This window comes from Lactuca serriola, chromosome 3 (genome assembly GCF_051521515.1).
Source record: "Lactuca serriola cultivar US96UC23 chromosome 3, Lser_US96UC23_V15, whole genome shotgun sequence".
NCBI lineage: Eukaryota > Viridiplantae > Streptophyta > Magnoliopsida > Asterales > Asteraceae > Lactuca > Lactuca serriola.
This window is the reverse complement of record NC_136410.1, coordinates 72,124,368-72,267,696: the sequence shown is the minus strand read 5'-3', so window position 1 is coordinate 72,267,696 and position 143,329 is coordinate 72,124,368. Positions and strand designations below refer to the sequence as shown.

General features: G+C 36.9%; 13 protein-coding genes, 1 non-coding gene and 1 pseudogene across 18 annotated transcripts; 8 read left to right on the top strand and 7 right to left on the bottom strand.

Annotated features, from left to right (window-relative positions):
• The first annotated feature begins 33,424 nt into the window (after positions 1-33,424).
• On the top strand, positions 33,425-36,600 carry LOC145092598 (serine/threonine-protein kinase VIK-like). The gene is made up of 10 exons (XM_079030549.1): positions 33,425-33,839; positions 34,485-34,559; positions 34,732-34,848; positions 34,931-35,025; positions 35,149-35,269; positions 35,352-35,431; positions 35,509-35,690; positions 35,788-35,873; positions 35,958-36,073; positions 36,162-36,600. The coding sequence occupies exons 1-10, from the start codon at positions 33,555-33,557 to the stop codon at positions 36,286-36,288; spliced, it is 1,284 nt and encodes a 427-aa protein (XP_078886675.1). The 5' UTR covers positions 33,425-33,554; the 3' UTR covers positions 36,289-36,600.
• A 2,627-nt stretch (positions 36,601-39,227) lies between these two features.
• On the bottom strand, positions 39,228-39,299 carry TRNAD-GUC (transfer RNA aspartic acid (anticodon GUC)). Its single transcript has one exon. It is a non-coding gene; the product is annotated as a tRNA-Asp (tRNA).
• A 7,540-nt stretch (positions 39,300-46,839) lies between these two features.
• Positions 46,840-48,045, bottom strand: LOC145094511 (transmembrane emp24 domain-containing protein p24delta9-like). The gene is made up of 4 exons (XM_079032675.1): positions 47,767-48,045; positions 47,370-47,579; positions 47,189-47,265; positions 46,840-47,102 (listed from the first exon to the last, which is right to left on the bottom strand). Exons 1-4 carry the CDS (start codon positions 47,968-47,970, stop codon positions 46,958-46,960), a joined length of 636 nt encoding a protein of 211 aa, XP_078888801.1. The 5' UTR covers positions 47,971-48,045; the 3' UTR covers positions 46,840-46,957.
• A 3,961-nt stretch (positions 48,046-52,006) lies between these two features.
• LOC145092597 (transmembrane emp24 domain-containing protein p24delta9-like) lies at positions 52,007-53,653 on the bottom strand. Its single transcript, XM_079030548.1, has 4 exons — positions 53,286-53,653; positions 52,761-52,970; positions 52,557-52,633; positions 52,007-52,292 (listed from the first exon to the last, which is right to left on the bottom strand). Exons 1-4 carry the CDS (start codon positions 53,487-53,489, stop codon positions 52,148-52,150), a joined length of 636 nt encoding a protein of 211 aa, XP_078886674.1. The 5' UTR covers positions 53,490-53,653; the 3' UTR covers positions 52,007-52,147.
• A 597-nt stretch (positions 53,654-54,250) lies between these two features.
• Positions 54,251-56,401, bottom strand: LSMT-L (Rubisco methyltransferase family protein). Its single transcript, XM_079030547.1, has 6 exons — positions 55,881-56,401; positions 55,723-55,751; positions 55,407-55,618; positions 55,189-55,311; positions 54,688-55,092; positions 54,251-54,547 (listed from the first exon to the last, which is right to left on the bottom strand). Exons 1-6 carry the CDS (start codon positions 56,339-56,341, stop codon positions 54,335-54,337), a joined length of 1,443 nt encoding a protein of 480 aa, XP_078886673.1. The 5' UTR covers positions 56,342-56,401; the 3' UTR covers positions 54,251-54,334.
• Positions 56,402-58,349: 1,948 nt separating this feature from the next.
• On the bottom strand, positions 58,350-61,641 carry LOC145094509 (EXS (ERD1/XPR1/SYG1) family protein). 2 transcript variants are annotated; one of them, XM_079032674.1, is made up of 11 exons: positions 61,082-61,641; positions 60,546-60,783; positions 60,400-60,448; positions 60,257-60,328; positions 60,059-60,188; positions 59,862-59,982; positions 59,407-59,770; positions 59,142-59,333; positions 58,795-59,073; positions 58,571-58,707; positions 58,350-58,468 (listed from the first exon to the last, which is right to left on the bottom strand). In XM_079032674.1, exons 1-11 carry the CDS (start codon positions 61,638-61,640, stop codon positions 58,357-58,359), a joined length of 2,253 nt encoding a protein of 750 aa, XP_078888800.1. In that variant the 5' UTR covers position 61,641; the 3' UTR covers positions 58,350-58,356. The 2 variants fall into 2 exon arrangements, with proteins under 2 accessions (XP_078888800.1, XP_078888799.1); XM_079032673.1 differs by having other exon boundaries at positions 60,546-60,826; positions 61,092-61,641.
• A 19,069-nt stretch (positions 61,642-80,710) lies between these two features.
• LOC145095379 (uncharacterized) lies at positions 80,711-82,201 on the bottom strand. The gene has a single exon (XM_079033269.1). The coding sequence runs from the start codon at positions 82,199-82,201 to the stop codon at positions 80,711-80,713; it is 1,491 nt and encodes a 496-aa protein (XP_078889395.1).
• Positions 82,202-89,966: 7,765 nt separating this feature from the next.
• LOC145092595 (uncharacterized) lies at positions 89,967-92,813 on the top strand. The gene is made up of 5 exons (XM_079030546.1): positions 89,967-90,053; positions 91,732-91,839; positions 91,919-92,041; positions 92,131-92,233; positions 92,369-92,813. Exons 2-5 carry the CDS (start codon positions 91,745-91,747, stop codon positions 92,615-92,617), a joined length of 570 nt encoding a protein of 189 aa, XP_078886672.1. The 5' UTR covers positions 89,967-90,053; positions 91,732-91,744; the 3' UTR covers positions 92,618-92,813.
• Positions 92,814-93,546: 733 nt separating this feature from the next.
• Positions 93,547-95,219, top strand: LOC145092593 (Arabinanase/levansucrase/invertase). Its single transcript, XM_079030544.1, has one exon. The coding sequence runs from the start codon at positions 93,563-93,565 to the stop codon at positions 95,108-95,110; it is 1,548 nt and encodes a 515-aa protein (XP_078886670.1). The 5' UTR covers positions 93,547-93,562; the 3' UTR covers positions 95,111-95,219.
• Positions 95,220-95,488: 269 nt separating this feature from the next.
• On the bottom strand, positions 95,489-96,653 carry LOC145092594 (casparian strip membrane protein 1-like). Its single transcript, XM_079030545.1, has 3 exons — positions 96,361-96,653; positions 95,952-96,075; positions 95,489-95,854 (listed from the first exon to the last, which is right to left on the bottom strand). Exons 1-3 carry the CDS (start codon positions 96,582-96,584, stop codon positions 95,624-95,626), a joined length of 579 nt encoding a protein of 192 aa, XP_078886671.1. The 5' UTR covers positions 96,585-96,653; the 3' UTR covers positions 95,489-95,623.
• Positions 96,654-98,059: 1,406 nt separating this feature from the next.
• LOC145092592 (uncharacterized) lies at positions 98,060-100,288 on the top strand. Of its 3 annotated transcripts, none has more exons than XM_079030541.1 (7): positions 98,060-98,174; positions 99,018-99,187; positions 99,375-99,437; positions 99,519-99,566; positions 99,658-99,708; positions 99,821-99,884; positions 100,005-100,288. In XM_079030541.1, exons 2-7 carry the CDS (start codon positions 99,041-99,043, stop codon positions 100,109-100,111), a joined length of 480 nt encoding a protein of 159 aa, XP_078886667.1. In that variant the 5' UTR covers positions 98,060-98,174; positions 99,018-99,040; the 3' UTR covers positions 100,112-100,288. The 3 variants fall into 3 exon arrangements, with proteins under 3 accessions (XP_078886667.1, XP_078886668.1, XP_078886666.1); XM_079030542.1 differs by having other exon boundaries at positions 99,015-99,187; positions 100,008-100,288; XM_079030540.1 differs by having other exon boundaries at positions 99,015-99,187.
• Positions 100,289-101,764: 1,476 nt separating this feature from the next.
• On the top strand, positions 101,765-103,531 carry LOC145092591 (uncharacterized). 2 transcript variants are annotated; one of them, XM_079030538.1, is made up of 6 exons: positions 101,765-102,100; positions 102,380-102,475; positions 102,575-102,796; positions 102,892-102,988; positions 103,081-103,143; positions 103,285-103,531. In XM_079030538.1, the coding sequence occupies exons 1-6, from the start codon at positions 101,801-101,803 to the stop codon at positions 103,476-103,478; spliced, it is 972 nt and encodes a 323-aa protein (XP_078886664.1). In that variant the 5' UTR covers positions 101,765-101,800; the 3' UTR covers positions 103,479-103,531. The 2 variants fall into 2 exon arrangements, with proteins under 2 accessions (XP_078886664.1, XP_078886665.1); XM_079030539.1 differs by having other exon boundaries at positions 103,081-103,204.
• An 11,156-nt stretch (positions 103,532-114,687) lies between these two features.
• LOC145092590 (uncharacterized) lies at positions 114,688-116,955 on the top strand. The gene is made up of 3 exons (XM_079030537.1): positions 114,688-114,847; positions 115,445-115,941; positions 116,030-116,955. The coding sequence occupies exons 2-3, from the start codon at positions 115,603-115,605 to the stop codon at positions 116,654-116,656; spliced, it is 966 nt and encodes a 321-aa protein (XP_078886663.1). The 5' UTR covers positions 114,688-114,847; positions 115,445-115,602; the 3' UTR covers positions 116,657-116,955.
• Positions 116,956-137,744: 20,789 nt separating this feature from the next.
• On the top strand, positions 137,745-140,494 carry LOC145092589 (uncharacterized). The gene is made up of 4 exons (XM_079030536.1): positions 137,745-137,977; positions 138,711-139,278; positions 139,359-139,393; positions 139,475-140,494. Exons 2-4 carry the CDS (start codon positions 138,954-138,956, stop codon positions 140,249-140,251), a joined length of 1,137 nt encoding a protein of 378 aa, XP_078886662.1. The 5' UTR covers positions 137,745-137,977; positions 138,711-138,953; the 3' UTR covers positions 140,252-140,494.
• Positions 140,495-141,051: 557 nt separating this feature from the next.
• LOC145094508 (protein DMP9 pseudogene) lies at positions 141,052-141,954 on the top strand (annotated as a pseudogene).
• The last annotated feature ends 1,375 nt before the right edge of the window (positions 141,955-143,329 follow it).

The window sequence follows — 143,329 nt, the reverse complement described above, 5'->3', positions numbered from 1 at the left end:
TCTTAACTCATATTGTGGAATCATATTATCTTCATATATACTAGACGTATACCTACGTGTTGCGTAGGAAATCAACTATATGCTTAAAATTTGTTATAATTTACAATTTTATATATGTTGTTTTAGCCATTTTGCATATATAAGCTTAGTGAAACTGGAACCAACGGTTCCTAGAATGTTAAAACCGGTCCCGAAACAGGTTACATGTTTAATAATTCAAAACCGCTTTCGAAATCGTTGGTACTAGTTTCGATTCTAGGTATCGGGCCCATAATAGTCTTCAGAATCTTGGGTGTGTTTGGTTTTAGAACCGGAACCGAAATAACCAAGAACCAAAAATGAAAATTTCTGGTTCAACTTTCGGTACGGAACTGGTTATATTGAGTTTGAAAGCGGTTAAGACCGAAAAATCTGTCATCAATCAGAAATGGAAATAATCGTCAATCGAGTTTGGAACCGAAAATAACCAAAAAAAAAGAGTTTTTGCTACAAAAAATTATGTAAAGGGGCTGTTTGATACTTTTTTTTTAAACTCCAGAGATTATTTATGTAAAATTTGAATGCAGAGGAAGTAAATTGCAATGGGTTATTAGTCAATACTCTATACCCATTTCCTTAAAACAAATGACTTCAAATGTAGAAGAAGCAAATTGTAGTTATTAGTCAATACTCGATACATATTTTCCTTAAAACAAATGACTTCAAATGCAGAGGAAGTAAATTGTACTGTATTATTGGTTATCGATGATCATATCATCATCCTTAGGATAAATAGAAAATGATACATCTACGAAATGAAGAACCTATTTACTCAATGCTCCAACTAATTATATGATTATATAATCTTTTAGATTACAACAATGTAAATATAAATGCAGTCAAATACATGCATGCATATTTGTATTTGGAACATTAAAATGTCACCCAAAAAAGAAACCACTTGAAAAGAAATGGTTATAAGTAACAAATACATATTGCCAACAAAATCTTAGAGAATTTATCTCAAAATATAGGACACAAATAAAATCCAAACTATTGGCCAAGTTATGTTTTGTAAGTTTGTTAACTTATCAATGCCTATGTTAAAAATAAGAAATCGTTCATTGTACAATAATTTTATAAGTCTTTAGTAATAGAGCTTTGTAAGGTTGCTAACTTTTGAACTTCGAGTTCTGATTCTTGAAAATGGTATACATGATACCTGGTAAGACTGAAACCGACAACGAAATAGAGGGGTATTTAAAATTGATAACCGGACCATTTAAGCCTATTTTGTACCAACCCGTTCCGATTCGTTTTTCAGTCAAAATGCTCATCTCTTCACCATATTGTCATGCCATAAGGAGTTAAATATTAACAAAAATAATAATAACAAATTAACAATTGATGTGTAACATCCTGTTTTAAGAAGTTTTTTAATTTTGGATTTTCGGGCTATAAATGGATTGAGTAAAGGCCTTGGGCTTCAATGGAATGGGCTTTACACCTTGATGGATGATGATAATGTTGGTTAAGTGATTGAAGTCTTCGATTTGTGCTTGGAAGAAAAAGGGTAAAAAGGGAAAAGTTAATTGTTTGGCGTCTTGCATGGATTATGGTTTTTGGATCGACATGTTTGAAGCCAAAAGTAACTAGATAGAAGTGTGGGGCTCGTCAATACCTTTTCTTGGATATAAAGATCGTTGAGAACAAGTTGAAACGAAGAAGTTATGGTTGTTTTAAGTAGAGGTGGGTTTGGGTGAAGAGTCGTGGCCACAGCGTGGGGATCAGTCAGACCCAAGCCCGTGATTTTTAGGGTTTTCAACGTATTTAAGCTTAATGTTCCACATTTTGGGCATTTTATCAGCCTCTATCACCTTTAAAACCCCTTGGGAGAAACTCTAGCCTCCACCTTCAAGATTTGAGATTATCTCCTCTCATCCCTCCTCTTTTGGATGCTTTTTATGCTATTTTTGATGGAGCTTAAAGATCAAGAAGGTTATTTTGATTGTAAGGATTGATGCTTCAAGTTTAGATCCATCAAAGGAATTACATTTCTAGGTTATTGTAGGTATAAAGTTCCAAGCTATCTATTTAATTTAGATCTTGTCATTTGGGGTTTTTGGCACTTTTGGTCCATTTTGTGAGTGATCTTGGAGTTGAGTGGAATCCAACATCTTTTGAGCATATTAGAATGCTTCTTGGACCTCATGGACTAGGAAAGTTATGGTCTTTTGCCTTCCCTTATAGCCATGCTAGTTATCTTGGCCCTTTAGGCCATTTTGGCGTATTAAAGTTTAGATCTTAAATATTTGCGGCATCACTATGGATAAAGTTGGAAACTTTATCCCTCTAGACATCTTATTGATTCAAATATGAAAGTGGGAGACTTGGACTTAATGGATTAAGGTGAGAAAGATGCCTTTTTGGATCTCTTTGAGACTTAAAGTCTAGATCTTGGTGGTTTAGCCCTTCTTAATGGATAAAGTTAGAAACTTTATCCATTAAGACCTTGGAAAGAATTAGATTTGAGCTTTGGAGCTCTTGAAATCGAGAGAAAATGGATTAAGCTCGTTTGAGTTGTTAAGACTAGTCCCCACAGCGTGGCCTTAGGCTGCCACAATGTGGCGATTGGGGAGTCAGTGACTATTTTGGCGTTTAGTGCCCAAGATATGGCCAAGGAAGGCCACAACTTGGAGGGTTGCTGATTGACTATTTTTGACTTTGACTATGACCGTTGACTTTTTGACCAGTTTGACTTTTTGTCAAACTTGGGTAGAATTAAATATTTGGCTAAGGATTGGTCTCGACATGATTTTAGGAAGCTTGGGTTGGCTGTATTGTTGCTGAGGTAGTTGTTGGGCTTCTGTTGAGTTGTTCAGGTGAGTTTTCCTCACTATATTTGTGGGTCGAAGGCACTAATGCCGACACACTGAATTATGTATCGTGGTATATTGGATTGATGTTATGCTGAGTACGTGTTAGACTGGTAGATTTGTATCATTACCTGAGTTCACTGAGTATTTGTTAGACTGGTAGATCTTTATGATTACCTATACTTTTTGGTTATTGATTGTTATTGTATATGTCGACATGTTATGGTTTATTGGGTTGAGGTGGTTCTGCTCTATGCTGAAGGCCAAGATACGCAAGGCGGTCCGGATAGGCTATAGTGTAGCAACCCAAAAACTCGTATTGGTCAACACGGTTAGTTTCTGTTACTTGAATATTAATTTTCGTTAGTGATTTCGATGTTTGAGTTTATAAATTTAATAAATTAAAATAAAATGGGTGTTATTTTATACCTAAGAGTTTATTGTGGGGGGTATCTACGATGACTTTTAGGCATTAAAAGGTTTAATATGAATTGAAGGGCCAAGGTGTCATAAAAGGAAACTTTAATTGTCTTTTTATTAGGGTTAGAGTTGTTTGGAACTTTCTCATGATTCTTGAGCGACCGATTAGTAAAATAGTGTCACACCCCCGAACCAGACGGCGGAAACGTCCGGGGGCTGTCGTGACTTCATTGAATACCATAACATTGAATATATATGAAACATAACATCATTCGTCACCATGCATTAATATAGTACAACTGATAAAGTTTACACTGAGTACATTGTCTTAGCATTACATTCCCAAAAATTAAATTGTTCGGTTCATAGATAAACTGCAAGCCATCACTGAGTACATTTTTCCTTCGGTTTACTTGTTACCTGAGAATACAAGTATTTTGAAAAACGTCAACTTATGAAATGTTGGTGAGTTCATAAGCGGTATTTGAAAAACAACGTTTTGTATTGCTTTGAAAAACTACCAGAAAATCCGATATTTTCTGAAAAGAGTTTATGAAAAAGTTTGTGAAGATCCATAAGTATGCTTGTTTGTTTCTATAGTTGTAAAAAAAATTGTTCATTAAACTTGTGTGACATCCCCAAAATCTCGGCCAGAAAAGACCGATTTTCATTTATGCTTTTAAAATATTTTCAGAGTAAATCCTTTTGATTTGAAAGAGTTGCGGAATTTGTTCCCAAAAACAAAACATGATAAAACAATGTTTACCAAAGCATTTCATAAAAGAAATGTATTTTTCATTATATAATCAAAACTCGGGGTGTCATGTTCCGATACAGACCAATAAGCATAAACGATAACATTACAAGTCATTCAACAAATATATACATATACAGACTTGTAAACAAAACAACTGATGGTTCATCCATCTCATGCCCTCGCGCCACTTCCTGTAATACAAATAAAACTGAGTGGGTCAGGCTTGGGAGCATGGTGAGCATATAGGGTTTTCAACCCACAATAAATAATCATATTTAATTTTTCACCAACCAACAATAATCCAATTACCCATTCCCGTTATTCTCACTTTATGTCCCTAAAACAACTAACACAAGGGACCTAGTCTAAGAATATTTCATCGGGGCGACAACACATGCTTCGGGGGTACCTCAGCAATATAAGTCAAATAAGGCAACCATGAGGGGGATGGAGTACAACAAATGAACACCCGAGTTCATTAACACCTACAGGTGGCGAACCTGCTAATGTTCCCACAAGACTGTCTAGAATAGCCAGTGGTCGTCATCTAAACTCCGCTAGATGACTCAATCAAACAACAACGAGGCCTCTCATCTGTTTATTACACACCAACTATCTACCCATGTTCTACCCAACATATTAGTAGATAAAATATACATTTTTATACATAGTTTTGAAAACCTGTATAACATGCTTTAACCAACACATAATCCACATAACAGATGAGGCACACACACACATAACACATATCTCATAGAGAATAAATCATATCTATGAGATAGAAGAGAGTGAATACACATTCACACATATAAACAACAATATACTATACACATAGCACGTATTTTATAGAAAATACTTAATATTTATGTGTTAGAAGAAGGTAACTACACACTTACACTTATAAACAACAATATACTTAGTACACTCGAACCAAACTTGTATTATTATCGTGTTTATGAAAGTTAGTATACACTCACTTGATCAGAAGATGATCGGACAGCACTACGACTTGCAGAAGTAGTAATCCTCAGCAGATCTGAAAGATCTTCACAAAAATCGAACTTCTCGCGGGCAGAGCTTCGACTCGGAAATCGCACTTCTCGGGATCTTCGGGATCTCGGGACTTGCCTCGGGGCTCGGGAATATTACCGAGGCTTCGGGATGGCTTCGGGGGTTTACGCGCAGAGCTTCGGAACAAAAACGAGAGGGAATTAGCAAATGAACCCGGAACCCTCGCATCCTATTTATAGGAGGCTGGAAGCCTCAATTACGCGGGGCGTACTGCTCCAAGTTCGTAAGCGCATGCGTCATCCGAAGCCACTTGCTGCGATGTCGACACCTTCGGAGTACGCGGGGCGTACTCGAGTATGCGGCGCGTACCTCGGATCAGATCGATGACTCGCCTTCGGATAAGGCTTCCGAATTTTGATTTAAATTTAAATACAAAATGATTAATAAACTTCTGAAATTCATAACTTCTTCATAGGAACTCCGTTTTCGACGTTCTTTATATCCACGGAAAGGTGAGACTACGCTCTACGACTTTCGTTTAGACTCCGTCGGCTAATTTTGAATTTATTTTTAATAGGCCGCGACAGACAAACTTCGTTATAAATTCATAACTTCTTCGTTTGACGTCCGTTCTCGCCTAACTTTTTATCGCTTCGACACCAACAATGAGATCTTCGATTATCATTTAGATTGCTTCGGCTAAAAACCCCTCGATCTCAAATCGAGTAAAACAGGCTGCATACTGCTAAGCCGAAACTTCGCTAAATCATAACTTCCTCATACGAAGTCAGATTTGGCCGTTCTATATATATTCGGAAACCTCGTTTCAACTACTACAACATAAATCAAAGTTATTAAGTTTATTTTACACTTAAATTTTGACGCTTATTTTTATTCTTAATTAATCAAACCACATAATTAAGCAATTAAGCACAAAACACAAAATACTCAAATAATACGATCTTATTACTTCAAAATGGGTTACAAAGGTTAACCTAGACTATTACATTGCTAAAAGTGGCAAGCCCGGAAACACAGGCGTTACAATTCTCTCCACCTTAGAATGATTCCGTCCCCGGAATCACACATCAACAAACAAATGTGGATAGCGACTCAACATGTCACTCTCCGTCTCCCAGGTGAGATTCGGCCCATTCGTGTGTTTCCATCGGACAAGCACTAACTCAACCATTTTGCGTCGCAACTTCTTAGTCTTTCGGTCAACAATTGCCTCTGGTTCTTCAATCAACCTTTTGTTCTCATCAATTCTCAATTCAGAAATTGGAATTATATCGGGAACTTCTCCTGTGAACTTCCTCAAATAACACACATGAAAAGTGTTGTGAATTTCATTCAGTTCTTCGGGTAATTCGAGCTTGTAAGCTTGGTTCCCTATCCTCTGAAGAACTTTAAACGGTCCAATAAACCTTGGACTCAACTTTCCCCTTTTACCAAATCTTATAAGTCCCTTCCACGGCGAGACTTTAAGCAAAACCGAATCTCCAACCTCAAAAGTCATCGGTCTTCGCTTCTTGTCAGCATAGCTCTTTTGACGATCTTGAGTTGCTAACATTCTTTCCCTAATTATTTTCAACTTTTCAGCAGTTTGATGAACCAACTCGGGTCCCATAAACTGCTTTTCCCCAGCCTCAAGCCAACAAGACGGCGTACGACACTTCTGTCCATAAAAAGCTTGATAAGGTGCCATCTTAATGCTCGAGTGAAAACTATTATTATAGGAAAATTCTACCAAAGGTAAATGTTCATCCCAATTACCTAGGAATTCCAAGGTACATGCTCTCAGCATATCTTCAAGTGTTTGTATTGTTCTTTCACTCTGACCATCAGTCTGCGGATGGTAAGCTGTGCTTAAACATAACTTGGTGCCCATTTCCTCTTGTAGACATTTCCAAAACCTTGAGGTGAAATGGCTATCACGATCTGATACAATCGTTAACAGAACACCGTGAAGCCTCACAATTTCCTTCACGTAAGAATTCGCAAGCTTTTCCATAGACCATTTCTCCTTGGCCGCTATGAAATGCGCACTCTTAGTGAATCGATCAACGACCACCCAAATCATGTCGTGACCATTCTTTGTTCTGGGCAGTTTAGTGACAAAATCCATAGCAATGTCTTCCCACTTACCCATAGGCACAGGCAATGGTTCTAAACTCCCGTAAGGTTTCTGATGTTGTGTCTTTACTATCGCACAAGTCACACACTCAGCCACATACTTTGCAACATCAAGCTTCATCGTCGGCCACCAGTAGTAGGGTTTCAGGTCCCTATACATTTTAGTGCTGCCCGGATGAATTGAGTACATGGTTTTGTGAGCTTCTTCCATCAGAAGATCCCTAATTCTTCCTGACTTAGGTACCCAAATACGATCTTGGAATACCTTCAGTCCATGACCATTAGTACCAAACACCAACGTTTTACCCAAATGTTCCTCCCTTCGGTCATTTTTCTCAGAAGCTTCCTCTTGAGCTTTCTTTATACTTTCCACAATGGTCGAGACAACTTCAATTCTCAACGCTCTTGACCTCTTCCTTTCAAGATTGACTTTCCGACTGAGAGCATCAGCAACAACATTAGCTTTACCGGGGTGGTAAAGTATCTCACAGTCGTAGTCTTTAAGTAATTCTAGCCAGCGTCGTTGCCTCATATTCAATTCCTTCTGATTAAAGAGATATTGGAGACCCTTATGATCAGTGAAAAGTTTGCACTTCGTGCCATAGAGGTAATGCCTCCATATTTTCAGAGCGAAAACTACCGCTGCCAACTCTAAATCATGAGTCGGGTAATTCTTTTCATGCTCTTTCAGCTGTCGAGACGCATATGCTATCACCTTTTCTCTTTGGGTCAAAACACAACCCAATCCAACACCAGACGCATCGCTATAAACAGCGAAGTCTTCAACTCCATCGGGTAAAGAAAGTATCGGTGTCTCGCATAGCTTCTTCTTTAACTTCTCGAATACTTCTCTATGCTTATCACTCCAAGCATAAGTAGCTCCTTTGTAGGTCAAAGCTGTTAATGGGCTAGTGATCGAAGAAAAGCCTTGGATAAACCTTCGGTAATATCCGGCTAATCCTAAAAAGCTTCGAATCTCCGTGGGACTTTTCGGTTGCTCCCACTTCATCACAGCTCCGATCTTCGCTGGATCAACCATTATCCCTTCTTGGTTGACCACGTGACCCAAGAATTGGACTTCACGAATCCAAAAATCACATTTGGAGAACTTTGCATAAAGCTTCTCCTTCTTCAAAGCTTCTAACACTTCTCGCAAGTGCCTGCCATGCTCCTCCTGGCTTTTCGAGTAAATCATAATGTCGTCTATGAACACTATCACGGATTTATCAAGGAAAGGATTACAAACCCTATTCATTAAATCCATGAATGCTGCCTGAGCATTGGTTAGTCCAAACGACATAACCAAGAACTTGTAGTCTCCATATCTAGTTCTGAATGCAGTCTTCTCGATATCTTGCTCTCTTACTTTTAGCTGATGATATCCTGACCTTAGATCGATCTTCGAGAAATAGCTCGAACCTTGCAATTGATCAAATAGGTCATCAATCCTTGGCAACGGATATCTATTCTTTATTGTTGCCTTATTTAGCTCTCTGTAATCGATGCACATTCTCATACTTCCATCTTTGTTCTTCACAAATAACACCGGAGCTCCCCAGGGCGATGAACTAGGTCTAATGAAACCTTTGTCCAATAACTCCTGAAGTTGCATCATCAGCTCCATCATCTCCGTCGGTGCTAATCGATAAGGTGCTTTTGCTATTGGCGTGGTTCCTGGTAACAAGTCTATTCTGAACTCCACTTGTCTATCAGGTGGTAATCCAGAAAGATCCTCGGGGAATACTTCCGGAAAATCACACACCACTGGAATGCTCTACATCACCTTCTTTTCTTTCTTAGCATCAATCACAAACGCTAAATATGATGTACATCCCTTGGTCAAACACTTTCTGGCTTTCATTAGGGAAATGATTCCAGAATTCACTCTACGTTTGTCCCCATACACCATAAATGACTCTTTCCCAGGCGGGTTTACTTTAACTATCTTCTTCTTGCATAAAATTTCGGCATCATTGGCGCTAAGCCAATCCATTCCCAAGACGATGTCGAAACCATTAAGATCGATGGGCAATAATTCCTCGTGAAACTTATTCCCATTGAGGTCAATTAAGATGTCTTTCATACGATGGCTAACAGGTACAAACTTGCCACTAGCTACTTCGACTAATAAAGCATCATCTAGTCTATCAAGAGGCAAAGCTAGCTTTCTACCAAACTCATGCAAAATAAAGGAGTAGTTGGCTCCAGAATCAAACAATATATGAGCAGGTAATTCATTTACGAGAAAGGTACCTGAAGCGACATCAGCTTCATCTTTAGCAGCCTCAAGTGTCATCTGGAAGGCTCTCGCCTTCGGCTTTGGTGGAATGTTGGGCCTAGCTGCCTCCTTCTTCTTCGGACAGTCTTTCAAAATATGCCCCTCTTCATTGCAACCAAAACACATCCTTTTGTTGTTCGGACATTCATTGGCAAAATGTCCGACCTTTCCACACTTGTAGCAGGTTACATCCTCGCTACATTTCCCAAAGTGCCTTTTCTTACACTTATCACACCACTTCGCTTCGCCTCCCTTTCCTCCAAACTTTTTCGAATCAGATTTCGAAAATTTGCCTTTCTTTCCGGAACCAGATGTTCCCTCAAACTTCCTTTTCTCACCAACATCAACCTTGTCGGTGGTTCTCCCCTTGATCATGTTCTCCACAGACTTGGCAGCCCAGATAGCTGCCTCTAGAGTAAGTGCCTGACGTATTGGCACCTCGTACTCCCATGGGAGTCCCTTCGCATACCGGTCCACCTCTGTCAGCTCATCTGGAACGATGCGTAAAGCAAACTCCATCTTATTGGTGAAGCTATTGGTGTATTCATCAACTGACATGCTGCCTTTCGTCAATGTCAAAAACTTATTCTCCAACTCCAACAGATTTTGAGCCGAGCAGAACTTGCGCTTGAACTGCACCAAGAACTCTGCCCATGACAATTGTAGTGGCTCATTAGGGCTTAAAGTCTTCCCTAGAGTGTTCCACCAACGAACGGCTCCACCTCGGAATTGACGCACGGCATAGATAGTCTGCAATTTACCTCTGCAACCACAAGTCATGAAGGCTAGCTCCATTTCGGAGATCCAATCCATAACCCCAATCGGATCCTCCTTTCCATTGAAGGTCGATGGTTTGCAAGTCAAAAAGTCATTGTACTTGCATCCCATTCCATCATTCCTTCCTTCACGGTTATCTTGCCTAACTATCGGTGGGTTGGCTGGACCAACAGACCCACTGAAGTTTCCACCTTCCGAGTGCCCTTCATTTAATTCAGGCTCCTCCACACGAATTGACAGTTCTTCACGATTCTGTTGAAGCAACCGTCTAGTTTCATCCATCTGACGATCCAACATCGTCTGAATCATCAATTGCACACCAGCCATGGTTATTGGCTCAGGTGCTGCTACTACGACAGGTATTGGCTCAATCACTGGTGGTTGATTCCTGTTTTCGTCAGCATTTCCAACTCCACTTCTTGTTCTCACCATTTTGATCTACACATAGAATAAGGTGAAATTAGATCCTCAATCATGATAGATATTCAAATCATCCTTATCACTCCGAAACGTTTACATGCTAGTTCTAATATCGTAGACGTACGCTTAGAATCCTACACACATAAGGTTTCTAGATCCGGTCGGCAACAGACCATAGATCCGAACAAATAATATCATATATGGCAATCGTCCAGCGTCCTGAAGTCGAGACTCCCACCTTACCTGCCTCATGTGAAACTCCCGAAGGACGTCACGTGTCTCTTGTTCCGCACGCTCGACCCTAGTCCACAGCTGGCGCACCTGATCAGCAGTGCCCTGAGCAAGATCGTCGGTGTCCCGTAATCGTCTCACCATGACCGGTAGGGCTCGGTCGGCCGGTCCTCCGTCCCTCAGGTCGAAGAACTCACGTGACATGCCGAACGGAGGTCGCTGTCCTTGATGTCTGCTCCGTCTCCAAAGATCAATACCCCAAGGAGGGGTAGGACCAGTGGGACCCACACGGTAGGCAGGCACCCTGATCGGGTAAGGGGGTTGATGACTTCGGACTCTGCGTCCGAATCACCCCCTTCACTGTCATCGGGTTCCTCTTCGAAGTTCTCTTCGTCCTCTTCGGGTTCGGCAGGCTCGTCTTCTTCTCCAGCCTCCGGTTCCCCGTCAGATTCCTCTTCGGGGTCTTCCTCAGGCTCTTCCTCTAACCATCCGTTATTTCCCTGATTAGGGAAATAAGGGTCTCCAGGGTGATGAAAACCAGCCATGCTGTCTGCGCGAGTATGTAAATATGCTAACATTATTCCTAGGAGGCTACAACTATTGTACAGACTAAACAAGCGTTCTCTTTTTGGTGATAAAGGGTATAGTTTTAGGTTCCCTAGCTATTTCGATCTCATCAAAACGTGTGTTAGTTGTACTTTGGAGAGAATGTAGTTGATCAGGCTACATCCACTCCTTGGTACCACTAAGAACAGTCCTGAATTAACCGAGATACTAGCATTAATTTGTTTGGTTCGGCGTTATGTTCTTATTCCTAATGCAAGCAAGGGTGTTTTATTTACTCGTTTTGTTCAGAGTTATGTTAGTCCCTCTTTTTGGTTTATAGTTGCATATCAATGTGTGGCTAGATATGCTAGTTCACTATAAACAAAGCTCTGATACCAACCTGTCACACCCCCGAACCAGACGGCGGAAACGTCTGGGGGCTGTCGTGACTTCATTGAATACCATAACATTGAATATATATGAAACATAACATCATTCGTCACCATGCATTAATATAGTACAACTGATAAAGTTTACACTGAGTACATTGGCTTAGCATTACATTCCCAAAAATTAAATTGTTCGATTCATAGATAAACTGCAAGCCATCACTGAGTACATTTTTCCTTCGGTTTACTTGTTACCTGAGAATACAAGTATTTTGAAAAACGTCAACTTATAAAATGTTGGTGAGTTCATAAGCGGTATTTGAAAAACAACGTTTTGTATTGCTTTGAAAAACTACCAGAAAATCCGATATTTTCTGAAAAGAGTTTATGAAAAAGTTTGTGAAGATCCATAAGTATGCTTGTTTGTTTCTATAGTTGTAAAAAAAATTGTTCATTAAACTTGTATACATTTCGAAACCGTATGTATTGAAAAACCCTAGGAAAACCCGATGTTTTCCTAACACTTTGAATTCCATGAAGTTGTTGTACCATCGCGGCGTGTGAAGTCATTGATTCCAGGCGACGTCAGATTATTGCGCATGGTGAATTGCTATAAACACGCGTTACGCAAACGACCAGTTTACAACTATACTAACGATCCCGTAGGCGTCGTCCGTACTATTCACGTAATCCAACCGCCCTGACTTCTTGTAGTCCCACATCCGAAGAGAAAGAGGGCACGAAGACCTCGATAACTCCGTTAGTCGGTTAGGGATAAAAAGAGTGCGAAGGGCCCTTGACCCGACTCGCATTAGAATAACCGACTTTACTAGCAGTACCAAAGGACCCTTGGGGACCAATAGTATAAAAGCCATTGAAAGTCCTTTTACGCTGTGTTGGATCATGTAAGACCCAACAACTCGTAAGGTTGAAGTCTTCGGGCCTAAAGATCAGGTCATTGGGCTAGCTAGGCCCAACAAACAAGATTTTAAACTTTGGGGCCCAAAGATGGTGCGTCGACGTCTGTGCACTCTCACGTGTGTATTGAATTCCCAAAGGTTACTTGTATGAATCGAGTTATCGTCGTGTTAGTAGTTTCGGGTTGTTATTGATTCGAGACCGAATCAATTCGTTTAACAACGATTTTTGGTATTGTTGTGTATTGTATTTCGTCGGTAGTCGTGGTGCCAATATTTGATCACGATGGGTGTATTGAATTAGCATTGAAAAATTTCTGTTTATAGCCCTTCTTTAGTTTGTAAATTTACTTTTTCGACCCTTTAAATAAATAAATTTCCGGTTTAGTCCTTAAACCATTTTTCTTGACATTTTAACACCAAAACTTACTGAAATTGATATTTTTCAGCCTATTTTTAGTTGAAAACAGTTTTGTTCCCTGAAAATACAGTTTTCTCGGTTGTAACCCCTCTTTTTCGCAGTTTTTACAATTTTGGCCCAAATTGGAAATTTTTTGCAACTTTGGTCCTTTTTAATTTTGAAAAGCATTTTAAACCTTAGAAAAGGACTTGGAACACTATTAGTCCACTGTTTTACAGAAAAACACAGTTTTAGCCCTTCAAAACAGAAAATTTCGCATATTGGGCCCTATTGGGCCAAAAATGCCATTTTTAGCCCATTAAGCTTGAAATTTATATTTTTAATCCTCCAAAAGAATGTATTTCCAGAAAACACTTTATTGAAACTGTTTTGACTCATCTCACCCATCAGAATTCGTAATATGTCATTTTGGGCCCTTTAACTTTATATTTTTAACATTTTGTGTCCAAAAATTGAGTTTTTAGCCCAAAGAAGATGTTATTAAGCCATTTAGCTATTTTTCTTGAAATACTTTGTATGTAGAAATATAATTGATGCTAGTATCATTTAACATAAAGTATATCTCGATTTTTAGGGGCTTATGACTAGATCCAACATCACAATCACACAAAAACACACATATAAGCATAGAAATCATACAAGGCATACAAATACATATAGATCTACACATTTGCTTGTATTCCCCCCCCCCCCACAAAACTTATAAAACAGAAAAATAGGGAGTATGAAGCTCACCTTAGGGTGTGGTTTCGGTTTTTGAAGAAAAGATGGAAGAAAACTTGGTGATTTTTGGCCCTAGCTCCCCTTGATGAAGATCTCGAGTTTATGGAGTTTTCTAGGAGTATGATTACCAAAGAAACTTGTTTAGAATAAGTGATCTTATAGGAGAAGGGAGTTTTGTAACTTAGACATGGAAAAACTTACCAAAGGATGATGATTATCTTGTAAAATCCTCTTGAAACACAAGCAAAATTTCGAGATTTTGAATGGAGAGAAAGAGAGAAGTCTTGAGTGATTTAGAGAGATTTTTGTGAGATGTGTGTGTGTGTGTAAACTCTCGGCCAAAGGAAAGGAAAGAGAGAAAAGAGAAGTGAGTGAAGTGATATGTGCATGGAAACATGTGTTTGTGCATGGAGATCCATGAGAGAATAAAAAGGTGGCAATGAAAGTCAAACCTTCTTCATTTCTTCTTGGATTTGGGCCTTGGGCCGAGAATTTTGAAGGAAAAGGAAAATTTGGGCTTTTATGCCCTCTAGCCCATGTAGAAGTTAGGTTGGATGAGTTTTAACCTAAAAGAAATATAATATGATTTTTTTTACACTTTGTTGGACTAGTTTAGGTTATTCATGGTTCAACACTCTTAATTTATTTCATTCTAGGCCCAATATGGCCCATAATGTTGAAATAAATTAATGTGGGTCCAATTAGAGCCCAATTAAGGGTTCTAAGCCCATGATAGTCAAATTGGAAGCTTATTGGTCCATTGAGTCCAATAAGGAAGTCCTAGTCCAAAATGGACCTAACAAGAACTTCTAGGATTTCCAATTGCTTGTTGACTATTTGCAGTATTTGTATGATGTATTTGATTGAAGTTTTTGATGTCATAATAATAGGTATCACACATGCTCTTAAGTTTTTGATTCAACATTTTACTTAAGTATTGTGATTACAAGACACAAAATTTCTAGTTGTGACATCATCCCCCCGTTAGAGGGAATTTCGTCCCGAAATTCTGTTTGAAAGCTAGATTTGAGAATGCTAGAATAGGTGAGGGTACTTTTGCTTCATTTGGTCTTCGCGTTCCCATGTGAATTCTGGCCCACACTTTGCGTTCCACCGTACTTTCACGATCGGGATGCGACTTTGCTTAGTACGCTTCACCTCCCTGTCCATGATTTCAATTGGTTCTTCAACGAACAGGAAATTCTTATTGATTTCGATCTCATCAAGGGGAATGACGAGTGTTTCATCTGATAGGCACTTCTTTAGATTAGAGACATGGAACACGGGGTGTACACTGCTTAGCTCTGCGGGTAGTTGCAGTCTGTATGCTACCGGACCTATTCGGGCGACGATTTCGAAAGGTCCAATGTATCGTGGGTTCAGTTTTCCCCGCTTCCCAAAACGAATAACTCCTTTCCAGGGTGAGACTTTTAACAGTACTTGATCTCCAACTTGAAATTCTAAGGGCTTTCGCCGTTTATCGGCATAGCTCTTTTGTCGGTCGCGCGATGCTTGCAATCGAGCTCTGATTTGAATGATCTTTTCCGTGGTTTCACGAATGATCTCTGGTCCCGTTAGCGTCTGATCCGACGTGAGTGCTTTTGCTAGCTGGATGTCACATACTTCAGCCCAACATAACGGTGATCTACACTTATGCCCGTACAGTGCTTCGAAAGGAGCGACCTTAATGCTTGAATGATAACTGTTGTTATACGAGAATTCGACTAAAGGTAAATGGGTTTCCCATGACTTCCCAAAGTCTATCACACATGCGCGAAGCATGTCTTCAAGCGTTTGAACGGTTCGTTCACTTTGACCATCCGTTTGCGGATGATAGGCGGTGCTCATGTCGAGATGAGTTCCTAGTGCCTTATGGAGAGATTGCCAAAAACGCGAAGTGAATCTACTGTCCCTATCCGAGATAATAGACACTGGTACTCCGTGGAGCCTCACGATCTCTTGAATGTACAAACGTGTCAATCTTTCCATCTTGTAGGATTCTTTTATGGGCAGGAAATGGGCAGACTTCGTCAGTCGGTCGACTATTACCCATATGGTGTCCAGTCCGTCCGACGTCTTGGGTAGCTTGGTCACGAAGTCCATAGAAATCCTCTCCCATTTCCACTCAGGGATTACCGGTTGCTGTAATAATCCTGAGGGTTTCTGGTACTCCACCTTTACCTTGGCGCACGTAAGGCACTTACTAACATAGGTTGCAATTTTCGCCTTCATGTTAGGCCACCAATAGTGTTGTTTAATATCCAAATACATCTTGTCTAAACCCGGATGAATGGAGTATCGTGTCTTGTGGGCTTCCTTCATAAAAACCTCCCTAAATCCTCCGATTTTTGGGACCCAAATACGGTTCATGAAGTAGTATACTCCATTCTCCTTTGCCTCTACGTTCTTCTCCATCCCGCGCAATGCTTCGCTTGCTCTATTTTCCGTCTTCATGGCCTCTGATTGGACTGCTACAATTTGGGTGGCCAAATGAGATTGAATGGTTATCGAGAGGGTTTTCGCACGGCGATTAGAGTACTCCTTCCGACTTAATGCGTCAGCTACCACGTTGGCCTTGCCTAGGTGGTACTTGATCTCGCACTCATAATCGTTTAGCAATTCAACCCATCTTCGTTGCCTCATGTTCAGCTCCTTCTGGTTCAGGATGTGTTGGAGACTCTTGTGGTCCGTGAAGATGGTGCACTTCGTACCATACAGGTAGTGCCTCCAAATTTTCAGAGTGAAGACCGCGGCTCCCAATTCCAAATCATGGGTCGTATAGTTTACTTCGTGCGTCTTTAGTTGGCGAGATGCGTAAGCTATCACCCTTCCACGCTGCATGAGAACGCAACCTAATCCCTGATTTGACGCGTCATAGTAGACTACAAAATCTTCCGTTCCTTCAGGTAGAGATAGCACCGGGGGGCTGCAGAGAGCTTGTTTCAGGGTTCGGAATGCGACTTCTTGTTTGTCCGTCCATTTGAATGGTACACCCTTTTGTGTAAGCGAGGTAAGTGGTTTGGCGATCTTAGAGAAGTTCTGAATGAATCTCCTATAGTAGCCTGCTAGACCCAAGAATTGACGAATTTCTGTGGGCGTTGTCGGGGTTGCCCATCCTTCCACGGATTTGACCTTAGAGGGATCCACATGAATTCCATCTTGGCTAACTACGTGACCTAGGAAGTTCACATTCCGGAGCCAGAACTCACACTTGGAGAGTTTTGCGTATAGCTTCTCCGATCGCAGTGTTTCTAGGATTTGTCGGAGATGTCGGCCATGCTCTTCTTCGCTTCGAGAATAAATGAGAATGTCATCAATGAAGACAATGACAAAGTTGTCGAGGAATGGTCGACAGATTCGATTCATTAGGTCCATAAATGCGGCAGGAGCATTTGTCAGACCGAAGGGCATTACAACAAATTCATAATGTCCGTAGCGGGTTTGGAAAGCGGTTTTTGGAATATCCTCTTCCCGAAATTTGAGTTGGTGGTATCCAGACCGTAGATCTATTTTAGAAAAATAACTAGCTCCTTGGAGCTAGTCGAATAGATCATCGATTCGTGGGAGTGGGAAGCGATTTTTAATAGTGAGTTTATTTAACTCTCTGTAGTCGATGCACATTCTAAAAGATCCGTCCTTCTTTTTGACAAAAAGTACTGGAGCTCCCCATGGCGAGTAACTAGGTCGGATAAATCCCTTGTCCAGAATCTCACTGAGTTGGCTGGACAATTCCTGCATTTCAGCAGGAGCCAGCCGATAGGGTGATTTAGCGAGAGGAGTTGCTCCTGGAATGAGGTCGATTCGAAACTCCACTTGTCTCTCTGGGGGTACTCCCGGAAGATCTTCAGGAAACACGTCTGGAAATTCACACGCTACCGGAATATCTTGAATGTTAGTTTCTTCCTTGGTTTTATCCACTATGTGAGCCAGAAATGCCGAATCCTTCTTCCGTAGGTGTTTTTGTGCCTTGATCCACGAGACGAGACGAAGGTTCATGCTAGGTTTGTCTTCGTAAATTACTAGGGTTTCGTGATTAGGAAGGCGAAGGCGAACGACCTTCTCGTGACACATAATTTCAGCATGGTGGGGGCTTAACCATTCCATGCCAATAATCACATCGAAACTCCTAATTGATACAGGCATCAAGTCTATTCGAAAGACGTGTTGATTGAGGGTTAGGGTACATCCGATGTAGATTTCCCCAGTGGATTCGGTTTTCCCATTGGCCATTTCCACCGTAAAGGTTTCATTTAGCTTTTGGGGCTGTTGTTTTAATAAATGCTTAAACTTATCACTTACGAAACTTCGCTCCACTCCGGTGTCAAATAAGATGCATGCATAAGTGTGGTTTAGGGGAAACGTACCGGTAGCAACAGAGGGGTCCTGAATAGCCTCACCATGACCCATGGTCAGCATCCTTCCTGTTCCTCCGTTTCCTGAATTGTTGTTGTTAGGGCAGTCTCGGCGGAAATGCCCCGTCCTTCCACACCCATAACAGGTGTGGCTAGGTCCTGCATTGCTGCCGCCGGTGATGTTGTTGTTGTTGTTGCGATGATTGTTATTGTTGTTTCCCTGATTTTGGTTCTGGGGAGGGTAAGTCCTGCAGTACCTTGCAGTGTGTCCCCTTCGATTGCAACTGGTGCACTGAAAATCCTTGCATTCTCCATTATGATGGAGACCGCACTTATTGCACTTGGGAAGATTACCGGAATAAGGTCTTGAAGCATTTGAAGCAGCTGAGGCTGGAGCATGTGGTGCGGCTGGAACCGGTGTGGTGACAGCGTTAACCGCCACTGTCTGCTGCTTTTTAGAGGTCTCGAGGCCCTGGCACCCCTTCCTCTTATTATTCTTTCCCTTCTTGCCATCACCTTCCTTCTTTTTCTCAGCCTCGACTGGCTTCTCGCCCTTCTTGTTGTTATGGTCATACAGCTTCTTTGCCAATCTTTTTACACTGTCAAATGTTTCGGGGTTTGCAGCTATCACATTCCCTTGAATTGGTGATGTTAGTCCCTAGATGAATCGCTCAATCTTCTTTCCTTCCTAGGTGATCATACCCGGGCACAACAGAGATAGTTCACTAAATCTTGATATGTAGGCATCGATATTCGCATTCTGCATAGTGAGGTTCCATAGCTCTTGCTCCATCTTCTGTATCTCCCCTCGTGGGCAATACTCAGCCATTAACATTTCTTTCATCTCTGCCCACGGCATAGAGTTGGCTACAGGGAGCGTCATGGCTTCCACATGTCCGTTCCACCAGGTGAGTGCTTGATCCGCAAAAGTGCAGGCCGCGAACTTCACTTTCATTTGCTGATGGCAATCGTATATCTCGAATACCGACTCCACCTTCTCGATCCATCGCTTCAGGGCGATCACTCCTCCAGTGCCGTTAAAAGTTCGTGGTTTGGCGTTCGTAAAGTCCTTGTAGGTACATGTTTTGGTAGGTCCTTGATTCATCCCGTTGTTCGAACTCCCTGCCCCTTGCCCGTTGCCTCCTCCATTATTCCCCTGATGGAGTTGTGCCATAGCTGCGGTGATCGCAGCAGACACGGCTGCCTGGAATGCAGTGGAGTCAACTTCGGGTGGAGTTGGTCCTGGGTTTCCGCGAGTAGGTCGGAGAGGCATCTTTCTGTCACGAAACGGAAAGATGTTGAGTGTATGTGGTTTCTGTGAGGTTGTGATCCTACTAACTAGGTGCATGGTACGAACTTAGACACTACTACCATTGGACATACAATCATAACTTCTCAACACATAGCAATTTGTAATATCATAACAAAGCACATAAAAGTTTATTAATATTATCCGCATTTGATACAAGAAAATTTTGCTCGTAAGAGCATACATGAGTGACACCAGTTCGACAGCATAACGACTCTATGAGTAGTGTAGTCACTTAAACATAGAGTTGGGGTACATAGCATAGTTCCTAATGACCTACTAAGATAAGTCTATCTCTAACCGCGATGAGCTGCGTCCGGAGGTGGTGCCGAGGATGTGGATGCTCCCTGAAGACGGGCCACCAATCGTTCAGCGTCCTGAAGTCGAGACTCCCACCTTACCTGCCTCATATGAAACTCCCGAAGGACGTCACGTGTTTCCTGTTCCGCACGCTCGACCCTAGTCCACAGCTGACGTACCTGATCAGCAGTGCCCTGAGCAAGATCGTTGGTGTCCCGTAATCGTCTCACCATGACCGGTAGGGCTCGGTCGGCCGGTCCTCCGTCCCTCAGGTCGAAGAACTCACGTGACATGCCGAACGAAGGTCGTTGTCCTTGATGTCTGCTCCATCTCCAAAGATCAATACCCCAAGGAGGGGTAGGACCAGTGGGACCCACACGATAGGCAGGCACTCTGATCGGGTAAGGGGGGTTGATGACTTCGGACTCTGCGTCCGAATCACCCCCTTCACTGTCATCGGGTTCCTCTTCGAAGTTCTCTTCGTCCTCTTCGGGTTCGGCAGGCTCGTCTTCTTCTCCAGCCTCCGGTTCCCCGTCAGATTCCTCTTCGGGGTCTTCCTCAGGCTCTTCCTCTAACCATCCGTTATTTCCCTGATTAGGGAAATAAGGGTCTCCAGGGTGATGAAAACCAGCCATGCTGTCTGCGCGAGTATGTAAATATGCTAACATTATTCCTAGGAGGCTACAACTATTGTACAGACTAAACAAGCGTTCTCTTTTTGGTGATAAAGGGTATAGTTTTAGGTTCCCTAGCTATTTCGATCTCATAAAAACGTGTGTTAGTTGTACTTTGGAGAGAATGTAGTTGATCAGGCTACATCCACTCCTTGGTACCACTAAGAACAGTCCTGAATTAACCGAGATACTAGCATTAATTTGTTTGGTTCGGCGTTATGTTCTTATTCCTAATGCAAGCAAGGGTGTTTTATTTACTCGTTTTGTTCAGAGTTATGTTAGTCCCTCTTTTTGGTTTATAGTTGCATATCAATGTGTGGCTAGATATGCTAGTTCACTATAAACAAAGCTCTGATACCAACCTGTCACACCCCCGAACCAGACGGCGGAAACGTCCGGGGGCTGTCGTGACTTCATTGAATACCATAACATTGAATATATATGAAACATAACATCATTCGTCACCATGCATTAATATAGTACAACTGATAAAGTTTACACTGAGTACATTGTCTTAGCATTACATTCCCAAAAATTAAATTGTTCGATTCATAGATAAACTGCAAGCCATCACTGAGTACATTTTTCCTTCGGTTTACTTGTTACCTGAGAATACAAGTATTTTGAAAAACGTCAACTTATAAAATGTTGGTGAGTTCATAAGCGGTATTTGAAAAACAACGTTTTGTATTGCTTTGAAAAACTACCAGAAAATCCGATATTTTCTGAAAAGAGTTTATGAAAAAGTTTGTGAAGATCCATAAGTATGCTTGTTTGTTTCTATAGTTGTAAAAAAAATTGTTCATTAAACTTGTATACATTTCGAAACCGTATGTATTGAAAAACCCTAGGAAAACCCGATGTTTTCCTAACACTTTGAATTCCATGAAGTTGTTGTACCATCGCGGCGTGTGAAGTCATTGATTCCAGGCGACGTCAGATTATTGCGCATGGTGAATTGCTATAAACACGCGTTACGCAAACGACCAGTTTACAACTATACTAACGATCCCGTAGGCGTCGTCCGTACTATTCACGTAATCCAACCGCCCTGACTTCTTGTAGTCCCACATCCGAAGAGAAAGAGGGCACGAAGACCTCGATAACTCCGTTAGTCGGTTAGGGATAAAAAGAGTGCGAAGGGCCCTTGACCCGACTCGCATTAGAATAACCGACTTTACTAGCAGTACCAAAGGACCCTTGGGGACCAATAGTATAAAAGCCATTGAAAGTCCTTTTACGCTGTGTTGGATCATGTAAGACCCAACAACTCGTAAGGTTGAAGTCTTCGGGCCTAAAGATCAGGTCATTGGGCTAGCTAGGCCCAACAAACAAGATTTTAAACTTTGGGGCCCAAAGATGGTGCGTCGACGTCTGTGCACTCTCACGTGTGTATTGAATTCCCAAAGGTTACTTGTATGAATCGAGTTATCGTCGTGTTAGTAGTTTCGGGTTGTTATTGATTCGAGACCGAATCAATTCGTTTAACAACGATTTTTGGTATTGTTGTGTATTGTATTTCGTCGGTAGTCGCGGTGCCAATATTTGATCACGATGGGTGTATTGAATTAGCATTGAAAATTTTCTGTTTACAGCCCCTCTTTAATTTGTAAATTTACTTTTTCGACCCTTTAAATAAATAAATTTTCGGTTTAGTCCTTAAACCATTTTTCTTGACATTTTAACACCAAAACTTACTGAAATTGATATTTTTCAGCCTATTTTTAGTTGAAAACAGTTTTGTTCCCTAAAAATACAGTTTTCTCGGTTGTAACCCCTCTTTTTCGCAGTTTTTACAATTTTGGCCCAAATTGGAAATTTTTTGCAACTTTGGTCCTTTTTAATTTTGAAAAGCATTTTAAACCTTAGAAAAGGACTTGGAACACTAGTAGTCCACTGTTTTACAGAAAAACACAGTTTTAGCCCTTCAAAACAGAAAATTTCGCACATTGGGCCCTATTGGGCCAAAAATGCCATTTTTAGCCCATTAAGCTTGAAATTTATATTTTTAATCCTCCAAAAGAATGTATTTCCAGAAAACACTTTATTGAAACTGTTTTGACTCATCTCACCCATCAGAATTCGTAATATGTCATTTTGGGCCCTTTAACTTTATATTTTTAACATTTTGTGTCCAAAAATTGAGTTTTTAGCCCAAAGAAGATGTTATTAAGCCATTTAGCTATTTTTCTTGAAATACTTTGTATGTAGAAATATAATTGATGATAGTATCATTTAACATAAAGTATATCTCGATTTTTAGGGGCTTATGACTAGATCCAACATCACAATCACACAAAAACACACATATAAGCATAGAAATCATACAAGGCATACAAATACATATAGATCTACACATTTGCTTGTATTCCCCCCCCCCCCACAAAACTTATAAAACAGAAAAATAGGGAGTATGAAGCTCACCTTAGGGTGTGGTTTCGGTTTTTGAAGAAAAGATGGAAGAAAACTTGGTGATTTTTGGCCCTAGCTCCCCTTGATGAAGATCTCGAGTTTATGGAGTTTTCTAGGAGTATGATTACCAAAGAAACTTGTTTAGAATAAGTGATCTTATAGGAAAAGGGAGTTTTGTAACTTAGACATGGAAAAACTTACCAAAGGATGATGATTATCTTGTAAAATCCTCTTGAAACACAAGCAAAATTTCGAGATTTTGAATGGAGAGAAAGAGAGAAGTCTTGAGTGATTTAGAGAGATTTTTGTGAGATGTGTGTGTGTGTGTGTAAACTCTCGGCCAAAGGAAAGGAAAGAGAGAAAAGAGAAGTGAGTGAAGTGATATGTGCATGGAAACATGTGTTTGTGCATGGAGATCCATGAGAGAATAAAGAGGTGGCAATGAAAGTCAAACCTTCTTCATTTCTTCTTGGATTTGGGCCTTGGGCCGAGAATTTTGAAGGAAAAGGAAAATTTGGGCTTTTATGCCCTCTAGACCATGTAGAAGTTAGGTTGGATGAGTTTTAACCTAAAAGAAATATAATATGATTTTTTTTTACACTTTGTTGGACTAGTTTAGGTTATTCATGGTTCAACACTCTTAATTTATTTCATTCTAGGCCCAATATGGCCCATAATGTTGAAATAAATTAATGTGGGTCCAATTAGAGCCCAATTAAGGGTTCTAAGCCCATGATAGTCAAATTGGAAGCTTATTGGTCCATTGAGTCCAATAAGGAAGTCCTAGTCCAAAATGGACCTAACAAGAACTTCTAGGATTTCCAATTGCTTGTTGACTATTTGCAGTATTTGTATGATGTATTTGATTGAAGTTTTTGATGTCATAATAATAGGTATCACACATGCTCTTAAGTTTTTGATTCAACATTTTACTTAAGTATTGTGATTACAAGACACAAAATTTCTAGTTGTGACAAATAGGGTATAACTCCCAAGGAGAATGATCGATCCTTCTCCTACGTCCATTCCTACCATCGTTCATAAAAAAAGTCGTTCTCCTTTGTTGCGCCGATAGGAGATAGAACAAAAAAGATTGATTCCTATTGTGTGAGTATGTGTGACGTTAGCAAAAAAGAAAAAGAAAAAATGAGAATGAGAATGAGAATGAGAACTGGTCGTGAAACGGGGAGGCAACAACGTTGTTTCTTCTCAAGCAAGGGAGGGGGCCAATGTTTTGGGTGAAAAATTGTGAAGTTAAATGTCAGAATCTGATGTAGCCCGCGTTTGCAGCTAATAGAACTCTAAGACTCGCATCGCACTTGGACCCATTGCGAGAATCGCATACAAGAATGAGAATCGCAATTGTAACCAAAAAAATTTCGCATCTACCAGTCGTTCGCATCCAGTAATACTCCTTGGTTCGCATTGTGTCTCATTCCAAGGTATGCATCGAATAACCATGAGTGACTGTGATGGATTGCGATCGATCACATCAAGTCGCATCCAATCGCAATGTGACCTCCTTTCGCTCTCATCAGTCTGTTCGTATCTAACATCTAGTAATGGCAGGTGCTTGAGTTGCAGGAACAGCATCGGGAGTGGTAGCAGCATGAACTGCCACTATTTGTTGTTTCTTGGAGGGCTCATGCGAAGACTTGCCTTTACGCTTGTTCCAGAATTTTTCTTCTCACCACTCGCCTTTGGCGGTTCGGGAACGACTGCTACAGTTTCATGATCAACCCCGTGATCTATCAGAGTCTGTGCCAGACATTTGGCGCTATCAAAAGTGATAGGTTTAGCATCCAAGATGTTTCCTTGAGTTAGGGTGTCAATCCCCATATGTACCTCTCGATTTTCTTGCTTTCCGTGGTGACCATCTCGGGACACAGAAGAGCGAGGTCGCAGAACCTAGTAGTGTACGCAGAAATGTCGGAACCCTTTATCTTCAGGTTCCAGAGCTCGTGCTCCAGCTTTTGCATCTTTCCCCTTGGGTAATACTGTGCAAGCATTAACTCTTTCAAACTCTCCCAACCCATGGCATTGGCTAGCGGCAGAGTTAGGGATTTGACTTGGCTATTCCACCAAGTCAGTGCTCTATCGATGAAGGTGCAGGCGGAAAACTTCACCTTGTTTGCCTCGGAACACGCACATATCTCAAAAATTGATTCGATCTTCTCGAACCAACGAGCTAGGGCAATGACACCTCCATTTCGTCAAAGAATTTGGGTTTCGAGTTTATAAAGTCTTTGTAGGAACACTCCTTCTGGTGTCCTTGACCACCATCAAGATTAAGGGGATGGGAACCACTTCCCGATCCACTAGAGCCGCCAGAATTGATCTGCGACATTGCGGCAACCACAACGGCTGTAACTGTTGCTTGAAACATAGCTGGATCGAACTGAGGAGGTGGTGGCGGTGGATCTGTTGGAGGATCGTCGTTCTTTCTGTTGGGTCTCTTCTTGGGAGGCATCTTTCTCTAAAAGATACAAGGGGAAAATGACGATAAGCCTTATATTGATCATGAATCAGATATTTTCGAGCAAGATATATCTTAATCCCACATCGATAACAAAGATCTACAATAAAGGTTTACTAACATAAACAAGGAATTGCAGGTCTTTCATTTGTGAGGATTAGTACTACTTGTAACAATTATGTGCAGTGTTATAGAACCATAAAATACTCCTATAGTATTTTAACTATGTGCTTCATTAGTATAGGATTTGGTGAGTTTTAGACTTGTCACAATACCACAGTCACTCCCAAACACATGTTGGTCATATCTCGGAAAAATATAGTAAATCGGGTTATATTGGCCCCATATATGACTACATAACTATTCAGGTTTAATTGTAGTTTCCAAACTCGCCCTAAATACTTTTATGTAATTCTTACTATGTTACAGCTTCTTGTACGTATGTATACTTGTATACTTCTTGTAAAATACTTATATTTTAAAGTATACTTTTCGTTTCAGAGCGCTTCGGCGCCTTTAGTGTTTATAGTTGTATACCATGTAAGGTTCGATATACTTAGTTCACTATAAAAAATAGCTCTGATACCAATCTGTCACCCCCCAAACCGAAACGGCGAAAACGTTCGGGGATGGAGGACGTCATGTATAGTATCACAACAATTGCATCATAGTAATCAAAGTAAACACAACCATTACATTGAATAAGTAAAATATTTACATCTCTTTGATACATATTTGTATACACCAAAAGTATAGAAAAATATGAAAAGACGTGACTCTATACGCTCCGTCTTCTCAAAAGTTGTGGAAGTATATCTACTGCTTTTCTGAGAATACAAGCAGTTTTGAAAAGAGTATCAACATTAAGCTGGTGAGTTTATAAGCATGTTTTTGTAGTGAAAACCTGTTGATGAATCTGTGAAATGTTTGTATGTTTCCAAGAAAATCCAATATTTCTAACATGTGAGTTCGTTACGGTGTTCCATAATGTATTAGTTCATATATCTGGTTACCAATATATGTATTGTATAATATTGTTTTGAATGAAAACCCTTTTCTATGAAGACCCTGGCTATCACCAGTATGTATAGAATATTCTGTTTGAAAACCTTGGATAGCACCAATATGTATAGTAGTTTCATTAATTAAAATAAAATCATGCGTTGAAATCCCTGGAATCCTCCAGTTGTAGTATGTAGTAGTTCTATTAATGAAAATAAAACTAATGAAGAATGAAATTCCGTAAACAAAAGGTTAGTTTATATTGTTGTGAGTTCGTATAACCATGTTTGATATGACCTAGTGACCTCTATGATGTTCTTCAGACGTCGTGCGTTATGAAATTTGTCACCCCAGTCGTGTCTGCCTAACTGTAGCTAGCAGTTCAGGTGTGGGATAGTCAATCCCGAATAGATTTATTCACAAATGTCATGCTCTTCCTCCAGGAGACTCTGGCTATACTATGATAGGATTCAGCCCGCACCCCGAAGGGTACAATTAAAGTGATGTCTCACAACACTGTATTAACTAGTTTACGTGCAGTGTTATGTTCTCTCGTACTTGAATCTGAATGTATGTCTTGTAGAGTAGAAATAATTATACTTAAATAATTATTTAGTAATGTACCCTTGTTATCCGAAAGATAGTAATGTATACCATAAACTAGTTCTACCATAGTTTATATGTTTGTTAATGTATAAACTCTAAAATTGTGAAATTGTGTATTGAAGTCCCAAACTATACCTATTATAGTTTGCAGTATGTTAAGTACTCGGTTCATGTATAGTTCTGAAAACTATGCAATTATAATTGTGAGTTGAAAACCTCCCTTATGCTCAGCATGTTACAAAAGTGATAAGATATTTAAACATTTCATAAAATGTGGTGATCTTTTGGTTGTGTCAATTGCATCAGTTTTAATCTTGTTTGAAATTTTGTGTATAAAGTTCACAAAAACTATTTGTGATTGGCTTGTATCCCCCCTGAAAACGTTAAAATAATAAAAGCGTAGGGGTATGAACTCACTGTTGATTGCGTGAATGCCGGACAACGAGGTTGGAATGAGGACCCTCGAGTTGTTGTACGCTAAGTTAACGGAATCCTAATAATAATTAAGCACATATTTGCGTATTATTAGTGAAACCATTAATTATAGTGTTGGAAAACACTTGCTTTCGGTTTAGGAATGTTACCGAGACTGATGAAGTGAATGGAGGGTTTTTGATTTCCAAAGTGTTCACTGCTGGAAAGTGTTCACGGCCGTAAACAGTTCTTGGTGAGGATTTGAAGGGTTCATGGTCCTTGAATGGTTTGCAGTCGTGAACATGATTTCGGCCCTTGAAGATTTGAAGGGTTCACGGCCGTACACCCTTCAACAGGGGTTTGCTGATTCGATGAAAAACACGTTTTAGAGGTTCCACAACAGCACCCAAAGGTGATTTTTGATGATTTTCAGAAGAAAATGAGGATATCTTGAGTTTGCGGTTGGGAGATTAGAGAGAAGATAGATGAGTTTTTGGCCAGAAAAGTGTAAATGAGGGTAGAACACACATATATATAGGCTGGGTTCATGGTCGGTGGTGGGGTCCACCATCCATGAACGGTTTACGACCGTGATCGGGTTCACGGCCGTGAACACCAGTCTGACCGGATTTTGCTGATTTTTGAAGAAAAACTTGGGTTTTCACGTGATTTTTGGTTCTGACTCTTATATAAAATTTAATTATATAAATTAATGATTTTCCAAGATATAAGAATTTGACGGAACAAAATAAAATTCAAAATTTATTTGACGGAATCGGGCTAACGTTAACCGAAAAAGTTTCGGGTTGTCACAGTATCTGCGAAGGACTAAGGATTAGGTCCTAGTACTTGGTGGCAGTGATAGATTGAAAGTAAATGGGTATAGTGATGCCAATTTTCAGAAAGATAGAGACAACTTCCATTCTCAATCTGGTTGGGTGCTTACTTTAAATGGAGGAGCAATTACTTGGAAAAGTTGCAAGCAAGAGACAGTAGATGAATCTACCTGTGAATCAGAGTACGTAGCAGAAAGTGAAACATCAAAGGAAGCCATTTGGTTGAAGAACTTCATCGGAGATCTTGGAGTTGTTCCAACCATTAAGGAGTCGATGGAACTTTTCTGTGACAATGAAGGAGCGGTTGCTTGACAAAGGAACCAAGAGATCATGGAAGATCAAGACATATTGACTGTCACACCCCCAAACCAGGCGGCGGAAACGTTCGGGGGCTGTCGTGACTCAATTGAATACCATAACATTGTATATATATGAAACGTAACAACATTCGTCACCATGCATTAATATAGTACAACCAGTAAAGTTTACATGAAATACATTGTTTACACGTTACATTCCCAAAATAAATTGTTCGATTCGTACATAAATAAACTGCAAGCCATCACTGAATATGATTCATTTGATTCACTGGTTCCCTGAGAATACAAGTATTTTGAAAAACGTCAACATGTGGAATGTTGGTGAGTTCATAAGCTGTATTTGAAGAAAAACAATGTTCGTGTCGTTTGAAAACCACAAGAAAATCCGATATTTTCTGAAAAGAAAAGTTTTTGAAAACGTTTGTGGAGATCCATAGGTATGCTTGTTTGTTTCTATACTCGTAAAAATTGTTCATTAAAGTTGTATGTATTTCGAATCTGTATGTATTGAAAAACCCTAGGAAAACCCGATGTTTTCCTAATTCTTTGAATTCCATGAATTTACATTGAAACCATTGCAACGCGTGAAGTTATCAAAACCAGGCGACGTTGGATTATTTTTTTGAGCATGATTAATTGCTACAAACACGCGTTACACAAACGACTAGTCTATAGCTATACTAACGATCCCGTAGGCGTCGTCCGTACTAATCACGTTATCCAACCGCCCTGACTACGTGTAGTCCCACATCCGAAGAGAAAGAGGACACGAAGGCCTCGATGACTTTATTAACCGGTTGGGGATAAAAAAAAAGGTACGAGGGGTCCCAGACCCGCCTCGCATGAAAGGTAGACTCTACTAGCAATACCAAAGGACCCTTGGGGACCAATAGTATACAAGCCATTGAAAGTCCTTTTACGTTGTGTCAGATCGGTAAAACCCAACACTTCGTAAGATAGAGGTCTTCGGGCCTTAAGATCAGGTCATTGGGCTAGCTAGGCTCAACAAACAAGATTTTACACTTTTGGGGCCCAAAGATGGTGCGTAGACGTCTGTGCACACTCGCATGTATATTGAATTCCCAAACGTTATTAGTATGAATCGTAGTGTCGTAGTGTCATAGTGTCGTAGTGTCGTCGTGTTAGTAGTTTCGGATTTTTATTGGTTCGAGACCGAACCAATTCGTTTAACAACGACTTTTGGTATTGTAATGTATTGTATTTCGTCGATAGTCGCGGTGCCATCATTTGATCAAATTGCATGTATTGAATTAGTCTTGAAAGTTTTCTGTTTTCAGCCCCTCATTGTTTGTAAAATTTACTTTTTCAACCCTTTATTTAAATACTTTCCGGTTTTGTCCTTAAATCAATTTTCTTGACATTTTAACACCAAAAATTATTGAAATTAATATTTTTCAGCATATTTTTCATAGAAAACAGTTTAAGTCCCTGAAATTTCAGTTTTCTCGGTTATAACCCTTCTTTTTCGCAATTTTGACAATTTTGGCCCAAATTGTAAAATTTTTGCAACTTTGGTCCTTTTTAAATTAAAAAAAGCATTTTAAACCTTTGAAAAGGACTTGGAACACTTATAGTCCACTGTTTTACAGAAAAACACAGTTTTGGCCCGTCCAAAACAGAAAATTTCACATAATGGGCCTCATTGGGCCGAAAATGTCATTTTTAGCCCATTAAGCTTGAAATTTATGTTTTTAATCCTCTAAATGAGTATATTTCCAGAAATTGTTTTGTTGAAACTGTTTTGACACACCTCATCCATCAGAATTCGTGATATGTCAATTTGGGCCCTTAATTTTGTATTTTTCACATTTGAGGTCCAAAAATTGTGTTTCTAGCCCAAAGAAATTGTTACTAAACCACTTAGCTATTTTTCTAGAAACACTTTGTATGTAGAAATATATTAGATGCTAAAATCATTTAACATAAGGTATATCTCGGTTTTGAGGGGTTTTATGGCTAAATCCAACATTATAACACACAAAAGCACACATATAAGCATGGAAATCATACAAAGCATACAAGACACATATAGATCTACACTTTCACTTGTATTCCCCCCCCCCCCCCCCCCAAAAAAAAAAAAAACTCATAAAAACAGAAAATAGGGGGTATGAAGCTCACCTTGGGTGTGGTTTCGGTTTTGGAGAGAAGATGGAAGAAAAATGAAGTGATTTTTGGCCTTAGCACCCTTTGATGAAGATTTCGACCTCTAGGATGCAAGATCACAAGAGTGAATGAATTTAGAAGAGATTTTAATGAAGTAGAGGGAGTTAGATCATAAGTTAAACATTAACTTACCTTAGATGGTGAATTTCTTTAGGATGATTCTTAGGCTTCAAGCCAAATTTTCGAGACTTTTGAATGGAGAGAGGGGATGATTTCTTGAGTAATTTAGAGAGAGTTTGTGAGGTGTGTGTGTGTGGGTTACTCTCGGCCGAAACAAGAAGGGAGAGGGAGAGAGAGAAGAAATGACCTTGAGGTGATGTTTGCATGGAAGAATGAGAATGCATGGATGTTTGAAGGGTAATGCTTAGATATCCTCCATACAAAGATGATGTGTCATGCAAGAAGTCAACTCCTCCCTTTTATTTGGGCTTGGGCCGAGAATGGTGGGGGAGAAGAGAATGTTTGGGCCTTAAATGCTTAAGCCCAATTTTCATGGTTAAGTTGAGTATTTTTTGGTCCAAATAAATATAAAGGTGATTTTTATGACTTGTTAGGGTCAAATTAGGTTAATTATGGTTCATAGTTATTAATTTATTTCATTCTAGGCCCAATGTGGCCCATAATGTTGAAATAAATTGATGTGGGTCCAATTAGAGCCTATATAAGGGTTCTAAGCCCATGGTAGTCTAATTGGAAGCTTATTGGTCCATTTGGATCCTATAAGGGAGTCCTAGTCCAAAATGGACTTAAACAAGGACTTCTAGGGTCTCCAATCGTTTGATGACTATTTGTAGTACTTGTATGATGTATTTGATTGAAGTTTTTGATGTCATAATAGTAGGTGTCAATCATGTTCTTAAGTTTTTGATTCACATTAGCTTGAATGTATAGATTACATGACACAAAATTTCCAGTTGTGACATCATCCCCCCGTTAGAGGGAATTTCGTCCCGAAATTCTGTTTGAAAGCTAGATTTGAGAATGCTAGAATAGGTGAGGGTACTTCTGCTTCATTTGATCTTCGCGTTCCCAAGTGAATTCTGGCCCACGCTTTGCGTTCCACCGTACCTTCACGATCGGGATGCGACTCTGCTTAGTACGCTTCACCTCCCTGTCCATGATTTCGATTGGTTCTTCGACGAACAGGAGATTCTCATTGATTTCGATTTCGTCAAGAGGAATGACAAGGGTTTCATCTGATAGGCACTTCTTCAGATTAGAGACATGAAACACGGGGTGTACACCGTTTAGCTCCGCGGGTAGTTGTAGTCTGTATGCTACTGGACCTAAACAGTGTAGGCAGTGTAGGCAAGGAAGTGGAGGTTGTGATTCTGTCTCGTGCGGTCTTTTGACTAAGTACATTGAGTAGTGACGACCGACGAGATGCGACGACAGTATGGATTTTTCTGGCGAGAGTATGAGACAAAGAGGAGGCCATGTGGCTTTTTCAGGCAAGAAAGTGAATGTCTTCTCTTTTGGTATTAGGCAAAAATGAGGAGTTAGGTGCTGTTTGTTTTTTGGAAAAAACCTCTTCAAACTTCTTATTGCTGCGCGGCGCAGCACCCACACAACACTTTTAATCTCGTAGTTGTTTGTTTTTTAGAAGTCTTCTGAGTCAAAAACCTCTGCGCGTGCTCTATTTGGCGCAGCACTTGTACGGCCTCTTCCAACCTCTTCTTCTTCATTTTTTATTGCTGAAATTTTGATTATATGTTGTTAAAATTTTATTTCACATTTTTTTTCATTTTTTTCGTTTATTTTTGTTGAGTTTATTTTTCGTTTTTTTATATTCAATAATGATAATTTCTTGATGAATTATCATTATTTTTTACTAAAATATCTTTATTTTTTTTTTGTTGAAATATCATTATTTTTTACTGAAATATCATTAATTTCTACCGAAATGTTATACATTATAAAAAAGCTATTTTCGGTTTATAAAATTAGTTTATTTTAATTTGTAATATTTGCAGCAGTATGCAAATGTTAAAAAAACAAACACGTTTCTTATTACAGTCTGCAGCCGTTTGGTCCACCTCTTCTACTGCAGAGGGTTGCAGAGGTGGTCCGCAGACTTCATTAATTTGCTTCAGAAAATCAAACAACGCCTTAGTAATAAAAGGGATATATTTTATTAACCTTTTTTTAATAAATTAATAAACAATAAATTGTAAAATAAATCAGTAAGGGCAATTGTGTCTTTTCATATCATTTAGGGACCAAATTCGAAACAAAAAAAACCTTTGGGATGGTCCGAATTAAAAAAAAAAAGTTGTTTGGAACTACAAATTATCCCAAACCACAAGGGCCATTCATGTAATTTATCCAAAATATTTTTGTTTTTAATATATAATAATTAGATTTTAAATGTCCCTTTTGTTATTATAAGTTTTATCAAGTAATTTATAACACAAATAAAATATTTAAAATGAATGCTAAATAATAAAATCAAAATTAAACGATAAAAATAAAAAATATAAAGACGGAAGGCTTCCGCTTGGTATTTGCCGTACAAAAAAAAAAAGATGAAAGGTAGTATTTCCTTAAATTTATTTAAAAAAAATTGGGAAAAAAATTAGCTTTATTATTTGCTGATAATAAATACGTGGCTAAGGACAAGGACCGAAGGAGTATTAATAACGTGACGGTTGAAAACGTGAAGACATTTCGATCCACTTCATCAATTTCTAACTGTAGCACCACCGACGACCGATTTCAATCTCCCCAAAACCAACAGGATTTCGAACAACAATCAATCTGATTGTCATATCGATCGACTAATTGGATGAGCGGGAGTGAAGGAAGCTCAGGCCACTCCGGTGGTGCTCCGGCGAAGAAGAAGGACAAAGCTAAAGTGAGCCGGACCTCGCTTATACTTTGGCACGCTCACCAGAACGATGCCGCTGCAGTGAAGAAGCTTTTGGACGAAGATCGCTCTTTGGTTAATGCTAGGGATTACGATAATCGAACTCCGCTTCACGTTGCTTCACTTCATGGATGGGTCGATGTTGCTAAATGTTTGATCGAGTATGGCGCTGATGTTAATGCTCAAGATCGATGGAAGAACACGGTAACACAAAATTACCTCTATGCTAACTGTTTTGCTAGTTTAATTTTGTCGAATTGGTGATTACTGCGGTTCGGTTGAAATTGGTGAACTTTGGAATCAATATGTTAGGGTTCAGTTCATTGAATTATTGCTTTAAATTTAGTGAGAGTTCCTTGTTGATTTGGACTGGCATGATCCTGATGCTGCCCTTGTTGTTGGTTCTTTGTAATTTCTTACTGTTATTTGTAATCAGAATCTTCAGCACACGCCCTTGCTGTTCTGCAGACAAAATTCATGAAAAATTTAACATAAATAGCTGCAGAAACTTACATGATTAATGAGAAGAGAATGCCGAGTAGGCTTCTTCGGTGGTGATCAGGATTTTAGTTCTTATAAGCACAAAGCATAGGAGTTTATGTGAAGGACACTGATCATATCAACACATTTACTATTATATCAACACTGATTGTGCTCTTCATCTTTTCAAATCAAATATTACAGTTAAAGGCAGTGGAACAACAAATTGCTTCCCTTTTCCAATCTGCTTCTAGTTTCTAATCAGTTGATGCTTATTTTATTTTTGGCTTCTGTTGTGAATCTGCATCTACCATTTAACTTTCAACTTACCATAATACTCTTCTCTCAAGTTAATACTCCTCATGACAGCCTCTAGCAGATGCAGAAGGAGCTAAAAAACATAACATGATTGAGTTACTGAAGTTACACGATGGCAAGTCATTGGTAAGTTGAATACCTAATTTCTAATGTAAGCATGTTACATATATCACATTAGTTTAATTCCTATTCTCCATTATACAACCTTGATTCTTTACTTGTTATGTTTCAAGAATCTTATTTTTGATCTTATACTTTTATTGGCTTCAAAATTAAGCATTTTTTTTTTTAATTTCAGGGCCAAAATGGAAGCCACTCTGAACCAAAACCTGTGCTACCCCCTCTTTCAAATAAGTGTGACTGGGAAATTGACCCTGTGGAGCTTGATTTCACAAGCTCACACATTGTAGGCAAGGTCTGTTTTTATTTATTTATTCCAGAAAAATTATTAATTATGTTTTTCTTCTGTAAATAATAAATTTGACTGATAATAATAGGGTTCCTTTGGTGAGATTATAAAAGCATCTTGGCGTGGAACACCTGTAGCTGTGAAACGTATACTTCCAAGTCTCTCAGATGACAGATTCGTGATGTGAGTCATAACATTAAATCCATCTCATTTATTTTTCAGTTGTCATTGACTGAAATACCCTTCATAAGTCTATCAAAATAAGTAATTGTCATCTGATGAATTTTCTTTCATTTATTAACACAGTCAGGACTTTAGACACGAGGTCAACTTACTGGTCAAACTTCGCCACCCTAACATAGTACAATTCCTTGGAGCTGTTACTGAAAAGAAACCCTTAATGCTAGTCACCGAGTTTTTACGAGGGGTAACTTTTTTCACTTTTTTAACTCAAAACAAAAAAAAGAAAATCATATTTTTAAAATATAAACATCGATGTTTAAATGCAGGGTGATCTTCATCAGTGTCTGAAGGAAAAGGGTGCTCTTAATCCAACAACAGCTATAAACTTTGCTCTAGACATTGCAAGGTACTTTTTTTTTTTTTTTAAATATTTTATAATACATATTTTGTTACATATATATTAAAATTTTGTTTTTTGTACAGAGGCATGGCTTATATGCATACTGAGCCAAATGTGATAATTCATAGAGACTTAAAACCAAGGAATGTTCTTTTAGTCAACTCCAATGCTGACCATCTTAAAGTTGGAGACTTTGGACTAAGCAAACTTATCAGAGTTCAAAATTCTCATGATGTCTACAAAATGACTGGAGAAACAGGAAGCTGTATGTTTATGTATTTTATAATTTGTTAATAATAAAATTTACTCACATAATATTTATACTTCTTTTTATCTTTTTATGAAATAAAAAAATCAAAAAGATCGTTACATGGCTCCTGAAGTCTTCAAGCACCGTAGATATGATAAGAAAGTTGATGTCTACTCTTTCGCAATGATTCTCTACCAGGTAATTCTTTTTTGTTTTTATAAAAAAAAAATAGATTTTGAATTTATATTTATATTTAAATAAATGTTATGAATTATGATACAGATGATTGAAGGGGATCCACCGTTGTCAAATTATGAACCTTATGAAGCAGCAAAATGTGCAGCAGAAGGGCTGCGGCCTGTTTTTAGGGCGAAAAGTTACAGTCCTGACCTCAGAGAGTATGTTTTTTTTTTTTTTTTACTTATTTAGGTAACAAGTCTTTTATTTTATTTTGTTAATTTTTTTTTTTTTTTTGGGAAATGATAGATTGACAGAGAACTGCTGGGATGCGGATATGAACAAGAGACCTTCGTTCTTGGAGATTTTGAAAAGGCTTGAAAAAATCAAGGAAAAAATGGGGACAGATCACCATTGGCACATTTTTACATCTTGATATATATATATATATATATATATATATATATATATATATATATATATATATATATATATATATATATATATATATATATATATATATATATCATCAAGAACAACAAACATTGCAAATCTCTCTTCTTGTTGTGACTTGTGAGTGAGTATATTATATCATGTTGAAAAATGATTGTATTTGTGGAGCTGATAAACATGTACACAATGAGCATATGTGACCAAAAGCACGTCGTAGGTCTTTCCTTTTTTTTTTTTTCCCTTCACTTTGATGACACTTTTGTTGTAAATGCTAAATTATCGACTTTTTTTTTTATTTCTTTTTCTGAAAGATTAGCTTGATGATTGTTTGGAAGTAGATAATCAATCACACGATTTACAATTAAAGCGGAATAATTTAGAAAATTTATGTAATTTGGGAGAGATTTGAATCTTGATGCCAAAATGGCGTTTGCCACAATCATCATCCCATTGAGAGCTTTTCCTTAGATTTGACAAACGTGCCGTTTCAAGACAGTTAAGGGGTTGAGAGAATTTGATATTAACCCGATCTGTATAATTATTGTGTCAACCTGTTTATTTTTATGTCTGGTTTCGGTGTTAGATCTTGAAATGTATGCTGTGTCATGTGAGGTTAAAACACTAAACATGTCCAAAGAGTAAGAATTGGATAGACGAAAAAGAAAATATAAAAATTGGAAAAGGTAGTAGTTGGGAGACGGAAAGACTAAATTTTTAGTAAGTTTGGAGTGCTAAATGGAAAGATTATAAGTTGGGAAGCTGAAGGGGCGGGATCATGAGGATGAGGGAGTGGTCAATGGCATTGTGTAGTTATGATAGAGCAGAAATCGGAGAACAGAAAAACTGAAAATGAAATCTTGACTTGATTCGGACAGCTAAGTCATTTCCACGTTATAAAATGACTTAATCTAAAAAATTTCTTTTTACATATGATTTTGGTTTTGGTTTAGGGTTTTCTAGTTTATCTAAAGATTTCAAAAAACTTGCATATAAATATACGAGTTATTTTCGAGTTTAAATTCTCAATTCTAATATTACCCGTTTAATTATCGTGTCGTGCAAACTCGTTTAATTAAACGAGTTGAAATATCTTACCTAAACTCGTTTATTTATGTCGAGTTCATGTTGGGTTAGCGTGTTGTGTAAGTTTTTGCCATCTCTATTTGGCATTTGTATAAGGTGGATCCGTAACCCATTAGCGCTAAGGGCAAATATCATATTACCCATTGAACTTTTCGTGTTTATTTTAAAAGGTCAACAAACTTTTTTTTTTGTACATTTAGGGCATAAACTATCGTTCGACCTGTTCACTTGACTCACTATAACAGGTTTTAATTTCAATTGTAACGTCATCACCTCCAACCTCCTCCTACTATAACACGTTTCCCCTCTCCAAAAGAGCTAGTTTGTGAGAAGCCTAAAAGAAATAGTCCATCCCAAATATAATATTGCAAACCATTTGATGAAATGGGTCCGTTTCTCTTTTTGTTTTTGTTTGGAATTGAATGTATTGGAGAGCGAACACAAAAAAGAGATCAACGACTGTAGGTCAACGCTCCTAGAGAAGACTTGTTTTTTTTTGTTTGGTTCTTTGTTGGAGCTCACCACCTGTAGCATGATATCGGAGCAGAGGCAGGAGGTGAATATTGAAGGCATCGATCCGGTGGGTTGTTGCTTGAAGGAAGATGATGGGTGTCGGCACTGACAAGTGATCCGGTTCTAATGATGGTGGTCGGATGACAATGAAGATCAGAGCAGTGAGAGAGACCGGTATTAAAACATGGTCGAGTTGCAGGTGGTTCCGATGGAAGAGAAAACAGAGATCGAGAACGGATTTGATGAAAACCCGATTTAGTGAGATTCTGTACAAATTTCTATCCTCGAGGGCTTGAAATCGAATGAAAACCCAGTTTTGTCAAGATTTTGTTTAATGCCCAACTGATATCATGTATTCAATTGAATAGGCTGTCAAGAACATAATTAGTTTTCCCTTTAATCATTCTTCTTTTCTCCTCATGTTCATACATAATTACTGTTAAAATTAAGTTGTTCTTGTTAATGGGTTTGTGGTAAAGGTTTAACAGTCAATGGGGGAAATAAGAAATGCACAAAGGTGTTAGAAAAAAAAAAAGAGATATAATAATTGCATAAAATGTGTTCGACAAAATGCTTGAAAGAATAAGTTGGCCTACATCAAACCTTTTAAGTGTCAAGCATACATCACCACATTCTACCTGGATACCCGGTATCATGTCAAATAAGGACCTTTTAAAACAGTAAATTTGTACTTCATTCCCTTAATGTATAAAAAATATTAATTGAGTGACATTTTAAAACAAACACAATAAGTTTGATGGGCTAATATGTCATTTGCCCTTAGCCCTAACTTATGAAGATTAATGCATGTTTGAGGTTCCATTTCATGTTGCTCTCTTTTTGTATATCTCTCAACAATAACATCAACCCTACAAATACTTTTGGAATGGGGTAGGATGGAGTAAATGTTGACAGTTGTGCTTCTATATGGGGTAAAACGATTACTTCTCAAGATGACTTTCAACATGAACAACTTATATCCTGCAAAAGAAGAAAACAAGAAAAATACATTAGAGTGAGTCGTAAGACTTAAAACTGAATAAATCAAATTAAAAGCAGTTAAATCCGATAACCCGCAAAAAGAGAGGCCAAAAGAAGTAAGTAGAATAAAATATGGATAACCAGATACAACTCCAAGGTTGGTAATAAGATGTTTGTTTATTGATACATAAAGATAAAGATTTTGGGATATAACACCAACATTTTATATTGTCAAATATCAAGTAATTAGTGGACGTAGCCACGACTTTTGCGGTATATGAAATACAAGCCCACTTTATAAGCCCAATAGACCCAAAAAAACGTGATACCAACAAAATAAAAAAGCGCCGTTGCCGGGGATCGAACCCGGGTCACCCGCGTGACAGGCGGGAATACTTACCACTATACTACAACGACACATGTCAAGCTTTTGCAACTAACCTTTAAATACTAAGAGAACACGGTTGTTTAGAAAAGAGTAAGATAGTATTTCACTAATCTTTAATACATTTTTATGTATTTTTGTTGGGATTACTAAAATTTAGAAGAATATATCTTGTTTTATCAATCGAATTACATTATCTAGATAAGATCTATATTAAAGTTACTTTTAAATTTTCAGGTTTTATCCTTACAAAATACTTAATTACTTATTGTTTTTAATAGTATAAAAATATAATATTTTCTTGAAAAAATTTCAAATCAAATATGTTTTTTTCCCTCTACTAGTAAACATATTTTGAGATATTGACATCAACAATTCAATTTAATATAACAGAATTTAGATATTTTATATGATATATTGTTCCAGTGATAAAACTGTAAAATAATATAATAAATTAATTGAGTGAAATATTTTCTTTTATTCTTAGTAAAACCCACCATTTGATATTGTCTTCAAAAAAGTTTTGTAAATTAGGAGGCCTTGAACAGTTGAACTATAAGTGCAATATCAGTTTTTGGAAAACTTATGCAAATGTTCTTAGACTATGTATAAGCGCAACAACAATTTTTTAATTATGTTATCTATTTTTTTTAGAACAGCAAGAAATGTTGCGATTATCTATTAGTTTTTATAATTACTTTTATTAGTGTAATATCAACAAAAATAACCATTAAAAACAAGGTTAACAAAAATACCAAGGGTTTTTGGTTTTTGTAAAAATGACTCCTTAAAATATCACATTTCAAAGTACCATTTTGGATTCGGAACTTGAACTTTTCGGACCTTGGACTCAAATAACATGTTTTTTCTCTCATGAATCTAATGTTGTAAATCCAATCATCAACTACTAATATTGTATTTTCTGAAAACATATCTAACAATCTAACTATAAAGTTTATGAATATATCATCATCCACCTACCACTTTATTATCACACCAGCACCTACCTAACTTTTTATAAATTCATTAGATGTCACACCTACCATAACAAACTCATGCTGAATTTATTATCACACCACCATGCCGAAAAATATACCAGGAAGATATCAGATATTACATATAACAAGACTTCCTTGCTACGTGTATGGGTCATGTGCTTTCAGTAGTACGGGCTCATACTACCTTCCACACCTACCCATATTTGTCTCAAGTATCATCACAACGCCCTAAAACTATATGTAAGCATGGCATGCACTCAATCCTCACTCCTAGAGGAAGGCTAAATATCTCATAACTGGCAGACTCATCCCAAACAACCCATCCATGAAACTTCCACCAACCCTGCAACACTCGTGTATGCTAACCATACATAACGTTGGACCCTATAAATTTTCGAATACCTGATCCTACCCTAAGCCCTTCATCAAACAAGAACATGAAATAAGGCCAAACAAAACATTCTTAGGCTATAAGATCTTAATTATGTACGGTCGTGATGCATACACTAAGCAACTACAATAATGACGTCAATTTCATATACGGAAAAACCCTAGGCTATCATGCATCATATAATCATGCAATTCTATCATGAAATTCTTGAAGATCCCTAGCCTAGTAATAGCATGTTGTTCTAACATATAACATAGATCAAATAATCAGTAAGGTATTTTGGGGTCTATCCGCGAGCTCCGACTGATCGTACACTTGCATCCTCCTTTATTATTTTGAAAACATTTTAAGAAAATCGTTTTAAAATCTTATCCTCATTTTGAGGCTGGAGACACGCGAGTGTTTCCTCCAATTCACTCAAACCAAAGCTCTGATACAAACGTGTAACATCCATAAAAATCATGCCAAATTTAAACTTTTTAAAACATTTCAAAACCAATGATTATTACAAAACTTGTTTTCAAAATAATATAATGTCAGAGTATCCTAGAATCAAATCATAAAATCATGAAATATGAAGAGTTGTACGATCACGCCTTCGCCTTCCTGCGATCATCAGAAGTAGTTGAAATAATAATCGATAAATGTGAGCTCGAAGGCTTAGTGAGTTACCCCCAAAATACCAACGCCATACAGATATAATCATATCATATAAACAAATACAGCATGCATAATGAGCCATCAGTCTGACTGGACCGCCTCACATGACATCAGTCTATCTGGACCGCTCTCCGAGCCTTCGGCACGTCTGGACCGCCTCTCAGGGCCTTTAGCCTATCCGTACCGCTCGTCGGGCCTTCAGCCTGACTATATGCCCTCTCGAGTCTACAGTCTATCCGGTCCGCCCTGGGTATCTTGGCCTACAGCACAAAGCAGGACCTGCCTCAACCCAATCCCCTAATCCAACTAACATGTACACATAAATATCATACGCTAGCTAGCATGTACAGATAATCATAAGGATCTAACAGATCACTAACATGGCAACCATCCTATAACCAGGATACAGATCTAACTGATCACTAACATAGCAACCATCCTATAAATCAAGATACCGACCTACCAGGTCACTAAGAATATCACCATCCTAACTACCAGGATGTAAATCGATAAGCATATCATGTAATAAACCCGAATACAAATCCGATAAGGGCCGGCGTTAGTGCCTTAGACCCTGTTGATATAGTGATGAGAACTCACCTCATGAGTAGCTCGAAGTGATAAAGTCAAACTCCACCAAATGCAACTCCAAGTCCAACACCTACATCTAGCGATGATCCACTTTCATAAATTCCCAAATTACCAAAATACCCCCAGAAGTCAAACTGTTCAAGCCTTGGTCATAGTTAAAGTCAACGGTCAAAGTCAACAGTCAATGTTGACCCAACTCGTCGAGTTCCTTGAGAACTCAGAAAGTCATAAAACCCTAACCGACTCGCCGAGTTTCCAACCGACTCGTCAAGTCCAAGAGTGTCCAGAAGTCGGGAAAACCCTATCTAACTCGTCGAGTCCTCTTACTGCCTCGCCAAGTTCATGCAGAATCAAATACGAGAAACCATCATCCGACTTACCGAGTCGGCTGAGCGACTGTTGGGCGTGTCAAACCCAACAAATAAAGGGGTACGATATACTCCAAAAGAATCCCACTATATTGCACTAAAAGGTAGTACAAGGCAAGTAGGGTTAATCAAAGAGCTTGTTTTGGTTAATTAATGTGGTGAATGGGAAGTGTTAGAGCTTATTAGCACTTTCAAGTACCAACTTAGATAGAACTGAACGAATATTATGTCATCTGTGAGTCACATTGCTAAGTTGTCATACATGAAGTTGGAGTCCTTACAAAATCTGAATTTAATTCACTCATTTAGCTGATTGTGTGTGTTTAATTTGTTTGTTTAGTCATTGCACTCTAAACCCCCCCCCCCCTTTTACTGTTGGTGACCATAGTACCTTGTGCAAAGAGGTATAGACTAATTAACTCGTGTCTCTGCAATTTGTTAGGCGTGTCAAACCCAACAAATAAAGGGGTACGATAGACTCCAAAAGAATCCCACTATATTGCACTAAAAGGTAGTACAAGGCAAGCAGGGTCGATCCACAGAGACACGGGATAATTAGTATATACCTCTTTGCACAAGGTACTATGGTCACTAACAGTAAAAAAAGGGGGGGGGGGGTTAGAGTGCAATGGCAAAACAAACAAATTAAAAACACACGCAATCAGCGAAATGAGTGAATTAAATTCAGATTTTGTAAGGACTCCAACTTCATGTATGACAACTTAGCAATGTGACTCAAAGATGACACAATATTCGTTCAATTCTATCTAAGTTGGTACTTGAAAGTGCTAATAAGCTCTAACACTTCCCATTCACCACATTAATTCACCAAAACAAGCTCTTTGATTAACCCTAATCTTATTAACCTAATCTAAACAAGCTCTTAGAATTAGATTATAAGATTGTATGAAGCTTTATGTGAATATTCCCAACAACACCCAATACTCCTCATAAGCTCGGGAGTGTAAAAGTGTATGAATAATATTTACACTAAATTCATTCAATAGAGATCAATTTAATGCTTGTTACTTGTTCAATTTCACAAAACAATTACGGATTTGGTAAAAGAGATAACTTGAATGACCTAACCCTAATTCAAATGGCCAATAAGAATCACAATTAGAATCAAACATTCGATTGAAGCAAAATCAAATTCATTAGATAGAAATTAAGAACAAACATCATGTCATATGATTGAAGTCACTACCAAGAAGTCAAAACATGAAATTGAAGAAACTAGGGTTCTAGCCACACATGGCTAGAACAAGATCACAAGAATAAAAGATGGAAATAATGTGCAATTACAACTTACAAATAAGAGAAATAATGTTTCCAAATGATAAATGATCAAATCCTTGCAAAAATCTTCGAAATCCCCTCTCAAAATGTGCTCTGATATCTTGTGTTTTTCCTAAAATGACCCAATTTTCCGTAATATGAAAAATAGAAAAACTACTAAAAGTTAGTTTTCTTGGGCCGAACACAGCCCGTGTTCAGCATAAGGCAAAAAGGGCACGACCCGTGTTCAGCTTGGTCAACAACTTTCATTTTTGGTCAACACGGCCCGTGTTGATTTTGCAGTGTAAATCCAACACGGCCCGTTTACCCTTCTGACTCTGACTCCCAACTTGATTTTTTTCAACTTTTTCGTTCTTCGCCCAATCACCCTGAAATCTTTACCAATGCTTCCCGGCACCTCCCAAAGCGCATTCCAAGCTCCGGTTTACCTGAAAAAGACATGAAAGTGTGCAAATAAGGTTGTTCTAGAGACTAACATGAATATGATGAAATGCAAGAAAAAGGAAAGAACAATTATGCTAAATAGATGCATGAAATGGGACTAAAAGGCGTGCAAAAAGGTGCACAAATTGCACCTAACAGCGACTTGTGAAGTTTATGCAGTCCATCACTTATACAAATGTTTTTAAGCCACCCCAAAGCTCCATATTGCAGATCCAACTTCCCAGGGCATGTTTTCCATGTAAAGTTACAAACTTTACGTATATGCATGGTCCTAAATGCCAAAACTAGACTGAAGGAAAGGTTAAGTCAAAGGGAAAGGCCCAAGCTTGCCAAATCTCATGACTTTATAGCTATAGGGACCAACAGGAGTCCAGATCTGAAGTTACAACTTCAGATCTTGCCCCAATACTCGAAATAACTCCCAAATGTGCTAAAGATAACCCTAAACCCAAATATGAAGAGATTTAGCAAAAGGTAAGCCAAGGTAACGACTTGTTACCTTTAAAATGATGCTAAGATGAAGTAGAGTCAGATCCACAAGCTCCTTTCTGCTCCAAGCTTCTTATACTTTACACCTTCTTCACACAAAGCACCAAAATCACTCTTTAAACCTCGCAAACACTCAAGAGCAAGGTAATATCGATTATGGTTTCTCTCAGCTGTCAAAGGGGTGGTAAAGGACTGGAGGAAGGGACTTAAGGTCCTTTAAATAGGGTGCGAACCCTAAAAATTAGGGTTTCATCTCCCAGCTCCTACTCGTCGAGTCCGGGTCCTCCGACTTGTCGAGTAGATCCGTAATCTACGTGGGCTAACCCGCCTCTACACGACGAGTTGGGGGCAACCAACTCGTCAAGTAGGTCCATAAATATGTCATATAATGCTTAAAACTTGTACCTGGGAGTCGGGGTGTTACAAAGGCCTTTACTCGATCCAATTCTTGTCCACAATCCCGAAATAAGAAACTTTTCGAAACAAGATGTTATAATAAACACATAATATAAAATATGTACATATGCACCATGTGAGGAACCCACATTAATTTTGTTTTACAGATGACCAAATAAAATCAAAGCCAACAATTTGTTAGTCACTAATAAGCTTAACCCGTTTGTTTTAAATACATTAATACTCTTGGCCATTATAAGTAAAACTGTTTTTTGGTGACGTCTCCGACAACCAAGGCACCTCCAACGATATCTTTGGTCATCTTCTCCAGCCAATATGACTTTCCCGATAAGTTTATCAGGATCAGAAGATCAAGTTTTTGAAGCTTGAGATTTGTGTTTCAACGTCAAATTGATTTAGAAAAGGTTTTTAATTGATTCAATAGTTTTTTTTTTTTTTTACATTAATTTTCAAAAACTAGATGGAACATATTTTGGAGATGAATAACAATTTTGTAAATTAACTTGAAATGATTTATAAAAACCAAATTGGTTTTGTCTGTACATGCAAGTTGTTACCAGAAGACTTCTAGTCCAACAATATTCGGTGATGTTTCCCTCTTTGAGGTTGAAGGTCCAAACACTTTCGTGTACATAGATAAAATCATGAGTTAGATTAAAAGTAGATTAGATTTGCTTCTTAAAAAAATAAAATAAATAAAATAAAATAAAAAATGCAAGGTGTTGCCCTCTTTGATTTCCTTTTTAGGATGATTTTAATTGTATTCTCATGCCAAGTTGAAGGTAGACCTGACAATGGAGCGGGTTTGGAGCGAATCGACATTGATCCAAACTATTTTAACAAATTTCAAAATCCGATCCAAACCCGCTCCGTAACCCGCAGGGTTTTGAATAATCAAACTCGTACCCTTATCCACCGAATCAACAAATATCCAAACCCGCCCCGTAACCCGTAGGTTTTTTGAATAATCAAACACATTTTACTTAAATCATAAAATCACATTTATTAAAATAAAACTAAGTTTTGATTTAGAAAACACATTATGTACTCGAGGACTTTCTATTGGAATTAAAATCATTATTTTAGTTACTTCCGATTGGTTTTGATCGTCAATTGCATTAATAGAGAATAGTAATTACAAACTTTCTTCCGGTTGATAAATGACCTTATTGATTTATAAATGAAATTAGTAATTACATGATGAAATATAAATGAAATGAAATGATGACTCTTGGGAGAAGACCGGAAGTCTTGAAGCTGAGCCCTCGAGTCCTATGTAAAAACAATTTAGTCTTTGGCCTTTTCTCTTTGGACTTCTGATTGGAATTTAATGTAAACTTTAGACAATATAAAATATAAATTTATATTTCTAAAATTTATATGGTACGGGTTATAAACGGAGTGGATCGGTGATGATCCATACCCGACCCTTTTAATAAAATAGTTAGCGGGTATATGTCGTTAACGGGTAAACAGATCAAAAACTATACTCCAAACTCATATAATTGTTAAGGGTTTGGATCGGATCAGGGTCAAAACTCGCTCCATTGACAGGCCTAGTTGAAGGTTTCATCAAGAACAAATATGATGAAAATAGGAAGGAACCATCCTATCGAAAAACATGTTTTTCGGGTCCGGAAACAATGCAAGTTCAAGAAATATAAAAACATGTTCAACCAAAAAATCGAAATATCGATATTCTTTGTCAGCGAACCGGAAAATTGATTTTGGCCAAAAAAAAATGACTAGAGATCTTAGAGTCACCAAAAACCAACTAAACTTTCAATAACCGAACACAACTAAAAAAATAGCCAAACACAATTATATATTTTTGACAGAATTAAGAGAGTTTAATGGTAATTCGGATGAAAAACTTTGATGACTAAATGTATGTACCCGACAAAATACGCCATAATGCCATCTAAGTTTTATATATTTTTTCTTTAAACTTTCATCATCCATGTTGTGAACAAAACCCATACATGATACCCGAACCCAACATTCTCAAAATATTTTATTTAAAAAAAAAAAAATCAAATAATCTTCCTCTTTTCAAAAAACGTCTTCAAGTGCCATAGCTGCAATCCTGCAACAGACAAACACATAAACAACGAAACCAAACTGAACGAACCCAACTTAGTGTTCGTCTTCCTGTTTAGCTCTTCCATTTCTCGTTCTCTGTAACAATCACACCATACAATACCCACATTACAATTTATAAACACACAATTCATTCGTATAACCATTTTCATCAACCAATTAACCTTTTCCGAAGATACAACATCTCCTCATGAATCCCAGCAACCATGTCCTCAATTTTCTTTAGTTCTAATTGCATCGCCTGCAAATTGAAGCGCATACAAAAAGATCTATCATTTATCGAAGCTAAGTATGTATATAATTGCAACTGTTTCTATGAGTATGGACGAAAAATTAGATACTTACATCTACTGAACCTTTCTTCGCGACATTAGACCAACCTTTAGCAGCCACACCGGATCTCCAATTGAATTCCACAGAGATGTTAACGGCCGGTTGGTGATCAATGGCGGAAAAGCAAACTAAATGATCTCCATCTTCAACAACGCGAAGCGCGAATTCTCCTGATTCTACCGCTTCCGCATAGTGTTGGCGGTTTCCGTTCTCGGAAAACAACTGGATTTAGAAGATTCAAATAAACCCCAACTCAATTTGCAAAATGAAGATTTCGTATCAAGTTAACCACAGTCGATAACATGATAGAGATCAAAAGATGTATTCATCTCATGCAGATAATAACGATTAAACAAAATTTCAGTTACGAATTCATGGAATTAAAAATGGAAAGCTGTTTCGGATTTACCCTGACAGTGATCTTGTGATGTTCAGGCAATGGAATTCCTTCATTTGGATTAACAATGGAGTAATGACCGACTGTCATGGAATTGATTTTGATGTCTTCTCCTATACATTTTGTGTGACCCGATTCGAGCTCGAAACGGATTGAATGAGCAATGATGGATAGAAATGCTAAAGCTAGGATGAAGATGGCGAGCCCAAGCTCCATTGTTGAGCGAGCTCTATTTGGATTTTGGGGAAGACGAATTAGAATGTAGGGATTATGAAAATTTTGAAATGAGAAAAACGTCAATGGCATTTCCTTCTCATTAATGCTCTTGTTTATTGAATTTAATTATTTACCATATTTTGTATCTATATGAAAAAATATTTAATAAACAGGTCCACCTAATTTTCATTTAATTTTTATTTTGGTCAATAGATTTCAGATTTTGTTAATCATACCACAGACTTTTTCGATGTGTAGAAAAACACCCGAAATCTTAAAGCCGATAATTGTATTGATTTTAAGGTTAATTGAATCAAATATTAATAAAAAATGCCAAAATGGAGAAAAAAGGTTTGCATTTTTTATTTCTGTTTAAAATTCATAACTTTAGTGCAAATCCAATAATGGAAAGACTTGCTTTGGACAAAATAAATTGGATGCACTGTTAGTGATAATCACTAACAAAGTTGGCATATGAGGTCGAAGGGTGTGGGTATGTAAATGTTACGATTTGTCAACTCAGTCGTGACAAACACTACGAAGGGTGTGGTTCCTCACTCTCTCTCTCTCTCTCTCTCTCTCTCTCTCTCTCTCTTTCTCTCTCTTATGTGGCAAAGATAATAGTAAAATAAGGTGAAGAGTCTTTGTCACAATAGAACCATGGCATGACACCCTTCAACCTAAAATTTCATGTCAGGGTAATATACATGTTTATATCTTATTTGATTCATTGTGTTTAATCAATATTTAGTTATTGTTTAAACATAGCTTATGGCTACACCCTAATACCAAAATTATAAGTGGTTACTATGCAGGGCCGGCTCAAGTGTTTACCAAACTAAGCAAAGACTTAGGGCCCCAAATTCTAAAGGGCCTCAAATTTTAAATCTTATTCGTTAATTCTAGTAAAAACTCGATCATTCGATTATTACAAATGTCTGAGGGAAGCGGTGATTCAATTTCCAAAGAAAGGTAGAAAAAACACGTAGAAAAAACGCAACCTTCTGTTAATTGATCGGTTCAAGTGTTCTTCTAAGTCCTGTTCTTCTTCCTTCTCGGATCGGCGACTTCTTCTCCTGTCCTTTACTCCTCCGGTCTCTAATATTAAATATAGTCTGAAAGTGAAACAAAGAAACGCAACAGCCTTCTCTATTCTTTCTTCCGTTCTCTAATTCAGAGATTGTGATTCTCCACTGTTCAGAGGCATCAAAAGGACAAGACTGATGGTTTACTAAAAGTATTCCAATTCCATTATCTGATAATCTGATTAATGATTATCTTACACTTCTAGTTCTAGTTTTGAGTTTTCTTATTTTCCAATTTCCATTATCTATTCTAACGTGCTGTATAATTAACAGTTCATGTCTTTTTAACCTACAATTATAATGATTTTTATGAGTTTGGATTATAGAATTAGTCTATCTATATGCTTTTATGGTATACTATTTAACGAGGTAATCAAAAGCTTCTAAAAGTCTATAAGTCATATTGATTATAAGCTAGAATCATAACTCAATCACATCCAAATTTAACTGGATGCCTTTTGAACTCGTGTACCAAATAGAAGATAGATAATAGTTAGTAAGTGGAGTTATATATGAGCTTTACTACTTATACAATCAATAGGGGCAAGGACACATCATCTTGACCATTATAATAGAATGTCAAGCAACTGTCGGTTAAAAAAATAAGGGCTCGTTTGATTTCCTTTCTAACTGGATCCAAAGTAAGGACCCGGTCCTCAGTCCAAAATAGCTTGTTTGTTTTTCCCTTCTCCATCCTTGGACTCGGTCCAAATGAAGGACTCGGTCCCTAATTTTGTGATGATTCGGTCCTTCATTGAAACTCTCATGACTAGGTCTATCTCCTTTATGCTCTTTGCCGTTTCCCTTGACATATCGTTCTTCCCTTACATATCGCTCAAGAACCCTTCTCTCACGTGGTTTCAACTCTCTCCCAAATCGGTTCCCCTCATCAATTTCAACTTACAGGCGTCTCTTTTTCGTTCAAGGTAGCATTTTATCTGCCCTATTATTCGATATTTTGATTGTCTGATTATGTTTCATATACGTGAGTAAAGGAATATGGGATCAAGAAATCCTAGCATTAAGAGATCATTATCAAGCAAAACATTAAAGCTGATCTAGATTGGTTGATTAAGGAACCTGTTTAGCTGCTGATTTATCTACTTGGGGTTTAAAGGATGGAACAATTTTGATGATCTATAATAACGAAGACAAATTGTTGGCATGCTCTCCACAGATAAGAACAATTGACTACACTGATGATTTAGTAGATCTTAATAATGTTTTATTAGTCTGTCTTATGTGATTGATTATTGTGTATTGCTTATAAATATAAAATTTTGATTGCTTTTAAATGATTATGGTTTTCATTTTCAGAGGTTTTAACTTGCAACATACTATTGTTCATTATCTACAGTTTTGTTTCAATTGTATGATTACATGAGTATTTTGAAGTATTGAAATTTGATAGTAAAATTTTAACTAAGAAAAGTTAATACAAGTGTTGGCGAGTCAATGCATAGCTTTATTTCTCAGATAAATGATAAGGTGTATTTTGATGTTTTTATCATTACATTCCACTTTTATTTTTAATTTTGTATTTATGGTTACAACTCTCAAATAAATGAAACTATATCGCTATTAATACTGGTTATGGAGTTTGATGTTAATTCCAATATGTATTGTGTTTTAGATGCTACAAGGGTAAAATAGTTATTTTGCACAATCAGTTAGATGCAAAAATCAAACAACAAATTTCAGTCAAAGGTAACTCAGTCAGAACTTCCAACTCAGTCAGCTTCTAACTCAGTCAGCTCTAACCCAATTAGCGACTATCAAACGACCCCTAACTCTGTTTATAAACTTTTTAGTTTATTATTGCCGGTTCTAAATTCGGATAAAGGATGAAAGTTTATAACATTAAGTATAGTAAATGCCAAAGGGCCCTAAATTTTTTGTTTGCTTAGAGCCCTCAAAATGGTTGAGTCGCCCCTGCTACTATGCTCCCATGTGAATACCATTAGAAAGGAGCTATTAGTGAAATTGTGTAATTTATAGGAGGATTGAGTTTAGATTGATATATTTGTTTCATGTTATTGGTGAAATTTTGTAATTTATCGGAGGATTGAGTTTAAATTGATATCATGTAAGGGTTTTAGAATATCACCATACAAGTGAATAAACAATTTTTCATAGACAATATAAAGATTATAATGTATAATAAAATAGGAATCAATAAATTTTTATTATGTATTTAATGCTAAAATGTATAGATAAGGCTATGGAAAGTGGTACAACACCTCCACAATTGTTGAGGTGTGTTCGGCACCAGGCCGGCTCTATGCTTTACAAAAGTAAGCAAGGGCTTAGGGCCCCCAATTCTAAAGGGCCTCCAATTTTAAAACTTATTATGTTAATTATATCTGTATATATACATATTTCCTGGGTTGCAAAGACAAGTTGGAGCTTGGCCTAGTGGTAAAAGTGGTGGTTTAGCAAACCAAGGGTCTTAGGTTCGAATCTATTTGCTTTCCTAAAGGGCCCCGATTTTTTTGTTTTCTTAGAGCCTCTGAAATGGTTGAGCCGCCCTTGTTCGGCACAAACACCACCCTTTGGCCTCAACATGGGTGTTTGGCAACCTCTCGTGGCAATGCCTACATATGAGAGTAAAAGTTCAAAAACAATATTTGTTCATATTTTTCTCTTTTCAATAACTAAAAAAATGAATTTGAAAATGCCATGGTGACCTATCTTCTTTAAATGGTAAGAAGTTAGTGTTATGTAACAAAAATGAAATGGCGCCTACATGGTAATAAAAACAGTATGACAAGTATGACACCACTTCCTCTAACATATGAATTTAGTTGTATTAAACTCCAATGTTGGTATCGAGGGTAGATCATATTTTTGTGACAATTTTTGATAAAGATCCTAAGACCTATTAACGATGACACTTCACTTTGCATTGAAATAATCAGTTATGTAATGACCCATGTAATAGATTTTCAAACTTGAAAAGGAATAGGTTTATATATAAGCCAATGAAGCTTATAGAACCGAGTCACATTGTATTTGGACTGGTTTTCATAAATTTATATATGTTTAATTCAACTTTACACCCATGACATGACATGATGACAAGAGTAGAATAATCAAATAATCTTCTTTTTCTCGAAAAATGACTTAAGATGCCATACTTGTATTCCCGCCACAGACAAGCAAATAAACAACGAAACCAAACCCAAATAACCCATTATCGAGTTTGTATGCCTCATTAACTCTTGCATATCTTCTTCTCTGTCAAAATCGTACAACACATGTATGTATCATGAGTTTCACTTCAAATTCTATAATGTAATATTATAATAACATATTTTGATAATATTTCGTTACAAAAATATCACTACACTATCAATTATATTTTATAAATTGATGTTTAAAGCATATAATTATGCATCCAATCACGTTGAAGATAAATCTTATTCAAAATGATACAATTTTGCAGAAGACCATTCAAAACCTGTATATGAGAGTAAAAGTCCAAACATTTTATTAACCAACCTGTCTCGAAAGTCAAACATCTCCTCCATAATCACAGAAATTGTGTCCTCCATTTTCTTCAGCTCTAATTCCATCGTCTGTTCATTAAACAAAACCGATCATTATATCCAATCAATCTATATAAGAATACATGTTGCAAATTCTGTATGAATGAGTCAATCTCATAGAATAAAAATGTATTTTTATAAAGAAAAAGATACTTACATCTACAGTCTCTTTCTTGGCGACATTAGACCAACCTTTAGCAGCAATCCCAGACCTCCAATTTAACTCCACAGTCGTGTTTAGAATTGGCTCGTGAGCGTCGGTCAAAAAGCAAAGCAGATGCTTCCCATTTTCTTCAACCTGATACGTGAATTGTCCTGATTCTATTAATTCCCCATGATGAAGTCGCTTTTCCTTTGGTGTAAACAGCTGCATTTGCAAACAGCACTTGTAATTGTGAATCGTCAACACATCTTTAAATCAATCATGAGAAAAAGCAAAACCTAATTCACCAAGCTTTCAAACGAATGGTTAGGGATTAGGATACGACACGGGTTTTGATTTTTGAACCCGAATTGAAATCAGAGTTCAACAGGAAGCGAATCCGATGCAATAGGAATAAATAATCAAATCAAAGCTACAGAATCGTGATAGGAGAAGTTGAATCATGGATCAGAAAGATCAAAACATCAAACGAGGTTGCAGAAGGACGAAATTGAAACTCGGAGGTTGTTTGAAATTTACCGCGACACTGATCTTGTGATGTTCAGGCAAGGGATGTCCTTCGTTTGGATTAACAACGGAGTACTCAGCGACTGTCATAGAATTGATTTTGAGTTCATCGTGTATGCATTTTGCCACACCTGATTCGATCTGGAAACGGACTGATTGAACGATGGTGGATAGAAGTGGTAGGGTTAGGATGAAGACAGCGAGTCTAAGCTCCATGGTTAATTAAGCAAGCTGTTTGGACTTTGGATTTGGGAGAGATGAATCACAACTCAGAAGTTGGGTTTTAGGGTCTCATACATGGATTATCGATGGAGAAATTGGAGAAGAAAGAAGTTTTGGAAAATATAAACAGGCGCCAATGGCATTTCCTTTTCATTTATGTTTGTTAAAACAGCACATTTATAGAAATAAACTTGAAACTTGACAGAAATGAATTGAAAACGATTAAAAAAACGATTAAAGACAAACCAATTAAACAAGTTTTTGTCTCAAATGTATTTTTTTTTTTTTTTTTTTTTTTTGTAAATTGTTAAATAAATTTTTATTTGAGAATGTCTGTGAAGATATATATATTTTTAAATTAAAAAGACTATATAAAATATATACCTAAGGTTAATAATATGGCATGTCATTGTTATTGTGTGTCCATGTTTTTTCGGAATTCAAGATATAAAATAGCAAGTCATTGTTATTGTATGCATGTATGCAGAGGCAGTTTGTTATTGAAAGAATTATTATGAAATTGCTATTATAAAGAACAATTAAATGAATATATTGTATCAATTACTAAGAGTAAAATCAATATAATATTTATAATAGGTATATAATGAATATCTTTTACATAAATACGGAGTATATGATTAGATGATTAGAAGTTAGAACCTTCAACTTAAATATATAAGCTCTAACTGATAAATTGAAACTTTGATCGAGTTTAACTCTTTTTTTTATACAAATGCGATTATTATAAACCCGTATAACTAACAGAAATTTCTCAAAATCGATGAAATAAAAGTTATACATTCCTCCGAATTTATAAATAATATTCCAATCTAAACAACTCATTTTGGCTCCCAAAAAATTATGTCTCCTTGTTCTCCAACTAAACCAAGATCTCTAAGCCTCCTTTCTTGATAATATTCATATTCATCCAACTCTTTTTCCCTCTCTTCGAAAATCCCATCTATATGTCCCAACACCTTCTTCTCTCCCTCTCGTATCGCGATCGCAATCTCAACCCTCCGATTAATATCCCCTCCCTTCAACTTTTCATCCTGCAAACCAAAATTCCAATAAGTGACCGTGACAGTAACAGTGACAGTCTGACATGATAGAAAGTGTTACCGACAATGACATAGACAGTATGACATGACAGACAGTTTCATTGATAGTGACAATGACAGTGACAATGTACCTCTTCAATGGTGGTTCGATAGCTAGAAAGAGCAGAGCGGCAAGCAGTGCGTACAACTTGGCATATGACCTCCTCGTTGTCACGGCTAACGGGTAATTCAAGGTGGTCCCACACAGAGTTTCTAAAAATAGATTCAAGTAGGAAGGAATCGGTGCCACCAAGTGCTACAAGCCTTAAATAAGGTAGCATTTTTGGTGGAAGTGGTCTTCCTAAAGTGATGTCAAAATATTGAACTGCTTTTGTGCCATTAGTTTCAGCTATATCTAACTTATCATCAAAATAAGGGTCTGAATCCGAGATCTGTAGTGTTAAAGTGTATGTATTTCTGTCTACTGTCGATTCTATAAATCCATAGTCTAGTGCCAATTCCGCATTGCTTTTGTTCAAATCATATTGGATCAACACCTGCATAAATGCAACAAAAAGGATACATTTTGTTAAAAAAAAATATGGGAGAACTTGATATAAACTTGAATTTTGAATGTAATAGGTTTGACTCACCTGTTGACCAGCTTTGACTGGTATAGGACTTCTCAAAGAGAATATTTGATCCCTGGAGAATAGGCCAGCCCCTTTGATTTCATATGCATAATCTTCTTTGGCTATACTAGGGCTATGATTGATCTGACATTCATGTATATATATGTCAGGAAAGAAAGCGTTGAAGGGCATTTTCGGAAATTAACCATATTGTGAAAAAGAACAGTTTTAGAGCTTACCAAGTCTGCTATTGGAATCAAGACAAGATTTTGACCACGAAGTCGTGAGAATGCTCTTGATCTGAGTATCCCAAAAGCCCAGATGAAATCATCTAGTGTAATTGGAGAAGGGAAAAGTTTTGTGTTTGGAAGAATCACTTGCTCTTGGACTTGAAGAAACTCATTCTTCACATACTCTTTGACACTCAATGTTGTGCTCAATAGTTGGGTTCCTGAGAAAACTCATTCTAATCAAGATCTATCTTTGGTTAAGTAGTAAGAAGTGATTATAAAGTATATGGAGAGCTGAATAAAGCTATAACATAATTTAACAAACCTTCAATCTCACTGAGCTCCTCTTCTGACCTGTTCTGGAAAAGCATCAGAAAATCAGCCAACTTATCAGTTATCATCAACAAAGTACTTCCGAATGCAAAGTGGAAGAAAATCCCCAAAATTCAGAAAACAACTAGAGAAAGAAAAAGGTAGACTCACCAGAAGATTGTGGAATCAGTAGACTCAGGAAGAATATTAATGTAATTTCTCCAAGGAGAATAGTCATCATCTTCTCTCAGCTTCTCCTTAATCAGAAACAGAGCGACCGAAATCCATGGCTTTAATCCATCACACACCCTTCCGATTTCAGAAGCTGAAACTGTATCTGGATTAATCCAAAACTTCTTCGGGACCTCCAGAACGACTTCATTTCGACCTATGTCTCTCTGAGCAACCAATCCTAGACCTTCCGCGACGATTCCGGGCTTCGCTGGAGAGTTGGAGGATACTACCTTTTCGTCACTTAGCCATTTCCAAAATGTCTGGACCGCCGGAGGAAGTGGTGGAGGCGGTGCTGCGTTGCATTTGACGGTGAACCGTTTGTTGTAATGGGGAAGTAGTGATTTGGATCTGAAACTGAGAGGGTTTGGAGTAGAGAAGGTAGGGAGGAAAGTAGCCATGGCTGGCTCTCCTGTTCTCGTTATTGGTGGTTAAAAAGTGATGCACTTATCCTTCCCAAGAACTTGTTTATGTTTATGTTTATCAGTTTATGTTGGTTTAAGTCTTTAAGATCATCGTTAATAAAATATTGTTTATCAATTTATCAATCGGAAGTTTTTGCAAATCAATAATATAGTGTATAGAATATTTTCTATTATTAGAGATAGATTTTTAGGTCAATATTATCTTAACTGTTTTTGATTTTTATGAGTGGTTTATTTTAAGAATTTTGTATTTGTTATAATGGATATTATATTTCTATTTATTCAATAATATTTTATTTTACATTTTAGATACAAATTATTGTTAAATTTTAATTATTTATTGACAAATTAATGTATTTTATTTTAATTTTCAATTTTTAAATATTAAATTTGTAATAATTATTATTGTTTTATTTTTTATAATTATATCGTTTTTATTTTCAAAAATAAGGAAAAATATATTTTAAAGATTTTTAATCTTAAATAACAAATCTAATTAGATTTACCTAACATCCCAAAATTTTCAACAAACTTAAACCTTTCAAAACTACATATTTACTAATAAAAGTGTTTACAAAATCATTGTTTTTAAAACATTATTTAAAATTAGAGTCTCCCAAGATCCAATCAATTGTAAACCAAGAATGTGTATGGTCACACATTCGCCTTGTCACAGTCCTCCAAAGTACCTGAAACCATAAACCAAAACTGTAAGCACGAAACTTAGTGAGTTCCTCCAAAATACCACCACACAAACAAATCATATGCACAAACACTCATACCTGGCCCAATCAGCCTCAGGCTGGAATATCAGGCATGTCTACGATGGGCACAGTCATCCTCGGGATGGAATACCCTCGTATCATAAGCATGTTTGATCCAATCAACCATCGGGTTAAAATACCAAAACATGTCGGGTTTAGTCAACCATCGGGTTGGAATACCCTTGACCTGTTGACTGATGTACAAAGCAATCCAGTCTCACCATATAGCATAACAAGCATGTTAGGTTCAATTAACTATCGGTTTGGAATACCCTCAGGCCCAATCAACCTCCAGGTCCAGTCATCCATCGAGATGGAATACCCCATGTTGGAATGCCAATATATATAACGGGTCCAGCCATCATCGGGATGGAATACCCTCGGCCCAATCAACCATCGGGTTAGAATGCCCCTGGTATGTTGGCTTACGTACATAGCAATAAAGCCTCAACCACCCACAATTTTACAATATCATAGATGTCATATGTCTGTGTATATATATATATATACATATACATATATATATATATATATATATATATATATATATATATATATATATATATATAGCCTTCAATTTTACAATATCATAGATGTCATATGCCAAAAAATTTTGTTATTTTCTTTTAAAGCAATGTTATTTTAATTGTCAAATCATCATTTATCACATGACATCATCATTTTAGAGAGACGATTTGCAATTTCATAGATATGGTCTATAAAATTGATGTTATTTTGGTGATTGAGCTATTTTTTGAATTTCTTGAAAAATAGTTCATTTTATCTTTTCTTTTCTCTTTATTAGTTATCCTTATAGGTTTATTTATTTATTTATTTATTTTGCCGTGGTGATGCGAGGAAAAAAAATGATGAGAAAGTTCACAGATCACCGTTTTTATTTCATGTTTTGTAAATTAACTGATCTTATCTCTAATAATCATCTAGGCCCAGTACATAATACTATTTTTCAAACTTTAGACTAATGATGCCAATATAGATCATATGATAGAAAAAATATAATTTTGTTACCACTATAAAATTATATTTGTGTGGAATATCCAATTTACTTTTTTCAAATGGTACTTTTCTTGAGCTACTATTAGTATATATTGTTAGTTTTGAATTTCGACCACACGTTTAAATCCAATATGATATCATTCATATTCATAAACCTCTACAAAATTTCACAGGTAAAAAAGTTTATTAATTTTGTTGAAAGACGAAATTTCAGTCATCCTTGTCATCTTCCTCATCTTCTTCTTCATAGTAACTAAAAGGAAGTGGGACAGATTTAAACGCTCTATACTTTCCCACATTGTTCAAATGCTCATTCTCCAATCTGCCCACACATAAATCACATCATCACTCATCATATCTATAAATCTATATATCTATATCTATACATACAAACTTAGCGAATGGAATAATATTTTGTACATACCTGAAAAACATCCACACCCCTCGCCTGAATATTTCTAAACAGGAAAAAAGACTTGATATAGCAGTTCCTTTGAGGTAATGTAGGTTAAATTTCAATATCAATTGAAGCCACGTAAGCCTCAACATAACATCCAACACCTGTAACACAATAATTATAAGAAAAACGGAGACAAACAACAACTAATGATAAGGATTAAGGAAAAATTAGGACTTTTGTTTTTATACCATTACTACAAAGTAGACACTTGTATGCCTTACTGAAAGCTTATCTCTAAGGAACAAGTTGTTTGACTTCCTTTGTAAAAGTCCCCAATCCACAACTATATCCCAATACGTGTTGAACATAATTGAAGCGATTGAAGTCATAAGAGCCAAAACCTTCCATGTCTTCTTCATCTTCAATTCAAACACAGTTCTAAATACCACTGCAATAATCGTCAACAAATATCTCGAACCATTTATCAAATGCACCCAATCTTTTTCTTCAACCAATCTCCGAACACACTACAATCACGACACACAAAAATTAATATCCTAAAATCGTTTATATATATCATTTTATTATTAATCACCTGGAGGAATCGAATCCAATATGGTATAATCGCTGCAATAATGTAGAACACATTGTAGAGATCCATCGTATGACATTTTTGCTCCTTTTGATACCATCTCATACCATAGTAGCATATGTAAAATTCTAAGCACCTCATCACTTGAATCTGACTAGTCAACTGATCTGCTAAAAAAAAGTCTGCAAGTGAAACCTGAAATCATACAAAAAAATAAATAAAATTAATCTGTATGTAAGTTGGAAGATTGTTTACTTTTAATATATACCTTGTAGAGAGGAGCGCAAATGCAATGGAAAAGAGATTTGATAAGAAAGAAACGACTGGATTTGTACAAGATATTGAAAGGGCAAAAGAATATGAGAAGAAGTAGAATGAGTAAGATTAATGGAATTAATTCTATGTATTTTTCATATATGGAGTGAACAGAATCGAGTTTCATGTGAACGTGAAGAAGAAAGGTGGAGAGTGTGACAACTGTAACACCAGTGCTGACTAGAAACACATCTTGGTAGCTTAATTCGGTTCCTTGCTTGAATCCGAATATAAACGGGTAGTTGATTCTGCAACGCTTCCAGAAATATATATTTGCAGCGTATAAAAGCATGTGTAGGATTATATACGCATATAAACTGCAACCAAAATCAACAATTCGTTAATTCTTTGTAGATAATAATAATAAGAATTAGTTGATTACAATTTTCATGATTAAATTTAAATCACCTGTAAAGAGGGAAAACATTTTCCATGTACATGGTGTGCTCCTGTTTAGACATTACTTTCCTTGCTTGTATAAGTAATATGGCAGCAATCAGAAGTGCAATCGAGCAACCAGAAAAGAATCCTAAAAATTAAATAAAAACGTAAGCATGATGATATATTTTTTAGAATTTTAATTATTGGTTATTATATTTATGTACCTGAAAAAAATGTTACCCTGTGCTTTTCTTTCTTTCTTTTTGGTCTTAATAGTTTCATACCTTCTCTACGATTGGAGTTTGCAAAGTACTTTATGAAGGTGCCCTCTACACGATCCAGAAGAAGAGTAACCTAAAACATTTTTTTTAAAAAAATTACATTTTAGATTCCAAAAAGTCAAAGATTTTGTCAACACTAACCTCATCACAGCTCCCGATGTAAGAGTCATCCACAATTTTCATGTATGACCTTGCTGCCCTTCTTATTGCAATCTGCATATATACACAATAAGATGATTAGAAAATAGAAAAAAGTCAAAAAGAAAAGACCATAGTTTCCTGACCTTTTCATATTTCTTCATGATCTTTGAGAATGCTAGGATATTTACATAGCTGTTTTTCATTCATGAACAAAGAGAGAAAAGTCATGGCTCAATTTTCAATATATGGTTTTAAAGTTCATGATTATTTTATAATTTATATTCACGACCTGTAATGCTTGAGAAGATGAAGCTTGCGATAGAATTCAATAAACACAACTTTCATTCTGCCTTCTGCTTCTTTGAGCTCCTCTTTCTTAAACCTTAATTCTTTGTCTTTTGAGTCATTAAGAACACTTCTGATGGTTGACATTGGGCTTTCAAGGGTATTGTTGATCTTTACACGATCAAGAACATCCAAAAGATCTGATTTATGTTTATCAGATTTGGAATCAATATGTCTGTTTTCTGCAAAATAGAATCCCATCTTCAACTTCATGGAAAGATCATACTGAATAACATGCAATTATAAATTTATAATAATTATTATATGATTCAAAGTGAACTTTCTCACCACTAGGATTAGTGACACAAGAACTTCTCATTTGATTCCAATCATTCATCTCACTCTGTTGTTCCTCATCTACCCATTATGGACTCATCATACATAACAAAAGTTAGAACACAATAATTAACCTTTTGTGGACATTTATACATCTTACTTTTTTAAAGATTTAGGATATGGGATATGGGATATGGGATATACCTAGTGAAACTCTGCTTGGAGAATTTATATTTGAGGATTCTATGGAACCACTATCTGTAGAAATGATTCTCTGTATATGACATTTATTTATATCTGGTTGTTCCACTTTGATCCTTAATGCAATCAAAGCATTCATTTGCTTGTTTATTGAAGTTGCTTCTTCAATCACTTCCTCCACTTTATCCCTATAAAAGGTATTAACCTTGTTAAGCTCTTCATCAAGCTTCTCAAAGAATGTAACCTCACTTTGTCTTGGTGACATGAGAAAATTGGTGTTGTATACTTCTCTAGTATCATCTTGCCTCACAGTTTCAACAGCTATAACTTGGTCTTCAACATCATCTGTGCTTTCATCATCAGAGCTTGATCTTACATTTAGACCACTAAAAGGTCTGTATAGTGATAACCTCTGCTGTGAAATTCTAGAAGGTGTTTGAGGTTCTTCTTGTAGTTTACTTTGTTTGATTTCATGTAATATTCTTTTGAGTCCATTATAGTCCATGTAGGCTTCAATCCATTCTGGCACCTTTTGTTGCTTGAACTCCTTTCCAAACTTCATTTTTGAGTATCACTTTCCTTCTTAGAAAAAAGAAAACCTTCAAGTTAGTCAACAAGTCAAAACTTGAAAGCATCAAATTTATGGAATTCCATCAAACAATCAAACAGGTAAAGGGTGCTTATTACAATTTACACACTGAACAGTCTTAAATAACAAAGCATTGATCTAGAACTTACAGAGAAAATGTGTGTTCTCTTGAACTGATTGATTTAGGTTACTATGTAACAGAAATCTAGGAAAGTATAATCCTAATTCTACCTATACAGTAACAATTGATATACCATGTGATGCATCAAAATTCAGGGGATATTCTATCTTAAATAAGATAAACCTTAATCACTATTAAATACTGATTAAAGTATAGATAGTAGCCCCTCGATTTCCAAAACATTAAAACAGTTCTATTTTGTGTTTTGATTCCAAAATAGGACCAAAACGAAATTCAAATACACAAGTGCTCAATGGATGAAAAAACTCATCTGTACAAATTTTTTACGCCAAAGTACACGAATACATGAGTTTCTGGAGGGAGGGAGCATCATTCAAGTTCTACATAAACCCTATCAACTCCAAAATAAAATTTTCTCGTATAATCATTACACAACCAAATTATGTAGTGAAAACACACATTAAAACAAATTTCAGCTGTATGAACACAAAATAAAGGCAAGTTAAACAAAAGTGTGCGTAGATTGCTAGAAAGGGATATAGATACATGATGAACTCACCAAAATCATAAACACATATAGAGAATTTGCAGCGAGAACTGAGAAGGGGAGAAAACCTTATCAGAGAGTGAAAGGAGGCGTCTCTGTGGTGTGAGCTGAATGTGAGAGAGGTGTCGTTATAGAGTTGAATGGCGATGGCGGTTTACTTGATTTCTTCAATTTTACCCCACGCCATGACTATTGACTGGCCTCTGAAAATCAGGTGTGCATGCTGAAATGGTGTTGACACGTATATTGAAGAGAAACAAAGGAAATAAATATATATACTCTGTTACTAATGACGTGAGCATTTTCTCATTCACCTATGAGAAAAGTGATTTATTTATTTATTTATCTTTAAGTTGCCCGGGTTTTTTTCCATAAAAAAACCTTATTTACTTTCTGTCCAGACCAAAAACTTTTTTTTTTCTTTCAAAGAGAATCCAAATTTTTACCAATAACTTGTTATTTTAGTTCAAAATTTTGTTCGTGAATTATTCGGCAAGAAAATCGTTTATGTTCATTTATGTGAACTCTTTACTAATAAAGTTTTTTTTTCCAAGTTAATTGGTTTTTTTTCATAAAAAACCTGAGTTTTTTTACTTTGTTCCAAAACCCTTTTTTTCAAAAGAATCCAAATTTTACGAATAACTTATTATTTCAGTTTCTAACAGATAGAACCATAAAAACGAATCATGCAACAATTTGATCGTGAATTATTCGATCAAAGTCCATGTATATATACTTTGTTATTAATGATGTAAGCATCTTCTCATTGAGAAATGATATTTTCTAATAAAAAAATGGTATGTCTAAGTTAACGGGTTTTTTCCATTAAAAAAAAAAACTTAGATTTTTTTTCAAAAGAATCCAAATTTTACCTATAACTTTGTTATTTCAATCCCTAGCAGGTAGGGCTATAAACGAACTAAACATTCAACAATTTGTTCATGAATTATTCGGTGAGAAATTTGTTTATCTAATTTATTTAATAAACAAACGAACATAAACAAAATATCTCGTATTCGTTTATTTAAATTCGTGAACACTCGTTTATGTTCATTTACGTTCATTCGATTAAGTTCATTCATTTACTTTATAAAAAATAAATTTTATATATATACAAATGTTTGTATATCTTTGTTCATTTAAGTTTATTTGCGTTTATTTAAGTTCACATCTATTTATTATTTTTTGTTCATTTAAGTTTGTTTTCATTGGCTTGTTTATGTTTTTTAATGTTCATTTATGTCTATTTAAGTTTATTATCTCCCTTCTCCCTATTTTAATAAAAGAATAGGTTTAATCTCATATTGACAAGTGTCATGCAATTAGAATCCTCATTAATGTTATATATCATTTATCATGTCACTTGTCAACCTATTAATTATTCATTTCAAATTTCAAATTTTAAATTTCCCACTTTAACTTTATTAAATTAATAACTGATTCATTTTAAATTTCAAATTTTAAAATTTCTTTCTTTAATTATATTAAATTAATAACATTAGATTAAAAAATTAAATAAAATTAATATAAATTATAAAATGGTATAACTCCACGTATTTATTTAAATCAACGATTATAATTTTATATAACTAAAAAAATATCTCTTAAATAATAATTTATTTAAAATAACTAATTAATAATTTTGCTTTTTAATACGAAAACTTAATTAATTTTATAACCGTGGTTATCACGGGTTATAAACTAGTTGTTTATATTCATTTATATTAATTTATGTTCGTTTATCAGTTAAACGAATGAACATAAACGAACATGAACACACAAATTTTTTTAACGAACGAACACGAACATAAAATTTTGTCCGTTTAATTGTTCGTGTTAGTTGTTTACCATTTGAAGTAAATTGAGTTTTTTTCCATAAAAGACATTACATATAGTATTTTTTTTCGTTTTACACCTTTTTTTCAAAATAAACAAAACTTTAACATATTCATCGTTATTTCACTAATAGGGCTTCGATAACCTAAAAGAATAATCGATTATAGAGCCAGGTTCAAACGTTTTTAGCAAGTATTGTGTGCCTAAATGTATCAATGAGAATTCAAGAAATAATAAACAATTAAATAAATCATTTAAGAGTATTCTGGACATTTTGTACTTTTTAATTAAGGAATCATTCAATTAAAATCCTGCAATTAAGGAAATAAAATCAATATTTTTTTTACCTAGTCTCTCTTGCATCGTGTATTATATTCAAGGAATCAATATTTCTCTGGTCCGGTAATCCAGATACCCTTGCCCTCGGTTAGGGTTCTTTCCCCTTCCATCTTCAATTCTCAGTCGTCCTTCAAACTCTCTGATTCTAATTTCAAGTTCAGGTATCTGATATTGGATTCTGATTTCCAAAAACCAAACAACAATCAACACAACAGAAATGGTATATACACACACTCGATCGTCAATCGTTAATTGATATTTTCAAAGCTCGAAGATAAGTTCTTGATCGTTTTATTTCTCTTTCTGGTTTGATTTCTCAGGAATTGGTAAGTTGTGAAGAGAAATTCTGCATTGATTACAAAACCTCCAAAACACTGTTGTGGAGAAGCGGTCGTGCTGGTCGAAAGGTCCGATTAATTGAATCAGTCTTTGATTTCAATTGTTCTTTATTCTTCAAATCACAATCTAATCAAGTTGCATAAACAATTTTGTTTTTGTTTCTGTTTTTGTTACACATTGGTTGTGTATTTGTACTCTGATGAGGAAGCAGTTGAGCATAAGGGTGGTGGCGGTCGGAAAAGAGGTGGTGGTGTTGCATCCATGGCCAACAGGTGATCTTCTTCTTCATCTTATTTTGATTTGAATCCATATAAATTTGGATGTTTGGGTTTTCCTGAAAAAATTTATGATAATGGATGGGATATAACTCATGGTTGTTTGGATTTGTTTCTTGAATTCAAGAAACTGAATTGATAAGACTATCATAATTTTTTTGAAGAAACTGAAGAAGCACACCACGTGTTTGATAAAATGCATAGTTGAAATCTAGGTATTTGTAACAGGAAAACAAAAGATTATTTACCTCAATCCTGAAAATAGATTTTACATCCAATTGTTTTTTGATTTTGAAAATAGATTTTACAAATACAAATGCATCTTACATGTATTTTTTTTTTTTTGTGTCTCTATCTGTGTATGCTTTTGTAAATGCCCAAAATGAGACTAGATGAGCGTGAAGGTACATCTGATATAAACTACATCTTTGTAGTTATTAATTCAAGACACATATTTGTGTTAACATGATCTTTTCCTGCATTTATATTTCAAATGTTTTGTTCGTTGGGTATATTCTTGATAATACAAATTCTTTAATAATATTCAAAACCATTCTGCAAGAATAATTTATTCTGTAAGAATATTATTGTTGTATTCTGATAAAATTGTAGTTAATTAGTTATATGTTTAATGTGCAGTTGTTACAAGTGTATCACTACAAAATATTCAGCAATGAATTTGTGATAGAATGACTTGAACACCTGATGGGAAAGGCTCCTTGTATAAAATCATTCTCATGCAATACAATTCTGACAGAATGTCAATCTCACAAAATGTCAATCTCATACAATGCTAGCATATTTTGAAGTGGCTTAGAGGTCAAACATATACAAGACATATAGAAACGAAACAAGAAAGTGAATGAGGATTCTTTCAAGAATGCTGATTTTTTTTGGCAAAATATTTCAAGAATGAATGTAGTTTATGTTCATAGTTGAATTCGTTAAGAATGAATTTAATTACTTATTCTAGATTATGTATGAATTTGTATTTAGGTTCGGATGTATAAGAATATATTAGAATGTTTGTTATTTTCCAACATCTAATTCAAGAATTTTATTTTTCTTCAATGATATTCTATTAGAGTAAACTTCTGAAAGAGCATCATTCTAACAAAATAATATTTTATTATAATAAAATTCTGAAAAAGCATCATTCTAACAAAAAAAATATTCTGACAGAATATAATCGGTAAAAATTGAAATTGAATTAATTAAAAAATTCAAATTTTTTTAAATTAGGAGAATTAATCATCCCTAAAAATCCGAAAATTTCCTTTTATAAATGTAGTTAATTGTCCAAAATACCTTTTTGCTAAAAATTGTGTTATTATATGGTACATGTTACCCCATTGTAATATCATACACTCTCAAGTCATGTTCATTGATTAATTTCATCCGTTGGTCCAGATCTGTGCATTCTGGCACACAATACTTAGTAAAAACAAAATAACCTAACCCATCGATTATAAAACCATATGTTATATTTATTCTTCTTCTTGTTCTTGTATACAATATTGCGACCCATGGAATGACTTCTTCCTCAAGTTAGAAACATAAACTTAATAAAAAACAATGAAATGAAATTAAATTATTATGAGGATGAAACCTCTCTATTTACCTTATGTCTCAAGGTTATTTTCACAACAACTAAGTATGTTTTCAAATGTTGTCTTAAAGTTATTTCACAAGGTCTAATGATATGTTTATTTTAACAATGTATTAGGACATTTTGCAAGTAAGTTGTTATTTTTTATCTTTAAACTCATTTTGTCTCAAGTATTTATCAATGTTTTACAATGAGCACTAATATATTCGACACTGTATGTATCAAGGATTTCAAACATAAGCTATTTTTAACATTTGTAACCATGAAGCCTTGTAGCAGCGGCTACGCTACGTCACCTTCACAACTCACAAGACACAGGGACAATGTTCATACGTAAAGTTTGGTGTCACATCACACCTGTATGGGTGTCCCGTAATACCCATATTGGATGACTAAGATAAGTGATGAAAAAATTGTGACGACGTAACATTGAAATGGCGAAAACTTTTGAGATGGTGAAGTGACACGCCATGCCCTTATAGTGGGGAGTTATGAGTTATGACTTCGAGACTTGCTTCTTAGTTCTTAGTCAAAGCTTCTCACGTACATTTTCAAGGCCATATAAGGGGGAATTATAAGTTATGACTTTGACTCTTTGAGACTTGCATCTTAGTTCTTAGTCAAACCTTATCACGTACATTTTCGAATTTATCTCGGCCAAATGCCACATTTTAAGGAAGACCAACATTCACTTTTCTATTTTTCTTTTTTAAAGTTTAGCTTATTTAGTTTTAAATACATCTTAAATCATAGAAAAAAAAAACTACGACTATTAGGAAGACGGTATTTAAATATTATGTGATATATATGTATACATAAATAACTCGATCTGTGTGTAATACATGCTATTATACAACTATAACTTTTGTTCCTAAATTTGTGATTTTCTTTTCTTGTTCTTATTCTACTTTTTTGTTTTATGTCGTTTGTATTATGATTAAATATAATCAAGCATCATAATAACTAATAAGATTTTTTTGTCATGACTAAATCTAGTACGTACCCCCGACTGAAAGTCCTTGTCTTTTGTGTGCCGTACCTATTTCCTAGAATACTTCGAACGAAATCTTAGCCCAAAAGAAATTCCAAATTGTTATGGAATGGACCGCTGGTAAGACCCGAATGTTTGTATAGGAAGCATCTTTCACTTTTTGAGTGTCATACCATCTTTTCCTTCAGTTATTAGCCTTGCTAATCTCTTCTTGAGGGAATAACAGAGAAGCAATGATCCGGTGGGCGACTTTCAAGACCGGATGGATAATGCTAGAAGCTTTGGATGTGCCTAACTAATAATCATACTCACAAGAAATGCTTCTCCAAAAATTTGTACAGTTTTGCTCAAAAATGATATTTTTTCTTCCCTTTGCGGTGTATACATCCCTTTTTTCTTTGAGAGCACTAATCATATCACAAAGAATGTCAGCATGAAACTGATGGGTTTGATTGAGCAAACAGAAATTCAGGAGATGAGTTTGATAGTCAAAGGTAATGGAAGACAAAAGTTCCAACATCGGTGTTTGGTAACTAACTGCATGAAGATTCAAAAGACCCTCCCATCCTATGTTTTTAAAGAGTTTGTGGACACCCTTATAGATATGTAAATCTTTGAGGGCTTGGATGTCCATAAATTTTTGAGCACCCATTGTTCTTGTAACAAGATTTGCATACAATATCTCCTGTCTATTGGTCTAAAAAATTAGACCAAGTTCATAAGGGTTGTCCATGGGGTGTGGGTCTTGTTCATCTTGTGAAGTTCCAATTCTAGGTCTTTTACCCCGGGAAGCCATTACCCAAATGAATCAACAAAGAATTGCACACAATTAAGGCAATTGAAGCACAAGAACTAGCAAGTCTCACCAAAAAAATCACCCAAAAAAGAAATGTGGTTCTATCTAAATGCACAAAGTAAGAGTTTGGAACAATTATACCAATTTGTGCTTGATAATGGTGGTAAGATGATATCCAATGCTTCCCCAAGCTATCCCCAAGCTTATCCTACAACAAATTTCAAGCATTAGGTCGAAATTTTGAAGTTCAAAAATTCTAGGGTTTTGCATGAGAGGTTGAAATAGATGTGAAAGATAAAGAAGATGAAGAAAAGAGAAGAATTTCATACCTTGGAGCTTGATTTTTGATGCAAAATTGAGGAAGATTGAGTATTTGGAAGGGTTTTTTCGAAGGGGGCAGTAAGGAGAGAGGGAATCGCAGGTATTGAGTGAAGAATGAGTTAGAAAAATCGAGATTTGACCTTAAAATCGTTCAGCCCTGTTTTTGCGTTTACACGGCCCGTGTTAATCAAAGGGGATAATTTACACGGCCGTGTAAATCCCTGAATCATACAAACCGTGTTTAATCGTTTACACGGCCCGTGTAAATGAAAGGCATAAGTTTACACGACCGTGTAAACCTCTGAGAAGGCCAAAAAATTTGATTTTTTTTTTTCACTTTTTGAAATTTCAACCCGCTAAACCTCTACTGCTCGAAAAATGATTTTTAACCCTCTTTTAGCATGAAAAACAACTTGGAAGATTGAAAACAAAGAAAATACAATGAAAATATACGAAATGACAAAAATACCCCCGGGTTGCCTCCCGGTTAGCCGCCCCTTTTTAATGTCGTTGGCTCAACTTGGACCCCAACTATTTGTCAATTTTCATACTTTGGATCCATTACTTCCTCCACCTCTTCATTCTTGACTTGAAATCCTTCATAATAAGGCTTCAAACGGTGACCATTTACCTTAAAAATCTTCCCGGTTTTCTCACTTGTGATTTCTATTGCACCATGCTCAAAAACATTAGTGACAACAAATGGTCCCACCCAACGGGACCTTAATTTACCAGGAATCAATTTAAAATGCGAATGGTAAAGTAGTACCTTTTGACCTTTGTGAAATACCTTGCGTGTAATCATCTTGTCATGGAATGCTCTGGTCTTTTCCTTATAAAGAACCTCATTCTCATACGCTTCATTGCAGATTTCCTCAAGTTCTTGTATGTCCAACTTCCTCTTCTTTCCCGATTCACTTAAATCCATGTTGAACTGTTTGATCGCCCAATAGGCCCTATGTTCCAACTCAACGGGTAATCGACACGGCTTTCCAAAAACAATACGGTATGGAGACATTCCAATTGGAGTTTTGTATGCAGTGCGGTACGCCCACAAAACATCATCAAGGCGTGTACTCCAATCTTTCCTTGTTGTATTCACGGTTTTCTCCAAAATGCCCTTGATTTGTCGATTGCTCACCTCAGCTTGTCCATTTGTTTGTGGGTGGTATGATGTGGAAACTTTATGAGTGACACCATATTTCTTCAAAACACTCCCGAGTATACGATTACAAAAATGTGTACCACGATCACTGATCAAGGCCTTTGGAACACCAAATCTGGAAAAAATGTTAGCCTTCAAGAAATCTATCACAACTTTTGAATCGTTAGTACGGGTAGCCTTTGCTTCCACCCACTTGGAAACATAGTCCACAGCCAAAAGAATATATAAATAAAACCCGAAGATGATGGAAAAGGTCCCATAAAATCAATGCCCCAAACAGCAAAAATTTCACAAACTAATATGAGGTTTAGGGGCATTTGATTCTTTGAGCTTAAAGAGCCCATTCGTTGACATTTATCACAGCTTGAACAAAAAACATAAGAGTCATGGAAAATACTTGGCTAGTAAAATCCACTCTCTAAAACTTTTCTTGCAGTCCTTTGAGTACCAAAATGTCCTCCACAAGCATAAGAGTGACAAAATGTTAAGATAGAAGATACCTCATATTGATCCACACATCGTCTAATCATTTGGTCAGCACAATATTTCCACAAATATGGCTCATCCCAAACATACCTCTTGGCTTCTTTCTTGATCTTGTCTTTTTGCCATCGAGTCAAATCTGGTGGAAATTGATTTGTGACAATGTAGTTCACAATATCGGCATACCACGGGGCAACTTTTGCTGAAAACAGGTTTTCATCGGGAAATACATCATGAATGGGAGTTGAGTCATCGGGAGAAACAATCCTGCTAAGATGATCAGCTACAAGATTTGACTTTCTGCTCTTGTCTTTGATTTCAATGTCAAACTCTTGCAAGAGTAATACCCATCGAATGAGTCTAGGCTTCGAATCCTTCTTTGCAAGTAAATACCTAATAGTTGCATGATCAGAATAAACAATGACTTTAGAACCTAGCAGATATTGACGAAATTTGTCTAAAGCAAAGACAATAGATAGCAATTCTTTTTCAGTTGTTGAATAGTTGGCTTGTGCACTATCAAGTGTTTTTGAGGCATAGTAAATGACATTAGGAACACGGTCTTTTCTTTGCCCTAACATTGCACCAACTGCATGATTACTAGCATCACACATGATTTCAAAAGGCAAACTCCAATCCGGTGATTGAAGTATTGGTGCTGTTATCAACAACTCTTTCAACTGATCAAAAGCTTGCTTACACTGTTTGGAAAACTCGAATTCTGCATCTTTTTGTAGGAGCTCACACATGGGACGAGATATCTTGGAAAAATCTTTGATAAACCTTCTATAAAATCCTGCATGACCAAGAAATGAGCGCACCTCACGAACACAAGTGGGATAAGGTAAAGATTTTATGACATCTATTTTTGCTTTGTCCACTTCTAGACCCTTAGAAGACACAATATGACCTAGTATGAGACCTTTGTCAACCATAAAGTGACTCTTTTCATAATTCAAAACAAGATTGGTCTCAATACATCTTTGCAAAATCTTTTTCAAATTACCCAAACACTCATGAAAAGAATTACCATAAACTGTGAAGTCGTCCATAAAAACTTCAATGATTTCCTCAACAAATTCCGAAAAAATACTTACCATGCACCTTTGAAAAGTGGCTGGAGCATTGAAAAGCCCAAAAGGCATTCGCCTATATGCAAATGTTCCGAAGGGACATGTGAAAGTAGTTTTTTCTTGGTCCTCAGGTGCAACGGGTATTTGATGGAAATCGGAATATCCATCCAAGCAACAATAATGTGTTTTTCCCGCTAACCTTTTTGTAACACCGTAAATTTCAAGACAAAATTTTCATTTTAAATAATCATTTTATTCTTAGAACACTTGTTTAAAATCTCATTCATAATCGAATTACAAAACATAGCTCCATTTTTACTTGCATAGAAAACCAGGATCCTCCAAAATATGACTCTTGCTCTGGTGTGTACAATCAAGCCGGTGCTGTACCGTGATACTGAAAGAAACCTGAAAACAACATAACACAAAACACTGTAAGCACGAAGCTTAGTGAGTTCCCCAAAATACCACACACATAACACATATAAGCCACTCGAGGCTATAACTCTATGGGTCCGTGCACCCAAACTCTGTGAACCCTCAGGTTCTAACTCTGTGAACCTTCCGGTTCTAACTCTAGGAACCCTTCGGTTCCAACTCTACAAACATGCACAACATAAATCACATAGAAATAATGCAGTACAACACATAACATACATAGCATACAAATACTCTGTCACATAACTCTGGTTACCTACTCAAGGTAAAGTATAGTGAGAAGACTCACCTGGCAAGCAGAAAGCAGATATCTCCATACTCGGATCTCGAACTCGCCACCGCCTAACACGTAAGGCAAAAATCTCATGACTATAACTCTCGAGACTAGAATCAATCCTCTCAATGCACCCTCTTAAGGGTAAAAGACTATTTTACCCCTCTCTTGGCCCAAAGGCCACATCGCTGACCAAACCCTAAAAGTCAACGGTCAACCCTTGGTCAAAATCAAAGTCCTCAGTCAAAGTCAACCCCTGACTGACCCTACTCGCCGAGTCAACTCTATGACTCGCCGAGTTTCTATAATCAGAACTTCACTCAATCCGCGACCTAACTCGCCGAGTCACTCCGAGACTCGCCGAGTCCAACAACTCTGAGTCCACTCGCACACAACTCACCGAGTCATCCCTTGACTCACCGATTCTCGACTCAACCAGGGAATATCGGGACTCTTCGACAAGACTCGCCGAGTCCAAGAACAGACTCGCCGAGTCCAAGACTATCATCAACCTACTCGCCGAGTTGTTCATACAACTCGCCGAGTTCCAGGCCATCTTCATCCAACTCGTCGAGTACACCCATGTGACTCGCCGAGTACCACCGGTCTGAATCCATTCAGAAGCATTCCAGGCCATGCAATTGCTCCAAAACATAGATCTAGCCTCCTACCACTCATCCATCACGTAAAGTGGCAAACTTTACGTGAATCCAAAGAGATCTAGGCCATTTGCACATTGGGCTAGGGTTTGGGACATGAAAGCTTCACTAAACACTCCAACACAGGGACTTTCATGCTCTCTGATTCTTCTCCCTTCCAGATCTGAGGTAGCAACCTCAGATCTAACCTCTAGACTTCCCATTACATCCATAGACAAGTTCCCACAAACCCCAAAATGAAGAAACACATAATAACAGCCCAAGAACGAGATATTACCTCCAAGAGATGCCCCAACTGCAATGTAATTCGAATCCAAGCAAAGCCCCTTGCTCCAAGCCTTCAATCTCCCAAAATTCCTTCAACAATTACTTCTCCAAGCTCCAATCCACTCAACAATGGTGCTTCTCCGCGATTTAGGGTTTTCTGGGGCTCAAGGGGTGATAAGGAGGCTGGGAGGAAAACATAATGTTCTTTATATAGGGCTCAACCCCGAGAATTAGGGTTTTCTCCAATCAACGCCTACTCGTCGAGTCCTCCTCACTGACTCGCCGAGTCGGCTACTTAGCACGCGACCCAGTCGCGACTCTACTCGCCGAGTCCATCCATGGACTCGCCGAGTCACTCTTTCACAACTTACTCTTTTAGCCCTTCAACTCTACTCTTGATATTTCGGGATGTTACAATTCTCCCCCACTTAAATTAGGCTTCGTCCTCGAAGCCTATGGCAACTCAATTCCAAAATACTCCCACGACGCGCCACCTGGCCCTAACTGGACCAGGTTCCTCAAAGCATAACCATCGAACTCGAACTCACTTCCTCTTTCCTTGCGGTGTCCTGACCACCGTCTCAAACCGGGCACCGGCTGTACCCTCTGATAATCACACTCAACAATCGAGAATTACCCGAGATGCATCACTGCTCCAAATCTCAACAATCGCTTGACCCATAAGGGCTAGAAAGCCATGAACCATCGGATCCCCGATCCGAATCCCACTTTATCCATTCCGTGCTGACAGAAAGACCCACTCTTCAATCTCAGAGCAACTCCCACGAGTTCTCCTCTTGCAATCATATACGCATGTTGAACTTGCCCAGTACCCTCGGGTTGGGAAAACCCCGATGCACTGATGATATCCTCCAACATCTCCCCAGGATGAACCACTAGTACATATCCAATACCCTGATCAGAATCAAGCTGGGAGTCCCCGACTCCCTCCCTGCATTCATCCTGAGACTCTTGGCCCTACTCCCGCGGAACCCCTTCCGCGTCCTCAGCAGACATCCCAACATGATGTCATTCCATACCACTGTCACAGACACAATGTTCAACCACCATACTCCAAATCATCCACTCTCACTACTACTTTCACTTCCGTGAACCAACACTCCCCCCCCCTGGGGGGGTTACATACCTTTCTCTTCCCTTACCCAGGGAAACCACTAGCCAACCTTGCCACTACTCCATGTATCACACATGCTCTGGATCTGCTTGCAAGGGCCCTCGGGTCCATGCGCTACCTCTCCCCAACAAATGAGGGTTCGACACCTCCTCCCATACAACAGCTCAAAGGGTGGCATACAAATGCACTAATGATGGTTGTTGATATAGGATAACTCAACCAAAGATAAATACGTGCCGCAACTCCCTCTGAGATCTAATACACATGCCCGAAGCATGTCTTCGAGCGTCTGAATCGCTCGTTCGCTCAGAAGTGTCCTCAGACATCATCATGATCCAAATAACCCACTAACTTCCTCCCCGTGACCACTATCCCGGCCCAGGGACGCGCAAGTCACAAAATTCTCTTTTCCTCATGCGAGAAAATACAATCCAACCGAGGATCGCCTCAACTCTGATCTCTAGTTTCTGCTACGCATATCCCTTGCGCATCTCACCGCATCTACCGACAACGACGGTGACCCCAGTCTCGCCCCCAGTTCAACACCCAGGCTCCAGAACTCAATACTAGGGATACTCAAGCCCAAAACTTTTCCACATCATACACTGATCGAAGATCATTCCATCATCACATTCTCTTGCCATCTAGTGAGTACTACGGCTCCCCGCAGTATCACAACACCCTCTGACTAGTGAGTACTACGGCTCCCCACAGTATCACAGCACTCTCTGACTAGTGAGTACTACGGCTCCCCGCGGTATCACAACACCCTCTGACTAGTGAGTACTACGGCTCCCCGCAGTATCACAACACCCTCTGACTAGTGAGTACTACGGCTCCCCGCAGTATCACAACACCCTCTGACTCCACTAGCTCATGCTCCGCAGACTATCACAGGCAGCTACCCATACTCGACTCGAATACACATTCCAGACTCTGGAAGCAATCGACATATCAAAATGCCCACCCTTGCGAAGTTCCATTCTCTTAATAATCTCCCTGGATGCCCATACTCGAAGGGCTCCCACTAGATCCGTAGATACCTGATACACCACAAATCGTTTCAACTCAAGATTTACGAGTAACTCTGAAATAAAGGTATCATACCCGGATACCTCGGAATATCCCAACAGAACATCACAAGATCCTGCCACAACCACTGATTCCCTTACTCCCAATACCATACACTCACGACAATACATTTCCTCTGAATCCCATAATAATTTCTGATATCACACGATGCGCAACTTCAGTGCATCCAAACACTCAATTGGAATACAAGGAAGACGCTAACCCTTCAGAACACACCGATGATCCTCCGAAACCCTTTCCACTACCGATCGAAATTCAAGAAAGAATACACATCCTAGCCCAGGAATTGGCTACTCGATAATCGGCTACCCATATCTCAACCCAGAAGTTCTCAATTGCCCATACCATCATTACGAGCCTTCCACTCGAGACGACTCTGACCACCATCAGATTCCTGATCATTGACCACCCGCCGTGGAGACACCCATCCTTCTCTTAGACATATATCACATGCATTATCTCGCCCTGCACCTTCCTTAATCACCCATGACCCTGATCTCATGAATTCAAGCCGCAGGTTCTGCATCCAACCCCTAACCTCTCTTGCACCAATCTCTGGTTCTCTCAATAAACCACCCAGTTCTCCCCCACTTAGGGTTCAAACCATCACTATCTTACACATCAACAACCTCACGAACTATTTCCACCAGCAATAACGCACCTGCCGCTGGAAAGTGCTACGCAACACCCGATAATCCCCTTTAAGGAAATTAATCGATCTCATAACTCTGATCCTCAGATGAACTCCTCAAGAACTTCTCGCCACGACTGCCTCTAGTCGTTCCAAATCTCGTACCAATCAAGTACCAAACAACTCAACTGCTCAATGACATCCCTGGCTCATAGACCGAACCACAAAATCATCGTACCCCTCACCTCAACTCATCAAACATCGCTCCAACACCGGGATCATCCCAAGAACAGGGACCCACTCCCATATTCAACACCCAACATAGATAGAAAACTCTCTGCACTGCTAAAATCGACTGAACTCCCCACTGATACCACTATAATACATCCTACTATACTCAAATAGGTGTAGTGTGGTCCTCGACTATCTCAGTCCCAACTGACTATCTGCTCATGACAAATCACTGCCTCATGGCACACATGCTACCTGATACTCTGGAAGAAATCATCATCAATAACGACCTGCAGGGTTTACCCCCAAACCCAAAACTAAAACATCAGGCCTTTCATGTTCCGCACACGAACATAAATAACACCACTCACATAGAAGGTGACCTCTCCTCTATCGACTGATTGCTCAACTCAGACCGAAATTCTCCTCTCCCTCTAACTCCTTACCAAAATACTCTGATAGGCTCTCGACTTCCCTCTCGAGGGACGCCTCTCCAAACTCAATCATGGCCTACAGGCCTAAAACCCATAGCGTCCAATCTCTACCTCATCAATCGTGACCGGATAACCAGAGAATCACAAGCATCATTCACTACGAACCATGGTACTCATCCCATGACATCTCTTCTCAATATGCTCCGGTGTATGGTACCCGAACCATAGCATCACTCCTCCATCTGCTCCGATGTATGATACTCGAACCATAACATCACTCCTCAATCTGCTCCGATGTATGGTACTCAACCATATCATCACTCCTCAATCTGCTTCGATGTATGGTACTCAACCATAACATCACTCCTCAATCTGCTCTGATGTATGGTACTCGAACCATAACATCACTCCTCAATCTGCTCCGATGTATGGTACTCAACCATATCATCACTCCTCAATCTGCTTCGATGTATGATACTCAACCATAACATCACTCCTCAATCTGCTCTGATGTATGGTACTCGAACCATACATTACTCCTTAATACGCTCCTTAGAATCTTCAGAATACTCCCTGTATCAAGTATGGGTCCTCTGCTTTCAGTAGTACGGGCCCATACTACCTGCCACATCTACCCATACTTTCCACACGGACTATCCCGGAGCTCCTAAGTAGCTGCTCGACCTTCTCGTTCAGCAATTCCATCACGCGCTCGCTCCCCAGCGAAATTCTCTACCCTGCCAGTGCACTCATCTGGCTAAGGTTACTCCCTAGGCTCTTCTCAGATTCCCACACTTCTCTGCCATCAGCTGCTGAAGAGCTCCTAATGATGCCAGCCATCTACCTCCTGAATATCGTCATATTCGCTTGGTAGCTGACACCCATCATCGAGAGTTCCACAAAGCACGAAGCAAGCAGCATTCGAGCATCGAAGAATATATATGACTCACTCTGGGTGATAACTCCGCTTGCTCTGCTCATCCTCGGAAGTACCACCGAACTCTGCAACTCTTCCCCTCGCGGGCTCTAACTATTTTTTCTCCAAGAACCACAGTACTCATCTAGGTATCTTCCCTAGATTACTCCTCTACTCAAATCCCCTAAAGGATTCCAATCAAATATTCTCACTCATCACATACTCAAAAGCACGACGCATATCACAGCAATTCTTAGGCTAAGGCATCACAAATCAGGCCACTCTAGTCCTAATATATGGAATACCTAGCCTGTCTCTAGCATGCAATAATATCTAATAAAGTGCATCATAAATATCTCATAACACAAAAGTAAGGCTATTTTGGGAAATCACCGTTCGGGCTCTGGCTGATTGTACACACTGCTCTTTCTCGTTTTCTCTTTGAACTCTTATTCGCTTTAGAAAATTATTTCTTTGAAAACTTTTCTTACTTCCTCAGTTTGAGTCCAGAATTACCCGAAGGCGCATCCGAATCCCTCAAACCAAGGCTCTGATACCAACTTGTAACACCGTAAATTTCAAGACAAAATTTTCATTTTAAATAATCATTTTATTCTTAGAACACTTGTTTAAAATCTCATTCATAATCGAATTACAAAACATAGCTCCATTTTTACTTGCATAGAAAACCAGGATCCTCCAAAATATGACTCTTGCTCTGGTGTGTACAATCAAGCCTGTACCGTGATACTGAAAGAAACCTGAAAACAACATAACACAAAACACTGTAAGCACGAAGCTTAGTGAGTTCCCCAAAATACCACACACATAACACATATAAGCCACTCGAGGCTATAACTCTATGGGTCCGTGCACCCAAACTCTGTGAACCCTCAGGTTCTAACTCTGTGAACCTTCCGGTTCTAACTCTAGGAACCCTTCGGTTCCAACTCTGCAAACATGCACAGGATAAATCACATAGAAATAATGCAGTACAACACATAACATACATAGCATACAAATACTCTGTCACATAACTCTGGTTACCTACTCAAGGTAAAGTATAGTGAGAAGACTCACCTGGCAAGCAGAAAGCAGATATCTCCATACTCGGATCTCGAACTCGCCACCGCCTAACACGTAAGGCAAAACTCTCATGACTATAACTCTCGAGACTAGAATCAATCCTCTCAATGCACCCTCTTAAGGGTAAAAGACTATTTTACCCCTCTCTTGGCCCAAAGGCCACATCGCTGACCAAACCCTAAAAGTCAACGGTCAACCCTTGGTCAAAATCAAAGTCCTCAGTCAAAGTCAACCCCTGACTGACCCTACTCGCCGAGTCAACTCTATGACTCGCCGAGTTTCTATAATCAGAACTTCACTCAATCCGCGACCTAACTCGCCGAGTCACTCCGAGACTCGCCGAGTCCAACAACTCTGAGTCCACTCGCACACAACTCACCGAGTCATCCCTTGACTCACCGATTCTCGACTCAACCAGGGAATATCGGGACTCTTCGACAAGACTCGCCGAGTCCAAGAACAGACTCGCCGAGTCCAAGACTATCATCAACCTACTCGCCGAGTTGTTCATACAACTCGCCGAGTTCCAGGCCATCTTCATCCAACTCGTCGAGTACACCCATGTGACTCGCCGAGTACCACCGGTCTGAATCCATTCAGAAGCATTCCAGGCCATGCAATTGCTCCAAAACATAGATCTAGCCTCCTACCACTCATCCATCACGTAAAGTGGCAAACTTTACGTGAATCCAAAGAGATCTAGGCCATTTGCACATTGGGCTAGGGTTTGGGACATGAAAGCTTCACTAAACACTCCAACACAGGGACTTTCATGCTCTCTGATTCTTCTCCCTTCCAGATCTGAGGTAGCAACCTCAGATCTAACCTCTAGACTTCCCATTACATCCATAGACAAGTTCCCACAAACCCCAAAATGAAGAAACACATAATAACAGCCCAAGAACGAGATATTACCTCCAAGAGATGCCCCAACTGCAATGTAATTCGAATCCAAGCAAAGCCCCTTGCTCCAAGCCTTCAATCTCCCAAAATTCCTTCAACAATTACTTCTCCAAGCTCCAATCCACTCAACAATGGTGCTTCTCCGCGATTTAGGGTTTTCTGGGGCTCAAGGGGTGATAAGGAGGCTGGGAGGAAAACATAATGTTCTTTATATAGGGATCAACCCCGAGAATTAGGGTTTTCTCCAATCAGCGCCTACTCGCCGCGTCCTCCTCACTGACTCGCCGAGTCGGCTACTTAGCACGCGACCCAGTCGCGACTCTACTCGCCGAGTCCATCCATGGACTCGCCGAGTCACTCTTTCACAACTTACTCTTTTAGCCCTTCAACTCTACTCTTGATATTTCGGGATGTTACACTTTTCCAACATTTGATCAATGAAGGGAAGTGGGAAATGGTCTTTCCGGGTTGAGGAATTGAGTTGTCTATAATCAATGCAAACTCTCCACCCGTTTTGCACACGGGTAGGGACTAACTCACCTTGGTCATTCTTTGTAACGGTAATACCTGTCTTCTTTGGCACAACTTGGACCGGACTTACCCACTTACTATCTGATATAGGGTAAATCATTCCCGCATTCAACAACTTCAAAATCTCCTTTTTCACAACCTCCATCATTGGAGGATTCAGACGCCTTTGAGCTTCTCGGGAAGGCTTGTAATCTTCTTCCATAAGGATTTTGTGCATGCAAAGCGAAGGACTTAGCCCTTTGATGTCGGCTATAGTCCACCCAATTGCTTCCTTATATTCCTTCAAAGTGGTGACAAGTTCTTCCTCTTCTTTTGTTGACAACTTGGTGGAAATGATCACTGGCAAAGTTTCCTTGTCTCCAAGATATGCATACTTGAGATGCTCGGGTAAAGTTTTTAGCTCCAATTCCGGTGCCTGCACAATAGAAGGAACAAGTTTCTCATTAGACATTGGTATTTTCAGCTTTTGAACATCAAACCTCATTTTCTTCTTCTCATCCATGCAAGACACAACCTCCATAATCTCTTTATCAATTGTAAATTGATTGGCAAGTTTTTCCACTCTTTCCTTTTGAAGATTCGTCTAAAATGAGAGCTAACACATCAAGATTAGACAAATCAAAGCACCCCTCTGTCAATGGTTCAATGACATCCACAAAATTCAAAGATGAAATATCACTTGGATATCTCATAGCATCATAAATATTGAAATTTATCACCTCCCCATCAAATTCCATGGACAATGTACCATCATAAACATTAATTTTCGTCCTAGCTGTTTTCAAAAAGGGTCTTCCTAGAAGAATTGAACTCAAATTTGGTGAGTCATCATCATCCATATCAAGGACATAAAAATCTGCTGGAAACACTAGTTCATTCACTTGGACTAACACATCTTCTAGCACACCTTTTGGATGTACTAAAGATCTATCAGCCAATTGAATGATTACCCCGGTCTTCTTCAATGTGCCAATATTTAAAGTTTTAAAGATGGAAAATGGCAAAACATTGATAAAAGCTCCAAGGTCTAGCATAGCTCGTGGAACATGAAGATTACCTAATTTGCAAGGAACCATGAAAACACCCGAATCCTTACATTTTTGAGGTAATCGTTTTTGTAACACTGCAGACACATTTTCTCCTACTTTGACAGTTTCATTCCCTTTCAGTTTTTTCTTAGATGTACATAATTCCTTAAGGAATTTTGCATACCTAGGGACTTGTTTGATGGCATCAATAAGAGGAATATTTACCTCTACCTTCCTGAACATCTCCATGATTTCATTGTCTTCACTTTCACGCTTTGACTTGTTTAATCTTGAAGGAAATGGAGGAGGAGTGACTTTTGCTTCAATAGGAACTTGCTTGGAAGGTGTTTTTGACTTCTCTTCTTCTTTATCTAGCTCCATCTTTTCTTCTTCTTCAACCATCTTTGGACCTTCATATTCTTTGCCATTCCTCAAAGTGATGACACATGCATTATGTTTTGGATTCTTCTCGGTTTGCGCGGGTAGTCTGCCCTCTTGTGACTCCAATTTACTCACAGAAGTGGCGAGTTGAGTCATTTGTTGCTCCAAAGTCTTGATGCTCGCTTTGGTCTCATTTTGAAAGGTTTGAGTACTTGTGGCTAAACTCTTAACAATGTCTTCCAAAGACATTCCCGATCCGCTTGAACTACTTCCTTGATGCATGTTTTGAGGTTGATATTGAGATTGACGAGGAGGTTGAGTTGGCTGGAAATGTGGTTGATAATTTTGTTGGTGATGCATTTGATTTTGAAATGAGGGTCTTGGTTGATAAGGTGGTGGTCTAGGCTGAAAATTGGTATTAGGTTGATGCCAATTTGGATTGCTTCTTGGCTGGAAGTTTCCTTGTTGTTGACTTGAAAATCCCATAGCTTGAACTGGCTCTACATCTTCTTGTAACATGGGGCACATGTCAGTGGGATGTCCAACTTGTGTACAAATGCCACAAGGTCTAACTATTGGTGGTTGCATGCCCTTGTCTTTTGCAAGCATCATTACTACCTTAGTCAACTCAGAAAGTTGACTTCCAATTTTTGGAGTAGAAATTTCTTTCACCCCCTTGGTGCATCATTGTACCACTCTTCTTCTTGGACTGTATGCTTGGACTCTTCTGCCATGTTTTTTATAAGAACTCTGATTTCTGTTGGAGTCTTATCAGCTATAGATCCACCACTTGATGCATTGAGTAATCTCCTATCCCAAGATGACATTCCTTCACAAAAATACTGCAGCAACTGATATTCTGTAATCCCATGTTGTGGACATCTTGAGCACAATTTCTTGAACCGTTCCCAATAAGTATGCAAGGCTTCTCTCTTTTGTTGCTTGATGCCAATTATCTCTCTACGTAAAGCTGAAGCTCTTATTTCGGGAAAATATTTATCCAGAAACATCCTTGCAAGTTCATTCCATGTTGTGACTGACCCCGGTGGTAAGTCATACAACCACTCCTTGGTTGAATCTTGTAAAGCAAAGGGAAATGCCCTTAACTTGATTTGATCTTCTGTGACTTCATGTGGCTTCATACCCACACAAACAACATGAAATTCCTTAAGGAATTTATGTGGGTCTTCATTCTCAAGACCACTGAATGAGGGTAACAAATGGATGAGTCCAGACTGGAGTTCAAAGTTGATTGTTGCAGGGTAATTTATGCACAAAGGTTGTTGGGTGACATCTTGAGTGGCCCATTGTCTAAAGGTTTGTTCAAGTGGTGGATGTGGAGGATTTTGATTTCCTCCATGGTTGTCTGCCATGGTAGGAGTAGGTGAAGATGGTGGGGTGATACTTTTGGATGTTGGAGAGGATGTAGTTGATAGATTTGATGAAGAAGCTCCGGATTGTTGTTGTTTCTTTATAATTCTGGCTTGCTTCCTTCTCTGTTTAGCAGATTTTTCTATCTCCAAATCAACTGGTAAAGGTGTACCTGTGCGAAAAGATCTTGGCATAAACAATTAGTACTACCGTATCCCCGGCAACGGCGCTGATTTGTTTAGTGGTCAAACCAACAAATGATGGGATAAATAATATTAATAAAACCCAAATCAATGCTATTTCTAATACTAAAAATAGTATAGAGTAAGCAGGGTTGGTCCACAGGAATACAGGACTTCTTATCTTGCCATATTTTCACACATAATACAAATAATATTAAAATGGGGGATTGTGTTTGAGCTTGAATTAAACTTCATAAATAAGAAAGATTGATAACAAACGCAATAAAAGAAGTACATTTCCGATTCTGACTCTTATACATGTATTATGTTGAAAGATGTAATATGATTATAACTCATATTCAATCTATGTTGGTAAGTTGGATATTAATAAACTCTAATATCCAAATTGGCAAAAGTATTTTATTCAAAACAAGCTCTTCAAATAAAACTTCATTTAATTGATTCAATTCAAATAAGCTCTTGCATCAAATCATTAAATGACATTAAGTTCTTGCACTAATTACCAACAATGTTTAACATTCCTCTTAAGCTTGGGAATATAAACATTTAATCTTTGATTACACTAATTTTGATCTAATTACAACCAAGTAAGTGTGTGTTACTAACATCAAATCATAAAACATATACGAATTTCATAATTTGATTAACTAGATTGACTAGAACCCTAATTCATTGATCAAGTGAAAAAGAGAACCAACCAAACATATAATTAAGATTAAATCAAAGATTACTAGATGTTAAACACAAGTAAAATTCAAGTTACAACCTAACAACACATACGTAAGAATTCAGATTCGGAAATGATAATGAAATCAACCACACATATCTAGGTTGAACTACAAATCAAACAAGTTTAAACTTCAAATTGACTTACAAAAAAGAAATTAAAGTGTTTCCAAGTGTTAATCTACTTGCAAAAGTTCTGAAAATCGCCTTCCTTTCTCCCAAAATCTGACCTAACTCCTCACAAAACCGATTGTCTGAATTATAAGAAGACAACCACTTTAAAACTGTCGAGACGTTTACACGGCCCGTGTAAATTAAAGGGTGCCATTTACACGGTCGTGTAAACAATAGAAGTAGAATGCTTAATCTTTCAAGGTCATCGAAGTAGACTGCCCTTGCATGTACATTTACACGGCCCGTGTAAATTAAAGGGGAGAATTTACACGGCCGTGTAAACTTCTGAGAAGCCAAATTCTACATTCTCCTTCTTCTGAGCTCCAAAACTTCTGTAACTCTGTCTCCAGTTCTTTTAAACTTCCTCCAGCAATTTCCAACCTTCAAAAAGTCCCTGAAATATCATAAAAGTGTGTGAATGGAATTACATCATGAAAAATCCCGAAAAATATGCAAAATGCATGAGTTTAAACCTAAATGCAATGCACTTTTATGAACTAAAACTACAAAATGAATGCATGAAATGCACCTAACAGGTGCCCAAGGAATGGTTTGCATGATAGAGTATACTTGTTTGTGTGATACTTGTATGTGCCTGGTAGGGAGGTGAGCGTGGGCGAGGTCCCGTATCTCACCATTAGCAGAGTGTGGATGGGGTTCCGTATCTCATCAGTAGTCGAGCAGGGGCGAGGCCCAAAGTTAGGAATGAAGTGAGTGTGGGCTGGGCCCGTATCTCACTATCAGCAGGAGTGTGGACGAGTTTCCATGACTCATCAGTAGTAGGATAGGGGCGGGGCCTAAGAGAAACATATATGTATCCGAGTGGGGCTCGAAACTAGGTGGGACCTGGAGCGGCGGGGCCGTTGTAGCGGGCGAGGCCCGAAGTAGTGGGCGTGGCCCAGTATATGCAGGGTATGTGGTAGGTTGGGGAACTCACTAAGCTTCGTGCTTACAGTTTTCAGTTTTGGTTTCAGGTACTTCCGATAGCGGAGGGAAGATTTCGGGATGATCGCATGGCACACACCATAGTTAGTCAATCTGGGATGTTTTACTCTGATAATAAGAACATGTTTTGAATTGATACTCCGAACTTATGTTATGACTTATAATATGGTTTTAGTAATATTTTAAAGGAAATTTTTAGTCGTGATTTTTGGGTTGTTACACCTTGAGACATCAACACCTGACATTCCCAAATTGTCAATATGTAACTTCATCTCCAAGACTTGAACACATATAGACTTTCCATCTTCGTGTTTGCTTGCCAATAGGGCTTGAGTGACCTTGAACTTTTCAAGTCGATAAACACGTGGGCCAGGAAGAATTATTGGAAGAGGTGGAGGAAGTGAAGCATGATTTCCATTTCCATGATCCAATCGTGGAACATCATCTTCATGTGGAAATCTTTTTCCATAGGGTTCAGGAAGACCATAATTTTTAGATTTCGACATCTACAAAATGGGAGAAATTCAAGTTAGTTGATTCAATACTTAATATAACACCAAATGAAATATTAAGGATGGGACCCAACACAATATTCTACAACTCGGAAGAGGGATGCCGTAATCTAGCTGCAGAATATTTGAAGGTAGGTAGATGACAATTTACCAATTTCCACCATGAAAAACAAAAATGAAGATTAGGTTTTAAATGAATTGAAACTCCTAGATCTTTTTGAGATTCATTGAACTTTTCACTAGCATGTTTAAATCTCGATATGCCCTTTAAGTTTGTGACTGGGATACCGAGGATCACAAACAAGGTGTGAATAACTATGCAAATATAATTGGTACTCTTAATGTTATAAATCACCTAATCAACGTGTCGGTTAGCCACACACGCTCCATTGATCTATGATAAACATCAAGCTACCCTTTGCCACCTTTGCTAGTCCCAAATTAGTGTGCCGGTTAACCACACACGCTCCACTAACGACTTGGCAGGGTGCAAAGTGTAATTCCATGGAATAACATTATTTTCATATTTTTCCTAAAGTAACTAAGATTGAGAATTTTATAAAAACATTTAGTTACTTTATTAATCAATATACTTTTAATGAGGAATTAGTTGCCCTATCATACCTGTTCGGCTCATGACCCTCCACCAATCAAGGAAGCCGTGGGTGAGAGTGGACATCCATTAAACTGTCATTTTATAGACAACAACCTTATACCCCCTTATAGACCGACTTTGTGAATGAGGCCTACTAACAGTAAGACTAGCTCAATCTTATACATATATATATAATTATTAATCTTATAATATTATATTAGTATAAGAGTGTATTTTAAACATTTCAAATTTCTATGGTTTTAATCAAATTTAAAATTTTCGAAAATTAATACCTTTTAATTTTAAAATCTTAAATATTAAACTTTGATTTAGTAACTATCCAAAATTAAACAATTAATTTAAATTATTAAATCTTGAAGGATTATCCATTAAATTAAACAATTATTTTAACCTAATCCCTTTATCCCCTAGATTTCGAAAATTTGGGAAGAGATATTTCAAAATCTTTAATTATCCATTTAACAATTAATAAGATAATTACCAAATATAACATTATCCTAATCCCTAAAATTTTGAAATCTAATCTTAGGGAGGAAGGTATTTTCAAAAACCCTAGGGTTTACCAACCCTAAATCGAAAATATGGGGCCAAAGGAGAAAGGTTCAAGAAACCCTAACAAAATTCAAAAACTAGGGTTTAGAACCCTAATTTCGAAAATTCAAGCCCTACAGTTTATTAGTCATAAACCCTAATTTGTCAAATTCATACTTTTGTATCAAATCTAATTGAAAACAACAACCAAAAGCTCTGATAGCACTGATAGGTTTTATACATAGCAAACAATCATATGTGTGCATGCAACCCTAATTTGAGGATCTATGTTTTCACTATTAGACATACAAGCATTGAACACAAAAACTAGAAACCCTAGGAGGCACATGTAATTTTCGAAATTAACATATAATTAGGGCTAGGATACATACCTTTATTGTTATATTGTAATAACAATCAAATCCTTGAAGATCTTGAAATTTGGTAGCAAGCGCCACAAGCGTCGCACCTCTAATGACCCATAAACAAACCTAGAAACCAAGGATTACTATGGAGAGAGAGAGAAGTAGAGTAGAATTTCGGCCCTTAACCTTTCTTGGAGTGCATGGGATGAAATTCAACCGTATAGGGGTTTATATAGGTGTTAAGGAAGGTTTAGGATAAGACAGGTGTATCTTAGATAACCCTAATCCCTTAGCTTCCTCCATAAGGCTTCCAAGGCACCCTTAGAGCCCAAGGAAACCATAGGACACTCTAGATTTCGTTCCTCACCTCTAAGGGAGGTTTTAGAATGCTCAACTTTTGAACATTGTCACCTTTAGTCCCTACAGTTTCAATTGATTCCTTTAATCCTAAAATTAATTCCAAATTAATTTATGATTAAATATTAATTAAACAATATGATTTCTAATTAATATATTATATACATAATACATTAATATATCATTTATCTTTATTTCAAATTAATTTATTAACCAGGTAATAAATTAATAAATCATTCTTCTCCATCCAACAGTTATCATATTCAATTGCGAGGTTTGAAGGCAACCCAAAAGAACATTGCTACTATCAATTCAAGTACATACCAATTATAGTTATGGACTTAGACACCTAATTTGACAAAAATGTTCAGATCTGTAGTTATAACTTCATGACATGCTCAAACCAAGAACAAACCCAAAAGGAGTAAAAAATGACAATAAACTTCCAAGGAAGAGATCTAAGCAAAAGATGAGCAAGATTTTGACTTTTTACCTCAAAAGAGTAGCTAAACTTAAGAAGATTCTGGATCTAAAGCTTCAACCTTCAAACTATGCACCACAAACTCCAAGCTTCTTCAAGAGAAAACCAAGGAAACACTCTTTAAGCTCACACACACTCAAAAATAGAAGAGAAAACACGAGGATAGGGTTTCTGGACAGAGGAGGCGATTAGGGAGGCCAAAAATGAGACTTAAGGCCTTTAAATAGGGTGCACCACCCTAAAAATTAGGGTTTCATATTCAGCCACCAACTCGTCGAGTTTCCTTTCTCCAACTCGTCGAGTTTTACTTCTTCAACAGGTCAAGTTGAGGCCATCAACTCGACATTCCAATGAAAAAAAATGAATTTTTAAATAAAATTCTCATACATGGGAATCGGGATGTTACAATAATGATTTAATATACTTATATTTATTACTTATAATGCATAATCAAATTCATAGGATAAGTAATTAAGTAATATATTGTTTTGTAATTACTTTCACTTGTGATGGATAAGTTGAGGCATCGGTTCTGAAGGCTAAATAATGAGAATATCAATTTAGAACTTTAGAACTAACATACGTTTTATTATCAATCAAAAAATTTCAAATCTCAACTAATTGTATAAACTTGGAAATAGACAAATGTCACAAACTTATGAGTTCTGGGATGGATGTAGGTCCTTTAAATTTTATATGGTAGTTTCTAATTTTTTTTCTAGGTATAATTTATAATATAAGTTGCAAAATAAGGTGGGTCCTAGGGCCTACCTTAGCACTATGTACATACACCCCTAATAATTATTTAGAGTTAGATAGAATAAGTATTATTCTATCAATATAATTATATATACACAATTATTCACTTTTTATAACGATAGACTGTGTTTTTAATTTTTTATAGAAATATTTTTATTTTTATATCATCTTGGACCATTTTAGTTATCCGATATAAACCATAAACCATAACCATTAACCAACTAAAACCATTAACCAAAACCAATATTAACCGCTACCCAATGGTTATCAAAATACATTAACCAATTGTAATGGTCATGGTTCGGTTTTGACCAATAATCGAATCAAACCGCCTCATACACGCCCATACAATTGAATCTCCGATTCCGTCTGAGATCATAGGACACATCTCTTGGTTAAGACAAAATTTTCAGATGAAGGAAACACAAAGACAATCATGGGATGGTCCAAAAAGCTTACTAGTAATGATGATGATTTATTGATATGAAAATCCCGACATGGAAGGAAGAATCTTGAAAGAAAGAGCAAAATTAGGATTTTGTTCATCAAATTTGAAACATAAACACAGTATTATGAGATTGGCAGGAAGGAAAGAAGCTTCAACAACTCGGACAACTCGGGTTGGAGGATTACGATACTTTCGTGTGTGTTGATGAGAAGAAAAGTTTGGAGGAGTGCTGATGAGAAAGAACATGACTGAATTAGGACGCTTCCGTCTTATACATTTTATTTTTGGTGAGTTTTAATTATCTTTATTAGGTTTCCTAATTTTAAACCTTTTATTTTTGGTGAGTTTTAATTGTTTTTATTAGGTTTCCTAATTTTAAACCTAAGATATGTTTTATAAAATTGGTGGACAAAAAATAAAAAGGTTTGAACAAAATGATGATGTCAGCAAAATGATAAAAATATGCAAAATCTAAAAATAAAATGCAATCAATGAGTCTCATAGTTGAAGATAACCTAATAAGATTTATCTTTTAATATATATAGAGATATATCAAATAAACTAACACTCATTCTCCTCATTTATATATCCATATAAGAAGGTTATACATTCAAAGAAACTCTTAAAAATGTTACTTTTATTGATTTTAGTGGTAAAACAATAAAAAAAGGTTCAATTTATATATTTTATAAAATTATATAATAGAAAACGTTTAAAATATTAGTTTTATTGGTTTAGTAATTAAAATGAAAAATAGACGGAACAAACATAAATCCTCGTTAAAGTTTGATGACATTAACCCAAAACTGAAAGCAAAGGGGCCAAAAATGCAGGTTAATTTAGTCTAGGGACTATACTTGTAACTCACTCTGATAACCACCACCCATTGTGGCAATGAACATTCACAGTCGTCTCAAGAGGAAGGAAGAGAAGTCTAGGAACGTCGCCAAATCAACTCGCCGGAGTTCCGCCGCAGGTAATATGATATTGTGATGAAGTTCTATTTTAAATAATTGTTTTGATTTGCGTTTTAAAACAACTTACAGCTTCTTGAGATAAAATGATTTTCATAACCTAATACCCTCTCGTTCTCATCTTCACCGACCGCCATTTTCTCTATTCTTCCCTCTAATTCTCTTTTTCTTCTTCTTCTCCATTGATCTTAACCACCATTGACCATCAGCTCTTTCCGTCGACATTGCTTTTTCGCCATCGACCATCGACGCTGCTTTCTCCTCCTCTGTTCCTCTTTTCGTAACCAGTCCGCTGCTTCTCCCTCGGTATTCACCACCATCTTCATCACTTGCGATTGCTCATTGGCTCAAACCTACAGAAGGTTTGATTCATTTTTTCCTTGCCCTAGTTTGTTTCGACAAGAATTTAATAGCTTAATTTGAGAAAAACTTGAACGGAATTAGGTTCGAAATGGGGGAATTCGTTTACTGGAATGCTGTTCTCAATTTGACTTCTTTTTCTTCAAAATTTTTAATCAAATGTTAAAGTGACTTAGTTTTTAATGATGAGATCCCTGTCCCTGTCTGATAACATCTTGATGGAATTTGTGATATGACTCTATACCGCTTTTTATCACCTTCATTGTTTGATTTTGTATAATCTGATTCAAAATATGCACACGAGTTGCTATTTGACGGGTTACAAGTATACGTTTTTTTTATGAAGATTGTGGGGTAATTGCTTCAGGGGTGATTTGGGTTTATTTTTTAGTGTGACTTGGTTCTTCTTTTTGGTTGTGGATTTGATCATGTTTTCCTGTGTAATGGCATGAACTCTGGCTAGTTTTTTGGTTAATAAGAGGTTAATACCTGCAGATCATGATTGGATGAAATATCTTATGGAATACCACTGTGGCTCTAAAAGAAAAACTACATTATGGTATTTGTTGATGCATTTCGACTGTGGATGTGGTTTTAATGAACTTTAAATTCAAGAAAACAGTGGATATGATGCAATGCTTCAAACTTTTTCGTTTTAATGAAACAATTAACTACATTCAAGAAAAACAAGTGTGTTTCTAAAAGTAAAAACTGCATTATGTTTTGTTTGATTCAATGCCACTGTGGATATGATTGTAATGAACTTCACTACTTTCACCAAAATAGGTAACATAATATGTTATTTTTATTGGTTATCTTATGTGAATTTTTGTCAAAAAGATCATTATAATTTATTAAAAATAAAATATTAAATAGGCCTAAATATGTAAGCATATCCTTTTTGGTCATTTCACATATATGATAAAAGTGCTTATTGAGTTAAATAAGCAAAATCCCAAACGCCCCCTAAATGAATTGTCAAAATTAGTTCATTTTGTTGCATTTTCAATCAAGATGCTGTTGCATTTTTCTTATAGCTGCATTTCCCCTTTCTTATGAAGTACTTCCAAAAACTCTTTATATTTCCATCCAATCTCTCATAACCCATGACACCCTTTCATGGAACAAGTTAAGGATTACTTCCACAAGTTAAAAAAACAGTTCAGATGAAGTTTAACTATAGATTTCCGTTAAACTTGTTTTGGTGAATCATGTTTTTTGCTTGAAATCATTTTGATTTGGGATTCTTTTCAACACTGAAACAATCAAACTTAATTTGGGAATTTATCCAAAGTTAACATTTTAAAGCTGTTGATGCAGAAGTAAAAAAGCAATGTCATTTACAAAAGGTGACTTGCTTACAAAAACAAGAAAGCTAGTAAATGGTTTGGCCAAAGTGAAGCCTGTTTGGCTCAAGGCTATGGAAAAGTATGTATCCTATTGAATTCTTCAAATCTTTAAATTATTTGAATTAAATATTTCTGATTTTGTAAAATGAATTTTGTAGGTCTCCCCCTGCAGTGTTTCCACGTGCTGAAAAGAAAGTGGAACGGATCTGCCTCCCTGAAGATGTTTATGTGAATAAGTTCTATAAGAAGCATCCTGAATCATTGCATGAAGATCCCATCAAGTACTTATTTCTTCATATTTCTTGCATTTATTTATTCGTTTTTTTTATCTTCATGAGAATTAATCAAGTTTTGATGTTATGGAAAAAAGGATCCGTGATTTTGACCCGACCCCATCTCGTATATTTGGTTGTCGGGTGCTTGAGTTAAAGGAGGAAGGTGTAACTGAAGAGGATGCTATAGATGTAGCTGATGTAAGTAATTATCTAAAATTTTAATTCAATTGTTTCAATTCAAACAAATATAGCAATAATAGATAAACCAACTCTGTTAGTAGCTTTAGCAACCCCTGATTAATATGTACAAGATGTTTATTATTTTTTTTATAGACGGAGTATAAGCTACAAAAGAAGGCGAAAAAGAAGGCGTATAAACGATTGAAAGAAATTGCAAAAATTAGAGGGACAAAATTGCCCCCGAATCCATATCCAAGTGCTGTGAAGGAGATACAAGCTGAGGAAAAGAAATATGTTCATGACCGTTTTTTCAATCCAAGAATCTTGGAGATTGTTGACAAGCTTAAGGAACAGCAGGCGGCTGACATGCTGGATAGAGGCAGGCCAGCTGGCACCTATTAATAATTACTCCATGCTTTTAAAAAAAAAAAATAAACTTGTTTTATGCATAATTGAGGTGTAATAAAACACTATAATTGGTTCATGTTGTTCCAAAGGACTTAGGAGCTCTTTCTTTTTGACTTGATCTGGATAGAATGACTTATATGCCCTCAATTTGTTTGTTGGAATGTAAGAGTCAAATGGTCATTTAGTTTCATTGCGATGGTTTTTATTCAAATCTAGAAAAGAATACATACAAAGATTTTATATAGACAGTCAGTCACTTTATTCACTTTCTTATTTCCATGTTATGTAGAATGCTTTATTCTGGAATCGTTTTTCTTAGCTATAAATTGTTTGATACTTTTGGTAATGAAATCTAGAGGGCTGTAATTCCTTTTTTCTTTAAGGTGATGGTGCCCTAAACCAAATAAGAAAGTGAATGATACCTTTGCTTCTTCTATGGCATTGGTATCCATCCATATGCGTATGACCTAATTCCTTTTGCTTTTACACTATACTTGTTGATTATGTGGTATCATTCATATTGATATCAAGTTCATTATGTGACTCATTTGATGCTCTCAACCATGTTGCATTTAGGTGATGTTTTGATACTAAAAGATATTTCAAAACCTTAAGATGATTTTCACTTTTCACTCCTTATTTGTGTTTTTGATCTTCTCTTTTTTGCTATATTAGACACACAATAGCCACAAGTAAAACTAAAATATCAAAAGACACATACAATGCTTTCTATTACTCAAAAGTCAAAAGAAAGGAAATCGTAACAAAATTTCAAATAACTTGTTATCAAATTATAAAATCTTGCTGAGATTTGCTTTAGCTTACTTTATATTTTCATTTAAGATTTATCTGTTTGCTCTCTTATTCTCATGTCTTTTGTTCTCAGTCTATAAATATCAAACCCTTGGATAAAACAAAATAGAAGGACAAGAAAACAGAATGCAAAAACCATGCACGTGTCATCATTTTATTGGTAAACAGTCTGCCAACTCTTCTTTCAATATGATCTTTTCATATTTTCTCACAAACACTCATCTCCCCATGGAACTCACAGCCACAACCACCACCATTAACAGCCTCCTATTTCCCACCACTCCAAGATCAAGAAACCAAATCAACACATCTTTCAAAAGATCAAATCTATCCGATCTTTACCCTGCTTGTTCATCTTTCCTCAGTCCCCAAATCATTCTCTCATCAAACCCTAGAAATCCCCATCAAAATCCAGTATTTCTAACCCACTGTTCCACAAAACCAACAATTTCAGATGACAAAGACAACATAATAGAGGATCAAGATTCAATTATTTCATCCGATTCAAATCTCAATATCCAAAACTCACAAAAACCCAACTCAAATCAAGAAAAATCCCCTTCAAACACTTTGGTTTCCAGAGGCTTGGTTCTCGATTTGGGTTTAGAGAGTTCTTGGGATAGCTTTCAAATTGGTTCTCCTGTAGTAAAGCGGTTCCTGAGCGATGAGGAAGAGAGGTGGTACATGTGGTATCATGGAAGATCCGGAGGGAATTTGGATACGCCTTCAATCGGGTTAGCGGTTTCAAGTAATGGGATCCACTGGGAAAGAGGCAAAGGAGCTGTTCAATCTGGTAGCGATGTGGGTTTAGTCTTGAAATCGAGTACTGATTGGTGGGCTTTTGATACAAACGGTGTTATGCCAGGTGAATCCATGGTCATGTCTAGCTCCAAGATTCGAGCAAGCAATGCTGTCTATTGGCTCTATTATACTGGTTTTAGTAACGAAAAGATTGAATTCCTAGACAATCCTCTCGACTTCAGCTTAGAAAACCCTGAAAATGGTGGCAAAACATTTGGGAAGATTTGCAGGTCATTACCTGGTTTAGCAATGAGTCAAGATGGTAGACATTGGGCAAGGATTGAAGGGGAACACCATAGTGGAGCTTTATTCGATTTAGGATCCGAAGGGGAATGGGATTCCATGTTTATCGCATCCCCACGAGTTGTTTTCCATTCCAGTGGTGATCTTAGGATGTATTACCACTCGTTCGATTCCGAAAAGGGCCATTTTGGAATCGGAATGGCAAGATCACGCGATGGGATGAGGTGGGTGAAGCTCGGGAAGATCATGGGGGGAGGGCAAGTTGGTAATTTTGACGAGTGTGGGGTCATGAATCCTTGTGTTGTGAAGAACAAGAAAGATGGGGGTTATTTGATGGTGTATGAAGGGGTGGGTGTTGATGGGAAGAGGTCGATTGGGTTGGCTAGGTCTTCTGATGGGCTAAAAGATTGGAGGAGAGTTGGTGGTGAGCCCATTTTGGAGCATGCCGAAGGGTGTTGGGATGATGGAGGTGTTGGGTCGCCTTATCTTGTTCATATGGAAGGCGAAGAAGATGAATGGAGATTGTACTATAAAGGAATAGGGAGAATCGGGCACACCGGAATCGGAATGGCGGTTTCCGATGGCAAAGATGTCAAGAATTTTCGAAGATGGACTGGTTTTCATCTATAGAATTTACCCTTATTCGGTTCTATTAGCTTTGGTATGTAAATCCACGATACATAATTATTTATTTGTAATTATATGGTTAATGGTTATATACTTCCATACGTGCTCTTTATGTTGTGTTTGTTACATGGACTAGACAAGGACATTCATGTCTTTTGTCTTAGATGAGAGATCAAGATTGATTATGTGTCTCATCGTGTTTCAATTTTTTTAAGTCCTGTTCATGCCAAACACAATACAAGATCTTTTGTCATGTTATGTGTAATGAATGTGGATGCGTTTTAAAGAAATTATTGGTAGATAATGCAATCACTAACGCAACTTCAAGTGATAACAAAGAAAACCGAATGCAAAGTTCAAGGAATTCGTATTCTTCTCAAATCATTTAAAAAACATTTGTATCAATCGTGTTTCAATGTATCATAATCGAACATAAAAATCTGGATTCTTAATATTTCATACACAAATTAATCAAGGAAAAACATATAAAAAATCACAATCGTTTTTAAACTCAAATCAAAGCGAGTGCTTCCTTTGTCGCGATAATGCTATGGCGGCAAGCAAGATTAATAGTATAAACACAACTATCCCGCCAAACGATCCAATTAGTGATCCTGATGCCCGTTGACAGAAGTTGTTAAACTGTTGGCAGACTGGCAGCCAGTTTGCAGAGCTGTTACCATTATGAGCCAAATACACAATTGATGTTGCCGTAGATGCTCCGGCCGTTAAAAGAGCCAACATCACCTTCAAAACCATGTTATTTTGCAACTTTAATATCAAGAAAAAAAATACATCTACATTTATGACCTTCAAAACCCGGGTTATTTATAGAATTTCTTACCGTGTCAAGAATTACCAAAAGAATTCTACTGCCTCTAGCCGCACTCCTCATGACGTGAACGATGGACAACGGAATTGTGAGGACAAAATAGGCACATACTATTGCATTCACAATCACAAACAACCTATTTTGTAAAATACCAAATCAATAACGGTTTTAGAAACCCTAATGATATGAATGGTAACCAACTTTATCATTTATCCGATATATGTCACTAAAGATACTTAAACTCGTTATTTTTTGTTATAAAAAAATCACCCATGTGACATACAAATGTTCGTGGGGGTCTTAAAATTCGATTATATTGAGAATTATGTATGGGTTTGCAAGACATTTGTCGTGTCTCAAAATTTGTTCATGCAAAATGCAAAGTGTATTTGATATTTGTGTTGGATGGAGACAAACTTACCTGAAAGACGGAAAATCATCATATTGAGCATTGAAACGAACAAAACGTGTGAAAAAAGGTAAAGTTTGTTCTGTGGTTCCCATGGCAATGGAACTAGCTAACGTACCCACGACACCAACAATGCGTAGAACGAGGTCCATTGCAGAAATCCCTTTGTTTGACCCAACTCGGGTTGAGACCTTAGATGTAGCTCCTCCTACTTCGAGTTGCTCGGCTTTCATCATCTTGTATTATGAATTTTCAATTAGAAGATAAGATGACTCTAAGAGTTTGTATTTGAAATTGTTCAAGAAATTAGGGGATTTATACAAATCAAGATAGTTGAGTTAGTATTGTATGTAAGGTTTTGGTTGTATATTTTTATTTCTTAAGAACTTTAAAAAAGGTCTTGGACTCTTACCCACTCAAATATTAAAGAAATTGTCATTTGTCAACATCCAACTCCATTATATGGTCTATTTTTGGTAGTTGTTGTTTGGGATCCATAAATAACATTATGCTTTTTCTGTTTTCAGGTGTTGATTAAAGAAATGCTTATATAGATTTAAAACAAGGATATGCTTCTTTAATGATTTTATGTTTATTTATACGTAAATACATATACACACATTTATGTTTATTTATACGTAGATACGCAATGGGTCTATAACCCCTCCCAACCCCTCCCAAGAACCCTAATCAAAATCTTTCTACCGCATATTATACTAAAAAAGAAAATAATTTCTGCCTAGTTTGATAAATTAACTTTAATCTTAGATTGAATGAAATATAATATTTAATTCATTTTAAAGAAAGTGCCTTATTTAAAGATGAAATATAATTGATGTTTTGTCCCGTTGAAATTTGTTATATTAAGATTTTTTTTAGAACGCTGTTAAATTTAGATGACATTGCTTTAAGACTTTAGGAATTAGGTGTGTCCCACAAAATCCTCCTATTGGAGCAGAATGATGATTCTTTGATTCTAACTTTTGTTGGCAAGTAGTCAAATTGTAACTATATAATATATATTAATATATATGCTCAAAAAACATTTATAAATTATGCGAATAAAATGCTTGCAATTTCTAAATTAGTATGTGTGCTATCAGTAAATATAGAAAATTATACAAACACAAGATGTTTTAAAAAATTTAGGAGATGAACGTAATGATGGTTTTGAAACATCCTTATATTAATAAAAGAGTAGTCATTTTGTCATGTGTTACTATATTAGACATCTTAATTAATATGATGTTACTTGTCAATCTATTAGTTCTCCCTTTTAAATTTATTAGACCTCCTAATTAATGTGATGTTATTTGTCAATGTAAGTATTCTTCATTTTCAATTTTAAATTTTATATTATTGTTTTCATTAATTCACAAATAAAAAATGTCTAATATATATTAAAAATTATTTTTATATATTTATTTAAATCAACGATTATAATTTTACATAACTAATAAAAATATCTCGTAATTAATAATTTATTTAAAATAATTAATTAATAATTTTAAAATTTTATTATAAAAAATTAATTAATTTTATACCCGTGGTCTCCACAGGTTATAAACTAGTAAGTCTTATATTTAAATCAAAATAAGATAACTAATTAAATGCATTTTTTATAATTAATAATTAACTAAACTTCTATATTTTTTAAGTAATTAATGTTAATTAAAAATTAAAAATTATAAAAAAAATTCTGGTCCTTGTAAATGGAACGCAACAGCCTCTGAATTACGCAGAACACTCTGCCGGATTCTCTCCCTTTTCTTCCCAACACAAATCTTGATTTCCCTTCGCAACTTCCTTGCTGATTATCGCATCAGGTACAATTTCTACTCTTCTTCTTCATCTTCAAATCTACCATACTTTTTAAGATTTCTGAACTCAGTATTAGTTATTAATTAAAATACCTTTTCATGTTTGATTAATATTAGCTCTTGAGTTGTATTACTTGCGATTCTGTAATGCATGTTTCTTATAGAATCGATGGATTTATGTTCTGTAAAACTTTGCTAATGATACACGTTGGTTCCATTTTGCGCGTGTGTTCTTCCTTACATATTACAAACTTGAGGTGAGAAGATCACCTATTGAATTTAGACCAGTTGAATTTCACTAAAAATGTTTAAGATTTGGGATTTTTATACGCTTTTACTGTGTGGGAATTTGATTATATGAACATACGCTACTCAAAATTTGCGTAAATCTTGCCATTTATGGGATATGACTGAAGTTTTAACTTAAAGTAATTGATTAAGCATTCAATTTTGCTGTTCTATAACTAAAACCTAAGGCTCATAGATTGATATGATCAATAGGGTATGCAAATTCAGTTTGGGTTCTCCATTTTTCTTGATGTTCATGAAATGCATCCCAATTCCTATGCGTTAAATTATGTGATTTTTGTTACAAAAACCACAATTTTGGACCCAAGATGTTGTTTATTGCTTTTTTTTTTTTTTGAGAAAAGATAACATGAATGCTTTCGTTCATTTTAGAGTATGATAAAATAAAGAAGGTTATTGAGTGAGATAGAAAACAGTAAACTTAGTTTTATAAGATGACAATTAAGCCTATTATCGATATATGAGACTAAATGTTTTTCCATGAAAAGTTTGAAAAACTGTATCATTATGAAAATTATCCCACTCTTGTGTTATTAGCAGGTTTTTCTGTAAATACGTGCAAAATGTCCGAGACAAATGTGGGTTCCAAAGACCTTAATCTTGTGGATAATGATCAAAAAGTTGAAGTAAACAATGACTCATCTTCACAAGAAATCCCAAAGGATTTAGAAAAAGCAGAGGACAATCCCATGCCCACACCAGCCCAAGAGGTACTTCCTTTCTTTTGTAGATATTATCCTAATTTACTTATTTGCCCTTTATCACTATTACAAGGGATTTAGTTAAAAGTCTTAAATCATGTGCTTATTTGATCTTTAAAATTGTGGTTGAATACTCTTTACTCTTATCTTTATATAATCTTTAAAATTGAAATTTCACAAAGCTCATTGTTTGCAGGAAGCTGTAATCAAGAAAAAATATGGTGGATTACTACCAAGAAAAACCCCTTTAATCTCAAAGGTAATTCAATTTCCATTCTTTTTTTTTTCTCTAATTATGGAAGAAGAATACTAACAACTAATTTGTTCCCCAATCATACAGGATCATGATCGTGCTTTCTTTGATTCTGCAGATTGGGCACTAGGAAAGGTACTTAAAATGATTTTTTTTTTTTTTAAACTCTTGATCTATTTTAATAAAGTTTTGATGCTTCATGTTATTCTTGTCTTTTTTACAACAGGGGTCACAAAAGAGCAAAGGACCTTTAGAGGCACTACGCCCAAAATTGCAGGTATTATATATATATATATATATATATATATATATATATATATATATATATATATATATAATTTTGCATTATGTTATGACTCACTTCTGTTTGACTTGATGTTTTCTGTCAGCCTACGCCACATCAGCAAGTTCGTTCAAGACGATCATCCTACGCTCCTGCAGATGAAGGAGAAGGTGTGTTTTACAAAAAATTTGTCATTATTAAATATTTGATAATTGTAATGAGTGTTAATTGAGAGGGACATTTTTGTCTTTATAAAGTCTATAAAACCTTTCTCTCTCTTCTGGTCACAGTAGATGATGGTAGCTTAAATCTAACTGCTTCAGAGGATCAAGGGCAAGAATTGGAATTAAGTATGGATGACAAATCTCATTCTGAAGATCAAAACCATATGATCTGATTTTTTTTTTGAAGTTTTGAAGGAACAAAAACCATCACTGGTATTAATAACATTTGCATGAATTTTGCAGCTATTGTTTCATAACCAAGAAACACATACATGTCTCGTGATATTATATCCTCTGTTGTGTGATGGGAAAAATAAACTTATGTTTACTTGTATTATTTCCTCTATTGATGTTGTATCAGTGTTATCTTTTTGATGTTGTGCAACAAAATGGATCAATTTTTGGTTCAAGTGGGTCCTTGGATTGATTCTCACTCATTTACACACGATACTTGTTCATCATCTAATGATCATGTGGTCATATCCTTGGGATCATTTGATTGTTGTTTGTCACAGGGTTTTCACCCTTTTAGGTGCTATAAGTTTATCATCTTAATAAATTGTTTAGAAGATTTGATTTTGGTTCATAAAGAATTCACCTATTTTGTACAATTGAAAAAGATTTTAGATGGTAAACTGATACTTAGATAATTATATATAGCCATGTACAAAAACGTTATGGAGGAAAATAAAGTATGATGAGCTTGTTTTGTACAATCTAGAAGGAGCAGCTTATTAAATGTTTGTTGTGTCAAAAAATTAAGATAAGGATAGGATTGTTAAGGATGGTATGAAAGTAAAAGAAATGTGTTTGGGAGATGTTGCAAAATGGCAACACCATCCACACCATCCATCTCCACCAACAAACACCACCTTCTATCCACCATTTGCCACCACAATCACCCATTTCCACCATTTACCACCACCTCTGCCAAGAAACTAATATAAAATCCTTGATCGAAGGTGGGTATTCGTGGTTTTAACAAAAGTTAGCAGGAGAGAGATAAGAGTAGTGAAATGATTGAGTGACAATAGAAGTAAGGTATGTAAAACTAGTGTTATTTATTTATTTATTTATTTTTTTTGAGTTGTGTTGGTCGGAAAAGATGGCCAAAAAATTAATGATGTGTGAAAATGATTAAATATATACAAAAGTTACTTTAATAGTAAATTGTGTAGATATATATTGGTTGGTTTAATAATATTTCTTAAACAATCAATATGAGTTTAATGATGTTTTTTGAACGGGTAAACCATTTAGACCGACATGCAATAATTGATCAAAATGATATTACTGGGCAACAAACGTCAGTTTAATGATAAATTATGAGAAATTAAATATTTTTCTACTTTTTCATCCTACTCATATCAAAAGGTGACAAGTGTAACATTTTGGTAAAAATAATAATATTTTAAAATAATCGTCATTATTTTATACGGATAAATGGATAAATATAAAGAAACGTAGAAGGATATTTAATTTCTTATTGATTATAGTATATAAAAAATAAGAAAGTGATTTGTTTTACATATCAACTTAAAAAAATAATGAAATTCAATTGAAAAATATTACATCTAACATTCGAAATGTAGATACTATTTCATCTCTAATCTACAATTCTAGTTGCACCAATAAAATTCGGTACATTTTTTTTAGGTTTTCAAAATATATGTTTTCTAAACTTCAAGCTATCAAATGTCACTTTTTGTTTCATTTTAATACAATTTAAGATTCAAAAAAAAAAACTTTAAACATAAAATAATATAATGTTTTAAAGTCGAAAAAATTATTTTGTTATTTATCAAATTTACATTATGTTATTTAAATCCAGTAGTAGCAAGATTCAAGAATAAGGTTGAGCCATGTTTCTTGGAATCTCTTCTTCGTTCCTTTCTTCTCCTCTCATCCAAACTTCACACACGTCCACGCCCTTCCATCATCTCAACATCAAATTGAATTTGAATCTTTCGCGCCGTAATTCTACCCCCAAATCGATCCAAAACATTACGAATTCGCCATCGACATCATCATGTAGCAGTAGCAGCAGCAGCAGGAACAAGATTTGCTTATGTGGGAGAAGGGCATTTTTAGCAACAATCTCCACAGCTCTCATCCCAATTCGCTATTCCAATGGCTTCGATTCGCTTTCTGATGATCCCATGGTACCTAACTTTGATTTTAATGTTCGCCCGAAACGTCGACCAAGCAATTGTTTTATTTAACGAGTTTCAAGTGGGTCATCGAACATGTTTGCAAAAATTCAGAATGTTCATATTAATTTTTGAAGTTGATTTTGCTACTAATATACTGTCAATTGTTTGGGAATTTGAGGGTTTTTGTTGATTGTTTTGCAATTATAACCAACATCGAAGATATACTAATTACTGGTTCAATTTTCACTTAAAAAACATCAATTTAAAGGGATTCAATGTTCTATGAAGGCTGTGCTGAACAGGGTTCACCCTCCAAGACCAGATTGGTACGAGGAATTTTACGCTACAGCCATGGATACAACAATGAAATCTTACGAGACTGAGGTTCGTATTCAACTAAATTTTGTATCGTAAACCAAAAATCTTATAGAAAACCCCCTTCCCTTTTACTCCTTTTGTGTAAACGACATATTATTTGACAAGATTGCAGGTTATAAGTCGCAACTTTTTGCAAATCTAACAGGGAAGCCTGCAAATATACTGGAAATAGGCATAGGAACGGGTCCTAATCTCAAATACTATGCTAGTGCGACTTCTGATGCAAATGTAATCGGTGTAGATCCGAATAAAAAGATGGAAAAGTACGCTCAAGCTGCAGCAGAAGCTTCTGGTTTACCTCAAAAGAATTTCAAGTTTATTCATGCCGTATGATCTTCACTTTCTTAATGATACACCAAGTTTAACTAGATCGATTTAACATTTATAAAAACTTGTTATATAACACCCACAAGTTTATGCAGGTTGCAGAAGCATTACCTGTAAGTGATGCTTCCATGGATGCAGTGGTGGGCACTTTGGTGCTATGCTCTGTTAAAGATGTTAACAAGACCCTTCAGGGTATTTGATCCATTGATTATGAGTTGTTTTTCTTTAATCAAAATCTGATTTTAAAGAAAAGTAAAGGGTCATATTTTTTTTATTTTGTGCAGAGATCAAAAGGGTTCTTAAACCAGGTGGGCTTTACATATTTGTGGAGCATGTAGCTGCCAAAGGTACTCCACTGAATAAAATGTTAGGACTTAATGTAGTTAGACACCAACATATTGTTGAAATGTAAGGGTAAAATGGTCATTTGGCTTCATTCAGATGGTCTATTCAGATGCTATATTTTTGGTTTCATTTTTTTTGAGCAGATGGTTCGCTTCTGAAAGTTATGCAGAGTTTTTTAGATCCATTGCAGCAGGTGGTTGCAGATGGATGTCATCTTACTAGAGAAACAGGAGAGACTATTTCTAAAGCTGGCTTCTCAAATGTTGACATGAAAACAGCTTTTCTTTCTTCTGCATCATTAATAAACCCTCATGCATATGGAATTGCTTGCAAGTAATTAAGTAATATGTATGCACATATGTACCATTTATCTATGTTCTATTGGTTAAATTCATCGTGTTTATGTGATGGTGAGTTTGATAATTGATATAAGAAGAAATGAAGATAAGATTTTTGCAAAGAAAGACCATGAATAAGAACAAGTATAATAATTGACTGTAATTATTGCTCAAAGTATAATAGTTGATTCTAATTATTACTCAAATAGGTAGTTATTGGTTTATTTATATTTTTTATGGTTGGAGTGTTCTTGGACAAAATTCGAATGAATTAGTGGAAGTAACCAATGAATATGTAGAGGTATATTAATGGTTTAGTTTCAAATAAATAGTTATTTTTCTAGAAAAAAAAGGTGAAAAATGTTATAATAATTGATCAGAGTGTGGTCATGATGAATGAAACAAGCAAGTGGATGATAAATTCTCAACTATTATATCAAATATATAAGTGATTTTTCTTACTGATTTGATTGTATATAAATAAGATATTTTATAGGGATAATGAAATAAAAAGGTAACATATTTTTCGTTTTGTACTATTTTAGTCATGATGAGATTTTTTTTATTGTTCATGTTTACCCATTAAACGTGTTTTTTGTCCATATCTTACCCTTATGACTTGTTGGTTTTCGGTGTTCGTTGCAACTCCGGCGAGACTCTGGGCATCTTCTCCAGCGAGTCTTCGGTCAAAATGATTATTCCGACGAGTCTCCCTAAAACATAACACCTCTCACTGGTGGTCAACACCACCCATGCCACCACCAGTGCACCATTTCATTGTACATCCACCTCCTTCAGGTTCTTCACCTCCACCGCTCCCTTTTCATCTATCATCACACTAGCCACTATCATTAACATTAAATCTGATGACTTCTCCGCTACCAGGTAACTTTTGACGTTTTCTGTCACCGCCACCAAGCCCATTCACAACAACAACCACCGCCGCCTTCACCTCGTTTACAACAGCCACCACCACCATCATAATCCGCATCCATTATCTCTTTCTCTCTCAACCAAGATTTGAACCAGAGGTGTTAGTGCTTGTAGATCGGAGTTAGGGTACGAGATGGGCGGGTGCTTTAGGGGGTCGAGTGGTGCAATAAGGGAAGGTGATGAGGTCTGGCAAAGTTCTAAAAATTTGACAATGTCGTCGAAAAAACATGTTGGCCGGAGAAGATGATTGAAAGCTCACTGGAAGAAAACATTGTTGGCCGGAGACCCGTCGGAGAAGATGACTGAAATCTCGTCAAAGCTGCAAACATCGTCAGAGCTATCAAATATGTTGGAAACCTACTATAGTAGGTCATAAGCATGGTTTTTGAACAATTCAAACAAGTTTAATGGAAAATTATGGGGAAAAAAACTAGGTGACTAAATATGTACAAATAAAAAAATTGGTTACTATTTTAAATCATTATCCATATTTTATATATTTTATAATATGACAATTGGCGTGAAAATAACATATTTTTATTGATCGATAATTTTTTTAATGTAACGATAAAAATAGATATTTAAATACATTTTTTTATAACCGATCAAATTCTCATATTAAGTATAATTTATAATATCATTTACATGTTAGGTAAATCATAAGTTTTATATTAGAGGGTAATATATGGTTATTTATAATATCATGAACTTTTTGTATTGGCATCTTTTACATGTTTTGTAAATCTTAAAAAAATTAATTATATGGGGAACATGGCATAAATATCCTTAAGTTTTTTCAAATAGAAAATGAGTTTACCCTAAATCACTTGTAGCTTGTAGGTGCATTGTAACATGAAGTTTTCAAGATTTTAAACAGTAGGTTTTATACTCTCTAGTCGGTTACCATGCCACATGACTGTCATGTTTGCAGCCGAATGAGCTTAACGACCGATGTAGGTTGTCATACCAACTTCTTGCCTCTTTATAGTTAAACCACCACCCTCAAGATTAATATTAATGGGTCCCACCCCTTCTCCATCACCACCACTACCATCAGTGATCACTACCGTCGACAATCAACACCACAACCGTCATCAACAACCATTGCGATTGACCACAACCAAAATGTCATTGACAACCATTACCACCATCATAACCTCAAATCAAAACCAAATCCTACAAAAAACATTGAAACTAAAATTAAATTCTAACCTTAAAACCAATACTATACAAAAAAAACTCATTAATGTGATATCAAAACCTTAACACATAATGGAATAAGGGGGAAGGTGAGTTCGTCTGGTTTCATCATCTTTCATCGGACATCAAAACCTTAAACCATCACTATCACTATCACTGACAACCACCAACATCACTTCCGTCTACAAAATAAATAAATAAATAAATAAAATAAAAAACTTATCAAACTTGATGGAGCCATTTGCTTTCATTCTCTTTCACCAAACATAAATTATTGGTTTGAGAATGAAAGAAGGAAGAATGTGGGTTTGAGATCCACATATGGCTTGATAGTGGTGGTGGTGTTAGAACTTTTTGCCAAAAAATGAGAGTAGGAACCGCAAATGGTTATAATTCATGTTGTAGGTGATCAGGAACCACAAATAGTTCTAATTTTCGTCGGAGAATGAAACAATGGTCGGGGGTGATTGTGGGGTGGCTAGAGATTTTCACCGAAGAAGGTAGTGGTTGGAGAAAGATAGTGACGGAGGATGATGTCGGAGAATGATATGATAGGTTTTGGCCATATGAACATTCCTATGTGCACATGCAAACCCTAATGCTTGGATCTAGGTTTCTCTAATTGAACATGCATTCAATCCAAGACTTCTAATGGCTAATAGACTATAATAACAATATGAAATCAGAATTAGAAGTATACCTTGAATCACTTGCTTGATCTTCTTGTCCTTGGAGCTTTAGAGTCACAATTGTCACTCCTCTAATGGCTTACAAACACCAACTAGCAAGAGGATGATTTGAGAGAGAGGAGAGGGCATCAAAATCGGCCAGGGTTTCTTTCTAAAGCACAAGTGTCGATTTCCTTAACCCTTGGGGTCTATTTATACCTGTAAGGCTCCTAGGGTTTCACCCTTAAACCCTAATTGGATAACTTAGGCCCTAAGCAATCCAATACCCTAATTGATAAGCCTTGGACGAAATCTAAGCCTATCCAAAACCCTAGAAATCGTCCACCATTATCCATAAGGGATTTATAGCCCAAAGTATAACTATCAATCAATTGACAGTTTATGCCCCTTTATTCAATTAATCTCTTTAAGTCACCAAATTAATTCCTAATTAATTTATGACTTATATTAATCAAATAATAATATTATTATTCCTTATATTATTCTTATAATATATTAATAATAAATCATCCTGTCAAGTTGCTATGGTGAAGGCAACCCAAAAGGACCATGCACAACCGGGTCAAATACTTGCCTAATATAGTTGCAGCCTTAGACACTATTCCAACAGTCTCCCACTTGGACAAGTCTAGTAACTATATGTACAAGTACAATCCGATTAGCAATCGTAGCTCTCAAAGACGCTGTCAAACTCTGATCTAATCAATCTTGTCCTTTAGATAAGGGATCGTACAGTCCTCTGTTTAGATATCATGCTGACAATTCTATGGAACTAATTTGTCTAGCATTTGGTTTCTCGATCTCCGATTTATTTGACATAGAACTTAATCGAACACATCGATTCAGTTCTGACCGGGCCCGACACATAAGTCAAATCAAATCATCGAGCGGCCGAGATATCGCTTTTACCCTCTTAGGATAAAGTAACAGATAAACTTCGACTTACATGCATTTACTTATCCATTAATCAACTATACACAACAATGCGTTTTATAAAATCAAGTTACTGATGCGGTTTCGCATTATCAATGTACAACCAATTAACAAATAACAAACCATATATCTTGGTTTTAAGACCATATGATATTATCGTCTTGCGATCACCCTTTTTATCACATTCCATAAGGTGATTCCAGCAAGTGCGGGTTTGTTCCAATGCTCAAAACTAGTTCATAAGCACTCATGAACGTTGCAACAAACTTTTGCTATGTCTAATACAATTTAGACAATCTACAGACCAATTCATGACAATCTTCATTCATATCTACTTCCAACGTATGAACGATTGTGGACAATTTGAATAATTCGATTATTCTTAATAAACTCAATTATTCTGGAAGTCAAAACATGCAAAGAGAAACAATAGTTAAACAATTAACATAAGACAATAACATTACTCATAAATAATACTCTTTTATTTAATCATCAAATGTTAATTACATTTATCTATTACACGTTTCTAATACTATCTAATCTATACTAATATCATCCTTCAGCCCAATACTCCTACCATGCTGCAAGTGCTTAACCCTACTCAGTCCCTTCGTAAGCGGATCTGTTGGGTTATCTTCTGATGATATCCTCTTCACTACGAGTTGTCCTTCTACACGATATCTAATAAAGTGATATTTTCTGTCGATATGTTGAGATCTACCATGATCCCTCGGTTCCTTGGTCAAGGCAACCGCTCCTTCATTATCACAGAAAATCTCCATGGGCTCCTTTATGGCAGGTACAACTCCAAGATCACCGATGAAGTTCTTCAACCATATTGCCTCCTTCGACGCTTCGCTCGCTGCAATGTACTCTGATTCACACGTTGAATCAGCTACGGTTTCCTGCTTGGAACTTTTCCAAGTTACTGCTCCTCCATTCAGGGTAAAGACCCAGCCCGACTGCGAATGGTAGTTGTCCCTGTCGGTCTGAAAACTGGCGTCACTATACCCCCGCACCTTTAAGTCATCACTCCCTCCGAGGACTAAGAACCATTCCTTCGTCCTCCGAAGGTACTAAAGGATATTCTTGACCGTAATCCAATGGGCTCTGCCAGGTTTCCCTTGATATCTACTAACCATGCTCAAAGCAAAGGCTACATCAGGGCGAGTACAAGTCATAGCATACATGATTAAGCCAACTGCGGAAGCGTATGGAACTCGGCTCATTTCTGCTATCTCAGCTTCGGTACTCGGACTTTGAGTCTTACTCAACTTGGCATTACTTTGTATCGGTAATTCTCCCTTCTTCGAGTTTTCCATACTAAAACGTTTCAGTACTTTATCTAAGTAAGTGTTCTGACTAAGTCCTATTAGTCTCTTACTTCGTTCTCTCACTATCCTTATTCCCAAAATATAGGAAGCCTCTCCGAGGTCCTTCATAGCAAAGCACTTCCCGATCCAGGACTTAACCTCTTGCAGAGTCTGGACGTCGTTTCCTATGAGTAGTATGTCATCGACATACAGAACGAGGAAGCTTACTATACTCCCACTGGCTTTGACATATACACATGATTTATCTTCGCTTCGTACAAATCCAAACTCTTTGACTTTCTCATCGAAGCAAAGATTCCATCTGTGAGACGCTTGCTTAAGTCCATAAATGGACTTCTCAAGCTTACACACTCTATTTGGATGCTTCGGATCGACAAAACCCTCTGGCTGAGCCATGTAAACATCCTCAGCCAACTTTCCATTAAGGAAAGCGGTTTTGACATCCATTTGCCAAATCTCATAATCATGAAATGCGGCAATAGCTAGCATCACTCTAATAGACTTTATCTTTGCAACTGGTGAGAAGGTCTCATCATAGTCAACTCCGGGAGTTTGAGTAAAGCATTTCGCAACCAATCGCGCCTTATATGTGTGTACATTTCCATCCACGTCGGTCTTCTTCTTGAAGATCCATTTGCACCCAACGGTCTTACGTTCGGGCACATTATCAACCAAATTCCAAACTTGGTTGTCATACATGGACTGGATCTCGCTATCCATTGCCTCTTTCCATTTCGCAGACTCCGGGCCTGCCATGGCTTCCTTATAGCTATTAGGTTCATCTAGATTTATTAGTGTACCATCACTAATCTACGTGTCCCCTTCGGTAGTAATATGAAAACCATAAAACTGGGGTTGAACTCTAACTCTTTCGGAACGTCTAAGAGGTAATGACTCGTCAATCGGTTCAACCGGAGTTTCCTCCTCGGGTTGAGTGCCAGCGGTAGAGGTTCCTTCATCTATCGACTCTTGAATCTCTTCAAGCTCGATTTGCCTCCCACTGTCTCCTTGGCTTATGAGTTCTCGCTCTCGGAAAACTCCTCTCCTCGCAACAAAGACAACATTGTCCTTCGGTTTATAGAAGAGATATCCAAAGGATTTCTGCGGGTAGCCGATGAAAATACATCGCTCACTACGAGGTTCGAGCTTGTCGTGAGTATCTCGTCTTACGAAAGCCTCGCAACCCGAAACCTTGATATGTGCTAACGAGGGAGCTTTCCCTGTCCACATCTCGTGAAGTGTTTTGGCAACCTTCTTAGTAGGGACTCAGTTAAGGATATGGGCGGCAGTCTCTAAGGCATACCCCCAAAAAGAGATAGGTAGTGAAGCACGACTCATCATAGAGCGAACCATGTCTAACAAGGTTCGATTACGCCTTTCTGCCACACCGTTCAACTGCGGTGTCCTAGGTGGCGTCAATTGTGAAACTATTCCACACTCCTTGAGATAGTCGTGGAATTCAAGACTTAGGTACTCTCCTCCTCGATCGGATCGAAGCATCTTGATTTTCCTGCCCAATTGATTCTCCACTTCATTCTTTAACTCTTTGAACTTTTCAAACGTTTCTGACTTTTGCTTGATTAAGTAGATGTACCCATATCTACTGTAGTCATCGGTAAACGTCACATAGAAGCGGTTTCCATCCTTCGTGGTTGATCTAAACGGTCCACATACATCGGTATGTATGAGGTCCAATAGACCCTCACCCTCTCACATGTACTAGTGAAGGGTGACTTAGTCATATTTCCAAGCAAACAAGACTCGCATGTGTCATCTTCCCTAAGGTCGAATGACTCTAACACTCCATCCTTTTGGAGTTGGGCTATGCGCTTCTTGTTGACATGTCCAAGACGACAATGCCACAAGGATGCTCTATCCATACCTCTGGAAGAATCCATGCATAAAACATCATTTCCTAAGTTATCTATAATCATAACAGTTTCATAAATTCCATTACATGGTATTGCTTCAAAATATAAGACACCATTTAGATAAGCAAGAATAGAACCATTCTCATTATTAAAAGAAAATCTAAAACCTTGTCTAAACAAACCATGAAATGAAATGATGTTTCTTGCCATTTCTGGCGAATAGAAACAATTGTTAAAATCTAAACATAAAGCATTCCTAAGCACTAAAGAATACACTCCAATCTTGGTCACAGACGACGATCTTCTGTTCCCCATGATTAGATTTATTCTTCCATGCTCCACATCCCTATTTCTTCTTAGTCCCTGCAATTCAGAACAAATGTGGTATCCACAACCGGTATCAAGGACCCAAGAAATAGCATGAGATGAATCGTTAGATTTAATTGTGTATATACCTGCGAAAGACGGCTTGATCTTTCCTTCCCTTATGGCTTGCAGGTAGTCTGGGCAGCTTCTCTTCCAATGCCCTATTTTATGGCAATGATGGAACTCGGCCTCCTTTGGGTTAGGGTTAGGCTTAGCAGGATCAACTTTGGTCCCACTAGAAGAGGAACCATCTCGGGACTTTCCCTTGCGGTGGCTCTTAGACGGAGCCTTCCTCTTCTTGCCTCCTCTTTGCCCAATGGCCAAAACAGGAGCAGCGGGTGGATTGGGAGTGGGTGCAACAGACTTGTCCTTGAGGTTGCTTTCAGCAACCCTAAGGAGACCTTGGAGCTTGCTTAGGGTGACCTCTTCTTTGTTCATGTGGTAGGTCACCCTAAATTGATTGTAACACGGAGGCAAAGAGTGAAGCACCATGTCGATCGCCAAGTCTTCCCCAAAGTCAACATTCAACTTGCGAAGACGATCGACATACCTTTGCATCTTTTGCAGGTGCACGGTAAGAGATTCTCCATGACCCATTTTGGCGGAGATCATGTTAGTGAAAATCTCGTAACGCTCCTGCCTCGCGTTCTGGTGGTATCTCTCCAACAAGTCTTGGTGCATTTCGTATGGATACATGTCCTCATAGGACTTTTGGAATTCGGCGTTCATTGTGGCTATCATGATGCAATGAACCTTCGTTGCATCACGTTCATGAGTCTCAAAAGCAGTCATTTCAGTCGGAGTAGCGATTTCTGGGTTGATCTTCTCGAGATTCTCATCGAGGACATACTCCTTGTCCTCGTAGCGAGCAATTGTGCGAATGTATCTTATCCATTCGCTAAAGTTCGTCCCATCGAAAGTCACCTTTTGACAAAGGCTCATCAATGTAAACGAACTAGCAGCAGCGTTGTTCGTGTTCAACATCTACAAATAGAAAGGACAAAGATAGATTAGAATTTGAATCCCTAATTATCACCCAACAAGAAAAATTAGGGCTAGGATCCAACAACAATATTTACATATTAGAAAAGGGATGTCGTAATCTAACATGCAAACAATTTGAAGGTAATTGAATGACGATTCACTAATTCTCCACCATGAAAACATAAATTTAAGTTCTAAATGTATTGAGAATTCCTAGGTTTGGATGAGATTCATTGAAACCTTTCAATGGCATGTTTAAATCTCGATATGTACCTCTCGTTTGTGACTGGGATACCGAGGATCATAAAGTGGGTGTGAATTACCATGCAAATTCACATGGTGCCTTCATTGTAACAATCACCTATTTGATGTGCCGGTAAACCACACACGCTCCATCGAACTATGATAAACAATGAATCACCCTTTGCCACCTTTGCTTAGAACCAATTAGTGTGCCGGTAAACCACACACGCTCCACTAACTTCTTAGCAAGGGTGCAAAGTGCAATTTCATGGGATTGCATCAGTTCACTTTTCCTAAAGTAACTAGGATTGGGAATTTTTGAAAAACATGTAGTTACTTTGTATTTCATATTATACTTTTAATGAAGAGATGAGGTTGACCTATCCTACCCGTTCGGATAACGACCCTCCACCGATCAAGCAAGCGGTGGGTGTGAGTGTACATCCATTAAGCGCCATTTTATAGGCCGCAACCTTATACCCACCTTATAGACCGACTTCGTGAATGAGACCTACTAACGGTAAGACTAGCATTTTTAATTATACATACATACATATATATATATATATATATATATATATATATATATATATATATATTAATCTTGTAATATTATATTAGTATAGGGTTGAATTTTAAACTTGTAAAATTCTAGGGTTTGAAATTTAAATTGTCTAAATTAAACTTTTAATCACAAAACATAAATTTCAAAACTTGAGGGCAAGTTTTAAACTTTTCAAAACATAGGGGATCAAATAACAAATAATCTAAATTAACATTTAATCACATAATTATCCATATTTGATTTATTTAATAATTTCTTGCAAAACAATTTACCAATTTAATTAAAATAATTAATCAATTATCACATAAGGAAATAAATATTTTATTAATTGATAAATATCTTCAATTAGATCAAGAATATACTCATATATATCATAAAATCGGATTTATATTGATCTAATATGATTAAGGCAAGTATCTCAAAGATAAACAACAAGAAATCCCGAAATTAGCTCTTTCTGACGCTTGGACTCGCCGAGTACCACAATGGACTCGCCGAGTCTAGCCTACTCGCCGAGTCCACTATGGGACCCGCCGAGTGCATCGGGCAGAAACACAAAATTTGAATTTTGAAGGCATCAAACAAGCAACCAATGCATCAATTCAATAGAAACCAATCTAGGCTCTGATACCACTGATGGGTTTTGGCCATATGAACATTCCTATGTGCACATGCAAACCCTAATGCTTGGATCTAGGTTTCTCTAATTGAACATTCATTCAATCCAAGACTTCTAATGGCTAATAGACTATAATAACAATATGAAATCAGAATTAGAAGTATACCTTGAATCACTTGCTTGATCTTCTTGTCCTTGGAGCTTTAGAGTCACAATTGTCACTCCTCTAATGGCTTACAAACACCAACTAGCAAGAGGATGATTTGAGAGAGAGGAGAGGGCATCAAAATCGGCCAGGGGTTCTTTCTAAAGCACAAGTGCCGATTTCCTTAACCTTTGGGGTCTATTTATACCTGTAAGGCTCCTAGGGTTTCACCCTTAAACCCTAATTGGATAACTTAGGCCCTAAGCAATCCAATACCTTAATTGATAAGCCTTGGACGAAATCTAAGCCTATCCAAAACCCTAGAAATCGTCCACCATTATCCATAAGGGATTTATAGCCCAAAGTATAACTATCAATCAATTGACAGTTTATGCCCCTTTATTCAATTAATCTCTTTAAGTCACCAAATTAATTCCTAATTAATTTATGACTTATATTAATCAAATAATAATATTATTATTCCTTATATTATTCTTATAATATATTAATAATAAATCATCCTGTCAAGTTGCTATGGTGAAGGCAACCCAAAAGGACCATGCACAACCGGGTCAAATACTTGCCTAATATAGTTGCAGCCTTAGACACTATTCCAACATGATAGTTGTGACCAATTACAAGATAATGATGACAACTGGAAAAAGAACTAGGATGTCCAATTGTTTTTGAGTGACGAGAATTTTGTGGGATTTTGAACTACGCTGACATGACAAACCACGTCAGCCAATAAGACTCGTTAGCTTGTCAAAGTAAGGATAAACATGTAAACGAATTACAAACTTAAGGTTTTTTTTTCAAGATAACATGTAAAACCGATAACATGGTAAAAGTAGACGCAGCAAAGTGACGTTATAATAGAATCGTCTTTATTTTGAAAAACTTAAGGATTTTAATGTTATTTTTCATATATATAAAAGTTATTATATTATGACTATTTTTATGGTTTAATCAATATATTTTATTTTGGTAAAAAAAACATCTATTTTTAAAGAAAATTCATTGTGGCCTATATTTTTGCTTTAGCTTATATTTTTTTTATGTACATACTATATAAATAAATTTAAAAAAGTTATATATATGCTATTTTATAAAGTATATATAATGTTATGTAGGTATATAAGAAATGATATATGTTCTATTGGAGTTTAATAAATAATAATTTTTATTGACCAAAATAAAATATATCGATTAAAAAAAGAAAATTATATGACTTTTATTTTATGTATATTTTCTAATATAAAAAAAATGGAAATTTAAACAATTATATATGTAACTGTAGTGAAATTACCAGCAGACGATCCAAAAGGTAATTTGAAAGTTGAAGAAAGCAGGAGCGCATGAAGCAAAAATGGGGGGCAAGTAAAACAATGGCGCACTCTCCGTTTTATTAGGGTTTTTCTCCGTCGACAGCGCCACCAAAATTCATAATCCCCATCGCTTCGCTCGAAACCCTGTAATCATAGCAGTAAGTACACCCACGAGCTCTCTCTCACACTTTTTCTTGTCTCTTTGTGTTTATGCTGTTTCCCCTTTTTGCTTATCGATAAAGCTTCTTAGGGTTTTCTACACTGTTTATTTGGCATCCTGAATCATTTTCATTGTTAATAGATGTACACACACAGTATCATCCGTTTTCATAACTTCCCTGACCCTTTTCTATGAATTTTGACCCTAGTATGTCCCTTCTAACGAATGTTTACTTTCGATTGAGTAGCAAAGCATCATAAAGTCACTAAATTGAAGTTATTAAAAGGGAAACAACCCTGCGATACTCATTTTGCTAAATTTCATGGTCAAAGTGTCAATTGAAATGAATCCGATTTGTTCTAAGTAATGTGATATCTGTAATCATTGCGAGATTTATTTTTCTCATATAGACGCCATAATCCATATACTAATTTGTGAATTAGTGCTCTTCAGTTCTTAATCACAAAAGTCAAATATGATTCTTTGGTTTGACTTTCAGATAATCAAATAATGAAAGACGTTCCTTATTCCTTAATCCTTAAGTTCTTTGTTTGTTTTGACTTGAATTATTATATATTCTTTTTCATTTGTACAGATGGTTGATGTTTGATATATGGGTTGACATTATTAAAGATTGAAGAAAGCATAAAAAAGAATAATTTAGGCGTGTGACAAAAGATAGCTAAAACGGGGTCTCTTTGTTGTGTGGCTGCTAGGCCACATGGGTCGAATGCGGTTAGCCAGGACTGGTCCATGGGCCCACACGAACCCTACTGGCGAACCAACACCAGCTTCTCTCCTCCACCACCAAGATGGGATTTCCGATTCCATTCCGAAGTTGAATCATTCGATTCCCAAGAAGGAAACGGTTTATACGGATCTTCTACCTCTTCAAACAGTAGAGAAAGTCGAAACTGGTTGAGAACAAATTACTTACCAAATCATCGGCATTCTAATTCCGATGGAATTGGGGCTTTTTTTAGTACCCCATCTGACTTATCTCCAGCTCAGCAATGGACTCCTCCAGCTATACAAGAAATCAACCTCCATGAAAGAGTTTTGGTGCCATTATCATTTTCTCCAACTTCTGAGGTATTATTATATTTACATTCTGGTACCCTCAACTTACGACTTGTTGTCAGTTTTTACACCCAACTAAAAACAATTAAACTTTTTTTAGGGACTATCTGTTCCCCATGAAAACAGAGCTTCTATTTCTTCCGATTCAGACAGTAGTGATTTCGCTGGTCGGGGATGTTTCATGTCCAAACCGGTCCATCCAGTCAACTCCGGAATTCATGATTCCGATGACAGACACCGTTCCAGTTGTGAGTTTGAGTTTTCAGATGTTTCAGAACCAATTGAATCTGATTCTCTTGACAAATGTGGCTTCTGTGAGAGGCTTCTTTCACAGAGATCACCATGGAGTTCCCGCCAGATTATCAGAAGCGGAGATTTTCCGGTGACCGGAGTTCTCTCCTGCCGCCATGTCTACCATGTAGAATGTTTGGACCAAACAACACCAAAAACACACAAAGGTGATCCTCCTTGTCCCATTTGTTCTAAATCTGAATCTAAAAAAGATTCTCCTGAACAACGGGTTTTGTCAAAATTGAAAAACGGGGTCCCATGTAATGCTATGTTGTTGATTAACCAAAATCGGATAAAAAAGGGGGTGTTGATGAAGGGCAGCTCCAGCAAGGAGTTCGCCGGAAAATTCAAGGGTTTTTCACAATGGGGTGGTGGTGGTGGTGGTGATGGGGTTGGATCATCAAAGTCAGCATCAAGTTCAAGAAAGAAGTTATGACGTGGTAATGGTATTTTGTGTGTATATAACTACAAGCACAAAGGTTGGTGGTTTTGATTTTTAACTTGTAGCAAGAGACCCAAATTGTTCATCTTGGGTTAAAATTTTCCTTCTTTTGTAATGGTATGTAAAATATGATATCTAATTTGCTGATTTTTGGTAGTCAAGATCACATAGGTTGTGTTGTATGTGATAGGAGTAAAATTGATTTGATATTGATCATACTTGTATCTACATTTGCTTGTGCTTAATGTGGATACGCAAATATATGTTTTAAATTGTGACTTTACTTTTACAAACCAGTCGAACAACCCCAAACTATAAGGGTTACTAAGAAAAGAAAGAAAAAGAACACACATTGTTTATTTGTCTCGACTATTGGGTTATGATGAATGGGAGGGAATATACTACATGTTAGTAGTTATGTTGTATGGATTGTTGGCTGATAAAAAGGCATATGAGAGGAAGATGGAAGTTGCGAAAATAATAATGTTACGTTAGACATGTGACAGAGAGATGTTAGATATGATACAAAATGTAGAAAATATAAATAAGTCATGGAGATGTGATGTTATTGGACATGTTAGGCAACCGACGGCTAACGTTCACATTAAATAACGTTTTGTTTGTTGTGTTTGGTTGATTCAATTGGCCTTAGTGGTTATCGGTTTTGTGTTTGCTTTAAACGATCAATTATGGAACCTTAGTTCCAATAGGGGTTCAAGACTCCAGAAGATTAATGGAAAGTCCAGATGTGACCCTAGACATTCAAGAATTGTTGTGATAGAGATAAGATTGAGTAAGAAGCCAAACAATGGACATTTATTTGCCACAATATGGATAAGAAGAGATAATTAATGGGATGATCAAAGTAGAAGTGTCAAGAAGACATGTCACGTATACAAGAATGTCCTATATAAATATGAGCTTGGAGAGAGAGAGAGTAATATTTATTAATATATTATAATATTAATATATTATTTGGAAATCATATTATTAATTAGTGATTAATCATAAATTAATTTAATATTAATTTTGGGATTAAAGAAACTGATTAATAATGGCGGTACTGGTTTTGCAAATCATTGATAGTTGCAAAACTGGGCCGATGGACTCCATAGAGTGGAGTGGATGAAATCATATAGGGAATCCCTATAGATTTCATGCAAGGGCTCTAAAGAGGGGGTCAATGGGCTGCTTAAGCCTTAAGCAAGGAATTAGGGTTTCCACCTAAAAACCTTAGCAACCACAGCTATATACAGAACCCCTCCATATGGAATTTTTGCCCCTAAGCTTTATGAAACCCTAGAGTAGCCGGTTTTCACCTCTCTTCTAAGTTATTCTTTGCATTGACTGTTTGTGACTCCATTAGAGGTGCAACACTTGGAGCACTAGGCTTTCAGAAGTCAAGATCAAACAAGGATTGTTGTTGTTATTACAATATAACAAGTGAGGTAATCTTCTAACCCTAATATATATATATATATATATATATATATATATATGTGTGTGTGTGTGTGTGTGTGTGAATTTCGAGTTGTATATGCTAGATCTAGGGTTATTGCTTTGGAGTTTGTATTTGCATGTTTAATAGAGAAAAACTTAGATCCAAAACAATTAGGGTTGCATGTGCACCATATGAATGTTGTAATGCTCAAAACCCATCAAATTCTTCATATTTCCTTACTCCATTCCTCTAAACTCTCTCTAAGAATCCTTTTTTCTTTCTTGTTCGATTTCTCCTAGTTTTGGGGTGCGATAGAGAACCTCTTAGTCGTCAAAAAGCCGATAAAAGAAGTTTTTAGGGTCCAAGTACTGTCAGTGTAATTTCTCGGTTTTCGTTAATAGCTCGATAAGTTAATCCACACTATTCTGTTTTCAGTAACTTATATTTATAGTCATAAGTCGTTACTATGAAACTATAAAGAATACATGTGCTAAGTATTATAAATTATATGAAACGTTATTATAATACCTTTTAACTGCTCGCGGTACGGAGAATATGGTTTGAAGGGCCACATAGGGTTGTTGGATTTCAGACAGCTTAAATGCCAAAATGGTCCTGCCCTCCGATGTTTCATGTCTGGCCCCTATCTGTATATAGTAATTAAAAAGTATTGTTTAGCACTTATATAATACAAGAAAAACAATATTGCTCATAGACCTTGAGTTAATGATAAATCTAGACTAATAATTAGTTGCAATAAATATTAGACTAAAATCTGGTGATAATGATACTAGGTTTCGTCGAAAAAAATAGAATTGTTAGAAGCGAAGCACTGCCCGAGTTGGGAATCATCACTTTAACAAGTGAGTGCATAGTTTCTTTCATCTTACACATAGATATGAATTATTTAATATAAACTATGTGCTATGTGTGCATATTATTTGTGTACTTGATATTTATGCTAGATGAACAAAATAGACATGTTTAACTTGATTTAAACTGTATATGTATTTTATACCTATGAATATGATGGGTAAAGATGGGTAGATGAAATAGATGATGAAAGAGGAAATAAAATTGATGAAAGGGCTCGATGTTTAAGATGATCCAGTCATCTAGCAAAGTATAGATGACGACCACAAACTATTTTAGACAGTCTAGTGGAACGCTAACAGGATCACAACCTGTAGGTGTTTTTGAACTAAGTGTTCAACAGGTGTACTCCATCCCACTTATGGTTGCCTTTTTGACATATATTGCTGAGGAATCCCTTAAGCAGTGTTGTCACCCAAATGAAAAATCCTTAGGTTAGGTCCCTTAATTTAGATGCTTTAGGGACAAAAGGTGAGGATAATAAGAACGAGTAACCGAGTTGATTGATTGATGAAATTAATAAACATAATTTTATGGGTTGAAAACCCTATGTGCTCACCAGGCTCCCAAGCCTGATCCACTCAGTTTCTTGTATACAGGTATTGGTAAGAGGGCACAATAATGATGATTTGATGAGAGATCAATGGATTATAGGTCATTAGAATAATAGATGTTGTAGGGCATGTATTGTTTATGTTTATGCTTTTGATATGTATTGACAATGACCTCCCGATGTTTTAATATAATGAAAATACATTTCTTCGGAAATGCTTTGATAAATTCTTTATCATATTTTTGGGAACAAATTCCGCAAATATTTCTTCAAAAGTATACTCTGATTTTCAAATAAAGCATAAACAAATCGGTCTTTTCTGGACGTGAAATTGGGGATGTCACACGTTAGGCGTACACTAAGTAGGGGCAAGCCCAAATTTTTAGGGTTTGTGCCCTGTTTAAGCAACTTATGTTGCCTTGGTTGTATCCTTTGGTCAGCCTCCACTCCTTAATACCCTAAGATCAAAACCTTAGCCTCCCTTAGTGTGTTTTTAGCTTTGGAAGTGATTTTGTGTTGTTCTGGTGTGCATTGAAGAAGGTGGTGCTTGGTGACCAAGCTTTGGTTGGACTTGAAGTTGTAGATCCAGAATCTTCATCAAGTTTGCTAGCTCAAGAGGCATAAAGTTCTTATCTTGGAACCTCTTTGTGTTAGTATGAGATTAGGGATTGTTTTTGAGTTTAGTATGGTATTTTGGTTCTCTTTGGGGGTTGGAGTCCCTCCATGGGCTAGGACGCTAGATCTTAGCCCCTATGACGTTCCTTGTGTAAAAATGTCCCATCTTGATGAAGCATATTTGGTCCATGCATGAGTTTGAGCCCTTATTATGGGTCTTAACGGACAAAATCAGGTTGTAGGGCCCCATTAAGTCATGCAAGATGATAAAGTTGCAAACTTTATGCATTGATGCCTTGAAATGAAGTAGATCTGAGGTTTTGACGTTAAGAGCTTAAGTGGTTAAGACAAAGTTGGCCAAATAGGACTCTAGACAGTACGCGAGATGTAACCCCTAGTACACTGCGCGTATTGGGTAGCTACCCGATTCCGAGTCAATACTCGTACGCCGAGCGTACTCAGTGCAGTGGACTTCTCCGTTTGGACCTTTAGACTCGGGACTATTTTGGACTTTTAGGGCGTGGGCCTTTTTGGGCCATAAGACTTCTTAATTTGGGCCATAAATGGATATTGGGCCTTCATTGGGAGTAGGTCCATGATGATTTTTGGGCCTAATTTGGAAGTTGGTACTTGTGATGCCATTTAAGGAATTTGAGCCTTTTGAGTAGTTGGGTTGGACATTGGTTTTGGGCTAAGTAAGGAAAAGGGTAAAATGGTCTTTTACCCTGGAAATTGGTCAAGTAGCTTAGATTCTTGAATATGGGTCGAGATCCAATTATTAATTGGATATTATTGATGATGATAGCACGAGGGTTTTCCGGACGAGCAGACCGAGATTTATTTGAGAGATTCAACAGCTAGAGGTGAGTTTCCTCATTGTGTTTAGCGGGTCTTGCATTTGTTATGTGTTTATATGTTTACCGGGTGGAGCCCGATGACTATCATGTATGCTATTTATCTTTGTGATTATTACATGTTTTTATATGTTTATATGTTTATATGTATATCGGGCGGGGCCCAATGCCAGGCGGGCCTGATGACTGACAAATCTGTTTACCGGGGGGGGGGGGGGATGAATTGCGGGGCCTATTTTATATATATATATATATATATATATATATATATATATATATATATGGTATCTGATATTTTGTGGGAACTCACTAAGCTTTGTGGTTATGGTTTTCAGTTTATGTTTTCAGGTACTTCTAGTTTGAAGGGGAAGAGCTCGAGATGATTGCAGTGCACACACCACCTCGTTCCGCATTTTATATCACTCTGATGTATTGGGATGTTATTGATACACTTTGATTCACCATGATTTCTATGATGATGTTTTGGATAATAGTTTTATTAATTTAAAAACAAAAATTTTTAGTCTTAATTTTTGGTGTTTGAACTCAATAACATAAGAAATCTAGGCTTAATCCTTGAGTTTTTGGTTTCTGAACTCAAGAACACACACTCATGAGCACGTGCGCGCACACACACACATGAATGTGAAATCATGTTCTTGATTTCATGTGTGTATCCATGGTGTTGATTTTAGTTTTTGAAGTCAAGAACACAAGAAATATGGGGTTAGCCATTGAGTTTTTGGTGTTTACACATGAAATGATAAACTAAAAAACAAGTGTTCATAAAATCAGAAAACCCAAAAATAGATATTTTAAAAACTCAACAAAATCCTTTAAAGCCTAATAAGGATCTCAAACAAAAAAATAAAACAAAAATATGAGTGTATGTGTTCAAGAACCTGAAATGTTTGTGTCCATGTAAAAATAGTCAGAAAAGTCATGTTATCTCAAAGGCTCGACGGAGGTGAAAAAAATATGTTTTATCTGCAATACATGATCATAATGATATATTTTGAACGTCATAAACAAGGTTAATGGTAAAATATGTATAAAAAATTAAATGAAAAATGTTCTTTCTGTTTTTATAGAAAAAAGGTTTGGATGACCTATTACGTCTGAGGCCAAACATATATTAAAGAAAATGGTTGTTTGCTTTTTTATTACCACAAGTATAAAAAAAGGTTTGCGTGAACTTTATTTTTTCAGAAGACAAAAAATAACTTTTGATTTTTTAAAACGTCTTCTAAGTTCTAACCTTAATATAATGTTTCTTTTTCCATCACCGCCATCCACCACCACTACTTCTGCCACCTCCGCCACAACGAAGACCGCCCCTATTACTACCACCACCACCCCTACCACCTCCAACATTGCCACCACCACTATGCCATTAGTTCGACCACCACAACCATCACATCTTCCATCATCGACAACATCGTCACTCTACTACTACTTCTTTTGCCAACATTGCTACCACCACCTTTGCCATCACCGTCGCCGCCACCACCACCTACGACACCGCTACAAACACCACCGCCACCATAACCATCATCGTCTTCACTATCATCTAAAAATCAATATGATTAACATGTGTATGTAAATATAGGTTGTTTGTTTCGTATAATATATGGTCAATATGTTTTGATATCAAAAAACAAACATTTTTTTTAAATTAAAAGGTTTTTGTCCACATTTATTAGGGTAATTACCTTTTCGTTTTGTTCACATATAGGTAACTTCTTATTTTTTTGTACACATCTAGGTAAAGAATATAAAATTCAATAATTTGGTATGTTTCCTTTAACCCCCATAATGCAAAATTCATCACATTATAGTCCCACACTAGTACGCGGGACATACTTTATGAGTACGCTTAGCATACTAGCCCGCTTCTAGATCGCGCAGGCACCTACGTACGTTGGGCGTATGTGGGAGTACGCACGACGTATGCAATGCAAGGAAAAACCCTAAATTTTAAGGTTTGTACCCTATTTAAACAACTTATAACACCTTTGGATATTTTATTGATCAGCCTCCATCCATCCATGCCCTAATATCGAAACCCTAAGTATCTTTTGTGAGTTTTGAGCTTGAAAGTGAGTTTTGGTGGTGCTTTTGGTAAAGAAGAAGAAGAATACTTGGAGGTTGCTTGGGAGTAGCTTGACTTTGTTGATCCAGAGTTATCTTCATCTTAATAAGTCATTTGAGGTAAAAAAATCTCCCATCTTGATGATTCTTTATGCTAGATCCAACTTAGGGTGTTATTTATGCATTTTTGGGTCTTTTGAGACAAAGTTGAGATTTTGATCTACTCCACAAGCCATGGATGTTAATCTTAGCTCCATTGAGGTCCTTTGTCCATAAAAATGTGGTCTTTATGAGAGATATTGGTCCATGCAAGTGTTAAGATTCTTATTAAGCTTCTTTTTGAGTGTTGGGTCCCGTTAAGTCATGCATGGGTGTAAAGTTGCCAACTTTACGTGTTAAGTCACCTTCTAGAATCAGATATGAGAGTTTGGCATGTTTTCTTAACCAAATAAGTGCTCAATGAGTTGGCTTGGCAGTTTGCTGAGTATGTTGGGTGTACTCATCTCGTACGATGAGCGTACTGGTCCTGGAAGGAGTATGCCAAATGTAAGTCTGAGTATGCCCAACATACTCAGTTGTTTGACTTTTGGGTTGAATTCCTCGGGTTTGGGTCTTTTTAGGTCATTGGACTTCTAAATTTAGGTCCATGATAGTTTTTGGGCCAAATTAGGAATTTGGGCCATATCGGGCCTTGGAATGCCATTTAGGAAATTGGGCTTTTTGAGCAAATGGGTTGAGCCTTGGTTATAGGCCAAGTAAGAAAAATGGTAAAATGGTCTTTTACCCAGGATATTGGACAAGTAACTTCGATTCTTGATTATGGGTCGAGATCCAATTATTAATTGTATATTATCTGATGATGTTAGCGTGGAGATTTTCCGGACCAGTAGACTGAGATTTTATCTGAGAGATTCTGCGGCTTGAGGTGAGTTTCCTCACTGTGCTTAGCGGGTCCAAGGCACCAATGCCGATACATGGTTTATTATGTTTAGGATGCTAGTTATCTGCATGACTCTTGCATGTTTCATGTGTTTATATATATACCGGGCGGGGCCGAATGATTATATTGTATGTTATTTATCTTTGTGATTTTTATGCATGCGTTTATATGTTGTATGTATACCGGGCGGGGCCTGATGAATGACATATCTGTTTCGAGCGGGGCTCGATGTCAAGCGGGGCCCATTATATGTTTGATATGTATGGTATGTGGTATTTTGGGAAACTCACTAAGCTTTGTGCTTACGGTTTTCAGTTTATGTTTCAGGTAATTCTGGTTTGAAGGGGAAGAGCCCGAGATGATTGTAGTGCACACACCATATCATTTCGCATTTTATATTACTCTGATGTACTTGGATGTTTATTGGTACACTTTGATTTACCATGGTTTCTATGACGGTGTTTTAGATAATGGTTTTATTAAGTTAAAAATTGAAATTTTAGTTTTAATTTTTGGGAGATTAAACGAATTTTTTGGAAGTATTCAAATATGACCATTATAACCGGTTGTAGCAAGTTAGAGCCGATTATATTAGTCATATGTGAATACTTCCAACAAGTTCGTTACCTAAATGTGTACAAAAAAGTTACCTAAATGTAAACAAAATGAAAAGATAATTACCCTGATAATTCAATTTCCCTCCTTTTTTTTACCTTCTAATTTTGATTAGGTATAAACTTTAACCCAAATGGTAAATATTTTTAAACCTACACCATTTTGGTAAATATCTTTTTAAATTCCACTACTTCAGTAAAAAAAAACCTATATATGACCGGGAAAAAACATATCATCATTATATAAAATTTTATTGTTTAAGATAATATATATAAAAATTAAAATTTACTAGAGACTAAAAGTACCGGAGATGAAAACTAATGACATAAGGAAGAACATCATTTTCAATGAAGTTTGCTCTATGTATTAAAAATCTAAATCGATAACATTGCTCTTGTATCGTATGTATATATAGAGCTATTTGATAATTACGCTACCAAAAGTGGCTCCCAACATGTCGTGATCAATATAAATGTTCATATATCATCATAAATATTGTTTAAAGAAAATTTAACTAAATCGATTAATATTGTAAACATTATGATCAACACCTTTATTCAAATAGGAAATGGACTTATCAGAATAATTATTTTTTTGTTTTGTTTACATCTATGTAGTGTTTTTTAGACATTTAAGTAACAAACTTATTGTAAGTGTTAACATATGACCATTATTACTGACCGTAACAACCAATCATAATAGTCCTATGTGAACACTTTCAAAAAATCCGTTACCTAGTATACTAAAAATAAAAAATTATCTAGACGTAAACAAAACAAAAAGATAATTACAAATAAATTTTCAATATAAAAAATAATATAAATATACACTAAGCAAAATTTGCTATGTTTACATGGGACTAAGAAATATATGTTGGTTACATTTTTTTTTGGGATAATGACTTGAAAGGGTAACGAACTTTCGACTTTGTTCATATTTAGTCACTAAACTTTTTTTCGTTATCTATTTGTCATTGAACTATTGAAACTGTTCACATTTTACCCTTATGACCGGTTGTTACTGGTCATAAGGGTAAAATGTGAACAGTTTCAATAGTTCAGTGACAAATAGATGAAGAGGCCTTTAGATCAATCAATTTATCAAACAATGACAGTAAATAAGAATAAGAAGAATTCACGAAGAAAAACTTTCACTAAGAAATATAATCTCACAAAGAGATTATTGTGTGCACAAAGCATCGATTAGGGTTTGTGAAAGGCGTGACCATTCACAAACCTATACAAGAGATTATATACTGCTATTCTAGACAATCCCTACAAATCAGGGATATGCCAGCTAACTAATTTACGCTAACTATGGAAACAAGATAAATACAAAATCTGTTACAATGCACTGAATAAACTAAACACGTTGAGCTGCTCAAATGCTGATGCTGATACTGAGATATACGCTGATGCTGAGATGTATTTCAAACATCATCATATTTCAAGGTTTGACCTTACAATCTCCCCCAATATGATGATGTTCAAAACTAACTAAGTTAAAACACCTCTGGACAAGAACTCTTCATACTCAGCTTCAGCCTCTATTTTTACTGGCCAGTAAGGACTATCCAGCAACTCCTGTCTTCTATTCAGCAGCTCCATAGCAATAAGAATGTGAAACTTTTTGGATAAGGTGTCTAAGTCCATAACTTATTTGGTATATACTTGACCCGACCGGCATGGTCCATTTGGGTTGCATCTCATCCAAACTATTTATGGATAATTTTCTGAGAGTTATACACATATGTTTATTAATATATTATAAGTTATAATATATTAATATGAAGTTATGTTATTTAATTAGTATTAGTCTTAAGTTAATTATGAATTAATTTAGAGATTAAAAGGAAGAGACTAATTAGATTATGGGCTATTGGTTTTATATGGTGTGGGCTAACACTCATTTGTTAATGGGTTAAGCTTATATGGAAGTCCATGGATGATCCATGGAGCTTTTAACCCATGGATCCTTGGAAAGGAAAAGTCATGGGTTATTAGGGTTTCACCCTAATCATGTACACTATATAAGCATGCTTATGTTGCATGAAATGGCACCTAAGGGAAACTAGTGAACTGGTGTGTGTGAGCTTGTGTGTGGCCGAAATATACAAGTGTGTATACTCTCTCAAAGTTTTCCAAGAGTTTGTGGTGTTTTGTGATTCCATTTGAGGCATTCACACTATTGGTGCTTGGCCCTCAAACTCCTAAGAACCAAACTCATCAAAAAGGTATGTAATCTCTTCTAACTATTTTATATTGAAATGTTCCCCATGCCATGTTAGATAGGTTATAAACCTTGGAAAATTATTATTTTGCATGTATTTAGACAAACATAGATCCAAGGTTTATTAGGGTTGCATGCACACTTAGGAAGTGTTAGATTGCTCAAAACCCAACAAAACTCTCCTGAGAGATCTTGATGACTCATGCACATTTGCCTTAAGCCAACGAGATGAGTGGTTGGAGCCTTTGAGATCTCAGCAGTTCGCTGAAAACACATTTTTCTGTTTTTATCAAGATAGAACATCCCGTGTTCAGGAACTGAGATAAATTTATGCTGAACCGGGTCAACACTGATAGGAAGAGAATTGTTTATTCCACCAGCACCAAAGTCCAGAACCAACACTTCCTCACTATCAACTTGAAATTTGGTTCTTCGAGTTCTCGGAACAGATGACCTTTGGCCTTGATACTGAGGTCGTTCTTTAGGAACAAGATCCAAACGCTGAACTTTCTTGATCAGCAGATGAAGAGCACACATCAGTTCAGAGGAGTGAGCTGAGGTTTGCTTGGATGCTAATTCGAGTAATTCCATCCATTCAGAATATCCATATTTGATCAGCTCATCCCTCTTGACAACTTTAGTGTATGTATGTTGAGGACCTTGACGAGTGATCAGCAACGTAAGAATTTTCTCATTGCGTGGTTTGGAAGCTTTAACTTTGATGATCTTATCACCACACACTCGTCGATTAAGAACATCTTCAAACCTCTTTCGATCAATCCTGTCAAGAACACTGTCAGTCTTAGGCTTACTGCTGCTAGAAGGAGGCTGAGAAGATTGAGATTTGGACTGAAATTCCAAGAATTTCTGCATCTGAGCTTCAAAAGATCCTTTGGCCTGAAGTTTATGCTGAATCAGAGATTCATCAGCTTGAGCAATATTCTTTAGAAGCTGAGCTTGATTAGCTTCATCAAGAATTTGTTTAACTTGATCAGGAGACATATTCCATTCAGCCGCCAAATTTGATATACTGACTATGGACTTGGGCTTCTTGCCAGGCAGAGAAGTATCAGTTTGAGAATGAGCCAAGTCAGTATCTGCTACCTTACGCTTTCGAGATAGCGGATGAGAATCTTCACTGGCAACGTCTGAATCTTCTCCTTGGACCGGAATAATGGGATCAGCAACAGGATCGACTAATTTCATGTCTGGCCTTTGAAATTCATTATCAAGATCATTTGAATTTTCTTCTTGAACTGGAATAAGGGGATTAATGAAGTTCATATCCAGTATTTGACATTCATCATCTGGTTCATCATCATGCTCACTATCTTCAACCAGCTTTTCAGTGGCTGTTGGACTATTAGGCCCCGCAGAGTCAGACTCATGCATCGGCTTTGGTGATTTAGGCTGAACAATGGTGTTGTCAACATGTTCGGTGTCTCTCTCATTTGGTTCATCATCAGCATTATCATCAACATCAGCATCATCATCAGTATCTCCCCCTTTTTGAGCATCATCAAATTGGGGACTAGAGGGAGAAGTATGCAGAAGAACTTCCTTTAGCTGATTAACATCAGCCTCAATGCGTAGAAGACGCTGATTCATGTCCCGAGTCAGTGTCAGAAGTTCAGTAAATGCTGAGGTCGGAATTTGAATAAATGAAGTGGCTGGAGCTGCTGGTGAGCTAGGTGGCATCCCCGAAGAATATTGGTCCCCCTGGGGTGGATTCTCCCCCTGTGAGGGATGCTCCCCCTGAGATTGGTGCTCCCCCTGAAATTGTTGCTCCCCCTGACTCAGTGAATCCTTTTGAGCTGAGGGAACTTTCTCAGCAACAGAGACGATATGATGAGAAATTTGAGGAGAGAAATGACCACCATCATGTGGTTCATCCTCTTGACCGTCATGATCTTCATGGATACCATCAGCGCCTCCTTCATCAGTATCAGTGGTGAGAGAAGGAACAGTGTATGGATTTGCAATCCATTCTCTCATCCTATCAGAGATTCCGATGTCAGTATCTAGGGGATCATCTTGATACATTCGAATAGACATGCGAGGGCATTGGATGGGATTTCCAGGGTGTGAGAAGTAGTCTGCAGCGAAAAATTTATCGAGCACAAGAGCAATCCAGCGTGGAAAGGGAACGTGATCAGCACGTACATTTGCATGAAGAAGCTGAACAAGTTGATCAAAGAATAGGGCCCCATAATCAAGTCTTTTGTTGAGAAGAAGTGAGCAGACGACTTGTTGCTCATAATTACTCAGTTGATCACCACTTCGAGACTTGTGACCCACACACTTGCACAAAGCACCGGTGAAAAATTTCCATCCTAGGGTCATACATTGACGCAGAATAAGAGTCGATCGAGCACCAGCCTTTGAGTGATCATATCCTAGTTGATCGAATAGATGTCTACACCGTTCAATAGAAGGAAGTTCAGAGAAAGGTTCAAAGATAGGTAACCTGAGTGCAACACTGAGGAGTTCTGCGGTGATAAAGACAGAATGTCTTCCACGACCAATGGTCCCGGTGATGACATTGTTTTCATCATTGACTGTTGTTGTGTAGTAGAACTCACAGACTTGTTCAGGGAAGAACTCTGATGGAATGTCACTGATGGCGTAACGAAGACGGCAGGAGGCTAAGAAGTTAACAAAATCATCGAGTCCAAGACCTCTATGAACATCTGGAATATCAGGGTTAAATACAACGTTTGTGGCTTTGATGTATATTGGGAGAGGAGGAGAGTTTGGGGCAGGGATTACCCTTCGTGAAGTAGAGGAGAAGGTGAACAAAGAAGCAGCCATTAGAGAGTTTTTGGGTTCTAGGGTTTTGAGTGTAAGTGAAAGAAGTTTGGATTGTGGAAGGAAAATTTGAATTAAGGGTAAGAAGAGGTTTAAATATGGAATTAAACGGGCCTTTAAAAAGTTAATGATTATCTTCTTCAAAAATAACGGCGTATCGTAACAACCTGTCAGATAAAAAATAGCCGTTGGGTAAAAGATCCGTTGACTGAAGATGAAGCGTCAATCAGTGTTTGCCAAAGCGCTGAGATCAGTGTCACAGAAGTTACATGCTGAAAATATTTCTCCGTCAATTCAAGGTACAACTTGCTCAATAGGGGCTAGCAAGGAGATTGGTGCGTGTGATAGATACTAGTTGCATTATCTAACCATCGACACAGAGTGTTGTGACTTTATCAGTGAGTGGTTTATCTTACTGAATCATTAGACACTGAATGAGAAGAAGGTAAAGAAAGGATTGTTGCGTGTGATAAACCTTGGTGTTTTGGTCTAACCATCGGCAAAGATTTTAGATTCTTATCAGCGTGTGTTTTGTCACACTGAATCACGGAATCAGTGTAGGATTGGTAAGAAGAGATAGTTGCGTGTGATAGATCTTGGTGTTTTGATCTAACCATCGGCAAAGAGTTTCAAGTTGTTATCAGTGTATGGTTTTTAGTACAGTGAATCATTCAACTTTAGTTTAGAAGACTTGAAGAAGAGAGAAAGATAGAAGATCAAACCAATTACTCAGTATGCAAATATCACCAGCATGTCATCATCAGCACAATGTACATCAACTTATAAGACAATACCAAACATTAGCAAAATGAATCAGCAAAATTAATTACAAAGTAATCATTCCAAGCTCTCCAATAATGTAAGCAGTTGTTTGAGAATCCAGTGCCTTGGTGAAGATGTCAGCAAGTTGCTCTGAAGTCTTGACATGTTCGAGAACGACTTTTCCCTTCTCAACATTATCTCTGATGAAATGATGTCTGATTTCGATATGCTTCGTCTTTGAGTGCTGAACAGGGTTTTGTGTGATTTGAATGGCACTGGTGTTATCACAATATATGGGAGTCTTTGAGAACTTAATCCCATAATCTAGAAGCTGATTTTGAATCCATAAGAGTTGAGCACAACATCTTCCAGCTGCAACATACTCAACTTCATCAGTCGAGATGGCTACTGATGTTTGCTTCTTGCTAGACCAGCTGATGAGACGATTTCCAAGGAAATGACATCCACCAGACGTACTCTTTTTGTCTAAGTTGCATCCTGCATAGTCTAAATCAGTGTATCCAAAAAGTTCAAATGCTGAGTCGCAAGGATACCACAGTGCTAAGTTTTGAGTCCCTTTCAAGTATCGAAAGATACGTTTGATGGCCATGAGATGGGATTCCTTGGGATTAGCTTGGAATCGAGCACAAAGAATGGTTCCAAACATGATATCAGGACGACTTGCCGTGAGATATAAAAGAGATCCAATCAATCCTCGATACAAAGAGTGATTGACATCAGTTCCAGTTGGATCAGCATGCATCTTATCAGTCTTGGACACTGGAGTAGAGGCTGGTTTGCAGTCACTGAGAGAATACTTAACAAGCAAGTCAGAAATATATTTACTTTGGCAAATAGAAATACCTGATTTTTGTTGTTGAACTTCAAGACCTAAGAAAAAGGTCATCTTCCCCATCATGCTCATTTCGAACCTTTGAGACATGATCTCTGCAAATTCCTTGTTCAGTTTCTCGTTTGGAGAGCCAAAAATGATGTCATCGACATAGATTTGAACAAGAACCATGTCTGAGCCTTTGTTTTTGATGAAGAGAGTATTGTCGATTGCTCCTCGTCTGTATCCATTTTCAAGAAGATACGATGTCAGCGTTTCATACCAAGCCCTGGGTGCTTGCTTCAGTCCATAAACAACTTTGTCTAATCGGTACACATAATCAGGGTGATCTTTGTCAACAAAGCCTGGGGGCTGATTGAGGAATACTTCTTCTTCTAACACACCATGAAGAAATGCTGTTTTCACATCCATCTGATAGACAATGAAATTCATGTAGGATGCGTATGCGAGAAATAGTCTGATTGCTTCAATGCGAGCAACTGGAGCAAAGGTTTCCCCGTAGTCGATGGATTCAATTTGAGTAAACCCTTGAGCGACAAGCCTTGCCTTGTTGCGAGTAATGATTCCATCTTTATCAACCTTGTTACGATAGACCTAGCGAGTTTCGGTGATAGTCTTTCCTGATGGTCTTGGGACAAGAGTCCAAACTTTGTGCCTTTCAAACTCATTCAGTTCTTCTTGCATGGCTTTAATCCAGTCAGCATCTTGAAGAGCTGTGTGTATCTTGTCAGGTAAGATCATTGAAACGAAATTAACATACATTCAAAAGTTATTAGATACACGAGATCTGGTTCGGACACCATCATGAATATTCCCAATAATTTGATCAACAGGATGATATCGATGTTCAGAAACTGATGCTGATTCCTGAGAGTTTGACACTGACAGGTTATAAGTTGCAGGAGAGTCTTCAGCTTCAAGGATTTCATCAGCACCTGATGAATTATTTGATGATCTGGCTGCAGTATCTTGATTCAAGGAACATGGAACTGGAACGATAGAATCAGAAGTATCAACTTCATCTCCAGCAGGAGAAACTTTGTCAAATGGACAAGAGAGAAGCTCTTGAAAAATAGAAGAGGAATGAGTGACTTTTTCATCAGTGTATGATTCCTCATCAAACTTCACATGAATAGATTCTTCAATGCATTGCCTGTTCACATGAAAAACACGAAAAGCCTTTGAAATAGATGAGTACCCAACAAAAATACCTTTGTCAGCCTTAGGTTCAAATTTAGATCTTGGGTCACGCTGATTTAGAATATAACAAATACATCCGAACACGTGAAAGAAGGATACGTCTGGCTTTCGATTTTTCAGCAATTCATATGGTGTCTTCTTGTGAATCCTGTGAATTAGAGATCGATTCTGAGTAAAGCACGCTGTATTGACAGCTTCAGCCCAAAACGACATGGGAAGACCAGCATGAATCATCAGGGTCCTTCCTGCCTCAATCAGTGTTCTATTTCTTCGTTCAGCAACTCCATTTTGTTGAGGAGTACGAGGAGTTGAGAAGTTTTGCCCAATGCCTTTATGATCACAAAATTCTTCAAGAGTTGAATTCCGGAACTCAGTACCATGATCACTTCTTAGTTGTTTAACCTTGAGACCTGTCAGTGTCTCATTCTTACGAATCAGTGAGATAATTTCCTGTGCAGCATGACTTTTCTTCTTCAGGAAAACCACCCATGTAAATCGAGTGAACTCATCCACAATCACTAGAGTATACTTATTTCCACCTAGAGAGCGGACGGGAATAGGTCCAAACAAGTCCATGTGGAGCAAATGTAGAGGGACAGATATACTGGAACATGACTTTGGTTTGAAAGATGACTTGGTTTGTTTTCCTTGTTCACAAGCTGAGCACATCTTGTCTTTAACAACGCTGAATTTTGGGAGTCCTCTAACTAGATCTTGATTGGATATTTTGGATAGGTTCTTGAAGTTCAGATGAGAGAACCTTTTGTACCAAATCCAGCTGAGATTGGTCTGAGACTTTGTAAAGAAGCATTGCATCAACGCCTTGTTACATGAGAACATATCAAGAACATATATATCATCCTTTCTACTTGCTGAAAGTACGATGTTCTTGTCAGTGTTGACAACTCTACCTTCTTTCTTTGTAAAGTGAACTTCATAGTCAGCATCACACAGTTGGCTGATGGAGATAAGGTTGTGTTTGAGACCCTTTACATATGAAACGTTTTGAAAAACCACATTATTGCATTTGATATTTCCATATCCTTTAGTGAACCCTTTTCCATTGTCTCCATAAGTTACTGCAGGACCAGTTTTCTTGACATAGTCTTCCAGGAGAGACTTGGATCCTGTCATATGCCTTAAGCAACCACTATCTAAGTACCAAAGATGCTCCTGACCCTGCAGTGCTGAGAAACTAGTTAGAACACACTGACCCATTCGAGGATGGGTCATTCACAAACTTATTTGATAATAGATTATAACACTCCTTAGGAAGACAGTTTAAAGAATTTGACTTAAGAGTCCATTTTTCATTTCTAACTTTAATATTATCAGATCTTAAGGATGATTTATCAAATGAACATTCACTGATCTTGTGAGAGGTATCACCACATCTGTAACAAACTCTAGTACCAAAGTTCCTCTTGGTGAGCAAATTTTTGGAATTGACACATTTTGACATGTAAGATTCACCAAGAGAGCTTTGAATCCTTTTGTTTATCATTGAGTCACAACTGAATTCAGTATCAGAAAGAATTTGATCAGTGATAGATGATGAGCTATCAGTGTCTGATTTGGACTTATTCACAGATGCATTGCAATTAGGAAAATGCTTAAGTTGTTCATGAACAGCATGAAACACTCCGTTTGAGATAGGGAAGGCAATACTATTCTCAGTGAGGGGAGTTGGTCTTACAAGATGTGCAGGGTAAGAGGTTGGATCAATTCCGGTAATTTCAACATTACACTCAGTAACACCATTAGAGTTAGTAACACAGTATTCATCAATTAGACTCTGATTAATAAAAGAGTTACTGACAAACTTATTTTTGAAATTGTTTTTCATCTCATTCATGGAATAAAATTCAGATTCTTTTTGTTGTGATTTAAAAACCTTTTCAGCTTTTGCAAAATTACCCCCAAGAATTTTCTCACATGAATGTGGAATTTGAACAGAAATAATATAATTAGCATTTTTGTGAGATTTTGCCCAAGTATGAAGCACAGTTTGTTCTTTGATCAAAAGATCTTTAACATTGTCAATTTCAGTAGACAAAAATGAGTTTGACAAACTAGTGATTCTAAGATTTTCCTGAGTGGACTCAATAATGTTATTTTTCATGGATATATCAGTTTCAAGAAGATTAATTTGATTTTGCAAATTTCTTATTGTTTGATTCTTCTTAGAATTAATAACACCCAAATACTCAAACATTTTGATTTTTTCATTCATTGAATAGGAAACAAAGTTTTTAACCTGATACATTGAAGAAAAGTCAGTGTTGTGCTTCCTGGAATTTTCAACAGCATCAGACATATCAGCATCAAATGTACTTGTGCCTTTTTCAGGAACATCTGTGTCTTCTATCTTTACCATTAGACACTTGACTTCATCATCTGATGACTCCTCATCAGTCTTCCATTTTTCTTCTTCAGCAACAAGAACTTTATGTTCCAAGTTCTCTGCTTTCAGCTTCTCAATCAGCTTGTTGTACTTCTGCTTCCAGTATTCATCCGAGCCTTGTTTTTTTTTTTTTTTGTTTACATTCCTTTGCAAAATGATCAGTGCTCCCACAGTTAAAGCACTGAGCCTTCTCTTTCTTATCAGTACCATGCCTTTTATCAGCTTCTGATCTTTTTGAAAACTTTCCACCCATCTTCTTCTGAAACCTTGAGAAGTTTCGGCCTGACTTCTCAAAGGTCTTTACAATTAAAGCTGCACTAGCCACAACCTTTTCAAGATCATCAGTGTCAGTTTTAGAGGAATCAGTGTCTGAATGACTTTCAGTGTCTGAATCTGACACTAACTTTTTGTTTGAGAACAAGGCTACAGATGATTCACGCTGAGAATCTTTCATCAACTCCTTTCTTTGAAGCTTGGATTCCTCATAGTATCGAAGATTTCCATACAGACTTTGTAAGTCCATAGTGTTGATCTTCTCACTATTTTTTAGAACATCAACATGGTTCTCCCAACCTGCACTCAGAGAATCCAAAAACTTCTGCACTAGAACAATTTTATGCTTCAACTGATCTAATCTTCGTAGATCATTAACAAGAGTATCGAATCTGTTAAAGGTTTGAGTCAAGGTTTCACCTTTCTTAGCAAAAAAATTTTCATACCTTCGGTTAAGATCATTTATTTGAGTAGCTTTGACTTCTTCAGTGCCTTCAAAAGATACAGTCAGAGTATCCATCATCTCTTTTGCTGAGATACAATTTTGAACTAGCCCAAAAATATTGTATGGCAGAGCGTAGCTGATTGCGGCACGAGCACGAACATCTAGACCATTTTTTCTTTTGTCATCTGCCGTCCAGTTTTCTCTAGGTGTTTTCTTCATAGCACCATCAGGAACGTTGTTTTTCAGAGGCTGATACATTGGGACATATGGACCCTTTTCGACAATGTCCAACATGTCTTCATCTACTGACTCTAAAGCATATAGAGCCTTTATTTTCCACATGGCAAAATTTGTTTCATCAAAAGGAGGAATTTTAGCGGAGGGATGATTTGATGAGTTCGACGAAGAAGAAGATGAAGCCATTTGTTTGATAAGAGAAACCTGCTCTGATACCAATTGAAGAGGCCTTTAGATCAATCAATTTATCAAACAATGACAGTAAATAAGAATAAGAAGAATTCACGAAGAAAAACTTTCACTAAGAAAGATAATCTCACAAAGAGATTATTGTGTGCACAAAGCAGCGATTAGGGTTTGTGAAAGGCGTGACCATTCACAAACCTATACAAGAGATTATATACTGCTATTCTAGACAATCCCTACAAATCAGGGATATGCCAGCTAATTAATTTACGCTAACTATGGAAACAAGATAAATACAAAATCTGTTACAATGCACTGAATAAACTAAACACGCTGAGCTGCTCAAACGCTGATGCTGATACTGAGATATACGCTGATGCTGAGATGTATTTCAAACATCATCATATTTCAAGGTTCGACCTTACAATAGATGACGAAAAAAAGTTTAGTGACTAAATGTGAACAAAATTGAAAGTTCGTTTCCCTCTAAAAAAGTTCAATGACTAAATGTAAACAAACTTCCTCTTGTATTATGTTTTAGCAAATTATTTATTTTTATTAAACTGTAGCAATATTTGTTGATGAAGAAATCTATGAAAAATAAGCCCAGAAAAATATATTAAAAAAACAAAAAACCGAAAACGAAATAAAAAACCAATGGTTTGGTATTTTCCAAAATAAAAAATCACAATTTTCCAATCTGAATTTTGTTTTACAAAAATTCAATTTTCGGATTTTCATATCTAAATCTCTCCCCTTTTTATAATCGAAAAATGATTATAAAACCAAAAAGGGAATGAGAAAGCGCTCAATTCGGAAATTTTCTATCCAAAACTCTCCCTTGTGACATGAGAGAGAGAGACATGTAAATACCTCTATATAAGGTGGGTTCATACCACATGCAGAGGTGTGCTTGAGAGATGTAACATTGAGTGTGTTAGTGTGTGTTAATTATGTAGATTTAGATCTAGATCATTTTTTGTAAATACCTTTCATAATCGAATGCATCTCTTAAACACCTAAATCACCGTGTTCTTTGTGGGTTTTTAATTCCACATGTCAAACTATTCACATCAGTAAGAATGATTCATTTTTTTGTAAAACCAAAATTAGATCAGAAATTTTGATTTTTTTTTTGGAAATGCCAAACCATTGGTTTTTTATTTCGGTTTCAGTTTTTTGTTTTTTCTAATATATTTTCGGGGTTTTATTTTTTTATTTCATAGATTTCTTCATCGATAAATGTTGCTAGAATTTAACAAAAATAAATGATTTGCTAAAACATAATACACGAGGAAGTTTGTTCACATTTAGTCATTGAACTTTTATAGAGGGAAACGAACTTTCGATTTTGTTCATATTTAGTTAATATATATATATATATATTTATTATCTATTTGCCACTGAACTGTTGAAACTGTTCACATTTTACCCTACAACCGGTCATAAGGGTAAAATGTGAATAATTTCAATAGATTGTTACCGGTCATAAGGGTAAAATGTGAACAATTTCAATAGATCAGTGACAAATAGATAATGGAAAAAAATTTAGTGACCAAATGTGAACAAAGTCGAAAGTTTGTTACCCTTTCAAGTCTTTATCTTTTTTTTTTTTTTTTTTTTTTTTTTTTTTTTTTTTTTTTTTTTTTTGTTAAAATAAAACATATAGCTTAGAATTAGGTAAGTAAAAAAAGAGAAGAAAGTCCAAGACAGGAGAAAGGAGATGAAGCAAAAACGGGGGTAAAGTAAAAGTGTAAAACAATGGCGCACTGTCCGTTTTATTAGGGTTTTTCTCCGCAGACTACGCCATCAAAGTTCCATCATCATCTCCATCGCCTTGCTCGAAACCCCATAATCATAACAGCAAGTACACGCACAAGCTATCACACTTTCTCTCGTCTCTTTGCGTTTATGCTGTTTCCCCTTTTGCATACCGGTAAATCTTCTTAGGGTTTCTATACTGTTCATATGGTATCCTGAACCTTTTTGCGGTTTAATAGAATGTATGCTCATCATATTTTCGTATCTATAATTATTCTTTTTCATCCTTTTTCTCTGAATTTTAACCCTGTTGTGGTCGTTTTAGTTAACGTTTACTTTCGATTGAATCGCAAAGCATCATAAAGTTCTAACTTTGAAGTTATTAGATGAACTATGACCTACTCTTTTGGTTACAGAGAAGAAAAAAAAGTTACAAAATAGTAATTTACTTCATGGTCAAAAATCATCTCTGGACTGAAATGAATTCAATTACGTGAATAGCTGTGGTCATGGCGAGGTTTTTTTCCCCTCATACACCTTCCATTTTCTAGTTTGGGAATTGTTGCTCTTAAATTCTTAAATCACAAAAGTCAAACTTGACTCTTTGGTAGTTGAATTGAATCCGGATATTTTTTGATAAACGAATTCACATTATATATTCTTTACATATGTTCTTTGTTTGACCTTTGGTAGTTGAATCTTGAATCTTGATATTGTCCTTCTTGCTTATTTACCTTTCTAAAGTAGTTAATTTAGCACGTATATGTTTTTTTTTTCTTGTGTACGTCTGGTTCATGTGATGCCATATCTTGTTTGATCTAAATGACTTCACATCATGACATCACTTTCTTCTTCTTCTTGAATACTCCAAAAATTACATAAATAACCTTATCTCTCTTTAATTCCAGGGCTTCTACTCTGAAATCAAACAAAGATTTGATTTCAACAAAGATTGATGATGATATATTTAGTGGGATTGCATCGATACATATAAAGCAGCTTCCTTTTACTGTTCTTTGTTGGAGGTTGTTGAAGAAAGCATACAAAAGACTAATTTACCCGTGTGACAAAAGATAGCTAAAACGGGGTCTCTCTGTTGTGTGGCTGCCAGGCCACATGATGGGTCCAATGCGGTTAGCCAGGACTGGTCCATGGGCCCACACGAGCCCTACTGGCGAACCAACACCAGCTTCTCTCCTCCACCACCAAGATGGGATTTCCGATTCCATTCCGAAGTTCAATCATTCGGTTCCCAAGAAGGAAACCGTTTATACAACGGTTCTTCTACATCTTCAAACAGTAGAGAAAGTCGAAACTGGTTAAGAACAAATCACTTACCAAATCATCGGCATTCTGTTTCTGATGGAATTGGAGCACTTTTTAGTACCCCATCCGACTTATCCCCAAACCAACAGTGGACCCCACCTACTATCCAAGAAATCAGCCTTGATGAATATTCCAATTCATCAAAAAGAGGTAATATTAATTATTAAATATACTACTATATGCTTATTCACTTATTAAACATGATTTGCTAAAAAGACTACATTTTGCAGTTTTGGGGCCGTTGTCATTTTCGCCAAATTCTGAGGTATAATTACATTTTGGTGCCCTCAACTTTCGAGTCATTGTCGGATTACACCCAAACTAAAAATGTCAGAATTTTTTATAGGGAATTTCGGCTCCTAATGAAGGAAGAGCTTCAATTTCATCTCATTCAGATAGTAGTGATTTTGAGACAATTGTAAAATCACTATCCTCTCAATCCCATCATGGTCGGCGTTGCTTCATGTCAAAGCCAGTCCACCCGTTGTCCATTCCAGTTGAAAGAACCAACTCCGGAATCGGAATCGGAATCAACGATTCCGATGCTGCTAGTTGTGAATTTGAGCATTCCGATGTTTCCGAACCAATTGAATCTGATGTTATTAATCGATCAAGTGGGGATAAATGTGGTCTCTGTGACCGGTTTTTGTCCCAGAGATCACCATGGAGCTCCCGCCAGATCATCAGAAGTGGAGATTTTCCGGTGACCGGAGTTCTCTCCTGCCGCCATGTCTTCCATGTAGAATGTTTGGATCAAACAACACCAAAAACACACAAAGGTGATCCTCCGTGTCCCATTTGTGTTAAATCTGAACCTAGAAATTCTCCTGAACAACGGGTTTTGTCAAAATTGAAAAACTCGGGGGTCCCACACCTCAAAACCTTTCGTGAGGATGGACCATCTCGCCCCTGGCGGTGTGCTCAGGCGGGGAATTGTGTTGAAGGGGCTTTGAGTGCACCATCACGCAATGGCATGATGGTAATTAACCGGAATCGGATCAAAAAAGGTCTTTCCTTGAAGGGGAACTCCGGTAAGGAGTTCGCCGGAAAACTAAAGAATGGTGGTGGTGGTGGTGATGGGGTCGGGTGTTCAAAGTCAGCATCAAATTCAAGAAAGAGGTGATGAAAATGGTATGGGGTGTGTGTGTGTGTGTATATAAGAAGTGCAAGGACTAAAATTGATTTTGATTATTAACTTGTAACAAGAGCCCCAAAATTGTTTTGATTAATGTTATTGTTAGGTATATGTAAAATATTGTAATTTTGGAAGTTGGGATTCTGTAGGTTGTGTGTGTGTTTGCGATAGAGGTGTAAACTAATGGGATACATAAATATCTGCTTCTAATTTATCATGGATTATTACTAATTTTTGCATCAAGTTGAATTTTTAATGCCAAAATGATAATACCAAGTTTAAAATCTGAAAAATATATAGATTTGTTTTTGGAAAAACAAACATGATGTTACTTGGTAGGAAAAACGAAATTGCAATCGACTCATTTGCAAAAAAATTGATTAGTAAATTACCAAAAAAAGAAAAAAAGAAAAAACAGTTTCAACCATTATAAGCTTATTAGATCCAAGTTTCATCCATTATAAGCTTAATAGATCTATTTGAGATTCAATTTTTTCACCATTAATAGCCATATCTATAATAACAAGCTCAACAAATTCTTTATACAATATTGTATTGTTATATATTTTCAAATCAACAGACGTAGTAAACGTAGAACCTTTGATCTTCAAATTAGCAAATTCCGAACCTGCAATCTCCAAATTAAAATATTAACATAGTTGTGATATTTTCTTGATAGGACACAAAAGATTTCTATAGATTTCCCACTTTCCAAAAGGGGGAAACAGTAATAACGTCCAAAAGTGAAAGGACTAATCGTTGCAATTACATAAAATCAGGACACAGTAGTCGTTGAACTTTAAATCTACAGAACGTCACCGCCGGCGGCGACGGTTTAAACCGCTCATCAACCGCCTTTCCAAAATTTGAATTTACATTAACCGCAATAATCACCATAAAAACCATGCACCAAATCCAAAATTTCAGACCATCTCCCGATTAAACTTAAAAAATGGAACAGTCCAACGACAATGGCATCAAAATCTACACCATCTCCTCGTCAGCCAACTTCGACCACCAACCACCGTCACCACCACCCATGCCACCGCCAGACTTCACTACAACCACCGGTGGCCGGAGACGGCGGGCAATGGCAAACGGGGTCCAGAAAACACTCTCAAAGACTTCAATGCTCGTAAACTTCCTCCCGACAGGAACCCTTCTCACATTCGAGATGCTGCTTCCCTCCGTCTACGGGAAAGGCGAATGCACCACCGTGACCACCCTGATGATCAACGTCCTCCTCGGAATCTGCACTATGTCGTGTTTCTTCTTTCACTTTACAGACAGTTTTCGTGGGTCCGATGGGAAGATTTACTATGGGTTTGTGAGTCCATGGGGGTTAAAAGTGTTTAAATCGGACATAGGTGTAGAGGTGCCTGACGACGAAAGGTATAAACTTGGTTTCACTGATTTTGTTCATGCGATGATGTCATCAATGGTGTTTGTAGCGATTGCTTTCTCGGATCATAGGGTTACGAACTGTTTGTTTCCAAGGCATACTAAAGAAATGGATGAAGTTATGCAGAGTTTTCCGTTGATGGTTGGGGTTGTGTGTAGTGGTTTATTTTTGGTGTTTCCAAACACTCGATATGGGATTGGATGTTTGTCTGCTTAATTAGTTTTCTTGTTTGTTTTTTCATGATTTATCGAAAATGTGTGTAGTTTGATGATGATTAATGTACGTAGTAAATTGGGTTCTGTATCATATTTCTATTTAACAAACGAAAGATAGTATAAAGTCGATGGAATTTGAATTCCACAGGAATTTGTCATTCCTTCACACACTTATGTCTTTCCATGAGTAATTGGAATGTAAGAAATCTAATGATGGTAGGAATCACAATAGGATTAGGGTGTTTTGTATATTCTTGGTGTTACATTATATAACAAGCCCCAACGTAAAATCTCACTTCTTTTGGGAAATATTCCTCCACATTCTTGACATCAAGAATTTTAATTCGGCTTTCACACAAGCCCAAAATTTTGCAAACTGAAAAAAGGGTTTAACTTGGAGACTAAAGTTTATAATCCGTGTTACGCTACAAAATAAAGAAAAGAATCAATATTTAAAGTAAGACAAAACTGCAAAAATGGTCCCTGTGGTATGTATTTTTTTGGGGTTTTGATCCAAACCCCGACTTTTTTGGATTGACAGTCCTTTTGAGCTACTTTGTTTGTGGTTTTGGTCCCTCGTAAAATTAAAAAGACAAAAATACCCTTCTGATGCATTTTCTATGTTTTTTTCTATTTAATATAAAATTTTATTAATAAAAGTTGTGAGACCCACCTCTCTCTCTCTCTCTCTCTCTCTCTCTCTCTCTCTTCTCTCTCTCCATTTGAAGAAAGAAAGCACGGTGATTGTAACACCGGTCTAGGCTGCTCACCACCACGACTGCCGCCATAGACCACCATAACCCCACCGAAAACCATCCTCGTCTGTCTTGGTCGAGCCCCACCATCATTCCTTACTGTTTCTGTCGAGCAAGCTGCCAGGCACCACCCTACACCACCATGTTCTTCCCCCTTCTTGCTACTGATCGGAGGAAACAACCACCACCATGTTAACCCACTTAATTTTTCGAACACCTCCTCCACCTCCCCATGTCGTGACCCACCACCAGCAAACACCCTTCCCAAATACCTCCGGACCATAACCTTGCTCCTCCCAGCCCTCTCTCTCGTTGAGCTCTTCTGAAAAGAAAGGAAACAAAGGTAGTGAAGCTTGTATTTGAGTAACATATCGGTGTAAATGCAAAGGAAAAACCTCATTAATCGGCATAAGGTACAATAAGCTTTTCTCGATTTTCTTGATACAAATCTTTCAAATTACTCGTTGTTATTGGAACTGATCTTAAGAACCCCAAATAGAGATATATTTAGATGTTCGATTTCAAATTTTGTGGTCTAAATTTCAAATCTTGAATCAGGGACAGGAGACATCGGATCAAGAAAACACCTGATTATTTTTGTTCTTTCAAATTACTCGTTGTGACTGTTGGCAAAACCCACCAAACGCCTCCATCTTGTCGTAACCCAGCACCACCAAACGCCATCGTCGTTTCT

Coding starts and splice junctions, on each gene's coding strand:
- LOC145095379 (XM_079033269.1), bottom strand. CDS start 82,201: ATGATGCTTGCAAAAGACAAGGGCATGCAACCACCAATAGTTAGACCT.
- LOC145092593 (XM_079030544.1), top strand. CDS start 93,563: ATGCAAAAACCATGCACGTGTCATCATTTTATTGGTAAACAGTCTGCC.
- LOC145092597 (XM_079030548.1), bottom strand. CDS start 53,489: ATGGAGCTTAGACTCGCTGTCTTCATCCTAACCCTACCACTTCTATCC. Junction 52,634..52,760: donor CCAAGAAAGAGACTGTAGAT/GTAAGTATCTTT, acceptor TTTAATGAACAG/ACGATGGAATTAGAGCTGAA. Junction 52,293..52,556: donor ATGTTTGACTTTCGAGACAG/GTTGGTTAATAA, acceptor CGATTTTGACAG/AGAAGAAGATATGCAAGAGT.
- LOC145092595 (XM_079030546.1), top strand. CDS start 91,745: ATGTCATTTACAAAAGGTGACTTGCTTACAAAAACAAGAAAGCTAGTA. Junction 91,840..91,918: donor TGGCTCAAGGCTATGGAAAA/GTATGTATCCTA, acceptor TGAATTTTGTAG/GTCTCCCCCTGCAGTGTTTC. Junction 92,234..92,368: donor ATGCTATAGATGTAGCTGAT/GTAAGTAATTAT, acceptor TTTTTTTTATAG/ACGGAGTATAAGCTACAAAA.
- LSMT-L (XM_079030547.1), bottom strand. CDS start 56,341: ATGGCTACTTTCCTCCCTACCTTCTCTACTCCAAACCCTCTCAGTTTC. Junction 55,752..55,880: donor ACTGATTCCACAATCTTCTG/GTGAGTCTACCT, acceptor TTTCCAGAACAG/GTCAGAAGAGGAGCTCAGTG. Junction 54,548..54,687: donor ATCGAACCACCATTGAAGAG/GTACATTGTCAC, acceptor TTTGGTTTGCAG/GATGAAAAGTTGAAGGGAGG.
- LOC145092594 (XM_079030545.1), bottom strand. CDS start 96,584: ATGATGAAAGCCGAGCAACTCGAAGTAGGAGGAGCTACATCTAAGGTC. Junction 96,076..96,360: donor GATGATTTTCCGTCTTTCAG/GTAAGTTTGTCT, acceptor TTTACAAAATAG/GTTGTTTGTGATTGTGAATG. Junction 95,855..95,951: donor TTTTGGTAATTCTTGACACG/GTAAGAAATTCT, acceptor ATGGTTTTGAAG/GTGATGTTGGCTCTTTTAAC.
- LOC145092592 (XM_079030541.1), top strand. CDS start 99,041: ATGTCCGAGACAAATGTGGGTTCCAAAGACCTTAATCTTGTGGATAAT. Junction 99,188..99,374: donor TGCCCACACCAGCCCAAGAG/GTACTTCCTTTC, acceptor CATTGTTTGCAG/GAAGCTGTAATCAAGAAAAA. Junction 99,567..99,657: donor CAGATTGGGCACTAGGAAAG/GTACTTAAAATG, acceptor TTTTTACAACAG/GGGTCACAAAAGAGCAAAGG.
- LOC145092589 (XM_079030536.1), top strand. CDS start 138,954: ATGGGCCCACACGAGCCCTACTGGCGAACCAACACCAGCTTCTCTCCT. Junction 139,279..139,358: donor TTCCAATTCATCAAAAAGAG/GTAATATTAATT, acceptor TACATTTTGCAG/TTTTGGGGCCGTTGTCATTT. Junction 139,394..139,474: donor CATTTTCGCCAAATTCTGAG/GTATAATTACAT, acceptor AATTTTTTATAG/GGAATTTCGGCTCCTAATGA.
- LOC145092590 (XM_079030537.1), top strand. CDS start 115,603: ATGGGCCCACACGAACCCTACTGGCGAACCAACACCAGCTTCTCTCCT. Junction 115,942..116,029: donor CATTTTCTCCAACTTCTGAG/GTATTATTATAT, acceptor AACTTTTTTTAG/GGACTATCTGTTCCCCATGA.
- LOC145092598 (XM_079030549.1), top strand. CDS start 33,555: ATGAGCGGGAGTGAAGGAAGCTCAGGCCACTCCGGTGGTGCTCCGGCG. Junction 35,026..35,148: donor TCAGATGACAGATTCGTGAT/GTGAGTCATAAC, acceptor TTATTAACACAG/TCAGGACTTTAGACACGAGG. Junction 36,074..36,161: donor TACAGTCCTGACCTCAGAGA/GTATGTTTTTTT, acceptor GGGAAATGATAG/ATTGACAGAGAACTGCTGGG.
- LOC145094511 (XM_079032675.1), bottom strand. CDS start 47,970: ATGGAGCTTGGGCTCGCCATCTTCATCCTAGCTTTAGCATTTCTATCC. Junction 47,580..47,766: donor ATCACAAGATCACTGTCAGG/GTAAATCCGAAA, acceptor TTCTAAATCCAG/TTGTTTTCCGAGAACGGAAA. Junction 47,266..47,369: donor CGAAGAAAGGTTCAGTAGAT/GTAAGTATCTAA, acceptor TTCAATTTGCAG/GCGATGCAATTAGAACTAAA.
- LOC145094509 (XM_079032673.1), bottom strand. CDS start 61,640: ATGAAGTTTGGAAAGGAGTTCAAGCAACAAAAGGTGCCAGAATGGATT. Junction 59,983..60,058: donor CAGGGTAACATTTTTTTCAG/GTACATAAATAT, acceptor TTTAATTTTTAG/GATTCTTTTCTGGTTGCTCG. Junction 59,074..59,141: donor ATTGGATTCGATTCCTCCAG/GTGATTAATAAT, acceptor TCGTGATTGTAG/TGTGTTCGGAGATTGGTTGA.
- LOC145092591 (XM_079030538.1), top strand. CDS start 101,801: ATGTTTCTTGGAATCTCTTCTTCGTTCCTTTCTTCTCCTCTCATCCAA. Junction 102,101..102,379: donor CGCTTTCTGATGATCCCATG/GTACCTAACTTT, acceptor TGTTCTATGAAG/GCTGTGCTGAACAGGGTTCA. Junction 102,476..102,574: donor TGAAATCTTACGAGACTGAG/GTTCGTATTCAA, acceptor TTATTTGACAAG/ATTGCAGGTTATAAGTCGCA.